The sequence below is a fragment of the Anser cygnoides genome, chromosome W (assembly GCF_040182565.1).
Source record: "Anser cygnoides isolate HZ-2024a breed goose chromosome W, Taihu_goose_T2T_genome, whole genome shotgun sequence".
Taxonomy (NCBI): Eukaryota; Metazoa; Chordata; class Aves; order Anseriformes; family Anatidae; genus Anser; species Anser cygnoides.
The window spans coordinates 3,640,613-3,754,333 of record NC_089911.1 but is presented as its reverse complement, the minus strand read 5'-3'; the positions used below and the strand labels follow the sequence as shown (position 1 = coordinate 3,754,333).

Below are 113,721 nucleotides of genomic sequence, written 5' to 3'. Positions count from 1 at the left end.
AAAAAGGAGGAAGGAAAAAGGAGGAAGGAAAAAGGAGGAAGGAAAAAGGAGGAAGGAAAAAGGAGGAAGGAAAAAGGAGGAAGGAAAAAGGAGGAAGGAAAAAGGAGGAAGGAAAAAGGAGGAAGGAAAAAGGAGGAAGGAAAAAGGAGGAAGGAAAAAGGAGGAAGGAAAAAGGAGGAAGGAGAAAAGGAGGAAGGAAAAAGGAGGAAGGAAAAAGGAGGAAGGAAAAAGGAGGAAGGAAAAAGGAGGAAGGAAAAAGGAGGAAGGAAAAAGGAGGAAGGAAAAAGGAGGAAGGAAAAAGGAGGAAGGAAAAAGGAGGAAGGAAAAAGGAGGAAGGAAAAAGGAGGAAGGAAAAAGGAGGAAGGAAAAAGGAGGAAGGAAAAAGGAGGAAGGAAAAAGGAGGAAGGAAAAAGGAGGAAGGAAAAAGGAGGGAAAGGAAGGATGAGGAAGGAAGGAGGAGGAAGAAAGAGAGGAAGGAGGAAAGAGGAAGAAGAAAAAGGAGGAAGAGGAGCAGGAGGAAGAAGGCAGGAAGAAGGAGAGCAAGGAGGAGAAAGAGGATGAGGAAGAAGGGAGAAGAGAAAGAGAAGGATGAGGAGGAAGGAGGAAGAAGAGGAGGAGGAAGAATGAAGGAGAAAGAGGAGGAAGGAAGAAAGGAGGAAGAAGAGAAAGGAAGAAAGGGAGGAAGAGAAGGGGAAGGAAGAAGAGCAACAGGAGGAAAAAGGCAGGAGGAAAAGGAACAAGGAAAAGGACAAGAAATGAAGGACGGAGGAAGAAGAGGAACAGGAGGAAGAAAGGCGAAAAAGAGAGAAAAAGAAGAGGGGAAAAAGGGAGGAAGAGGATGAGGAAGAAGGGAAAAGAAAAGGAATAGAAAAAAGGAAATAGGGAGGAAGGGGAGGATGAGGAAGAAGGGAGGAGGAAGGCAGGAGAAAGGAAGCGGAAAGAGGAGGGAGGGAAAAGGAAGGGGGGGAGGAAGAGAAGGAGGAAGGAGTAAAGGAAGAAAGCAGGAGGAGAAAGAAAGGAGAGAGGAAGAGAAGGATGAGGAAAAAGGGAGGAAGAAGGCAGGAAGAGGAGGAAGGAGGGGGAAAGAGCAGGAGGAAGAACAAGAGGAGGAAAAAGAAAGAAGAAGATGAGGAAAAGGATAAGGAAGGAGGAAAAGGAAGAGGAACAAGGGAGGAAGGACACAGGAAGAGAAGGATGAGGAAGAAGGCAGAGAGAGGAGGAAGAAGGGGGGAAAAGGAGGGAAAAGGGAGAAGGAAGATGAGGAAGAGGATGAGGAAGAGGCGATGAAGAAGGGAGAAAAAGGAAGAGGAGAAAGGGAGGAAGGAGGGAGAAAGAACAGGGAGAAGAAAAAGGAAAAGGAAGAAACAGAAGGAAGAAACGGAGGAAGAGGAAGAAGGGAGGAGAAAGGAAGAGGAGGAAGAAAGGGGAAAGAGGAGGAAAAAGGAAGGAGAAAACGGGAGGAAGGGGGGAAGAGGATGAGGAAGACAGGAGAAGAAAAAGGGAAGGAGGAAGGAGGAAGAGCAGGATGAGGAGGGAGGAAGAAGAGGAACAGGAGGAAGAAGGCAGGGAGGAGGAAGGAGGAGGAAGGAAAAAGGAAAAAAGGGAGGAAATAGGGAGGAAGAGGAGAATGGGGAGGAAGAAGAGGAGGAAGAAGGCAGGGAAAACAGGAGAAAGAGGAGGAAAGGGAAGGAAAAAGGAGGAGGAAGGAGAGGAGGAAGAGGAGGAGGAGGAGGAAGGCAGAAGGAAGACAGGGGGGAGGAGGAGGAAGAAGGGAGGAAGGTGAGGAGCAAGAAGAAGGCAGGAGGAAGAGGAGGGGAGGAAGGTGAGGAGGAGGAGGGCTGGTGGCCCTGGCTGCAAGGAGGGAAGGAGCAGGAGCGGTTATCACCCCCCGCCCCCCATCTTCTGCCGCGGCACCAGGACCTCAGCGCTCCCACCAACCCCCCCCCCCAATTAGCGCCGAGGTCGTTAGCGCCCGGCCCTGTGGCGCGGCGAGGAGCAAGGCAGGTTAGCGGCTCCTGCGGCCCCCCGCGCCCACCCCCCCCGACATCCCCCCCCCCCGGCAGCGGGGGGGCTGAAACCGGCCCGTTTTGGGCAACTTTGGGCACCTCGGCCCCATTTGGGGGTTGGAGAGAAAGGGGGGGGGGGGGAGACAGGGGGATAAAGGGTTAACGGGGACAAAAGGGGTCAAGGGGAGCAGAAAACACAGAGAAGGAGAAAATGGGGCAAAAAAAGGGTAAATGGGACAAAACAACAAAAATAAATCTGGAAGAATAAAACGTAATGAAGATGCATGGAAAAAGTAAATAAATAGGAAGGAAAGTAAATAAATAGGAAAAAAACGTAAGTAAAAACAAAAAATAAGGACTTAGGATAAATAAAAAGGATAAATAAAATAACGGATAATAAAGAATAACTCAAAACAACAAAAAAAAGGTAACTAAAACAAAGTAAATGGAGGAAAAAGGGCAAACAGGACACAAAAATAAAGACTGAATAGAGAAAATTAGCGGTGAATAGGGAAAAAAAAAAGGGTAACCAGGACCAAAAATGAGGGGTAACGTGAGAAAATAAAGGATGAACAAGAAAATAAAGGGGAAATAAGAATAAAAAATGCTAAATAGGAGCAAAAGAAGGATAAACAAACAAAAAAGGTGAATTGGAAGGAAAAGGGCTTAAAGCAGAGGAAAAAGGCTTAAAGCGGAGCACAGAAAGGGGCAGAGAGACGAAATAAAGGGTAAAAAGGAACAAAAAGGGTAAAGAAAAAAAGGGTAAAGTAAAGAAAATAAAAGGCTAAAAAACAAGTAAAGGTAAATATGAACACAGAAAAAGCAAACGGGAAAAATAAATAGTAAATAAAAACAAAAATGGGGGTAAACATGGAAAATAAAGGGCAAATGGGGCAAATAAAGGGTAAGCAGAAACAAAAATGGGGGTAAAGACGGAAATTGGAGAGTCAACACGGAAAATAAAGGGTGGATAGGGAAATAAAGGGAAAACGGGAACAAGACAAGGGATAAAGACAGAAAATAAGGGTAAGTGGGGAAAAATAAAGGATAAACAGGAGTAAATGTGGGAAATTAAGGGTAGATACGGAAAACTAAGGGCAAACAGCAACAAAAAAGGGGTGAACGGGGAAAATAAAGAGCGAAGATGAAAAATAAAGGGTAAACACGCAAAATAAAGAGCAAGTAGGAGCAAAAAAGGAGTAAAAGTGGAAGGTAAACGGTAAATAAAGGGTAAACGTGGAAAACGAGGGGTTAATGAGGGGTAAATGGGGGAAAATGGGTAAATGAGGGATAAATGGGGGAAAAAGGGGTAAATAACCAGAAAATGTGGAATAGAAGAGGTAAATAAGGGGTTAAAAAAAGAAAATAAAAGGTAAACATGGAAAATAGATGGTTAAAAAAGAAAATAGAGCAAACAGGGAAAGTAAATGGGGTAAACTGGGAAAATAAAGTGCAAATAGAGTAAATAAAGGACTAAGTGTGGAAAATAAAGGGAATAAACGGGGAAAATAAAGGGTAAATGAGGAACAAAAAGTGCAAACAGAGTAAATAAAGGGGTAAATGTGGAAAATAAAGGGGATAAACATGGAAAATAAATGGAATAAACATGGAAAATAAAGGGTAAATGAGGAACACGCAGTGCAAATAGAGTAAATAAAGCGGTGAACGTGGAAAATAGAGGGGTAAATGTGGAAAATAAAGTGCAAATAGAGTAAATAAAGAGGTAAATGTGGGAAATAAAGGGGATAAACATGGAAAATAAAGGGTAAATGAGGAACACGCAGTGCAAATAGAGTAAATAAAGGGGTAAACGTGGAAAATAAAGCGGGTAAGTGCCGAAAATAAAGGGCAAGTGTGAAACACGCAGTGCAAACGGAGTAAATAAAGAGGTAAATGTGAAAAATAAAGGAAAAGTGAGAAACACAAAGCGCAAATAGAGCAAATAACGGGGTAAATGTGGAAAATAAAGGAAAAGTGAGAAACCCAAAGTGCAAGTAGAGTAAGTAAAGGGGTAAACGTGGAAAATAAAGTGCAAATAGAGTAAATAACAGGATAAACGTGGAAAACAAGGGGTAAGCGTGAAACACAAAGCGCAAATAGAGTAAATAAAGGGATAAACGTGGAAAGTAAAGGGGTAAGCGTGGAAAATAAAGGGGGTAAATGTAGAACACGCAGTGCAAGCAAAGTAAATAAAGAGGTAAAGGAGAAAAATAGAGGAAAAATGAGAAACACAAAGTGCAAATAGAGTAAACAAAGAGATAAACGTGGAAAATAAAGGCATAAGTGTGGAAAATAAAGGGGGCAAGCGTGGGACATGCAGTGCAAACAGTAAATAAAGAGATAAATGTGAAAAATAAAGGAAAAATGAGAAACACAAAGTGCAAATAGAGCAAATAACGGAATAAACGTAGAAAATAAAGGGTTAAGCATGGAAAATAAAGTGCAAATAAAGTAAATAACGGGGTAAAGGTGGAAAACGGGAGCCAGCAGACGGACAGAGACGGGGGAGGGGGGGGGGGGGCAGGGGGGGCCACAAGCGGAGCTCGGTGCCGGCGCGGGGCCGGGGGCGGCGCGGTCCCAACCTGTCCTCAGGGTTAGGGGGGATGCCCAGGTCTCCCGTGCGCAGTTTGCGGGTCAGGTCTTCTATCTGCAGTTGCACTGCAAGAAACCGGGTTAGGAAAGAGAGAAAAGGGGTAAAAAGGGGGAAAAACGGGGCAACGGGGGGGCCTGCGGGGCCGGGGGGCCGCAGGGCCGGGGGGTGGCACGCGCCGAGAACTAAGGGGGGCGGTAACCCCTGGGGGACCCCGAGAGGGGGGCCGGGGGCAATTCCCTGCCCTCCCGCCGCTGCCCCGGAATTGGGGAAATGTGCCCCGGAATCAGGGGAAATGTGCCCCGGAATCAGGGGAAATGTGCCCCGGAATCAGGGGAAATGTGCCCCGGAATCAGGGGAAATGTGCCCCAAAATCAGGGGAAATGCGCCCCAAAATCAGGGGAAACGCGCCCCAAAATCAGGGGAAACGCGCCCCAAAATCAGGGGAAACGCGCCCCAAAATCAGGGGAAACGCGCCCCAAAATCAGGGGAAACGCAGCCCCAAAATCAGGGGAAATGTGCCCCAAAATCAGGGGAAATGTGCCCCAAAATCAGGGGAAATGTGCCCCAAAATCAGGGGAAATGTGCCCCAAAATCAGGGGAAATGCGCCCCAAAATCAGGGGAAATGCGCCCCAAAATCAGGGGAAATGCGCCCCAAAATTCAGGGGAAATGCGCCCCAAAATCAGGCGAAACGCGCCCCAAAAATCGAGGGAATGTCCCCCAAATTTCAAGGGAAACGCGCCCCAAAATCAAGCAAATTGGCCCCCAAAATTCGAGGGAATGTCCCTCAAAAATCGGTGGGATGCGCCCCCAAAACCTGAGGGAACGTGCCCCAAAGATCAGGGAACACGCCCCCAAAATCAGGGAAATGTGCCCCAAAAATAAAGGGAATGCGCCCCAAGTTCTCGGCAGTGCCCCCCAACCCCCCCGGTGCGATTCCCGTTGTTTTTTTGGGTTAGGTTTGGGGGATTTGGGGGTTCGTTCATTTTTGCGGCGCGACCGATGCGGGCTCGCTCCGGCCCCGACGACGCCGACCCGAATTGGAGCTTTTTCCACCCAAAAAGACAAGACGTTAGGTTGCCCCCCGCGGCGGCAAACCCCCCACCACGGCCGAGCGCGCCCGGCCCCAAAAGCGCCCGTTCTGGCCCCAAAACGGAGCCAGGCTTGCCCCGGAATCGGCGGCCCCAAACGGAGCGGAATTAACCCCAAAAACAATCGTTATTATCTTGACCCCGTATGGAACCATTTTCACCCCAAAAATAACAATTATTTTTGGGAGTACTCACAATAAAGTAATTAGATTTTATAAACAATAAACATTTTTGCTGCAAATTGAACATTTTTGACCATAAATTTGAACATTTTTGCCTAAATTTGAACGTTTCCAGCTCCAAACTTGGACGTTTTCTTTCCCAAAATCCTACAACTTGCAGCCCCGAATCCAGCTGATTTTGCCTCATTAGCAGCCCCAAAGGGAGCTGTTCTGTCCCCAGATCCCCTTCTGAGTCCCAAATGGGGCCGTTTTCACCCCAAACCGGGCGCTTTCTGCCCCCAAAAGTCGCTGTTTTCACCCCAAAATCCCTTTTAGCCCCACATGGGACCTTTAACCCCCGGTCCCATACGGAGCCGTTTATCCCCTAACTCCGGTCCCATACGGAGCCGTAACGCCCCTGTAACCCCCAAACGGGGCGGTTTTCCCCCTAAATGGAGCCATTCCGCCCCAAAACCGGCCGTTTTCACCCCAAAACCACTTCCAGCCCCACGCGGGACCTTTAACCCCCCGGTCCCATACGGAGCCGTTTATCCCCTAACTCCGGCCCCGTACGGAACCTTAACCCGCCTATGACCCCCCCCCAGCCCCCAACGGGGCCGTTCTCACCCCGAACGAGACCCTTTCTACCCCAAAACCGCCTTTTTTCACCCCAAAACCTTTTTGAGTCTCGTAGATGACCTTTAACCCCCCGCTCCCCCAGGGAGCCGCCTCCCCCTCCCTCCGGCCCCGTCGGTGACCGTGCCCCCCCCAGCCCCCCGAGGACCCCCCCCGGCCCCCCCGTACCGATGTAGGCGCGCTCCTGCTCGCGGGTGAGCCCGGGGGATGACGGTGGGCATGCCGGGGATCACCGTCTTCTGCTCCAGCGAGTCCTGGTTCCAGCGGCTCCGCTTCCGCTTCTTCGGGAAGTCTGGGGGGGGGGGGACACAAGGGGGGGCACAAAGGGAGAAGGGGGGGTTAGGAAAAGGGAAGGAGGGGGGAATCAAGGGACCCCCCCCCCGCGGAACGGGCGCGGCCGGGCCCGGCTCCATTTCGGGCGGCGGAAGGCGGCGGGCTCCATCTTGGAGGCCTCGGAGGAGGGGGGGGGAATTAAACGGGGGGGGGGGGATTAAAGGGGGAGGAATTGGAGTGGGAGGGGCACGTGGGTTGTGCACGTGCACGCGGGGGGGCACCAGCCCAAGTGGGACCCCCCCCCCCTCCCCGAGTCCCGTTAATCCCCCCGAGTCCCCCCCCCCCCAGGTTAATCCCCCGTGCCCCCCCCCCCCCACTTCCTCCTCACCCCCCCCCAATCCCTGTGATCCCCCCCCGGCCCCCCCTCTACCCCGATCCCCGTTACCCCCCCAAGGCCCCCACTGCCCCCCCCCCCACGTCCCCGTTACCCCCCCAGGCCCCCGTTACCCCCAGTTGCCCCCCCAGGGCTCCAGTGACCCCCCCCCCCCCCCCCCCAACTCCTCCCCTACCCCCGGTTGCCCCCACCAATGCCCCGTTAACCCCCGCGCACCCCCCCCCCAAAAACCCCATTACCCCCCCAGCCCCCCCATAAGGCCTCCGTTACCCCCCCCAGACCCACACTACCCCCCCAGCCCCCGTTAAGCCCCCCAAAGACCCCCCAAGCCCCTCCAGGCCCGTTACCCCCCCCGGAAAGCCCCCATTACCCCTCCCTCAAGGCCCCATTAAGCCCCCAGACCCCTCCAGCCCCCCCCAGCCCCCTTTACCCCCGTTAACCCCCCCGATCCCCTCGTTACCCCCTCGAGCCCCCCGTTACCCCCCAGAACCCCGTTACCCTCCCCCAAGGCCCGGTTTCCCCCCCATCACCCCTGTTAACCGCTCCCAACCCCCCCTATTCCCCCCCCCCAAGGCCTGGTTCCCCCCCCAACCCCCATTCCCCCCCCCGAACCCCATTACCCCCCCCCCAAGGCCCAGTCCCCCCCCCAAAGCCCCCATTAACCCCCCCCAACCCCTCCCATTCCCCCCCGAACCCCGTTACCCCCCCAAGCCCCAGTTCCCCCCCCCAAAGCCCCCATTAACCCCCCCCCCCCCAACCCCTCCCATAACCCCCCCCGAACCCCGTTACCCCCCCCCCCCAAGGCCCCCATTGCCCCCCCCCCCCCCCCCCCCGGACCTACCCGACCTCCTCCCCGCCTTATGCCCGGGCCTTGCCCCGCTCTCCCCATGCCCCCCCCGGCGCCCCCCCGCCCCCCCTCCCCCACCCCCTCCCCCGCTCTCCTCCGCCTGCTGCGGGGGGGGGGGGGGCGGCGGCGGCGGCGGCCGGGGCCTGCTGCGGCCCGCCGGGGGCGGGGGGGAGCGCCGGGGGGGGAGCCCCGGCTCCGGCGGGGGCGACGGGAACCGGAACGGCCCGAACGAAGCCTGGGGGGGGGGGGGGGGGGGGCCTCCCGGCGGGGGGCGGCTCCGGCTCCGGTTCCCGGCGGCGGCGGCGGCGGCGGCGGCGGGGGAGGGGGCGGCGGCTGGGCCTGAGGCGGCTGCGGCTGAGGCGGCGGCGGCGGCGGGGGGGGCGGCGGGGGGCGGCGGCAGGGCGGCGAACGGGTACGCGGCGGCGGCCATGGCGGGGCCCGGCGGGGCGACCGGGGGGAGGAGGAGGAGGAGGAGGAGGAGGCGGTAACGGGAAGCCGGGCTTGTGGGGGGCGGCCGGGGGGGCGGGTGGAGCTTGCCGAGCGGCGTGGCGTTCGCCCCGGTCGCCATAGAGGCCGCCCCGGAGGAGGCTTCGCGAACCTTCCACGGCGCCTCACGGGGAGCCCGGCTGCGGTTGGCCGAGAGCGCTGCCACTCGCGGAAAGCCCGACGCTGGTTGGCTGAGCGCGCCGTCGCTCAAGCGCGCCGCGGCGCCGGTTGGGCGGGGGGCGGGGCGGAGGGCGGGGCCGCGCCGCCAGGCGGGGAGAGCGGGGAGTGGACGCGCCGCGGTGTCGCTCAGAGAAGGGGGAGGGAGGTGATTGGGCGGTGAAACGGAGGGCGGGACGTCGAGGGAGAGGCGCCCGGCGATTGGCCGCGCCCCGCCCCGCGCCCTGCGCGGCAGACCCCGTGGCGGGCGGCGGTGACGTCACGCGGCGCTCGGCCGCCATTGGCTGCGGCGCGGCGGTGGCGAGGCGCCAAAGGGCGGGCCGCGGGGCACGACGGGAAATACGGCCCCCCCTTACTCCCCCCTCCCCGCCAAGGAAGGGGGCGGGGCCGAAACAGCGAGCGCTCATTGGCTGCGGCGCGGGGGCGGGGCCGGCGCCCACGTGGGGTCCGCGTGGGGACACCCCGGAAGGGCGCGCGTGGGGTGGGGGAGGGGGGCTGGGTTTTGGGGGGATTTGGGTTTTTTTGGGGGGGGGGTGGGGACGCAGAGGGGGGCGGCCACCCATGGGGGGGAGACACGCGTGGGGACACCCCCGTGGGGGGGTACGCGTGGGTTCTTTTGGGGGGGGGCGCCGGTTTTTGGGGGGGGGGTTGGGGGGATTTTGGGTTTCTTTTTTTGGGGGGGGGGGGGGACACGGGGGGCCCGGGGGGGGACACGCGTGGGGACACCCCCGTGGGGGGTGTCACACGTAGGTTTTTGCCCGGGGGGGGGGGGGGGGGGCTGCAAGGGCACGTAAATGGGGGGGGGAACGGACTCGTGGGGGGGGGGGCGCAGACACCCACACGGGGACACAGATTTTGGGGGGAAACGTGTTCTTTTTGGGGGGGGGGGCGCGTTTTGGGGGCACGCGCCCATGAAGGACCCCCACAGGGGCGTGCACATTGTTGGGGGGGGGTACACGCGTGGGGGGGCGCCCCCGGGGGGGTTTACACAATGTTTTTGGGGGGGGGGTTACACGTTCTCGGCGGATTTACACAACTTTTGGGGGGGGTACACACATTTTGGTGGGGACACACACACGTGGGCACACTTTTTTTTTTTGGGGGGGGGCACCCCCACGAATTTCCCCCCGCGCGCATCTGAAAAGCCTGCACGGCAGGCACGAGGCACCCTGAGGACCCCTGGAACCCCCCCACAACCACCCCGTGTCCCCCCATAGCCCCCCTGGAACCCCTGACCCCAAATAACCCCCCAATGACCCCCCATTAACCCTCCTGTGACCCCCCAGTAACCCCCCTATCACCCCCCTGACCCCTATGATCCCCAATAACCCCCCTACAACCCCCCCAAAGCCACCCAATAACCCCCTAAGGCCCCCCAGAGCCTCCCTAAGACCCTCAATAACCCCCCCATGACCCCAATAACCCCCAATACCCCCCATAATCCCCCTATGACCCCAATAACCCCTCAGTAACCCCCTACGACCTCCAAAACCCCCATAACCTCCCCGATAACCCCAAGACCCCCAATAACTCCCCCATAACCCCCCTACGCCCCCATGACCCCTACCTACACCCCTAATAACCCCCCTACAATCCCAATAACGCCCCCGACCCCTAATAACTCTCCTAAAACCCCCTTATAACCCCCCCAACCCCTCTACGACCCCCCATAACCCCCTCAAGACCCCTCCACACCCCCCTACCACCCCCCGACCCCCTAACACCCCCTTATAACCCCCCTACGCCCCCATAACCCCCCCAAGACCCCTCCACACCCCCCTACAACCCCCCGACCCCTAATAACCCCCTTATAACCCCCCTACGCCCCCCCATAACCCCCCCAAGACCCCTCCACACCCCCCTACCACCCCCCCGACCCCCTTATAACCCCCAATAACCCCCCTACGCCCCCCATAACCCCCCTAAGACCCCTCCACACCCCCTACCACCCCCCCAACCCCTCTATGACCCCCATAACCGCCCTATGACCCCCTTATAACCCCCAATAACCCCCCTACGACCTCCCATAACCCCTAAGACCCCTCCACACCCCCCTACCACCCCCCCGACCCCTAATACCCCCCAAGACCTCCTTATAACCCCCCCAACCCCTCTACGACCCCCATAACCCCCCTAAAACCCCCTCATAACCCCCTCTGACCCCCCATAACCCCCCTGCGCCCCCCATAACCCCCCAAGACCCCTCCGCACCCCCCTACCACCCCCCGACCCCCAATAACCCCCCCAAGACCCCCTCATAACCCCCTCTGACCCCCCCATAACCCCCCTGCGTCCCCCATAACCCCCCCAAGACCCCTCCACACCCCCCCCACCCCCCGACCCCAATACCCCCCCCAAGACCTCCTTATAACCCCCAATAACCCCCCTACGCCCCCCATAACCCCCTACGCCCCCATAACCCCCCCAAGACCCCTCCACACCCCCCTACAACCCCCCCGACCCCCAATAACCCCCTTAAAACCCCCTCATAACCCCCTCTGACCCCCCATAACCCCCCACGCCCCCCCCCATAACCCCCCCAAGATCCCTCCACGCCCCCCCGCCCCCCCCACGCCCCCCCCCCCCCCCCCGGCTCTCAGAGCGCCTTGCGGGGCCGCTTGAGGAAGGCGAGGGCGTAGTCGCTGGGGGCGGCGCGGGGGGGCGGCGCGGCTGCACCTGGGACTGGGCCGTGAGCTGCAGCTTGATGGCGCTCGAGTTGACGCGGGGGGCGCGCAGCAGCTCCTGCATCCCCCGCATCTTCTCGCTGCGGAACGACAGCCACGGCCCCCCCCCGGCCCCCGGCCCCCCCCCTGCGGCCCCTGCGCCGCCCCTTTAACTCCAGGCCCCGCCCCCTGCGCCCCTAGCCCCGCCCCTTTGCCTCCCGGCCCCGCCCCTTTGCCCGCTAGCCCCGCCCCCTGCGCCCCTTGCCCCGCCCCTTGAGCTCCTTGCCCCCGCCCCTTTGCCCGCTAGCCCCGCCCCCGCCGCTCCCGGCCCCGCCCCCTGCGCCCCTTGCCCCGCCCCTTTACCCCCTGGCCCCGCCCCCTGCGCCCCTGGCCCCGCCCCCTGCGCTACCCCTGGAGCCACTTGCCCCGCCCCCTGAGCCCCTAGCCCCGCCCCCCTGAGCCCCTAGCCCCGCCCCTGAGCCCCTAGCCCCGCCCCTCCTCCCGCCGCAGCCAATCCCCCTCCGCCTGCCCCCGCAGCCCCGCCCCCTTCCGGCTCCGCCCCTCTGGCCGCAGGGGGCGTGGCCGCGCCGCCGGGGGCGGGGCGCCGGCGCTCGGGGGCGCGCTTGGGGGGCGGGGCCGGCTCCTCGGGGCGGGACTCGCGGCGCGGGCCCCGGCGCCGCCCCTCGCGGGGCTCCTCCCCCCCGCCGCCGGCCCCGCCCCTTCCTCCGCCTCCTCCGCGGGCGGGGGGGAGCGGGGGGCCAGGCGGACCTGCTGCCGGACCTGGGGGGGGGCAGGGGTCATGGGGGGGGGGGTCACGGGGGTCACGGGGGGGTCACGGGGGGGGTCACGGGGGGGTCACGGGGTCACAGGGGGGTCAAGGGGGGTCACGGCACATGGGGGTCACGGGGGTCACGGCACATGGGGGGGGCCGGGGGGTCATGGGCACATGGGGGGGGGTCAAGGGGGGTCACCCCCCCCCCCCCAAGCCCTACTTGGGACACCCCAACCCCCCCCAAATCCCCCCTCAAAGCCCCCCTAAATCCCCCCCCAACCCCCCCGAGACCCCCCCCCCAAACCCCCCGGGACCCCCCCCCCAGCCCCCCCCCCCCCCGCCCCCCCCAGCCCCCCCATGTCCCCCAGCTCCCCCTCCATCCCCCTAACCCCCCCGAACCCCATTTCAGAGCCCCCAGCCCCCCAACCCCCCCCCCCCTAAATGCCCCCAAGTCCCCCCCCCAACCCCCCCAGGCCCCCTCTCAGCCCCCTCCCCTGACCCCCCCCCGTGCCCCCCAACCCCCCCCCCCCCAGACCCCATCCCATTGCCCCCAGCCCCACTTCGGACATCCCAACCCCCCCCCCAAATCTCCCCCAAATCCTCCCCCAAACCCCCTGGGACACCCCCAGCCCCCTCCCCCGCCCCCCCCCACCCAGCCGCTCCCCCAAACCCCATCCCAGAACCCCCAACCCTACTTTCAGACCCCCCAACCCCCCCCTAAATCCCTCTAAGTCCCCCCCAAATCCCCCCAAACCCCCAGGACCCCCACCAGCCCCTCCGCCGCCCCCCCCAGCCACCCCAAGTCCCCCCCCAGCCCCCCCAACCCCCCCCAAACCCCATCCCAGAGCCCCCAGCCCCACTTTCAGACCCCCAACCCCCCCTAAATCCCCCAAACTCCCCCCAAACCCCCCAGGACCCCCGCCAGCCCCCCAAACCCCCCAAATCCCCCCCAACCCCCGCCAAACCCCATCCCAGAGCCCCCAGCCCCACTTTCAGACCCCCAACCCCCCCAAATCCCCCAAACTCCCCCCAAGTCCCCCCAAACCCCCCAGGACCCCCCAAACCCCCCAAACTCCCCCCAAACCCCTCCTAAGTCCCCCCAAACCCCCCAGGACCCCCCCAAACTCCCTCCCAAACCCCCCAGGACCCCCCCCAACCCCCCATATCCCCCCCCCAAACCCCCCAGGACCCCCCCCAAACCCCCCATATCCCCCCCAAACCCCCCAAACTCCCCCCCAGGACCCCCAGGACCCCACCCCCAAACCCCCCAGGACCCCCCAGCCCCCCCAAACCCCATCCCGGTGCCCCCAGCCCCACTTCAGCCCCCCCCCCCCCCCCCTAAACCCCCCATATCCCCCCCAAACCCCCCAAACTCCCCCCCAAACTCCCCCCCAAACCCCCAGGACCCCCCAACCGCCCCCCAACCCCCCAGCCCCCCCCAACCCCCCAGGACCCCCCAACCCCCCAAACCCCCCAAATTCCCCCCGAAACCCCCCAAATTCCCCCGAAACCCCCCATATCCCCCCCAAACCCCCAAACTCTCCCCCCAAACCCCCCTAAGTCCCCCCCAACCCCCAGGCCCCCCCAACCCCCCCAGGACCCCCCCAACCCCCAAACTCCGCCCGAAACCCCCAGGACCCCCCAAACCCCCAAACTCCCCCCCCCCCACCCCCCCCCCCAAGTCCCCCCAAACCCCCAGGACCCCCCTAAGTCCTCCCCAAACCCCCTCTAAGTCCTCCCCAAACCCCCCTAAGTCCCCCCCAGCCCCCCAGGACCCCCCCAACCCCCCCAGGGCCCCCCCCCCCCCACCTGCCCGTCGAAGCGCCCGAGGGACTGGACGAGGAAGGTGGCCCAGCCGACGTGCAGCACGGGCGTGGGGCTGCCCTCCTCCCACTTGCAGATCCCGTCGTAGAAGCGCAGGAGGTGGGCGAAGCACTCGGGGTCCTGCAGCGCCGAGCCCCCCCCGGGCAGGGGGGCGTCTGGGGGGGGGCGGGGGGGTCACGGAGGGGCTCCGGAGCACCCCCGAGACCCTAAATCCTTCCCCCCCCTTAAACCAGGCTCCTGCTGGGGAAACCCCCAACGGGGGACCCCAAAATAGGGGATTGCCAATGGGGGGCACCCTAAATGACCCCCCCTTATAAGCCCCACGTGCCCCCCCCCAAATAGGGGGTGCCCCCGAATCTGAAGCGCCCCCCAAATAGGGGGTGCCCCCCAAATGTGGTACCCCAAAAACGTGCCCCCCACCCCCAAATGAAGCCCCCTACCCCCCGATATGTGCCCCTCCACCCCAAATATGTGCCCCCCACCCCAAAAATGTGCCCCCCACCCCCCGATATGTGCCCCCCAACCCAATATAGCCCCCCCACCCCAAAAATGTGCCCCCCACCCCCAATCCCCCCCCAATCCCCCATCCAGGGGGGGCCGCCCCAACCAGGCCTCTCCCCCCCCCCTCCCCAGCCCCAGCCCCACACCCTTGGGGGGGGGCCACCCTAAATGACCCCCCCCCCCTTATAAGCCCCACGTGCTCCCCCCCCCAAATAGGGGGTGCCCCCGAATCTGAAGCGCCCCCCAAATAGGGGGTGCCCCCCAAATGTGGCACCCCAAAAACGTGCCCCCACCCCCAAACAAGCCCCCCACCCCCCCATATGTGCCCCCCCACCCCGATATGTGCCCCCCAACCCCAAATATAGCCCCCCCACCCCAATATGTGCCCCCCCACCCGAAATATGTGCCCCCCACCCCAAAAATGTGCCCCCCCACCCCCAATCCCCCCCCAATCCCCCATCCAGGGGGCCGCCCCCAACCAGGCCTCTCCCCCCCCCAACAGCCCCATCCCCACACCCTTGGGGGGGGGCAATTTAGGAAATATTGGTGGGGGGAGATCCTGGGTGCTATCGGGGGGGGGGGGGGGCACCCCCAAGCTGCCCCCCCCCCCCACCTCGGCCCCGTCGGCGTCCCCGGGGGCTCGGCCGCGTTGGCCGCCTCCTTGAGCAGGTTGGGGATGACGTCGTTGGCCACGTCGAAGAACTCCTTGTAGATCTCCTCGTCCTCCCGGCAGTAATTATAGCTGGGGGGGGGGCAGGTAATTAATTAGGGGGGCTACGGACCGAGGGGAGGGGGGCTACGAACCACGGGGGGGGCTACGAACCCCCAAATGGGGATGGGGGCGACCAAAACCCAACTGCGGCGCGTTGACCCATGGAAAGCCGAAGACCTACGGGGACCCTATAAAAAATGTCCCCCCCACGCCCGGGAGCCCCCCAGGACCCTACAAACTGGTGGGGGCACCCCACAATCCGGGGGGGGCCACCCCCACAACCAGGGGGTCCCACATGAGCCCCCAAATGGGGATGGGGGCGACCAAAACCCAACGGCGGTGCGTTGACCCATGGAAAGACGAAGACCTACGGGGACCCTATAAAAAATGCCCCCCCCCCCAGCCCCCGGGAGCCCCCCAAGACCCTACAAACTTGGGGGGGGGGCACCCACAACCGGGGGAGCCACCCCACAACTGGGGGGGCACCCCACAACTGGGGGTCCCACATGAACCCCCCAAATGGGGATGGGGGCAACCAAAACCCAATGGCGGCGCGTTGACCCATGGAAAGACGAAGACCTACGGGGACCCTATAAAAATGCCCCCCCCCCAGCCCCCGGGAGCCCCCCAAGACCCTACAAACTGGGGGGGGCACCCCACAACTGGGGGGGGCACCCCACAACTGGGGGGTCCCACATCAACCCCCCCAAATGGGGATGGGGGCGACCAAAACCCAACCGCGGCGCGTTGACCCCACGGAAACCCAAAGTCCTACGGGGACCCCATAAAAACGGGGCCCCTCCCGCCCCCGGGACCCCCCGGGACCCCCCAAAGACCCCCCCCGGGACCCCCCCGGACCCCCCCTCACTCCTGGATGACGGTGGCGGTGTCGGCCCAGGCCTCGAGCGCCTCCTTGACGTTCTTGTTGCGGCAGTGGTAGCCGGCCAGGTACATGTAGGGGTAGATGTGCTCGTTGTTGTAGTAGGTCCGTGCCGACAGGATGCCCTACGGGGCCGGGGGGGGGTCGAGGGGGGGGGCATCGCCCCAAATTGCCCCCCCCCCCTCAAAGACCCCCCCCGGCCCCGTTTTACCTTGTGGTAGAGGGTGAGGGGGTCGGGGCGGCCCGGCGTGGGCTCCAGCTCCTCCAGGTCGGCCAAGTTGCCCAGGGCCATGGGGTAGCTGCGCGGGGAGGGGCGGCCTCAGCCCCACGGCGCCGTGGGGCCGGCCCCATAGCTGGGGGGGGGGGTGGGATTTTCCTCCTCCCCCCCCCCCCCCGTGTGCCCCCCGCCACTCACCGCTCCAGGTGCCCCATGTCGTAGAGCAGCCACAGCAGGCGCTGCGGGGGGAGACGGAGATGGGGGCGCCCCACGGCCGGCCCCACGGGATGCCAGCCCCACGGCGTGCCCCATAGGGGTGCCACCCCACAGGGGTGCCAGACCCACAGCATGCCCCCTGGGGTGCCAGCCCCACGGCGTGCCCCATAGCACGCCCCATAGCACATCCCATGGTGTGCCAGCCCCATGGCACACCCCATAGCACGCCCCACAGCACACCAGCCCCACGGTGTGCCCCACAGCATGCCCCATGGCATGAACCCCACAGTGTGCCAGCCCCATAGCATGCCCCACAGTGCCCCATGGCACACCCCACAGCACGCCACTAGAGTGTGCCCCATAGCGTGCCCCATAGTGTGCCCCACAGTGTGCCAGTCCCACAGTGTGCCCCATAGCATACCCCAGCACGCCAGCCCCATAGCGTGCCCCACGGTATGCCCCATAGCGTGCCCCATGGGGTGCCAGCCCCACGGCACGCCCCACAGCGTGCCAGCCCCACACCAGCCCCATGGTGTGCCCCACAGCGTGCCAGCCCCACGGCATGCCCCACGGCACGCCCCATGGCACACCAGCCCCACAGAGTGCCCCACAGCATGCCCCATTGCACGCCAGCCCCACGGCATGCCCCACGGCGTGCCCCACAGCGTGCCCGCCCCACGGCGTGCCCCATGGCACACCAGCCCCACGGCGTGCCCCATAGCATGCCCCACGGCGCACCAGCCCCACGGCAGCCCCACGGCGTGCCAGCCCCACGGCGCGCCCCACCTGCTGGAGCTGCAGCAGCTCGAGGCTGTCGGTGTGCAGGTCGATGGAGGGGTTGATGGCGCACACCATGAAGGCCACCTCCATGTGGCGCGTGCAGCGCAGGTACGAGCCCTTCAGGTACAGCCAGCTCTGGGGGCAACGGGGACAGCGGGGACGTCAGCGGGGGACGGGGACAGCAGCGGGGACATCAGGGACATCAGTGGGGGACAGCAGGGACACCAATGGGGACATCAGGGACAGCAATGGGGACATCAACAGGGGACGGGGACATCGGGGGGGACGGGGACATCAGGGGGGTACGGGGGGACAGCAACGGGGCCATTGCTGGGGGACAACGTGGACATCAACGGGGGACAGCAGGGACAGCAGTGGGGACACGAACAGGGACATTGGGGACATGAACAGGGGGCAGCGGGGACACCGAGGGGGACACCAATGGGGACGTCACTGGGGTACAGTGGGGACATGGTTAGGGGACAGTGGGGACACCAATGGGGACGTTAATGGGGACATTAGTGGGGTACAAGGGGGACATCTTTGGGGGACAGTGGGGACACCAACGGGGACATCGATGGGGACATTCTTGGGGGTACAATGGGGACACCAATGGGGACGTCATTGGGGTACACTGGGGACATTGCTGGGGAACAGTGGGGACACCAACGGGGACATTAATGGGGACATTTTTGGGGTACCAGGGGGACATCTTTGGGGACAGTGGGGACACCAATGGGGACATTAATGGGGTACAATGGGGACACCAATGGGGACATCATTGGGGTACACTGGGGACATAGATAGGGGACAGTGGGGACACCAATGGGGACGTTAATGGGGACATTTTTGGGGGTACCAGGGGGACATCTTTGGGGACAGGTGGGGACACCAATGGGGACACCAATGGGGACATTAATGGGGTACAATGGGGACATTGTGGGGACATTATTGGGGTACAAGGGGGTCATCTTTGGGGGACAGCAGGGACACCAATGGGGACATTAATGGGGACATTTTTGGGGTACAATGGGGACATCTTTGGGGACAGCAGGGACACCAACGGGGACATTAATGGGGTACAGTGGGGCCACCAATGGGGACATCATTGGGGTACACTGGGGACATTGTTAGGGGACACCAATGGGGACATTAATGGGGACGTTTTGGGGTACAATGGGGACATTTTGGGGGGACAGCGGGGACACCAACGGGGACGTCACCGGGGTACAGCAAGAGAAGCACCAAAGACGCCACCGGGGACGCCGAGGGGGGACGTGAAGGGGGACGGGGCCCCCCCCGCTCCCCCAGGACCCCCGGGTGCCCCCCCCGCCCCCCTCACCCTCTCGGCCACGCCGGCGTGCACGGTCTGTCCCCGGCGGTCCTCGTTGCCCTTGCCGTGCCAGGTGACCTCGGCCGTCTGCTCGCCCCCGCGCCCGAAGACGACCCAGGCGTGGTCCTCGGACAGGGCGAGGTGCACGTCCCGCAGCCCCAGCGCCTGGCACGCCCCCACCACCGCAAACGCCACCCCCGAGCTGTCCAGCTTCGTGCCTGGGGGTGGGGGGGGAATGGGATTGGGGGTGGGCGCGGAACTACGCCGCGTCTGGGTGGTGTGGGGGGGCTGCGAAGGGGCCCCAGGGGCAATGGGAGAGCCCCAAAGGGGCTCCGAGGGACATGGGAGGGCCCCAAAGGGACCCCAAGAACCATGGAAGAGCCCCAAAGGGACCCCGAGGAGCAGGGGGAGGACCCCAAAGTCCCTCCAGATGCAGTGGGGCAGCCCCAAAGAGACCCCAAGGATCACGGGAGAGCCCCAAGGTCAACAGGAGAGCCCCAAGGTCAACAGGAGAGCCCCCAGGGAGCCCAAGGACCATGGACCAGCCCCCAAAGGGACCCCAGTGACCATGGGGCATCCTTCAAAGGGACCCCGAGGACCACAGGGCACCCCAAAGCCCCCCCAGGTCCCACGGGAGAGCCCCAAGGGGTCCCCAAGGACCACAAGAGAACCCCAAAGGGACCTTAAGGTCCGCAGGAGAGCTTCAAAGGGACCCCAAGGGCCATGGGAGAGCCCCGAAGTCCCTCCAAATGCAATGGGGCAGCCCCAAAGGGACCCCAAGGAGCAGGGGGTAGACCTCAAAGGGACCCCAAGACCCCTGGGGCACCCCAGAGTCTCCCTAAGTCCCACAGGGCAGCCCCAAAGGGAACCCTAAGGAGCAGGGGGAGGTCCCAAAGGGGACCCCAAGGAGCAGGGAGGCACCCCAAAGTCCCTCCAGATGCAATGGGGCTGCCCCAAAGGGACCCCAAGGACCACAGAAGGGCCCCAAAGGGACCCCAAGGACCATGGGAGAGCCCCAAAGGGACCCCAGGAGCCACAGGAGAGCCCCAAAGGGACCCCTAAGGACCATGGAAGAGCCCCAAGGACCACAGGAGAGCCCCGAGGGGACCCCAAGGACCACGGGAGAGCCCCAAGGGGACCCCAAGGACAACGGGGCAGCCCCCAAAGCCCCCCCACGTCCCACGGGAAAGCCCCAAAGGGACCCCGAGGCCCATGGAAGAGCCCCAAGGTCAACAGGAGAGCCCCCAGGGGAGCCCCAAAGGGACCCCGAGGCCCATGGAAGAGCCCCAAAGGGACCCCGAGGGCCACGGGAGAGCCCCAAGGTCAACAGGAGAGCCCCCAGGGGATCCCCAAAGGGACCTCGAGGCCCATGGGATCGCCCCCAGGGGATCCCGAAGGGACCCCGAGGCCCACGGGGCAGCCCGCACCCCGTCTCACCGGTGATGAAGCTGAAGAGCGACTGGATGTGCGCGCGGTCCTTGAAGTAGGAGCGGCTGAGGCTGTTCCAGATGACGTCGGCCACCTTGCGGACCAGCTCGCGGGACGAGAAGCCGTCGGGGCGCGGGTAGAGCGAGAGGTCCACGGCCCCCGGATCTGCGCCGTGAAGCGGGCGTAGAGGGCGGCCACGATGGACAGCTCGGCCACCGGGAAGTAGGCCAGGGTGTGGGGCTCGGGGCCCGGCCGGGCCTCGAAGCTGAGCCCCGGGACGTTGGTGGGCAGCACGCGGTTGACGGCGAGGAAATGCTCCACGAAGCCCAGCACCAGCGAGAGCAGCACCAGGTCCGGCTCGGGCTGCCGCAGCTCGGCCTCGAAGAGCCGCACCACGGCGCCCACCGAGCGCAGCGGGAACAGCGCCTTCTGCCAGGGCTTCAGCCCCATGGCGGCCCTAAAAGATAAGGGGGGGGGTTAGGAAGGGATTTGGGGGGGGAGGGGGATTTGGGGGGATATTGGGGCATTTTGGGGGGATTTGGGGGCATTGCAGGGGGTTTTGGGGCACCACAGCGCCCACCGAGCGCAGCGGGAAGAGCGCCTTCTGCCAGGGCTTCAGCCCCATGGCGGCCCTGCAACGAGACGAGGGGGTTAGGGGGGCAATTTGGGGGGGGGTTAGAGGGGGATTTGGGGGGATATTGGGGCATTTTGGGGGGATTTGGGGGCATTGCAGGGGGTTTTGGGGCACCACGGCGCCCACCGAGCGCAGCGGGAAGAGCGCCTTCTGCCAGGGCTTCAGCCCCATGGAGGCCCTGCAACGAGACGAGGGGGTTAGGGGGCGATTTGGGGGGGTTAGGGGGGATTTGGGGGGAGTTTAGGGGGGTTACAGGGGATTTGGGGGGTTTATAGGGAATTTAGGGGGTTTTGGGGCACCACGGTGCCCACCGAGCGCAGCGGGAGCAGCGCCTTCTGCCAGGGCTTCAGCCCCATGGCGGCCCTAAAAGATAAGGGGGGGGTAGGAGGAGGATTTGGGGGGGTTATAGGGGGAATTGGGGGGTTTATAGGGGATTTAGGGGGTTTTGGGGCACCACGGTGCCCACCGAGCGCAGCGGGAAGAGCGCCTTCTGCCAGGGCTTCAGCCCCATGGCAGCCCTGCAACGAGACGAGGGGGTTGGGGGGATTTGGGGGGTTAGAGGGGGATTTGGGGGAGTTTAGGGGGTTACAGGGGATTTGGGGGGGTTTATAGGGGATTTAGGGGGTTTTGGGGCACCACGGCGCCCACCGAGCGCAGCGGGAGCAGCGCCTTCTGCCAGGGCTTCAGCCCCACGGCGGCCCTAAAAGATAAGGGGGATTTGGGGGGGTTAAAGGGGGATTTGGGGAGAATTGGGGGATTTGGGATGATTGAGGGGGGTTTGGGGGCGATGGGGGGGACTTGGGGGCAGATTTGGGCTGATTGGGGGGTTAGAGGGGGGGTTGGGGTGATGGCGGAGGGATTTGGGGTGACTAAGGGGGGTCAGACAGGGACTGGGGTGAATTTGGGGCTTTCTGGGGTGGTTTGGGGGCAGATCGGGGCTTTTGGGGGGGGGATTTGGGGGGCAGCGCGCTTTGGGGCTGTTTGAGGGAAAATTGGGGCCTTGGGGGGTATTTGGGGGCAAAGGGGGGGATTGGGGCCATTTTGGGGGGCTTGAGAGCGATTTTGGGGCAGTTTGGGACGATTTTGGGGCAGTTTGGGACGATTTTGGGGCAGTTTGGGGCGATTTCGGGGCATTTGGGGGCGATTTCTGGCATTTTGATGGCTCCAGAGCGGGAAAATGGCGGCCAGGGCCCCCCCCGGGGCTTTGCGGGGCCCCCACAGGGCCAGGACCCGGCCCCGGCCCCCCCGTCCGGTCCCCTGCCCCCCCCCCCCGGAGCCTCCCCCGGTCCCTCCCCGCACCCCCCGCCCCGCCGCCCCCCCTCACCGTGGCCGCCACCGGCGGCAGCGCGCGGAGCACGTCGGGGAGGGGGCAGGGCCCGCGCGGGGCCCGCTGGGAGGTGTAGTTCTGCGCGCGGGGCGTGCTGGGAGTTGTAGGCGCGGCGCGGGAAACGGGCACGCAAGGCACGACGGGAGTTGTAGGCGCGGCGCCGTGAAGCTGTAGCGGCGCGCGGGGTGTGCTGGGAGTTGTAGGCGCGGCGCGGGAAATGGGCGCGCGAGGCATGACGGGAGTTGTAGGCGCGGCGCGGGGCACGATGGGAAGTGTAGGCCGGGAGTGCGCTCGGCGGCCGCCATTTTGTCTCCGTGGAGGCCCCGATCTCACCCGAAATCGCCCCGAACTCGCCGGAAATCGCCCCAAATTGCCCCCAAATCGGCCCAACCCCCGGGATCGCCCCCAATACCCCACATTTCCCCCTGAATTCCCCCTAAGCCCCAATTTCGCCGCAAATCGCCCCAAACCGTCCCCGAGCCCCCAAATGCCGCTGCAGCACCCCAAGGCTCCCCCTCCCCCCATTTCCCCCTCTCCCAAGCCCCCCACGGAGCCCCAGGCCCCGCCCCAATCCACAGGCCCCGCCCGCAGGCCGCTCCCCCCAGCCCCATCTGTCTGAGACCCAGGCCCCGCCCCCTTTCAGGCCCCTCCCCCTCGGGCCCCGCCCCTTCCGGCCCCACCCCTTTGTGCATCGTCCCTTGAGGCCCCGCCCTCCCCAGACCCCGCCCTCCTCAGGCCCCGCCCCTCTGACCCCGCCCCCTTCATCACGCCCCGCCCCCTTCCCTCCCAGGCCCCGCCCCCTCAGGCCCCGCCCCTCTGACCCCGCCCCCTTCCATCACACCCTGCCCCCTTCCCTCCAAGCCCCGCCCCTTCCCTCCCAGGCCCCGCCCCCTTTCACCACGCCCCGCCCCCTTCCCTCACAGGCCCCGCCCCCTTCCTCCCAGTCCCCGCCCCCTTCCATCCCAGGCCCCGCCCCCTTCCATCACGCCCCGCCCCCTTCCCTCCAAGCCCCGCCCCTTCCCTCACAGGCCCCGCCCCCTCATGCACCGCCCATCTGACCCCGCCCCCTTCCCTCCCAGGCCCCGCCCCCTCATGCCCCGCCCCCTCTGACCCCGCCCCCTTCCATCACGCCCCGCCCCCTTCCATCCCAGGCCCCGCCCCTTCCCTCTCAGGCCCCCGCCCCCTTCCCTCTCAGGCCCCGCCCACTTCCCTCTCATGCTCCGCCCCCTCCGACCCCGCCCCTTCCATCACGCCCCGCCCCCTTCCCTCCCAGGCCCCGCCCCCTTCCATCACGCCCCGCCCCCTCCCCTCCCAGGCCCCGCCCCTCGAGGCCCCGCCCCTTCAGGCTCCGCCTCCTTTATTGCTCTCAGCGCCGCCGCTGGGGGGGGGCAGCGGCCGCCGCGGGCCCGCGCGCGAGGCCCCGTCCCCCCCCGCGCCCCCCGCCCCCCCCGGCAGCAGCGCGGGCCCGGGCAGCGCTCGGGGGGCGGCACGGGGGGGCCCCCCCCGCCGCGGGGGGTCCCGGCACTCGGCGGGGTCTGGGGGGAAAGGGGGGGGTGTTAAGGGGGGGGGGGGCTATGGGACCCCGGCGCGGGGGGTCACATCCCCCCCCCCCCCCCAGGAAATGACCCCCCCCGTGGGAGCCCAGTATTGGGGGGGGGGTCCCCATGCCCCCCCCGTGGGGAAATTGAGCCCCCCCCCGTGGGAGCCAAGTATTGGGGGGGGGGGGTCTCCGTGCCCCCCCCCCGTGGAAATTGAGCCCCCCCCCCCCATGGGAGTCCAGTATGGGGGGGGGGGGGTCTCCGTGCCCCCCCCCCCCGTGGAAATTGAGCCCCCCCCCATGGGAGTCCAGTATGGGGGGGGGTCCCCATGCCCCCCCCCCGTGGAAATTGAGCCCCCCCCCCTATGGGAGTCCAGTATGGGGGGGGGGTCCCCGTGCCCCCCCCCCGTGGGACCCCAATATGGGAGGGGGTCCCTGTGCCCCCCCAATGGGACCCGAGGCCCCCACCGCCCATGGGCCCCCGTGGGAATTGAGCCCCCCCATAGGACCCCAGCATTGGGGGGGGGGTCCCCTATGAGCCCCCCCCCCCCCCCCAGGACCCCAGCGTGCCCCCCGTGCCCCCCCCCAATGGGAGCTGAGCCCCCCAGTGGGACCCCAGTATGGGGGGGGGGGGTCCCGTTTTGGGGTATTTTTGGGGGGGGGGGTCCCCTTTTGGGGGGGGGGGTCCCGATTTCGGGTCTTTTCGGGGGGGGGTCCCGTTTTGGGGTATTTTTGGGGGGGTCCCTTTTTGGGGGGTCCCATTTCGGGGTCTTTTCGGGGGGGTCCCGTTTTGGGGTATTTTTGGGGGGGTCCCTTTTTGGGGGGGTCCCATTTCGGGGTCTTTTCGGGGGGGGGTCCTATTTTGGGGTATTTTCGGGGGGGGTCCCGCGTTGGGGTATTTTTGGGGGGGGGGGTCCCATGGGACTCACCGAGGCAGCGGGTGCGGGTGGCGTCGGGCTGGGAGCCGGGGGGCACTCGCAGCCGCGCCCCCGGGAAGGAGCGGAGGCAGCGCCCCCCCCGGGGCAGAGGCACTCGGCCGAGTCCTCCTCCGAGCTGTCCTCGCCTGGGGGGGGGGGGGGGCACGGAGGTGGGGGGGGGGCACGGGGGGGTCGGGGGGAAATGGGGGGGGGGGGTGGGAGGGGGCTGGGGGGAACGGGGGGGCTGGGGGGAAGGGGGGGCTGGGGGGGAACGGGGGGTCTGGGGGGTATACGGGGGTCTGGGGGGATGGGGGTGACTGGGGGTAGGGGGGCTGGGGGGGCCAAGGAGGGTCTGGGGGGGGGGCTGGGGGGTCGGGGGGCTGGGGGGGTCGGGGGGGCTGGGGGGTCTGGAGGGGGGATAAGGGGGTCTGGGGGGTATGTGGGGGTCTGGGGGGGTACGTGGGGGTCTGGGGGGTACGTGGGGGTCTGGGGGTATGTGGGGGTCTGGGGGGGTACGTGGGGGTCTGGGGGGTACGTGGGGGTCTGGGGGGGGGGGAGGGGCGATTGGGGGCGGGGGGGGGTCTGTGGGGGCCGGGGGGGAATGGGGGGTGGGGGGAGGGGGATGGAGGGGGAATGTGGGGGTCTGGGGGGGGTCTGGGGGTCTGGGGGCATTTGGGGGGGGGGGGGGGGGATTTGGGGGGTCTGGGGGCATTTGGGGGGGTCGGGGGGGTCTCACCTCGGCGCGGCGCCCCAGGCCGAGGGGGCTGACGTCCCAGAAGGAATTGCTCTCGCTCTGCGACGAGGAGCACTGCAGGCCTGGGGGGGGCACCGTCACCCGCCGCCCCCCGGACCCCTGCCCTCCCCCCCCTCCCCCGGTCCGTAGGGACCCCCAGAACCCCACGGCCCTCAGACGGGGACCCCACCCCGGGGGACCCCCCCAGCCCCCCCAGACCCCCCACCCCTTCCCATTCCCCCCAGCCCTCCCTCTCCCCCCCCCCCGGAGCCCCCCAGCCCCCCCCCACCCCCTCCGCAGCCCCCCAAGACCCCCTCTCCAACCCCCCACCCCTCCCCAGCCCCCCACCCCTTCCCATTCCCCCCCAGCCCCCCCCCAGATCCCCCCCGCCCCCTCTCCACCCCCTCCCCACCCCCCCAGACCCCCCCACCTCTTCCCATTCCCCCCAGCCCCCCCAGATCCCCCCGCCCCCTCCCCAGCCCCCCCCCCCCCACCCACCCCAGCCCCCCTTCCCATTCCCCCCCAGCCCCCCCAGATCCCCCCCCAGCCCCCCCCCCCCCCCCACCCCCCAGACCCTCCCCCCTCCCCACCCCCCCAGCCCCCCTTCCCCACCCACCCCAGCCCCCCCACCCCTTCCCATTCCCCCCCAGCCCTCCATCTTCCCCCTGGACACCCCCAGTCCCCCCCCCCCCCCACCCCTTCCCCACCCCCCCGAGACCCCCCCACCCCTCCCCAGCCCCCCTTCCCATTCCCCCCCAGCCCCCCCAGATCCCCCCCCAGCCCCCCCCCACCCCCCCCCCCCCCCCCAGACCCTCCCCCCCTCCCCACCCCCTCCCCAGCCCCCCCAGCCCCCCTCCCCACCCCCCCAGCCCCCCCACCCCCTCCCCACCCCCCCCCCAGACCCCCCCCCCACCCCTTCCCCTTCCCCCCAGCCCCCCAGATCCCCCCCCCAGCCCCCCCGCCCCTCCCCCCCCAGCCCCCCCACCCCTTCCCCATTCCCCCCTCCAGCCCCCCCACCCCTTCCTCACCCCCCCAGCCCCCCCCCCCCCCCCCCCCCCCCACCCCCCCCCCGCCCCCTCCCCCCCCCAGACCCCCCCCACCCCTTCCCATTCCCCCCCAGCCCCCCCCCAGATCCCCCCCCCCAGATCCCCCCCGCCCCCCTCCCCCCCCCCCCAGACCCCCCCGCCCCCTTCCCATTCCCCCCCCAGCCCCCCCCAGCCCCCCCCCAGATCCCCCCCCTCCAGCCCCCCCACCCCTTCCCATTCCCCCCCCAGCCCCCCCACCCCCCCCACCCCTTCCTCACCCCCCCATTCCCCCCCCCCGCCCCCCCCCTCCCCCCCCCCCCCCCCCCAGCCCCCCCCCGGCCCACCTGCGGCGCGGGGGGGGCAGGCCCTGCAGTGCTGCCCCCAGCCGGCGCCCTGGCGGCAGCAGCACTCGTCGAAGGGCAGCGGCCCCCCCCGAGGGGCGCCCCGCACAGCCCCTCCTCGCCCCGCCGCTGCCAGCACACGGCGCGCCCGGGGGGCCGCTCCGGGACCGGGGGCCGAGCTGCGGGGCGCGACCGCACCTCGCACGGGGGGCTCCAGGGCCTCGCGCGGGGCTCGCGCGCCTTGCACGCCTTGCACGCCTTGCACGGGGCTTGCACGCCTTGCACAACCTCACACGGGGCTTGCACAGCTTGCACGGGGCTTGCACGCCTTGCACGGGGCTTGCACACCTTGCACAACCTCACGCGGGGCTTGCACAGCTTGCACGGGGCTTGCACGCCTTGCACAACCTCACACAGAGCTTGCACAGCTTGCACGGGGCTTGCACACCTTGCACAACCTCACGCGGGGCTCGCACAGCTTGCACGGGGCTTGCACACCTTGCACAACCTCACGTGGGGCTTGCACAGCTTGCACAACTTCATGTGGGCTCGCACAGCTTGCACGGGGCTTGCACACCTTGCACAACCTCACACGGGGCTTGCACACCTTGCACAACTTCATGCGGGGCTAGCACAGCTTGCACGGGGCTTGCACACTTCACACGCCTCGCACACGGGCTGCACAGCCTCACACGGCCTTGCACACTTTGCATGGGGCTTGCACGGGGCTTGCACGCCTTGCACAACCTCACACGGGGCTTGCACGCCTTGCACACCTTGCACAACCTCACACGGGGCTCGCACAGCTTGCATGGGGCTCGCACGCCTTGCACAACCTCACACGGGGCTCGCACAGCTTGCACGGGGCTTGCACGCCTTGCACAACCTCACATGGGGCTTGCACGCCTTGCACAACCTCACATGGGGCTTGCACAGCTTGCACGGGGCTTGCACGCCTTGCACAACCTCATGCGGGGCTCACACGCCTTGCACAGGGCTCACACGCCTTGCACAACCTCACACAGAGCTTGCACAGCTTGCACGGGGCTTGCACGCCTTGCACAACCTCACATGGGGCTCGCACAGCTTGCATGGGACTTGCACGCTTTGCACAACCTCACACGGGGCTTGCACAGCTTGCACGGGGTTTGCACGCCTTGCACACCTTGCACGCCTTGCACAACCTCACACGGGGCTCGCACGCCTTGCACAGGGCTTGCACGCCTTGCACAACCTCACATGGGGCTTGCACAGCTTGCACGGGGCTTGCACACCTTGCACAACCTCACATGGGGCTTGCACAGCTTGCACGGGGCTTGCACGCCTTGCACAACCTCACGCAGGGCTTGCACAGCTTGCACGGGGCTTGCACACCTTGCACAACCTCACATGGGGCTTGCACAGCTTGCACAACCTCACGCGGGGCTTGCACAGCTTGCACGGGGCTTGCACGCCTTGCACAACCTCACACGGGGCTTGCACAGCTTGCACGGGGTTTGCACGCCTTGCACACCTTGCACAACCTCACAAGAGGCTCGCACAGCTTGCACGGGGCTTGCACGCCTTGCACAACCTCACACGGGGCTCACACGCCTTGCACAGGGCTTGCACACTTTGAATGGGGCTTGCACACCTTGCACACCTTGCACAACCTCACGCGGGGCTTGCACAGCTTGCACGGGGCTTGCACGCCTTGCACAACCTCACGCGGGGCTTGCACAGCTTGCATGGGGCTTGCACGCCTTGCACAACCTCACATGGGGCTTGCACAGCTTGCACGGGGCTTGCACGCCTTGCACAACCTCACGCGGGGCTTGCACACCTTGCACGGGGCTTGCACGCCTTGCACACCTTGCACGCCTTGCACAACCTCACACAGAGCTTGCAGAGCTTGCACGAGGCTTGCACGCCTTGCACAACCTCATGCGGGGCTCGCACGCCTTGCACAGGGCTCACACGCCTTGCACAACCTCACGCAGGGCTTGCACAGCTTGCACAGGGCTTGCACACCTTGCACGCCTTGCACAACCTCACACGGGGCTTGCACAGCTTGCATGGTGCTCGCACGCCTTGCACGCCTTGCACAACCTCACACGGGGCTCACACACCTTGCACAGGGCTCACACGCCTCACACGGCCTTGCACACTTTGCACGGGGCTTGCACAGGGCTTGCACACCTTGCACAACCTCACACAGAGCTTGCACAGCTTGCACGGGGCTTGCACGCTTTGCACAACCTCACGCGGGGCTTGCACAGCTTGCACGGGGCTTGCACAACTTGCACAACCTCACACGGGGCTCACACACCTTGCACGGGGCTCACACGCCTCACACGGCCTTGCGCACTTTGCATGGGGCTTGCACGGGGCTTGCACACCTTGCACACCTTGCACAACCTCACACGGGGCTTGCACACCTTGCACAACCTCACACAGGGCTCGCACAGCTTGCACGGGGCTTGCACACTTCACACGCCTCGCACAGGGGCTGCACAGCCTCACACGGCCTTGCACACTTTACATGGGGCTTGCGCGGGGCTCGCACGCCTTGCACGCCTTGTACAACCTCACGCGGGGCTCGCACAGCTTGCACGGGGCTTGCACGCCTTGCACAACCTTGCACAGGGCATGCACACTTCACACACCTCACATGGGGGTTGCACAGCCTTGCACATTTTGCAGGAGGCCTGCACACCTTGCACAACCTCACACGGGGCTTGCACACCTTGCACAACTTCATGCGGGGCTTGCACACCTTGCACAGGGCTCCCACACCTTGCGCAACCTTGCACAACCTCACGCGGGGCTTGCAGAGCTTGCACGGGGCTTGCACACCTTGCACACCTTACACGACCTCACACGGGGCTCGCATGCCTTGCACAACCTCACGCGGGGCTTGCAGAGCTTGCACGGGACTTGCACACCTTGCACAACCTCACACAGAGCTTGCACAGCTTGCACGGGGCTTCCACACCTTGCACACCTTACACGACCTCACACGGGGCTTGCACAGCTTGCACGGGGCTTGCACGCCTTGCACACCTTGCACAACCTCACGCGGGGCTCGCACAGCTTGCACGGGGCTTGCACACCTCGCACGGGGCTTGCACGCGCCTTGCACACCTTGCCGGGGGCTTGCACGCTCCACGTTGACTTGCACGCCTTGCACACACCTTGCACACTCTGCACGCACCTCGCACACCTAGCACGGAGCATGCACACACCTTGCACGCCTTGCACACCCCCCGCACCCCCCACCCCCCCCCCCCCACCCCCACGCGAAGCTCCCACGGACCTCCCCACGAGCCTTGCACACTCACCCCCCCCCCCCCCCGTGCCCCCGTGCCCCCCCGTGCCCTCACCGGCGCCGGGGGGGGCAGGCAGCGCTTCTGCTGGGGGTCGTAGACGGCCGGGGGGGGCAGAGGCAGAGGAAGGAGCCGCGCGTGTTCTCGCACGCCCCGTCCACGCAGTTCGACTCGTCCAGGCACTCGTCCACGTCTGGGGGGGGGCACGCACACGGTGAACCCCCCGCAAAGACAGAGACCCCCCCCAAAGACAGAGACCCCCCCAAACACAGAGACCCCCCCACAACCAGAGACCCCCCCAAACACAGAGACCCCCCCAAACACAGAGACCCCCACAACCAGAGACCCCCCCCAAATACAGAGACCCCCCAAACACAGTGATCCCCCCAAACACAGAGCCCCCCCAAATACAGAGACCCCCCCAAACACAGAGACCCCCCCAAACACAGAGACCCCCCCTGGACCCAACACCCCCACCCCCGTACCCAGCGCCCCCAGCCCCCCCAGCAACACCCAACCCCCCCCAGAGCCCCCCAGAATCCCCCTGTGCCCCCCAGGACCCTCAGGGCCCCCCCCCCAGAGCTCCTTGGCACCCCCATTGCCCCCCCATTGCCCCCCCCAGTTCCCCATTGCCCCCCATTGCCCCCATTTCCCCCATTTCCCCCAATTGCCCCCCACCCCCCCATGACCCCCCCATCCCCAACGACCCCCCCCCCGACCCCCCGCGCCCCCCGCACCCAGGCACCCCAGCAGGTTGCTGTCGTAGTCGAAGCCCCCCAGCCCCATTCCCCCCATTCCCCCCATTCCCCCCATTCCCCCCAATTCCCCCCAATTCCCCCCGTTTCCCCCAATTGCCCCCACCCCCCCACCCCCCCATCCCCCACGACCCCCCCGACCCCCCCGCGCCCCCCCGCACCCAGGCACTCCAGCAGGTTGCTGTCGTAGTCGAAGCCCCCAGCCCCATTCCCCCCATTACGCCCATTCCCCCCAATTCCCCCATTCCCCCCAATTGCCCCCAATTCCCCCCAATTCCCCCAATTGCCCCCCACCCCCCCATGACCCCCCGACCCCCCGACCCCCCGCGCCCCCCGCACCCAGGCACTCCAGCAGGTTGCTGTCGTAGTCGAAGCCCTGCTTGCAGTAGCACTCGTAGCCGGGCTGCGTGTTCACGCACTTCCCCTCCTTGCAGATCTCGGCCCCGAACAGCCCGCACTCGTCGATGTCTGGGGGGGGGGGCACCGGGGGGCTTGGGGGCTGGGGGCTGGGGGGCGGGGGGGCTTGGCGGGATAGGGGGGTACGGGGGGTACGGGGGGCACGGGGGGATACGGGGGATATGGGGGATATGGGGGGATATGGGGGGGCACGGGGGGATACGGGGGGTATGGGGGATAGGGGGATATGGGGGGATAGGGGGGATATGGGGGGCATGGGGGGTATGGGGGGTATGGGGGGCATGGGGGGGCTTGGGGGATATTGGGGGATAAGGGGGATATGGGAGGGTATGGGGGATATGGGGGGGTATGGGGGGGTTATGGGGGGAAACGTGGGGGATATGGGGGGGTATAGGGGGGTTATGGGGGGTTTGGGGGATATGGGGGGTTATGGGGGTTATGGGGGGTTTTGGGGGTTTTGGGGGGCATGGGGGGGGGCATCGGGGGCATGAGGGGGCACAGGGGGGCTTGGGGGGCTTGGGGGGGTCGGGGGGGGCAGGGGGGCTTGGGGGATACAGGGGGTAGGGGGGATATGGGGGATATGGGGGGATATGGGGGGTTTTGGGGGGATATGGGGGGCATGGGGGGGCATGGTGGGGGCATGGGGGGCACCAAGGGCATGGGGGTGCACAGGGGGGCTTGGGGGGCAGAGGGGGCTTGGGGGGCATGGGGAGGTTCAGGGGGCAGGGGGGCCATGGGGGATATAGGGGGATAAGGGGGATATGGGAGGGTATGGGGGGGATATGGGGGGAAACGGGGGGATATGGGGGGGTATAGGGGGGTTATGGGGGGTTTGGGGGGGATATGGGGGGCATGGGGGGGCTTTGGGGGCATGAGGGGGCACAGGGGGCTTGGGGGGCTTGGGGGGTCGGGGGGGCAGGGGGGCTTGGGGGATATAGGGGGATAAGGGGGATATGGGGTGGTATGGGGGGGTTATGGGGGGGTTATGGGGGGCTATGGGGGGTTTGGGGGGGGTTGTGGGGGTTTGTGGGGATATGGGGGGCATATGAGGGGGTTTGGGGGGGCTGGGGGGGTTGGGGGTGGTTGGAGGGGTTGTGGGGGGGATGTGGGGGGGGGGGGGGGGGTACGGGGAGGGTACGGAGGGATGTGGGGGGGTGGGGGGGATGGGGGGGTTATGGGGGGCTATGGGGGGGCTATGGGGGGTTTGGGGGGGGTTGTGGGGGTTTGTGGGGATATGGGGGGCATATGAGGGGGTTTGGGGGGGGGCTGGGGGGGTTGGGGGTGGTTGGAGGGGTTGTGGGGGGGGATGTGGGGGGGGGAATGGGGGGTACGGGGAGGATACGGAGGGATGTGGGGGGGTCGGGGGTTATGTGGGGGGGCTATGGGGGGAATTTGGGGGGATTTGGGGGGCACTGGGGACAGGGGGGGCACGGAGACAGGGGGTGTGGGGGGACGCCAGGGGATGGGCACAGGGCCGGGGGTCCCGGGGGGGGAGTCCTGGGGAGGTGGGGGTCCTTGCGGGGGGGGGTGTTTCCGAGGGCTGTCCCCGGGGGGGGTCCCGGGGGGCTCTCACCGCGGTGCGCGGGGACCCCGTAGTTGAGGCCGTCCTCGTCCAGGATGAACCCCTTCCCGTCGGGGCACAGCGCCAGGAACTCGGCTGGGGGGGGGGGGGGGGGGGGGCACGAGTTGGGGGGGGGGGCCCAGAGACCCCCGGCCCACCCCAGACTTCCCCCCCCAGACCTCGCCGACCCCCCCAGGACCCCCAGCCCCATCCTAACACCCTCCCCCCCCCCCCCAGCCCCATTCAACCCCCCTGCCTGTCCCCCCAAGAACCCCCAGAGCCCCCCGACCCCCCAGACCCCCCAAGCCCCCCCAAACCCCCTCCCCATCCCCCCCCTTGACCCCCCCCCGACCCCCCGGACCCCCCCCGGCCCCCCCCGCCCCCCGTACCGGAGGAGGGCACGGGGCAGGGGAAGACCTCGCAGTGGTCCCCCCAGCCGGCGCCCAGCGAGCAGCAGCACTCCCCCGCGTCACGTTGGGGGCCAGCACGGCGTCGCACAGCACCGGCTCCTCCAGGCTGCCGTAGCACTCCTTGCGCGGGGCGGGGGCTCCCGCTCTGACACCCCCGTCAGCACCGGGGGGGGGGTTAGGGACCCCCGGAGCCCCCCAGGAGCCCTACAGACCCCCCCCAGGAACCCCCAGGGACCCCCCAAGAGACCCAGAACCCCCCAAGACCCCCGGAGGCACCCCAGGGACCCCCAAAGACCCCCAGAATCCCCTGGGGAACCCCAGAGAACCCCCAGAGCCCCCAGGGACCCCCCCAGGAGCCCTACAGACCCCCCCCCAGGGACCCCCAAGGACCCCCAAGAGACCCAGAACCCAGCCAAGACCCCCAGAGGCATCCCAGAGACCCCCAGAGACCCCCATAATCCCCTGGGGACCCCCCAGGAGCCCTACAGACACCCCCCAAAGACCCCCAGGGACCCCCCAAGAGACCCAGAACCCCCCCAAGACCCCCGGAGGCACCCCAGGGACCCCCAAAGCCCCAAAGACCCCCAAGGACCCCCAAGAGCCCCCAGGAACCCCCCAGGAAACCCCCCCCAGGGACCCCCAGGGACCCCCAGAGACCCCCAGAGACCCCCCAAGCAACCCAGAACCCCCCAGGAGCCCTCCCCCAGAGCCCCCAGGGACCCCCCCCCAGGAGCCCTACAGACCCCCCCAGAGACCCCCAGGGACCCCCAAAGCCCCCAAAGACCCCCAGGGAACCCCCAAGAGACCCAGAACCCCCCAAGAGACCCCCAGAGCCCCCAGGGACCCCCCCCCAGGAGCCCTACAGACCCCCCCAGGGACCCCCAGAGCCCCCAGAGACCCCCAGGGACCCCCAGCGACCCCCCCAAGTAACCCAGAACCCCCAGGAGCCCCCCTCAGAGCCCCCCAGGGACCCCCAGAGCCCCCAGAGACCCCTAGGGACCCCCAGGGACCCCCCAAGAGACCCAGAACCCCCCAGGAGCCCCCCCAGAGCCCCCAGGGACCCCCAGAGCCCCCAGAGACCCCTAGGGACCCCCAGGGACCCCCAGGAGACCCAGAACCCCCCAAGAGACCCCCCCAAAGCCCCCAAGGACCCCCCATCCCCTCCCAACCCCCCAAACGACCCCCCTGGCCCCTCCCCACCCCCCCAGCCCCCCCAACCCCCCCCCATCCCCCCCCCCCCCCCCCCAAGCCCCCCCCCCATCCCCTCTACACCCCCCCCAGGCCCCCCCCCAACCCCTCCCCACCCCCCCAAGGCCCCCCCAAACCCCCCCCCGAGATGTCCCCCCCCCCCGGCGCCCCCCCCCGGCACCCACCCTGGCAGCTGCGGCGGTCGGGCGCGGGGGCGAAGCCGGGGGCAGAGGCAGGCGAAGGAACCCTCGAGGTTGGCGCAGGCGCCGTGGGGGCGCAGAGCCCCGCGTCCAGCGCACACTCGTCGATGTCTGCGGGGCACGGCGGGCGTGCAAGGGGGCCCGTGCAAGGGGGGAGCGGCCCTCGTGCGAGGGGGTGGGCCTCGTGCGATGGGGGGCGCCTCGTGCGATGGGGGGGCGCCTCGTGCGAGGGGGAAGGGGCCTCGTGCGAGGGGGGGGGGCCGATCGTGCAACGGGTGGTCATGCAAGGGGCTGCTCCGCACGCTCGTGTGCAACGCACAGGCGTGCGAGGGGCTGCTCCGCAAGCTGCCGTGCAACGGGTGCTTGTGCAAGGGGCCGGTGCGCGTCACGGGGTGCAAGGGGCGCTATGCGTGGCGGTTGTGCAACGGGTGCTTGTGCAAGGGGCCGGTGCACGTTGTGTTGTGCGAGGCACAGGTGTGCAAGGGGCTCTTGCACGTTACATTGTGCAATGCACGGTTGTGCAAGGGGCCGGTGCACGTTGTGTTGTGCAATGCACAGGTGTGCAAGGCGTTGGTGCACGTTGTGCTGTGCGAGGCACAGGTGTGCAAGGGGCTCTTGCACGTTACGTTGTGCAATGCACGGTTGTGCAAGGGGCCGGTGCACGTTGTGTTGTGCGAGGCACAGGTGTGCAAGGGGCTCTTGCACGTTACGTTGTGCAATGCACGGTTGTGCAAGGGGCTGGTGCACGTTGTGTTGTGCGAGGCACAGGTGTGCAAGGGGCTCTGCACGTTGTGTTGTGCAATGCACGGTTGTGCAAGGGGCCGGTGCACATTGTGTTGTGCGAGGCACAGGTGTGCAAGGCGTTGGTGCACGTTGTGCTGTGCGAGGGCACAGGTGTGCAAGGGGCTCTTGCACGTTGTGTTGTGCAATGCACGGTTGTGCAAGGGGCCGGTGCACATTGTGTTGTGCGAGGCACAGGTGTGCAAGGGGCTCTTGCACGTTACGTTGTGCAATGCACGGTTGTGCAAGGGGCTGCTGTGTCGTGCAACGGGCGGGCGTGAAGGCCACGCTTGTGCAAGGCGCTGTTGCAGACACTTGTGCAACGCACGCTGTCGGAGAAGGCACTCTTGCACGCGCCGCTGCACACGCAACACTTGTGCAAGAGCTTCTTGCACGCACCATTGTGCAACACACGCTTGTGCAAGGGGCTCTCGCACGTGCCGCCGTGCAAGGGGCTCCCACCCCGTCGTGCGAGGGGCTTCCCCCGCCCGATGGCGTGCCCGGAGGGGGGTGGGGAGGGGCCTCACACACGCGCGTGCAAGGGCTCACACTCACCTTGGCACTTGCGGCCGTGCAGCAGCGCGAAGCCGGGCCGGCAGAGGCAGCGGTAGGAGCCCACCGTGTTCACGCACTCGCCCCCCACGCACGCCCCCGCGAACTCACACTCGTCGATGTCTGGGGGGGGGGGGGCGGACCCCCAACCCTCCCCCACGACCCCCAACCCTCCCCCACGACCCCCAACCCCCCCCCCCGACCCCACAGGCCCCCCTCCATGCCCCATAACCCCCCCAAGACCCCCAGACCCCCCCTTGCCCCCTCCCCATAACCCCCCAGATCCCCCCCGCCCCATAAATCCCCCTCATAACCCCCCCCCAAGGCCCCCCCCCCGACCCATAAATCCCCCCCCGTAGCCCCCCCCCACGACCCTCACCCCCATAAATCCCCCCACCCCATAACCCACCAGACCCCCCCATGCACCCCCCATGCACTCTGCCCCCCCAGACCCCCCTAATAGCACCCCCCAAGCCCCCTGACCCCCCCCAAATCCCTTGGGGACCCCCCAGCCCCCCCCCAAACCCCTCCGGGACACCCCCCCAGCCCCCTCACCCCCCCCAAACCCCTCGGGGACCCCCCAAACCCCTCGGGGACATCCCCCGGCCCCCCCCAGTCCCCCCCCAGGCCCCTCGCCCCCCCCCAAACCCCTCGGGGACCCCCCAGCCCCCTCACCCCCACCCCAACCCCTTGAGGACCCCCCAAACCCCTCGGGGACATCCCCCCGGCCCCCCAGTCCCCCCCAGGCCCCTCACCCCCCCCCAACCCCCTCGGGGACCCCCCCCCCCGGCCCCCACCTTCGCAGCGGGGGGGTCCTTGGCCGGGTGCAGCCCGGGGGGCACTGGCACTTGAAGGAGCCGGGGGTGTTGACGCAGACCCCGCTGGGGCACAGCCCCCCTCCTCGCACTCGTTTATGTCTGGGGGGGGCACGGTTAGTGGGGGGGGGCATGCGGGTGTTGGGGGCCCTGGGACTTCGGGGGGGGCAAATATTGGGGTCCCAAGGGAGGGGGGATTGGGGTGCCCAGGAGAGGGGATCTTTGGGGGGCACCCAGGTATCGGGGTCTTTGGGGGGGGGCACAAATATTGGGGTCTTTGGGGGGGTGCAAATATTGGGGTCTTTGGGGGGCACAACTATTGGGGGCACCAATATTGGGGTTTGGGAGGGGGCACAAATATTGGGGTCTTTTGGGGGGCACAAATATTGGGGTCCCTGGGATAGGGGCACCCAGGTATTGGGGTTTGGGGGGGGCACAAATATTGGGGTCCTGGGGGGGGGGCACACATATTGGGGTCCCCAAGGCGGGGGGCCACGGACATTGGGGTATCCCCCCGGGTCCCCTTGGGGAGGGGGTCCCAGCCCTGAGGGGGGGGTCCCTGGCCCTGGGGGGGGATCCCGGCCCTGGGGGGGTCCCGGCCGTGGGGGTCCCGGGGGGGTCTCACCGTGGCAGGCGCCGTGGTGGCCGCGGAAGCCGGGGGGCAGGGGGTGCACGAGAAGCTCCCCGGGAGGTTCTCGCACTTGGCCTCGGGGGCACGAGCCCGCGTCCAGGCACTCGTTGATGTCTGGGGGGGGGGCGCGGGGGGGCACAAGGGGACACGGGGGGCGTGGGGACATGGGGGCACCAGGGGACACGGGGGCGTGGGGACACGGGGGGGCACCAGGGGACACGGGGCGTGGGGACACGGGGGGGCACCAGGGGACACGGGGGACCCCACAGGGCTCTGTTACCAGTGGCTCCTGCTGTGGCTCCTCGTGTCCCCCCCCATGTCCCCATGTCCCCCCTCCCCATTCCCCTGCCCCCCCAGCCCCCCATGCTCCCCCCATGTCCCCCCCATGTCCCCATGCCCCCCATTGCCCTCCCCATGCCCCCCCGTCCCCATGTGCCCCCCGTCCCCCTGTCCCCATCCCCATGTCCCCATGCCCCCCAATTGCCCTCCCCGTGCCCCCCCGTCCCCATGTGCCCCCCCCGTTCCCCGTCCCCATCCCCATGTCCCCATGCCCCCCTCGTGTCCCCCCCATGCCCCCCCTGCCCCCTATCCCCACGCCCCCCCATGGCCCATCCCCTTGTCCCCATGTCCCCCTCCCCATGCCCCCCGTCCCCCCCATGTCCCCATCTCCCCCCCATGTCCTCCCCATGTCCCCCTGCCCCCCCAGTCCCATCCCCATGCCCCCCTCGTGCCCCCCATGTCCCCTGTCCCCCCCCATGCCCCCCCTGCCCCCCATCCCCACGCCCCCCCATGCCCCCCCATGTCCCCACATCCCCATCCCCACGCCCCCATGTCCCATCCCCATGTCCCCCCGTCCCCGCGCCCTCCCCGCGTCCCCCTCCCTGTCCCCGTGCCCCTGCCCCCCCCGCCCCCCAGCCCCCCCGCCCCCCCGCGCCCACCCTCGCAGAGCGGCTGCCGGGCGCCCTTGCGGCGGTAGCCCTGGTGGCAGTGGCACTTGTAGTGGCCGGGCGCGTTGGCGCAGGTGCCGCCGTCCCCGCAGATGTCGGCCTTGGCGCACTCGTCCACGTCTGCGCGCACCGACACGGCCCCGTGGCCCCGGGGCCCCAAATCCCCCCGGCCCCAAATCCCCCATCCCCAAATCCCCCCGTCCCCAAATCCCACTGTCCCCAAATCCCCCTGTCCCCAAATCCCTGTCCCCATGTCCCCCCGTCCCCAAATCCCCCCATACCCAAATCCTCCATCCCCATATCCCCCTGTCCCCATATCCCCCCATCCCCAAATCCCCCCGTCCCCAAATTCCCCCGTCCCCAAATCCCCCTGTCCCCAAATCCCCCTGTCCCCCTGTCCCCATGTCCCCCCGTCCCCAAATCCCCCCGTACCCAAATCCTCCATCCCCATATCCCCCTGTCCCCATGTCCCCATATCCCCCCATCCCCAAATCCCCCCATCCCCAAATTCCCCCGTCCCCAAATCCCCCTGTCCCCAAATCCCCCTGTCCCCACATCCCTGTCCCCATGTCCCCCCGTCCCCAAATCCCCCCATACCCAAATCCTCCATCCCCATATCCCCCTGTCCCCATATCCCTCCATCCCCGTGACCCCCTGTCCCCATGTCCCCATATCCCCCATCCCCAAATCCCCCTGTCCCCAAATCCCGTCCCCACATCCCTGTGTCCCCACGTCCCCGTGTCCCCACGTCCCCGTGTCCCCATGTCCCCGTGTCCCCCTGCCCAGTGTCCCCACGTCCCCATAATCCCAATGCCCAGTGTTCCCCACGTCCCCAAATCCCCGCACCCCCCATGTCCCCATATCCCAATAGCCCCGCACCCCCAAATCCCTGTGACCCTGTGCCTGGTGTCCCCACATTTCCATCCCCATGTCCCCATCTCCCCAAATCCCCCTGTCCCCAAATCCCCCTGTCCCCATATCCCCCTGTCCCCACGTCCCCCTGTCCCCATGTCCCCAAATCCCCCTGTCCCCAAATCCCCCTGTCCCCCTGTCCCCAAATCCCCCTGTCCCCAAATCCCCTGTCCCCATGTCCCCATCTCCCCAAATCCCCCTGTCCCCATGTCCCCCTGTCCCCAAATCCCCCCGTCCCCAAATCCCCCTGTCCCCATGTCCCCACATCCCCTGTCCCCATGTCCCCCCCGTGTCCCCCCCCGTGTCCCCATGTCCCCCTCTGTCCCCGTGCCCCCCCGTGTCCTCGTGCCCCCCCGTGTCCCCGTGTCCCCCCGTGTCCCCCCCGTGTCCCCGTGCCGCTCACCCACGCAGGAGCGCACGCCCTTGTGCACGCGGAGCTGGAAGCCGCGGTGGCAGTGGCAGTTGTAGGAGCCGCCCGTGTTCATGCACACGCCGCGGCCGGCGCCGCACGGGTCCGCCTCACACTCGTTCACGTCTGTGCCACGGCACACGTGTGTGCGGACGGGCCCCGGCCCCGTGCACACTCACACGTACGTGTGCGACCGTGCCCCCAGACCAGTGCACGCGCCTGTGCCGCCATTCCCCGACCCCCGTGCACAAATACGTGCATGGGCGGCTGTGCCCTGACCCCGTGCACACTCACACACGTGTGGGGCCATTCCCTAAACCCGTGCACACTCACACACGTGTCCGGCCATTCCCTGACCCCTTGCACACTCACACACGTGTGCAGCATTCCCTGACCCCGTGCACACTCACACACGTGTGCGGCCATTCCCCGACCCCGTGCACACTCACACACGTGTGCAGCCATTCCCCGACCCCGTGCACACTCACACACGTGTGCAGCCATTCCCCGACCCCGTGCACACTCACACACGTGTGCGGCCATTCCCTGACCCCGTGCACACTCACACACGTGTGCAGCCATTCCCTGACCCCGTGCACAAATACGTGCATGGGCGGCTGTGCCCTGACCCCGTGCACACTCACACACGTGTGGGGCCATTCCCTAAACCCGTGCACACTCACACACGTGTCCGGCCATTCCCTGACCCCTTGCACACTCACACACGTGTGCAGCATTCCCTGACCCCGTGCACACTCACACACGTGTGCGGCCATTCCCCGACCCCGTGCACACTCACACACGTGTGCAGCCATTCCCCGACCCCATGCACACTCACACACGTGTGCAGCATTCCCTAACCCCGTGCACACTCACACACGTGTGCGGCCGTGCCCTGACCCCGTGCACACTCACACACGTGTGCAGCCATTCCCTGACCCCGTGCACACTCACACGCGTGTGCAGCCATTCCCTAACCCCGTGCACACTCACACACGTGTGCGGCCGTGCCCTGACCCCGTGCACACTCACACACGTGTGCAGCCATTCCCTGACCCCGTGCACACTCACACGCGTGTGCAGCCATTCCCTAACCCCGTGCACACTCACACACGTGTGCGGCCGTGCCTGACCCCGTGCACACTCACACACGTGTGCAGCCATTCCCTGACCCCGTGCACACTCACACACGTGTGCAGCCATTCCCTAACCCCGTGCACACTCACACACGTGTGCAGCCATTCCCCGACCCCATGCACACTCACACACGTGTGCAGCCATTCCCTGACCCCGTGCACACTCACACACGTGTGCAGCCATGCCCTGACCCCGTGCACACTCACACACGTGTGCAGCCGTGCCCCGACCCCGTGCACACTCACACACATGTGCAGCCGTGCCCCGACCCCGTGCACACTCACACCCGTGTGCAGCCATTCCCCGACCCCGTGCACACTCACACACGTGTGCAGCCATGCCCCGTCCCCGTGCACACTCACACACGTGTGCGGCCGTGTCCCGACCCCGTGCACACTCACACGCGTGTGCGGCCGTGCCCCCCCGCCCCCCGTACCGGCGCAGTAGCGGCGCTGCGGGTGCCAGCGGTAGCCGGGGTAGCAGAGGCAGCTGTACCCCCTGCCCCATCACGCACTCCCCGGGGCCGCAGATGTTGCGGTTCAGCTTGCACTCGTCCGTCTCTGCGGGGGGGGGACATGGGGGGGTCGGGGGGCACTGGGGGGGGCGAGGCTTCCCGAGGGGGGGCCCAGAGGGGTCGGGGGGCTCCCAAGGGGATCCTGGGGGGTCAGGGGGTCCCAAGGGGGCCCCAGGGGGGCTGGGGGGCCCTAAGGGGGACCTGGGGGGTCGGGGGGCTCCCAAGATTTCCCAAGGGGGTCCCGGGGTGGCCAGAGGGTGCCAAGAGGGTCCTGGGGGGGTCCCAAAGCTTCCCAAAGGGGTCCGGGGGGGGGTCTGGGGGTCCCAAGGGGGACTTGGGGGGTCCCAAGGGGATCAGGGGGTCCCAGGGGGGTCAGAGGAGTCCCGAGGGGGACCTGGGGGGGTCAGGGGGAACCCAAGGGTTCCCAAGGGGGGGCAAAGGGGTTTGGGGGTCTCAAAGGGGTCCTGGGGGGTCGGGGGTCCCAAGGCTTCCCATGGGGGTCCTGGGGGGGATCCTGGGGGTCCCAGGGGGTCCTGGTGGTCTCGGGGGTCCCAAAGCTTCTCAAGTGGGTCCTGGGGGGTCCCAGGGGAGCTCCTGGGGGATTTGGGGGTGCCCGGGGGGTCCCAGAAGGGTCCCAGGGGGTGTGGGGGGGGGCTCCTAGGGACCTCAGGGGGGCTGGGGGTCTCGGGGGGCCTGGGGGCCTGGGGGTTCTGGGGGTCCCGGGGGGCTCTCACCGGTGACCTGGGTGGGGGCGATCTCGGCGGCGCTGCGGGTGTGCTGCTCGGCCGGCAGGCGCCACACCACCGCCGTGGTGGGCCGGGCGATCACCTCTGGGGGGGGGCACCGCCGGGTCACCCCCCCCCCACCCCCACACCCCCCCCACCCCCACCCCGCCCAGCCCCCAGCCACGGCCGTCACCCGGCCCCGGGGTCCCCGAGTGGCCCCAGGCGGCCCCGTCCCACCCGGCCCCGTCCCACCCGCGTCCTCGGTCCCGTCCTGGCTCCATCCCGTTCCATGGCCCCATGGCCCCAAACGTCCCCAAACGTCCCCAGACGACCCCAAATGTCCCCATCCCATCCCCAAATGTCCCCATCCCATCCCCATCCCTGTCCCCAAATGTCCCCAAATGTCCCCAAATGTCCCCATCCCATCCCCATCCCTGTCCCCAAATGTCCCCAAATGTCCCCAAATGTCCCCAAATGTCCCCATCCCATCCCCATCCCTGTCCCCAAATGTCCCCAAACGTCCCCAAATGTCCCCATCCCATCCCCAAATGTCCCCCTCCCACTCCCCATGTCCCTCCCCATCCCCAAATGTCCCCAAATGTCCCCATCCCATTCCCATCCCGGTCCCCAAACGTCCCCAAACGTCCCCAAATGTCCCCAAATGTCCCCAAATGTCTCCATCCCATCCCCAAATGTCCCCATCTGTCCCCATCCCACCCCCATCCCTGTCCCCAAATGTCCCCAAATCCCATCCCCAAATGTCCCCCTCCCAGTCCCCATGTCTCCCCCGTCCCCAGATGTCCCCAAATGTCCCCAAATGTCCCCTTCCCATCCCCATCCCCGTCCCCAAACGTCCCCAAATGTCCCCAAACGTCCCCAAATGTCCCCATCTGTCCCCAAATGTCCCCAAATGTCCCCAAATGTCCCCAAATTTCCTCAAATGTCCCCATCCCATCCCCAAATGTCCCCAAATGTCCCCAAATTTCCCCAAATGTCCCCATCCCATCCCCAAATGTCCCCATCTGTCCCCAAATGTCCCCAGATGTCCCCAAATGTCCCCATCCCATCCCCATCCCTGTCCCCAAATGTCCCCAAACGTCCCCAAATGTCCCCATCTGTCCCCAAACGTCCCCAAATGTCCCCATCTGTCCCCAAATGTCCCCAAACGTCCCCAAATGTCCCCAAACGTCCCCAAATGCCCTCCTCTGTCCCCATCCCACCCCCGAACGTCCCCGTCCCGTCCCCAGGTGCCCCCCCCCCCCCCCCCCACTCACCAGGGTACCGGGGGGCCGGGGAGCTCCCCGGGGCTGCTCCAGGCCCTGCTCCTCCGAGTGGGTCCAGAAAGCCGGCAGCTGGGGGGGACACGGCCCCATGTGCCCCCCCGCCCTGAGACCCCCCCCCCATGGCCCCCCCGGACCCCCCCACGTCCCCCACATCCCCCCGCGTCCCCCCATGTCCCCCTGTCCCCCCCATCCCCATGGCCCCCCTTGGCCCCCTGTCCCCCCTTGTCCCCCTGCCCCCCCCTCCCCATGGCCCCCCCCATGCCCCCCCCCCCATCCCCATGGCCCCCCCCATGCCCCCCATTCCCATGGCCCCCCCCATGCCCCCCCCCCCCCCATGGCCCCCCCCATGCCCCCCCCATCCCCATGGCCCCCCCCCCACGACCCCACACTCACCATGGCTGCAGGAGTCACAGCTGCAAGGGAAGGGGGGTGAGACCCCAAATGGATGGGGGGGGGCGATGGGGGGGGGGTCACAGGGGACGTGGGGGGGACACAGAGGGTCGTGGGGGGTGGGGGATATGGGGGGTAAGAAGGGATTTTAGGGGGGTGGGGGGATGGGGGGACTTGGGGGGGCTCAGGGTACATGGGGGGCATAGGGGGTGACATGGGGGGTGGGGACACGGGGGGGCTCAAGGGACATGGGGGGATGTGGGGTGACATGGGGGGGGGGGTGGGGGGGGCTCACAGGACCCCCAGGGACACTGGGATGTGGGGGGACACCAGGGGGCATGGGGGGGGGGTGATGGCATGGGGGGGTGATGGCGGGGGGGGGGGTGTAAGGACATGGGGGGGGGTGTAAGGACATGGGGGGGGGCCACCAGGAGACCCCCCCAGGACCAGAGGACAAAGAAGGGGGGGGGGGGCAGGGGGGGACACGGCGATGCGAGGATGGGGGCTGGGGGGGGGCGGCGTCACCCACCTGGGGGGGCGCCTCGGGGGGCGCGGGGCTGGGGGCGGGCGGGGGGGCCGGGGGCGCTCGGGGGGCCGTCGGGGTGCAGGTGCAGGGTGAAGTCGCTCTCGCCCTGGATGGTGAGGGTCTGGTGCGACGTCAGCACGTGGTAGCCCTTCCCCGCCGGGCAGATGGCCTTGAAGGCGGCTGCGGGGGGGGGGGCACAAAAATAAGGGGGGTCACGGGGGGGGCCGGGATGTCACACGCACCCCCCCCCAAAAAAAATAATTGGGTGTGGGGGCGTGTTCCCCAAAATAATGGGGGGGTGGAGAGGTGAGGATGGGGAGCTCCCCCCTCCTTCTGTGCCCCCCCCAGTGCTCCCCCCCCCCAAATGTCTCCTCTATGCCCCCCCCAAACATCCCCCCAATGGGTCCCCTCCCCCAGGAGGTGCCCCCATTCAATGCCCCCCCGTGGGACCCCTCCCCAAATGCTCCCCTCCAATCCCTCCCCCCAATGCCCCCCCATCTCCCCACAATGCCCCCCCCAATGCCCCCCCAATGCCCCCCCAATATCTCCCCCAGCATGCCCCCCCCAAATTGGTCCTCCCCCAAGGCCCCCCCCATATCTCCCCCCAATATCTCCCCCCGTGCCCCCCCCAACGCCCCCCAATATCTCCCCCCAATATCTCCCCCCCAATCCCTGCCCCCCAATATCTCCCCCCAATATCTCCCCCCCAATATCTCCCCCCAATATCTCCCCCCCAATCCCTGCCCCCCAATGCCCCCCATATCTCCCCCCAATATCTCCCCCCAATATCTCCCCCAATATCTCCCCCAATATCTCCCCCCCCCCAATATCTCCCCCCCAATCCCTGCCCCCCCAATATCTCCCCCCCAATATCTCCCCCAACCCCTGCCCCCCCAATGCCCCCCCCCCATATCTCCCCCCCAATATCTCCCCCCAATCCCTGCCCCCCCAACGCCCCCCCCCATATCTCCCCCCCAATATCTCCCCCCAATCCCTGCCCCCCCAAAACGCCCCCCCAATGCCCCCAATATCTCCCCCCACACAATGGATCCCCCCAAGTGCCCCCCCCAAAATCTCCCCCAGCATGGCCCCCCCAATTTACCCCCCAGTATGCCCCCCAAATATCTCCCACCCAACATGCCCCCCCGGTATCTGCCCCCCCCAAATTGGTCCTCCCCCAATGCCCCCCAATATCTCCCCCCATATCTCCCCCCCAATCTCTCCCCCCATATCTCCCCCCAATCCCTGCCCCCCCAACACGCCCCCCCCAATCTCCCCCCCGTGCCCCCCCCGTACGGGTGCCGTCGGCGGGGCAGCGCTCGCAGCGGCCCCCCCAGGCCTTGCCCACGCTGCAGCAGCAGGTCTGGCGCGTCAGGCGGGTGGGCAGCGGGTGCTGGCACTGCTGGGGGGGGGGCCACCAGCCGGAAGCACAGCCCCCGCTCCTCGCCCTTCTCCGCTGGGGGGGGGCACAGAACAACGGGGGGGGGGGGTCAGCACCTCGTGGGGGGGTCAGCACCTCGTGGGAGCACCCCGAGGCAGGGTGACCCCCCCCACCATGCACACACCGCACCGGACAGCCCCAAACTTGGAGCCCCCCCCCACACTGGGACCCTTGGAAAAACTGACCCCCCCCAAACAGAAAGACAGGGACACCCCCCAGGACCCCCCCATAATATATAGGACCCCCCCATAACGCATAGGATCCCCTGCTATACATAGGACACCCCCCAATACGTAGCCCCCCCCAACACATAGCCCCCCCCAATACATAGCCCCCCAATACATAGGGCCTCCCCATAACACATGCCCCCCCATAATAAACAGCCCCCCCCCCTCCAGACCCTCATAAAAGTGGGAGCCCCCCCCAGGACCCCCACCCAAAGACACCTGGGACCCCCCAGTACATGGGACCCCCCCCCATAATAAACAAGACCCCCCAATCCCCCTATAGACCCCCTGCAGGACCCATGGGAGCCCCCCCAGGCCCCCAAAGCCCCCCCCAACCCCCCACAGCCCCCCTCCAGCCCCCCTGGGAACCCCCCAGCTCCGCCCCAGCTCCCCCATAGCCCCCCCAACCCCCCCCCCATGGCCCCCCAGAGAGCCCCCCGAACCCCCCCATAGCCCCCCAGGGAGCCCCCCAGACCCCATAGCCCCCCCACAGCCCCCCTCCAGACCCCCTGGGAACCCCCCAGCTCCCCCATAGCCCCCCCAACCCCCCAAACACTCCAGGGAGCCCCCACAGACCCTAGAGCCCCCCTCCCCAGCCCCCCAGACCCCCGGGAGCCCCCCAGCTCCCCCCAACCCCCCAGAGCCCCCCCAACCCCCTCAAACCCCCCAAAGACTGCCCCAACCCCCCCAGGACCCCCACATCCCCTTCCCACCCCCCCCCCCCAAGACCCCCCTAAACCCCCCCAAGGACCCCCCAGGACCCCTCCCATCCCCTCTCCAACCCCCCCAAGACCCCCCAAACCCCCCCAGAACCCCCCCCATCCCCTCCACAACCCCCCAAGACCCCCCCAACCCCCCAAGGACCCCCCGATCCCCTCCCCAACCCCCCCAGGACCCCCCCCCCCCCATCCCCTCTCCAACCCCCCAGGACCCCCCCATCCCCTCGCCAATCCCCCCTAGCCCCCCCCAACCCCCCCCCCAACCCCCCCGATCCCCTCCCCAACCCCCCCAGGCCCCCCCCCCATCCCCTCCCCAACTCCCCCAAGACCCCCCCAACCCCCAAGGGCCCCCCAACCCCCCAAGAACCCCCCAAGGACGCCCCCAACCCCCCCAAGGACCCCCCCCAACCCCCCCCCCAAGACCCCCCCAAACCCCCCCAGGACCCCCCCCATCCCCTCCACAACCCCCCCAGGACCCCCCCAACCCCCCCCAAGACCCCCCCCCCCCCCCAGACCCCCACGTACGGGAGGCACTGGCTGCGGGAGGGCCCCCCAGCACGTGGCCGGGTTTGCAGGCGCAGCGGAAGCTGCCCTGGGTGTTGAGGCAGTCGCCGTGCTGGCAGACGCCCTGCATGGCGCACTCGTTGATGTCTGCGGAGCCGCGTCAGTGCCCCCGGCCCCGCGGGGGGCGGGGGGGTGCCGGGGGGGGGCACGGCACCGGGGGGGGGAGCGCGCACCCAGCCCCGGGCGCGTCTGCACCGCGCATGCAGGCAGGGCGGCGCGGATCTGCACGGTGCATGCAGGCGGTGCTGCGGGGCTGCAGGGTGCATGCATCGGGGCTGCAGGGCTGCAAGGTGCATGCAGCGGTGCTGCGGGGCTGCAGGGTGCATGCATCGGGGCTGCAAGGTGCGTGCTTTGGTGCTGTGCACGTCTGCATCATGCGTGCACTGGTGCTGTGCACATCTGCACTGTGCGTGCACTGGTGCTGTGCAGACCTGCGCTGTGCGTGCATCGGGGCTGCAAGGTGCGTGCAGTGGTGCTGTGCACGTCTGCATCGTGTGTGCATCGGGGCTGCAAGGTGCGTGCATTGGTGCCGTGCACATCTGCATCGTGCACACATCAGGGCTGCAAGGTGTGTGCACTGGTGCTGTGCACGTCTGCATCATGCGTGCATTGGTGCTGTGCACATCTGCACTGTGTGTGCATCAGGGCTGCAGAGCTGCAAAGGTGCATGCTGTGGTGCTGTGCACATCTGCATCGTGCGTGCACTGGTGCTGTGCAGATCTGCACTGTGTGTGCTCTGGTGCTGCAAATACACAAGGTGCATGCAGTGGTGCTGTGCAGACCTGCGCTGTGCGTGCATCGGGGCTGCAAGGTGCGTGCACTGGTGCTGTGCACGTCTGCATCGTGCACGCATCAGGGCTGCAGAGCTGCAAGGTGCGTGCACTGGTGCCGTGCAGATCTGCACTGTGCGTGCTCTGGTGCTGCAAATACGCAAGGTGCGTGCTTTGGTGCCGTGCACGTCTGCATCGTGCGTGCATCGGGGCTGCAAGGTGCGTGCAGTGGTGCTGTGCACGTCTGCATCGTGCGTGCATCGGGGCTGCAAGGTGCGTGCAGTGGTGCTGTGCACGTCTGCATCGTGCATGCGCTGGTGCCGTGCAGACCTGCGCTGTGCGTGCATCGGGGCTGCAGCTCTGCAGGGTGCACGCACCGGCGCCGTGCAAATCGGCCTCTTGCGTGCGTGTGTGGTGCTGTGCAACTCTGCAAGGTGCGTGCACGCATCGGTGCGGTGCAAATCTGCGCCGTGCATGCACACACGTGGTCCTGTGCAAGGCTGCACCGTGCACGCAGATCTGCATCGGGCACGTGCGCATTGGTGCTGTGCAAAATCTGCACTGTGCATGCATGCACGTGGTGCTGAGCACATCCGCTGCTTGCACACACGTGGTGCTGTGCACAACTGCGCTGTGCAGGGGGTGCTGTGCACAACTGCACCGTGCACACACGTGGTGCTGTGCATGTCCCTGTGGTGCTTGCATGTGTGGTGCTGTGCACACCTGCACCGTGCACACACCTGGTGCTGTGCACACCCCCGTGGTGCTTGCACGCGCATTCCCGTGCACACCCACCCCGTGCACGCCCGTGTGCCCCCCCGGTGTTTGCACACACGCACTCCCCCGCTTGCTTGCACCACGTGTGCGCATGCACGGCCCCATGCACACACCCCCCGCTGCACACACGCCCCCCCGCCTGCATGCTCCCTGCACGCCCCTTGCACACCCGTTGCACGCTCATTGCACACCTGTTGCACGCTCATTGCGCGCCCGTTGCACACCCATTGCATGCCTGTTGCATGCCCGTTGCATGCCCAATGCACGCCCAATGCATGCCCCCTGCACGCCCGTTTGCACGCCCGTTTGCACGCCCCTTGCACGCCCGCCTACCCTGGCAGTGGCTGCTGTTGAGGCGCTTGTAGCCCTGGGGGCAGTCCCCCCGTGCTCCCCCGCACGGCGCCCGTCTTCTGCACCCCCGCGTCTGCAACGCGCAGAGAGGCTCGCAGGGGGCCGGGGGGTGGGGGGAGGGGGGGGCACACCCCCCAGGACCCCCCCCGCCCCCCCCCCCCCCCCCCCACTCACACTGCAGCTGGGGGCACTTGTGGCACTTGCTCTGGCCCCAGGCGGTGCCGATGCTGCCGCAGCAATCCTCCTGCTTCGTCAGCCCCGGCAGCGGGTTGCTGCCGCACTGCGGGGGGGGGGCAGGGGTCAGCTCCCCCCCACACCCCCCGCGGCACCCCGGGGGGTGGGGGGCTGGCACGGGACCCCCCCGTGCCCCTCAGCGGGGACAGGGATCCCCCCTCCCCCTCCCCTGCTCCCGGTGTCCCCCAGGTGCCCCCCAAAGTGTCTACGTGTCCCCCCCTCGTGCCCCCCCTCGTGTCCCCCCTCGTGCCCCCCCATCCCCCCCCGTGCCCCCCCCAGTGACCCCCCCACCTCCCCAGCGACCTTCACATCCCCCAAGGGCCGTTATTCCCCACGTCCCCAGTGCCCCCAGACCCCCCCCCCCACATCCCCCGGTGCCCCCATTGCCCCCCCCCCCCATATCCCAAACGTCCCCCCAATGTGGGGGCAAATCCCCTGTGCCCCCCCCAAATGTCCCCGTGTCCCCTCAATGTCCCCATGTCCCCCCTGCCCCCATGGCCCCATAACGCCCCCCCCATGGCCCCCATCCCCCACGCCCCCCCGTCCCCCTACCCCCCAATGTCCCCATGTCCCCCCCATGCCCCCATAACGCCCCCCGTGCCCCCGCTCCCCCCATCCCCCTGCGCCCCCCATGTCCCCCCCCCAATGTCCCCCCCATGCCCCCACTCCCCCCCCCACGCCCCCGCATACCCCAGTGCCCCCCATGCCCCCGCCCCCCAATGTCCCCATGCCCCCCATAGCCCCCCACCCCTCAGTGTCCCCCCACCCCCCAATGCCCCCACAACGCCCCCCATGCCCCCCCCAATGTCCCCGTGCCCCCACTCCCCCCCATGCCCCCATAACACCCCCCATGCCCCCACTCCCCACCCCCAAAGCCCCCCCCATGCCCCCCCAATGTCCCCACGCCCCCACCCCCCCCAACCCCCCACCCCCCAATGCCCCCACAACGCCCCCCATGCCCCCACCCCCCCAAAGCCCCCCCATGCCCCCCCATGGCCCCCCACCCCCCAATGCCCCCATAACACCCCCCATGCCCCCACTGCCCCCCCACACCCCCCGTCCCCCACTCCCCCCATACCCCCCCACCCCCCAATGCCCCCACAACGCCCCCCATGCCCCCACTCCCCACCCCCAAAGCCCTCCCCATGCCCCCCCTATGCCCCCCACCCCCCAATGCCCCCACAACGCCCCCCATGCCCCCACTCCCCCCCCACGCCCCCCCCCATCCCCCAGTGCCCCCCATGCCCCCCCACCCCCAAAGCCCCCCCATGCCCCCCATGCCCCCCCACCCCCCAATGTCCCCATGGCCCCCACTCCCCCCTATGCCCCCCCACCCCACAACGCCCCCCATGCCCCCCACCCCGCAACGTCCCCATGCCCCCCCCCCCCTATGCCCCCCCCACCCCCCAATGCCCCCACAACGCCCCCCCCCATGCCCCCACTCCACTCCCACGCCCCCCCATGCCCCCCCATGCCCCCCACCCCCCAATGCCCCCACAACGCCCCCCATGCCCCCCCAATGTCCCCGTGCCCCCACTCCCCCCATGCCCCCCCACCCCCCAATGTCCCCATGGCCCCCACTCCCCCCTATGCCCCCCCACCCCACAACGCCCCCCATGCCCCCCCACCCCGCAACGTCCCCATGCCCCCCCCCCCCCCCCCCCCCCCCCCAAAGCCCCCCCCCCGCTCACCGACTGCTTGGGGAGGGTCTCCTGGAAGCAGCGCCCCAGGGGCTTGTGCGTGTGGGGCCGGGGGCGGGGGGGCTTGCTGCCGGCGGGGGGCTGCGCGGGGTGGGCCAGGAGCAGCCCCGGGCCGCGGGGGAGCCCTCGGGGGCGCGGCTCGATGCGGTGAACCTGCACCGAGGCCTCGGGGGTGGTGCACCCGCACGTTCACCAGCGGCGGCGGCACCTGCACTGGGGGGCACCCGCGGGACCCCTGGGACCCCCCCGCCGGGCACCTCCGGACACCCCCCAGCACCAGGACCCCCGGTACGGGCCCCCCCCCCCGGGACCCCCAGCATCAGGCCCCGCAGTATGGGCCCCCCAGGTCCCCCCAGTATGGGTCTACTGGGACCCCCCCCACCCCTGGGACCCCCAGCACCAGTATCCCCAGTATGGACCCCCCGGGCCCCCAGTACCCCCAGGATGGACCCCCCGGACCCCCAGTCTGGCCCCCCCCCCACTATGAACCCCCTGTGGACCCCCCACAGCCCCCAGGGACGCCTCTCCCCGCCCCCATTTCCCCCCCAGTGCCCCCAATCCCCCCCCTCGCCCCCATTTCCCCCCCCGCCCCCAATCCCCCCAGTGCCCCCATTCCCCCCCCACACCCCCCCCAACCCCCCCCAATGCCCCCATTCCCTCCCACACACCCCCCCAAACCCCCCCTCGCCCCCATTCCCCCCCCAACCCCCCAATCCCCCCCTCGCCCCCATTCCCCCCCCCCACACCCCCCAATCCCCCCCCCAGCGCCCCCATTCTCCCCCCCCCCACCCCCCCGAGCCCCCCCCCCGCTACCTTCCGCCGAGTGGTGGCCGGGCCCGAGGGGCACGACGAAGGTGGCGTGGCTGACGTGGCCCCCCCCGTGCCCCCCCCCGCCGCCGTGCCCCCCCCCAGCGTGGGCCCCCCGGGGGGGGGCTCGGGGGCCGCGGCGGCGCCGGCGCCGGCACCGTTGCCCCCCCGGGGCCGTCGGCGATGACCTGGACGGCGTAAACGGCCACCTTGGCCCCCGCCGCGTCCGGGGGGCGTCGGGGGCGCGGGGGGCGGGGGGCGGGCCCCCTCCCCCCCGCCCGGTGCCCCCCCGCCGGCACTTGGCAGAAGCGGCCGGTGAAGGCGGGGGGCAGAGGCAGTGGGAGCGCGACGTGCACTGCCCCCCGTTCATGCAGGGCAGGGGGCACACCACTGCGGGGGGGGCGGGGGGGTCAGGGGGCAGCCGCACCCCGTGTCCCCTCCGTCACCCCCCCGTGTCCCCTCTGTCACCCCCCGTGTCCCCTCTGTCACCCCCGTGTCCCCCCCGTCACCCCCCGTGTCCCCTCAGTCACCCCCCGTGTCCCCTCCGTCACCCCCCGTGTCCCCTCTGTGACCCCCCGTGTCCCCTCTGTCACCCCCCCGTGTCCCCTCTGTGACCCCCCGTGTCCCCCCCGTCACCCCCGTGTCCCCTCAGTCACCCCCCCGTGTCCCCTCAGTCACCCCCCGTGTCCCCTCTTTAACCCCCTGGTGTCCCCACGGTGTCCCCAACCCGGTCGCCCCCCCCCCGAGGTCACTGAGCCCCCCCCCCCAGAGCCCCCATCCCCATCCCTGTCCCCATCCCCATCCCGACCCCCGTCCCTGTCCCCGTGGCGCCCCCATCCCAGCGGTGTCCCCGTCCCGTCCCTGTCCCCGTCCCCGTGACACTCCCGTTGCTCCCCGTCCCCGTGGTGTCCCCGTCCCGGTGCTGTCCCTGTCCCCGTCCCCATCCCTGTCCTCACCCCGTCCCCGTCCCAGTGGTGTCCCCACGGTGTCCCCCTCCCTGCCCCGTCCCCATCCCTGTCCCCATCCCGTCCCGTCCCCGCGGTGTCCCCGGGGCATCCCCAACCCTGTCACCGCGCTGTCCCCATTCTGTCCTCGTCCTGTCCCTGTCCCCGTCTCCGTCCTGGTCCTGCCCCCGTCCCGCCCCCACGGTGTCCCCATCCCGGTCTCGTCCCCGCGGTGTCCCCACAGTGTCCCCATCCCTGTTCCCATCCCGTCCCTGTCCCGTCCCATCCCCGTGGTGCCCCCATCCTATCCCCATCCCCGTCCCCATCCCGTCCCAGTCCCCTCGTGTCCCCATGGTGTCCCTGTGGTGTCCCCATCCTGTCCACATCCCGTCCCATCCCCGCGGTGTCCCCGCAGTATCCCCATCCCATCCCCGTACTGTCCCCGCGGTGTCCCCATCCCAGTCCCATCCCCGTGGTGCCCCCACCCCGTCCCTGTCCCGTCCCATCCCCGTGGTGTCCCCGTGGCGTCCCCATCCCCGTCCCCATCCCGTCCCGGTCCCCTCATGTCCCCGTGCTGTCCCTGCGGTGTCCCCATCCCTGTCTCCGTGGTGTCCCCATCCCGTCCCTGTCCCCATCCTATCCCATCCCTGTGCTGTCCCCACAGTGTCCCCGTCCCTGTCCCTGCCCTGTCCCCATCCCATCCCCATCCCGTCCCCATCCCCATCCTGTCCCCGTGGTGTCCCCACGGTGTCCCCATCCCTGTCCCTGCCCTGTCCCCGTCCCGTCCCTGTCCTGTCCCATCCCCATGGCATCCTCGTGGTGCCCCCATCCTGTCCCTGTGGTGTCCCCATCCCCGTCCCCGCGGTGCCCCCATCCCATCCCCGTGGTGCCCCCGTCCCGTCCCCGTGGTGTCTCTGTCCTGTCCCCGTCCCCGTCCCCGCGGTGTCCCCATCCCATCCCTGTGGTGTCCCTGCGGTGTCCCCATCCCTGTCCCTGCCCTGTCCCCATCCCGTCCCTGTCCCGTCCCCGTCCCGTCCCCGTGGTGTCCCTGTCCCGTCCCCGTCCCCATCCCATCCCGTCCCGTCCCTGTGCTGTCCCCGTGGTGCCCCCATCCCGTCCCCGTCCCCGTCGCGCCCCATCCCCGTGGTGTCCCTGCGGTGTCCCCATCCCATCCCCGTGGTGTCCCCGTCCTGTCCCCGTGGTGTCCCTGTCCCGTCCCCGTCCCCGTGGTGTCCCCATCCCATCCCGGTGGTGCCCCCGTCCCATCCCCGTGGTGTCTCTGTCCCGTCCCCGTCCCCGCGGTGTCCCCATCCCATCCCCGTGGTGTCCCCGTCCCGTCCCCGTCCCCGTCCCCGCGGTGCCCCCGTCCCCGTCCCCGTCGCGCCGTGGCCCCCGCGCTCACCCACGCGGAAGCCGGGCCCGGTGAGCGTGTCGGCGCCGTGCCCGTTCTCGCCCACCAGCGTGGTGTTGGAGCCGGCGCGGCAGTGGTCGCGGCACAGCCCCTTGAGGCAGGTCCGCCGGCAGATCAGCGGCGCCACCACCACGCGGAACCGCTCGCGGGCCACGGCCGCGCCCCCCGCCGCGCCCACGGCCACGCTCGCCGCCACGGCCGCGGCCACGGCCACGGCCACGGCCGCGGGGAGGGCCCCGCGCGGCGCCCGCCGCATCGCCACGGCTGCCGCCAGCGAGCGAGCTCGGCCCGGGGGCGGCGGCTGGAATCTGGGGGGGCGGGGGGGGTGGGGGGGCGGGGAGGGTCCTGGAGTGGGGGAGGGGCGTGGGGAGGGGAGCGGAGAGGGGGAAGAATTTGGGGGGAGGGGCGTGGGGAGGGGGAAGGGCGTGGGGAGGGTCCTGGAGTGGGGGAGGGGCGTGGGGAGGGGGAAGAATTTGGGGGGAGGGGCGTGGGGAGGGGGAGGGGCGTGGGGAGGGGGAAGAATGGGGGGGAGGGGCGTGGGGAAGGGAGTGGGGAGGGGGAAGAATTTGGCAGAGGAGGGGCGTGGGGAGGGTCCTGGAGTGGGGGAAGAATTTGGGGGGACGGGCGTGGGGAGGGGGAGGGGCGTGGGGAGGGTCCTGGAGTGGTTGAGGGGCGGGGGGAGGGGGAAGAATGGGGGGAGGGGCGTGGGGAGGGTCCTGGAGTGGGGGAAGAATTTGGGGGAGGGGCGTGGGGAGGGGGGAGGGGCGTGGGGAGGGTCCTAGAGTGGGGGAGGGGCGTGGGGCGTGGGGCACGGGGAGAAATGTGGGGGGAGGGGCGTGGGGAGGAGCATCGGGGTGTGGGGAGGGGGAGAAATGTGGGGGGAGGGGCATGAGGGTGGGGAGGAGTGGGGGGAGGGGCGTGGGGAGGGGCCTGGAGCGGGGGAGGGGCATGGGAGGGGCGTGGGGTGGGCGAGGAATTGGGGGAGGGGCACGGGGTGGGGGGAGGGGCGGGGGAGGAGAGAGGGGCGGGGGGAGGGGGGAGAAATTTGGGGGAGGGGCGTGGGGAGGGGCCTGGAGTGGGGGAGGGGCGGGGAGGGGAAGGAATGGGGGAGGGGCGTGGGGTGGGGGAGGGGCGCCCTGCGTGGCGTTGGGCGGGGCCTGAGGGGGAAGGGGCGGTGCGAAGGCTCCCAGTCGAGTCGCCCCCCGGAAGTCCCGCCCCCCGCCTCGAGTCCCCGCCCCCTTCCGGTGCTCCCCACCAATGACATCGCGCAGGGTCGGGGCCAGGATCGATTTTATTGGGCCCGGCCCCCCCGGTTCCAGTGCAGCGACTCCGCCCCTTCCGGGGGCGGGACTTCCGGTTTGTCTCGGTTTTTCCCGCTGAGGTGGGCCTTCCGGTTTCCGCCCGCCGAGGAGGCGGGGCTTCCGGCGTGGCCCAATGAGGAGGCGGGACTTCCGGTAATGCCCTTTTAGGGAAGCGGGGCGGGGCTTCGCGCGCCGGCGTCGCTCCTCATTGGTCGTCGAAGGGGTCCCGGGGGCGGGGCGCGGCGGGGGGCGGGGCGTGGCGGGGGCCGGAAGTGACGCAGCTCCAGGGGTCGAGGCGGGGCCGCAGCGGCGAGGGGCGGGGCCTGGCGCGGGGGGCGGGGCTTCCGGGGGGCGGGGCGACGGGGGGCAGGGCAGAGGCGGGCCTGGGGGGGAGGGGGGCGTCAGGGAGGGGCGTGGCCACATGGGGGGCGTGGCCACAGGGGGCGTGGTCACAGGGAGCCCTGCCCCCCCAGCTGCCCCCAGCCCCCCCAAAGCCGCCCCATTGCCCCCCAACTGCCCCCCAGCCCCGTAACTGCCCCCCATTGCCCCCCAACTGCCCCCCAGCCCTGTAACTGCCCCCCAGCTGCCCCCCGGCCCCACAACTGCCCACCCTGCCCCATAACTGCCCCCCAACTGCCCCCCAACTGCCCTCCCAGCCCCATATCTGCCCCCCAGCCCTCCCCCGCACACCCCAGCCCCATAAGTGCCCCCCCAGCCCCCCCCACTCACCCCACCCATGGGTGCCGCCGCCTGGGCTCAGCTCGCGGGGTCTCCGGAAGCCCCCTGGGGACGACGGCAGCCCCGAGCCCCCTGGGTCGGGGGTCCCGGGGGTGCCGGGGGTCCGGGCACGGCTCGGCTCGGGGGTCCTGGGGGTCCCGGGGGGCTGGGGCCAATTCAGCTCCAGGGTCCTGGGTGGCCCCGAGCCCCCAGCTCGGGGGTCCCGGGGGTCCTGGGGGTCCCAGGGGTCCGGGCTTGCCCCAGCTCGGGGGTCCCGGGGATCCTGGGGGTCCCGGGGGTCCGGGCTTGCCCCAGCTCGGGGGTCCCGGGGTCCTGGGGGTCCCGGGGTCCGGGCTTGCCCCAGCTCGGGGGTTCCAGGGGTCCCTGGGGGTCCCAGGGGTCCGGGTGCGCCCTGGCTCAGGGGTCCCGGGGGTCCGGGGCGTCCCTGCCCCCCCCGGCTCGGGGGTCCCAGGGCTCCGGGCCCGGCTCAGCTCGGGGGTCCCGGGCCAGTTCAGCTCCAGGGTCCCGGGGGCTGCGGTGTCCCTGCCCCCCTGGCTCGGGGGTCCCGGGGGTCCGGGCTCGCCCCAGCTCAGGGGTCCCGGGGGTCCCGGGGGTCCCAGGGGTCCGTGCCCGCGGCTGCTTGGGGGTCCCGGGCCAGCTGAGCTTCAGGGTGCCGGGGGTCCGGGCACGAACGGGCTCGGGGGTCCCGGGGCGCTCAGCTGGGGGGACCCGGGGTCCGTGCCCCCCCGGCTCGGGGGTCCCGGGGGAGCCGAGCTCGGGGGTCCCGGGGGAGCTGAGCTCGGGGTCCCGGGGGTCTTCGCGGCCCCCCCCTGGCCGCGTCGCGGCGGGGGGAGAGGCGCAGGCGGGCGGGCGAGGGCGGGGGGCTGCGGGGGCCGTCGGCGGGGGGGGCTCGCGGCCCAGCCCCAGGGAGGCCAGCAGGGCCGAGCCGCGCAGCAGCGCCCGCCGCAGCAGCCGGGGGTGCCCCCCGCCCCCCCGCTCCCCCGGGACTCCTCGGCCTCAGCGGCGTCGCCTGCGGGGGAACGGGGGGGGGGATCAGGGGGTGGGGGAGGGGCTGGGACACCCCCCCCCCAAAAAATGTGCCCCCCCCCCCGGCACTCACCGTTCGGGGAGGCTCCCCCGGGGCGGGGTCCTCGGCTTCCGGGTACCAGGTGGGGTCCTCCGGCCGCGGACGGCGCCTGGGGGGGGGGGGAGGTGACGTCATCAGGGGGTGGTAACGTCATCAGGGGGCGTGTGACGTCATTGGGGGCGTTGGTGATGTCATTGGGGGTATTGGTGATGTCGTTGGGGGCACAGGTGACATCATCGGGGGTGGGGGTGTCATTGGTGGGCACGGGTGACATCATTGGGGACTGGGATGATGTCATCGGGGATGTGGGTGACGTCATCAGGGGTGGGTGATGTCACCAGGGACCTGGGTGACGTCATCAGGGGTGGGTGGTGTCATCAGGGGCATGAGTGATGTCATTGGGGAGATGGGTGATGTCATTGGCGGGCACAGGTGACATCATCGGGGTGTGGGTGATGTCATTGGGGGCACTGATGACGTCATTGTGCCGTGGGTGACGTCATCGAAGGCACAGGTGACATCATCGGGGACACGGGTGACGTCACCGGGGGTCACGTGACCCACCTGCCGTCGGGGGGCCGCCCTTGCCCCGCGCTGGCTCCGCCTCCTCCGACGGCTCCACTGGGGGGAGAGGGCGGGGTCAGCTCCGCCCCTGTGACGTCACCGCCGGGGGCGTGACATCATCACCGGGGCAGTGACGTCATCACCGGGGCAGTGACGTCATCACCGGGGCAGTGACGCCACACACAAACAGCCCCCCCCGTCCCCATGACGTCACTTCGTCTCCTCTCCCTCCCCTTCCCCCCCGGCGGTGACGTCACGGGGCAGGCGATGACGTCACGGGGCGGGCGATGACGTCACGGGGGCAGGGCGCTGACGTCACTCACGCTGGATGGCGCGCAGGCGGGGGAAGGGGGCGACCCCCCGGCCCCTCCTCGGGGTCGTGGCCCCGCGGGTCCCCCCCGGCGAGGCCTGGACGGTCAGACGGTGCTTGAAGTCTGGGGGGCGGGGAGGGGGGGGGGTCAGCGCGGCCCCCGGACCCCCCACGTGCCCAGCCCCCCCCCGGCTCCCCAAAGCCCCCCCAGGACCCCAAATACCCCAAGACCCTCTCCAATAGCCCCATCCCCCAAACGCCCCCAGCCCCCAAATCCCCCCACGCCCCCAGTCCCAAAACACCCCAGATCCCCCCAGTACCCCACGGCCCCCAAATCCCCCCATACCCCCTGCCCCCCCCAGCCCCCTAAATACCCCCATATACCCCCCATGCCCCCCGGTCCCAATACACCCCAGATCCCCCGAATACCCCAGGACCCCCAAATCCCCCACGCCCCCCCCAGCCCCCAAACACCCCCCCCACCCCCCAGCCCCCCTAACCCCAGCCCCCCGTACCCCCAGCCCCCCGTACCCCCCCAGCACCCCCCCCCCCCCCGTACCCTGTGGCATGCCGATGTGGTCGGCGGGCCGCCGGGGCCTCCGGAAGGGGGTCTGCGCCTCTTGGGGCCGGGGGGGCGCGGGGGCCGCGCAGCAGCAGGCTGAGCTCCCGCTCCAGCACCTCCAGCTCGCGGCGTGCCACCGCCGCCTCGCGCTGCCGCAGTGCCTCCGCCTGGCACCGCTGCGCCCGCGACGCCCGCGCCACCGCCTCCTCCCGGCTCAGCAGCTCCTGCGGCAAGGGGGGGCTCGGGGGGGGCTCAGGGGGCAAGGGGGGCTCAGGGGGCAAGGGGGGCTCAGGGGGCAAGGGGGGAAGGGGAGGTGTTGGGTGAAAGGGGGGGCTCAGGGGGCAAGGGGGGCGTTGGGGGCAAGGGGGGCTCAGGGGGCAAGGGGGGGCTCAGGGGGCAAGGGGGGGAAGGGGGGGCGGTGGGGGCAAGGGGGGAATGGGGGTGTCGGGGGGGTAGGGGGGTGATGGGGGGTGTCAGGGGGAATGGGGAGGTGAGGGGGGGTACTGGGGGGAATGGGGGGTGTTGGGGGACCGGGGGGGTACTGGGGGGTGGGGGGGGGGGGGGGGGCTGGGGGGTGGGGGTAGGGGGGTGATGGAGGGTGTCGGGGGGAATGGGGAGGTGGGGGGGGACGGGGGGGAGTATTGGGGGGGGTACTGGGGGAATGGGGGGCACGGGGACATTGGGGGGCAGGGGGGATACAGGGGGCGTGGGGACGTTGCGGGGGGCACGGGGGGCTCAGGGACAAGCGGGGGACTTGGGGGGGGGGCTTTGGGGGGCACGGGGACAGGGCAGGGATACCGGGGGGGGGCCGCGGGTGGGGGGGGGCCGCACCTTCTCCCGCGCCCGCAGCTCGTCGAAGAGCCCCTGGATCTCGCGGCGCCAGTCCTGCTGCAGGGAGTGGAAGGACTCGGGGGCCCCAGCCCCCCGGCTCCAGCGCCGCCAGGCGCCCCAGGATGGCCCCGAAGCCCGGCCGCCGGTGGGGGTCCTGCTCCCAGCACGCTGGGGGGGCACGGGGAGGGAGGGGGGTCACGGGGGGGGCCCCGAAGGAAACCCCCGGGGCTCGGGGGTCCCCGAAAAGGAGCCGGGGTCCCGAAAAGGAGCCGGGGGGCCCGAAAAGGAGCCGGGGGGCCTTCCCAGCACCCAGGGGTCCCCAAAAGGAGCGAAAGTCCCCAAAAGGACCCAAACATCCCCAAAACGGCCCCAAGCACCTTCTCCAGCACCCCGATGTTCCCCAAAAAGCCCCGAGGTCCCCCCCCGGGCTCGGGGGTCCCCGAAAAGGAGCCGGGGGTCCCCAAAAGGAGCCGGGGGTCCCCGAAAAGGAGCCGGGGGACCCCGAGAAGGAGCCGGGGGGCCTTCCCAGCACCCAGGGGTCCCCAAAAGGGCCCAAGCGTTCCCAAAAGGACCAGAAAGTCCCCCAAAACGGCCCCGGCACCTTTCCCAGCACCCAAGTGTCCCCAAAAGGCCCCAAGCGACCCCCCAAAAGCCCCAGCCTCCCCCCAAAAACGACCCCAACGCTTTGCCCGGCGCCCAGGGGGCCCCGGAATCGTCCCAACGTCTCCCGAAACGCCCGAAAAATGCCCCAAAGAGGGCCAAAAACCCCGCCCCAAATGCCCCCAGCACCTCCCCAGCACCCCAGGGCCCCCCCAAAAGCCCCCCCACCAAAAAAGCCCCCCCCACCCCCCACCCCCCAGCCACCCACTCCCCACGCCCCCAGACCCCCCAAACTCCCCCAGACCCCCCAAGCCTCCCAGACCCCCCCATGCCACCCCAAATCCCCCCGGACCCCCCAGACCCCCCCGCACCATGCCCCCCCATGCCCCCCGGACCTCCCCCACACCCCCCAGACCCCCCCACCCCCCAGACCCCCACCCCCACCCCCCGGACCCCCCCAAGCCCCCCCCAACACTCCCCAGACGCCCCTGCCCCATGCCCCCCCATGCCCCCCGGACCTCCCCCATGCACCCCAGACCCCCCCAAGCCCCCCAGACCCCCACACCCCATGCCCCCCCCGGAGCCCCTAGACCCCCCTCACCCCCCGGACCCCCCAAACCCCCCCAAACTCCCCCAGACCCCCCACACCCCATGCCCCCCAAAGCCCCCAGACCCCCCTCACCCCCCGGACCCCCCCACGCCCCCTGGACCCCCCCCACACCCCCCAGACCCCCCAGACCCCCATACCCCATGCCCCCCCCACCCCCAGACCCCCCTGCGCCCCCCAGACCTCCCCCATACCCCCCACACCCCCCAAACCCCCCCAGACCCCCACACCCCATGCCCCCCCCCACCCCCCGCAGACCCCCCCCCCACCCCCCCGGACCCCTCCCCCACCCCCCCGGACCCCCCCCCCCCCCGCCCCCCCCGCCCCCTCACCCGCCATGAGCTGCGCGAAGGGCTCGGGGCAGGTGGAGGGGATGGGCAGCGTCAGCTTGTTGACGGCCACCCCGTAGGCCACCGCCAGCCCGTCGATGCCCCGGTACGGCACCTCGCCCGTCAGCAGCTCCCACAGCAGCACCCCGTAGCTGGGGGGGGGTTAAAATTTGGGGGGGGGGGGGTCCTGGGGTCCCGGGGGTCCCAGCCCCCTGACCCCCCCCATCCCATCCCATCCCACCCCCTCCCATCCCGTAGCGCGGCACCTCGCCCCCCAGCAGCACCCCGTAACTTAGGGAGGGGGCTTGTGGAGTGAACGGGGGGTCCAGGGTTAGTGGGGGGGTCCCAGGGTGAGGGGGTCCTGGGGGTCCCAGCCCCCCTGCCCCCCCCCACCCCCCCATCCCCCAGCACCTCGCCCACCACCCGCACCCTATAACTTAGGGCAGGCGGGCAGCAACCGAGGGGGGTCCCATCTCCCCAACCCCCCAACCCCCCCCCTGCGCCCCCCCCGACCCCCACACCCCCAGGGTGGGGGGGGTCCTGGGGGGTCTTGGGGTGGTCCCAGCCCCCCTGCCCCCCCCACCCCCTCCAATCCCCCCCCCATCCCCCAGCACCTCGCCCACCACCCGCACCCCGTAACTTAGGGTGGGCGGCGAGCGAACGAGGGGGGTCCCATCCCCCTAAACCCCCCCCAACCCCCCCCCGCGCGCCCCCCCCCCTGACCCCCACACCCCCAGGGTGAGGGGGGTCCTGGGGGGTCTTGGGGTGGTCCCAGCCCCCCTGCCCCCCCCCCATCCCCCAGCACCTCGCCCACCACCCGCACCCCGTAACTTAGGGTGGGCGGCGAGCGAACGAGGGGGGTCCCATCCCCCCAACCCCCCCCTGAGCCCCCCGCGCCCCCCCCACCTCCAGACGTCGCTGCCCTTGGAGAAGGTGGAGGCCTTGATGACCTCGGGCGCCATCCAGGCGTAGGTGCCGGCGGCGCTCATCCTGGTGGTGCGCTGCCACTCGCGCGCCAGCCCGAAGTCGCTGATCTTCAGCGTGGTGCCGCGCACGGCGTCGCCCGCCAGCGGCTGCGCCAGGAGCACTGCGGGGGGGGGGGGAATAAATCGGGGGGGGCAGGAATTCGAGGAGGGGGGCAGGGAGACAAAGGCGGGGGGGACCGCCCGTGAGGCAGCGCCCTGAGGCCTGCGGAAGTCGCGGAGGGATCATCGAACCCCCCCCCAAAAAAATTATTGTGTCCCTCCCCAAAAAATTATTGTTCCCCCCCAAAATTATCGTTCCCCCCCCAAAATTATTGTTCCCCCCCCAAAAAAATTATTGTTCCTCCCCCCCAAAAAACACTATTGTTCCCCCCCCAAAATATCGAGGTTCCTCCACAAAATAGCCAGTGCCCCCCTAAACACACGCTGACCCCCCCCCCCCCAGCCCCCAAAAGTCCCCCCTCCACCCCAGGTCCCCCACATCTCCACCCTAGCCCCCCCCCCCCTCCAACCCAGGGCCTCCCCCAGCCCCCAAAGCCCCCCCCTCCACCCCAAGCCCCCTCCTCCACCCCAGGCCCCCCAGCACCCGAAGACCCCCTCCTCTCCGCCCCAGCCCCCCCCCTCCCAGCCCCCCAGCCCCCCTCCCAGCCCCCCCAGCCCCCAAAAGTCCCCCTGTCCACCCCAAATCCCCCTCCCAGCACCCAAAGGCCCCCTTGTCTCCGCCCCAGCCCCCCCTCCCAGCACCCAAACCCCCCACCCTCCACCCTAAGCTCTCTCCTCTCCACCCCAGGCCCCCCAGCACCCAAAGGCCCCCCCCTCCACCCCTGCTCCCCCTCCCAGCCCCCCCCAGCCCCCAAAAGTCCCCTCCCAGCCCCCAAAAGCCTCCCCCTCCACCCCAAATCCCCCCTCCCAGCACCCAAAGCCCCCCACCCCCACCCTAAGCTCCCTCCTCTCCACCCCAAGCCCCCCAGCACCCAAAGGCCCCCTCGTCTCCGCCCCAGCCCCCCTCCCAGCCCCCCAGCCCCCAAAAGTCCCCCTGTCCACCCCAAATCCCCCCTCCCAGCACCCAAAGGCCCCCTCCTCTCCGCCCCCAGCCCCCCTCCCAGCACCCAAAGCCCCCCACCCTCCACCCTAAGCTCCCTCCTCTCCACCCCGAGCCCCCCCAGCACCCAAAGGCCCCCTCGTCTCCGCCCCAGCCCCCTTCCCAGCCCCCCCAAGCCCCCCCCCCCCCAGCTCACCGTTGCTGGACTTGGAGGTCGCGGTGGATGAGGGGCACGGGGGCCCCGTGCAGGTACCGCATGCCCCGGGCCACCTGGCGCGCCCAGTCCAGCAGCACGGCGGGGGGGACGCGGCGCCCCGCCAGCGCCCGCGAGAGGGGCCCCCCGCCGCGAACTCCATCACCAGGCACAGGTGGGGGCTCGAGGCAGACGGCGCGCAGGGCCACCACGTTGGGGTGCCGCAGGCGGGCGTAGAGCCGGGCCTCGCGCCGCAGGCTGGCCGCCCCCGCCGCCCCCGCCTCGCCCCGCGCCGCCTTCACGGCCACCACCTGCCCCCGCCACGTCCCCCGGAAGACGCGCCCGAAGCCCCCCGCCCCGATCAGCTCCTCCAGCCGCAGCTCCCCGAAAGCCGCCTGCGCCGGGCCCCCGCCCCCGGGGGGAAGGGGAACGGGAGCGGGGCTCGGGGACGGGGAGCGGGAGCCCCCCGCGGGGACGGGGAGCGGGAGGCCCCAGGGGGGACGGGGGACGGCGATGGGGAGCGGGAGCCCCCCGGGGGGACGGGGACGGGGAGGGGGAGGCCTGGTCCCACTCCATGGGGGGCGCTGAGGGGTTTAGGGGCGGCTGGGGGGGCTATGGGTGCCCTACAGCTCCTGGGGGGGGGTCCTATGGGTGCCTGGGGGTCCCTACAGCTCCTCTGGGGGTCCCTATGGGTGCCAGGGGGGCCCTACGGCTCCTATGGGGAGCCTTGGGGTGCCTGGGGGCCCTATGGGTGCCCTACAGCTCCTATGGGGGTCCCTATGGGTGCCGGGGGGCCCTAGGGGTGCCCTACACCACCTACGGGGGACCCTACGGGTGCCTGGGGGCCCGATGGGTGCTCTACACCACCTATGGGGGACCCTATGGGTACCTGGGGGCCTATGGGTGTCCTACAGCTCCTATGGGGGTCCCTATGGGTCCTATGAGGGACCCTATAGGTGCCTAGGAGGGGCTACAGGTCCTATCGGGGTCCCTACGGCTCCTATGGGAGGCTATGGGTGCCTGAGGGTCCCTATGGCTCCTATGGGTGCCCGGGGGCCCTATGGGTCCTATTGGGGTCCCTACGGGTGCCCGGTGTCCCTTTGAGCCTCTCCAGTCCCTGGGGGTCCCTACAGCTCCTGGGGGTCACCGGGGACCCCCATGGTCCCTGGGGGTCACTGGGGTCCCTACGGGTGCCTGTTGGTCCCTATTGATCCCTACTGGCCCTTAATGGTCCCTGCTGGTCCTAACTGGTCCCTATGGCTGCCTGCTGCTCCCTATTGATCCCTACTGGCCCTTAATGGTCCCTGCTGGTCCTTACTGGTCCCTGCCGTCCATCACAGCCCCCGGGGGTCCCTACAGGCCCCCGCACCCCCCCCAACCCCCCGTTCCCCCCCGGCCATTCCAGCCCCCCCGTCCCCCCTCCTCCTTCCCCCCTGTCTCGCACGGCCCCCCCGGTCCCCGCTACCCCCCCCGGTCCCCCCGCCCCCCCTCGTCCCCTCGCCCCCGCCGCCCCTCCCGGTCCCCGTTACCCCCCCCGGTCCCCGGTGCCCCCTCCCGGGGCAGGAAGCGGCGTCTCCCGGCGAGCAGGGCCCGGGGGGGGGGGGGGGGGGGCGGTTTTTCCCTCGGGGTCCTGCGGCGTCCCCCGGCCCCGCGCTGCCCTGGGGCTGGAGGCGGCGGCGGGAAGGCGGAGCCGGGACATTGTCACCGGGACAAAGGAAAAGGAACCAGCGCCGGACGGGGCGGGCCCGGACGCGGGGCCTGAGGCGGGGGGGGCGCGGGGATGGGCCCCGGGGGGGGCCCGGGGGGGTGACGGGGGCGGGGGGGGCCGGGCCCGGCCTCCCGGGGGCTCTCCGGGGGTTCCGGGGGTCCCGGGGGCTGCGGGGCCTGCTCGGGGCCTGCCGGGCCCGGGGGGCCCCGTTGGGGACGGACCCGCGGTGCCGCCGCCCTTTGGGTCCCCCCGGGCCCGCGAGCCCCGGAACTTTGGGTCCCCCCGTACCCCCTCCCCCCGCTGCTGTGCGCATGCGCCGAGCCCCTTCCCCGCTCCCCCTCCCTCCCTGTACAGGGCGCGCACGCGCGGCGAGGAGGGGAGGGGGAGCGGCGTCTCGCTATCAGCGCGCATGCGCGGCTCGCTTTCAGAGCGGGCGGGGCTGCTGGGCGAGCGCCGCACCGGCGCGCGTGCGCCGCCGGGAGGGGGCGTGGCTATTCCGCTCCCAGCTGGGCGGGGCCTCGCGCCATCCACCGGCGGGGGGCGTGGCCTCGGAGGGAGGAGCGGCTGGGGGCGCGCCGCGGCGCATGCGCCGCGTGCAAAACCGGCGGGGGGGGGCGCATGCGCAGTGCAGGGAAGCGCGTGCGCAGTGTACGTAGGGGCGGGGCGGCGCGTGCGCAGCGTGGGGAAGCGAGGCGCGGCGCACGCGCGCCGGAAGTTGCCGTGACGTCACGGGCGCGACCCGGAAGCGGCGGCGCGGCGGCGGGGCCGTGCCGGGCGCGACCCGGAAGCGGCGGCGGTGGCCGGCGATGGGCGCGCAGTGGCGGCAGGTGGCGCGGCAGGGCCTCTGGGCCTCGCTCACCGGCGGCTGCTTCCTGGACCCGCACCTGGGGCCCTTCGCCAACTGCTTCCACCTCTACGCCTGGCTCTTCCTGCTCGGCCTCCCGCTGCTGCTCTACACCGTGAGCGGCGGGGTGGCGCGGGCCCCCCGGGACCCTTCCGGGACCCCTCAGTCTCCCCCAGCCCCCCGGGACCCCCCGGGACCCATCAGTCTCCCCCAGCCCCCCCCGGACTCTTCAGGTCCCCCCGGGACCCCCCCCGCTGCCCCCCGGGACTCCCCCGGCTCCTCCCGGGCCCCCTCAGCTCCCCCCACACGGAATCCCCCCAGGTCCCCCCCCCGACCACCCAGATCCTCTCAGCGCCCCTTGGGACCCCCCAGATCTCCCTCAGGACCCCCAAATCCCCCCAGGCCCCCTCAGACCCCCCCCCCCCCAGCCCCCTCTTTGGACTCCCCCGGCCCCCCTGTTGATCCCTGGCACTACCAGGACCCCCCAACCCCCCCGGGACCCCTCAGATCCCCCCAGGAACCTCCCAAGACCCCCAAATCCCCCAGGACCCCAGAGATCCCCCTAGCCCCCCAAATCCCACCAGGACCTCTCAGATCTCCCCCAGGACCCCTCAGATCCCCCCCCGGCCCCCCCCAAATCCCCCAGGACCCCTCAGATCCCCCCCGGCCCCCCAAATCCCACCAGGACCCCTCAGATCTCCCCCAGGACCCCTCAGATCCCCCCAGCCCCCCCAAATCCCCCCAGGACCCCCAAGATCCCCCCCAGCTCCTTCTTTGGACCCCCCGGCCCCCCACCCAACCCCTGGCAATACCTGAACCTCCCCAGGACCCCTCAGATCCCCCCTAGCCCCCCAAACCCCCCAGGACCCCTCAGATCCCCCCTAGCCCCCAAACCCCCCAGGACCCCTCAGATCCCCCTAGCCCCCAAATCCCCCAGAACCCCCCAAATCCCCCCTCGGACCCCTCCCCCGCCCCCTGACCCCCGTGCCCCCCCCCCCAGGCGCTGCCGCCGGGCCCCGCGGCGCTGGGGCTGTACTGCGGGCTGGTGGCCGCCTTCTTCGGGGCGGTGAAGGCCGTCAACTTCCGCCTGCACGCCGCCTTCGACCGCGGCGCCGAGCCCGACCCCGACGGCGACCCCCGAGGACGAGGGGGGGGCGAGGGGGGGCCGCCGCGCTGCTCGGGGATCCGGGGGGCGAGGAGGGCAACGGGCATGCGAGGTGAGTGGGGGGGGCACCGGGGAGGGGGGGGGGGCACCGGGGAGGGGGGGGGCACCGGGGTGGGGGTTCGAGGGGCTTAGGGGGGTCTTGGGAGGGCTCTAAGGGGGTTGGGGTCGGGGTTATTGATTGGGGGGGGGCGGGGGTCTGGGGGGTCCTAGGGGTCTGGGCAGGCTCCTTGGGTCTTGGGGGGTCCTGGGGGTCCTGGGGGTCTGGGGGGGTCTTTGGGGGAGTTCTGGGGTCTTGGGGGGGCTCTTTGGGTCCGGGGGGGACATGAAGGGCTGGGGGCATCGGGGGCATCAGGGGTTTGGGGGGTCGTTTATTCTGGGGGGCTCTAAAGGGGCTCTTGGGGTCAGGGTTACTGCTTTGGGGGGTCCTAGGGGGGCTCTTTGGGTCTTGGGGGGTCCTGGGGGGTCCCTGAGGCTCTGGGGGGCTCCGGAGGTGCCCTGGTCTCACAGAGGGGGGCTCTTTGCCATCCAAGGGCTTCTGGGGGGGGGGGCCCAATTGTTATTATGGGGGGGGGGGTGCTGCGCTGCCCCCCCCAGCTCTGATTCCCCCTCCTCCCCCCGCAGGCCCCCGGGGGGCGCTGGAGCTGGCGGAGCTGCGCCGGCCAGGCTCGGCACCCCGCGCACTGCAGCTCCCAGCCCTCGCTCTGCGGCTTCAACCAGCTCTCGGTGAGCGGGGGGGGACAAAATTACCGGGGGAGGCACCCCTAACCCCCCCGACCCTTTAACCCCCCCCGACCCCCCCAAAACCTTTCTGTGCCCCCCCAGGAGCTGCTCCCCCAGCTTGAAGAGCCCGCAGGTGAGCGGGGGCCGCATCTCCGCCCCCCAGCCCCCCAATTGCCCCCCTCCCTGTCCCTATTGCCCCCCCCCGGCCTCGTGTGCCCCCCCCCAGCCCCTGACACCCCCCCCCCGGCCCCCCCAGACCTCCGGCAGCTGCTGCGGGAGCGCGGCAGCACCAACGTCATCGTCACCGCCGCCGACCGCCACCGCCTGCGCCGCGCCCCCGGGGGCACCGGTGAGTTGGGGGGGGCCCAAAAAAATTCGGGGTGCGGGGGCCAACATTTTGGACCCCCCGACTTTATTTTTCTCCCCCCCCCGAATAAATCGCCCTGCAGGAGGCAGCCCCCCCCCCGGGTGCGGATGTGCCCCCCCTCCCGCAGCATCGGAGCCCCCCGCGGTTGGGGGGGCGGGGGGGCACCCCCGGCACCGCTTCCACCCCCCTGGACACCCCCTCGCCGCGGGGGGGTCGGGGGGTCGGGGAGCTCAGCCTGGCCTCCAGCCCTTCCTCCTCCTCCTCCTCCTCCTCCTCCTCTTCCTCCCTCTCGGCCGAGGCTCTGCCCCCCCCGGCAGCCCCCCCCCCCGGCAGCCCCCTCGCCAAGGCCGACCTGGAGGCGCCCCCGCCTGCCGGGGGGGGCAGAAACCGGGCTGGGGGGCAGAGAGCCCCGGGGGGGCGACGGCGACGGAGCAGGAGGTGACTGGGGGGGGGAGCCCCATAGCGGGGGGTTGGGGTCCTGGGGGGTCCTGCCCCATAGATGGGGGGTCCTGGGGGGTCCTGCCCCATAGTGGGGGGTTGGGGTCCTGCCCCATAGCGGGGGTTGGGGGTCCTGGGGGTCCTGCCCCTCCTGCCCCATAGCGGGGGGTGGGGGGTCCTGGGGGGTCCTGCCCCATAGCGGGGGGGTTGGGGCGGTCCTGGGGGGTCCTGCCCCATAGCGGGGGGGTTGGGGGGGTCCTGGGGGGGTCCTGCCCCATAGCGGGGGTTGGGGGGTCCTGGGGGGTCCTGCCCCATAGCGGGGGGTCCTGGGGGGATTTCTCAGGGTCTGGGGGGGGGGTCTGGGGGGGGAATCCTGGGGGTTGGGGGGCTCTTTGGGTCCTGGGGGGAGTGCAGGGGGTCTGGGGGGGCTCTTTGGGTCTTTGGGGGTCCTGGGGGGGGGGCGGGCTTGGGGTCTGGGGGGGCTCAGCCCCACAACCAGCCCCCCCCAACCCCCTTTTACCCCCCAGCACTGCAGGGAGCCCCCCCGCGCCGCCGCCACCACGCCGGCTCCAACCCCACGCCCCCTCCTCCGCCATGGGCTCCCCCCCCGGGTAACCCCCCTTAACCCCCCCCTTAACCCCCCCATCCCCTTAACCCCCCGCTGACCCTTTTGCCCCCCCATCCCCTAAATTCCCCCCATCCCCTAAATTCCCCCCTTCTCTGACCCTTCCCCCCGAAATCTGCCCCCCGCTGGCCCTTTTGCCCCCCCATCCCCATTAAATCCCCCCCATCCCCTAAATCTCCTCTCCGACTCTTTTTCCCCCCCATCCCCTAAATTCCCCCCTTCTCTGACCCTTCCCCCCCCAATCCCCTTCAATCCCCCCCCTCCCTAACCCCCCCGCTGACCCTTTTGCCCCCCCCAGGCTCCCCGGCCCCCCCCGGGGCGCGCCCTGACGCTGCTGGCGGGGGCCCTGCTGCTGCCCCGGGGGGGGCTGCACGAGGCGGCCGCCTTCGATGACACCTCGGAGGGCGCCGTGCACTACTTCTACGACGAGAGCGGTGAGGGGGGGGGGCCGGGGGGGGCCGAGGGGGGTCTGGGCTTTTTGGGGGGGGGGCAGGACCCCCCGCAAAGCCCCGACCCCCTCCCCGCAGGCGTGCGGCGCTCCTACACCTTCGGGGCGGCCGGCGGCGGCTACGAGAACCCCGTGGGGCGGGAGGGGGGGGCCGAGCACGTGTCCCCCCCCCACCCCGGGGTGGATGGTGAGGGGGGGGGGCGCGGGGGGGTGCGGGGGGGGGGTTTGGGGGGGGTACAGGGGGGTTTGGGGGGAGTACGGGGGGGTTTGGGGGGGTATGGGGGTATTTTGGAGGGTGGGGGGGTAATGGGGTGGTTTGGGGGGGGTTGGGGGGTACCGGGGGGTAGGGGGGTACGGGGGTATTTTGGAGGGTGATGGGATTGTTTGGGGTTGTTTGGGGGGGGTATGGGGGGTTTGGGGGGGGGGCCGGGGGGGGTATCGGGGGGGGTTGGGGGGGGGTAATGGGGGGGGGGGTTAGGGAGGGGTTTTGGGGGGTACAGGGGGATTTGGGGGGGGGGGGGGTAAAGGGGGGAACAGGGGGTGTTGGGGGGGGGTACGGGGGGAGTTTGGGGGGGTATGGGGTTTTTGGGGGGCTGGGGGGATTTGCGGGGGAATTATGGGGTCGGGGGGGGGGGAGTAGGGGGGATTTTGGGGCCGGAGGGGGGAGTTGGGGGGGGGGGTTTGGGGAATGGGGGGGGGAATTTGGGGTGGGGGGGGGAATGGGGGGAATTTGGGGTGGGGGGGAATGGGGGGGGAGGTATGGGGTCGGGGGGGGAAGGGGGGAGTTTGGGAACGGGGGGGGGGGAATTTGGGGGAATAATTGGCCGGCTGCCCCCGCCCCCCCCCCCGACGTTCCCCCCCCCCAGGGCCCGCCCCTCGCCCTCCTCCAGCACCGCCTCTGCGGACGCCCCCGGGGCCCCCCCCGGCCCTCGGGACGCCCCCCGGAGACCCCCGAGGTGAGCGCATAACGGGGGGGGGGACACCCCAAAACGCCCCCCCGTGCCTTGCTGTAACCCCCCCCCGTCCGCAGCTGGAGCTGCTGGAGCCGGCGGCGCCGCGGGGGGGGCCGGGGCCGGGGCCCCCCCGCCGCTCGTACCGGTGCTGGGTGCTGCCGGGGCGCTGGGTGCGCCTCCGCTACGACCGCCTGGCGCTGCTGGCGCTGCTCGACCGGTGAGCGCCCCCCGGGACCCCCGGACCCCCGGGACCCCCGGGACCCCCAGACCCCCCCGGACCCCCCCCCCCCAGCCCCAAGTCGTTGTCCCCCCCCCCCGGGGATGTTCCCACAGCCCAGCGGCTTTGGGGCAGCCCCGAGCCCCCTGGGATGTCCCCAAGGCCCCCCCGAGACCCCCGAAAATGTCCCTGACCCCCCCGGACATCCCCAAGGCCCCCCCAAACCCCCCAAAATGTCCCCAAGACCCCCAGACGTCCCCCAAAGCCCCCCCAAGCCCCCATGGGTGCCCCCAAGCCCCCAAAATATCCCTGAGCCCCCCTGGGACGTCCCCAAGGCCCCCCAAACCCCCCAAAATGTCCCCGAGCCCCCTGGGATGTCCCCAAGGCCCCCCCAAACCCCCCAAAATGTCCCCAGGCCCCCCCAGTCCCCCCAAGCCCCCGGGGCCGTCCCCAAGCCCCCAGGGGTGTCCCTGAGCCCCCTGGGATGTCCCCAAAGCCCCCTCCGAGCCCCCAAAGATGTCCCTAAGCCTTCAAGCCCCCAGGGGGTCCCCAAACCCCCAAAAATGTCCCCAAGGCCCCCCCCCAAACCCCCCAAAATGTCCCCAAGACCCCGGGACGTCCCCAAAGATGTCCCTAAGCCCTCAAGGCCTCAGGGTTGTCCCCAAGCCCCCCCGGGACGTCCCCAAGGCCCCCCCAAACCCCCAGGGATGTCCCCAAGACCCCCGGGACGTCCCCAAAGCCCCCCCAAGCTCCCAGGGGTGTCCCTGAGCCCCCCGGGACATCCCCAAGGCCCCCCCAAACCCCCAAGGATATCCCCAAGACCCCCGGGACGTCCCCAAAGCCCCCCCCCCCCCCAAGCCCCAGGGGTCCCGTCCCATCCCAAGGCCGCCCCCGTGTCCTTCTGCGCCCTCCCCAAGCCCCCCTGCGCCCCCTGTCCCATCCCCAAACCCCGGGGAACCCCCGAGCCCCCCCAGACCCCCCGAGCCCCCCCAGCCCCTCCCAACCCCCCCGCACCCCCATAGCCCCCGTGTACCCCCCTTACAACCCCATAGCCCCCCGTACCCCTCCCGGACTCCCCCAATCCCCCCCAGACTCCCCCAATCCCCCCCCAAGCCCCCCCAGCCCCCCGAGCCCCCCCCGACCCCCCCCGTCCCCCGCAGGAACCGCCGGGTGCCCGAGATCGTGCTGGCGGTGGCGCTGGTGGCCCTGGTGGCCTTCCTGGGCTACGGGCTGCTGCTGCGGGGCCTCTTCCGCGACCTCGGCCTCCTCCAGTTCTGCCTCGTCATCGCCGGCTGCCAGTACTCGCTGCTCAAGGTGGGGGGCCCCCGCGTCCCGTCCCGTCCCCCCTCCGGCCCCCGTACGCCCCCTGTACGCCCCCCCGCGCCCCCAAACGTCCCCAGCGCCTCCCGTTGCCTTGCAGAGCGTGCAGCCCGACGCCGCCTCCCCCGTGCACGTGAGTGAGCCCAGGGGTTGCGCGAGGGGGGTCGCACCCATAGCACCCCCCCCCCCGGGGATTTATACGTCCTATAGGGTGCTGGGAGTGATCTATAGGGTCGTGGGGTTGTTCCATAAGGTCCCAAAGCGCGGCCCGGTACGTCTTATACGGGGGTTTTGGGGTCCTGGAGTGGATTGGGGGGGTGCTTCTGGGTGATTTACGCTCCTGGGGGGCCCTACACGTGCTGTGCCCCCCCCAAACCAGCTCCCTATGTGGGCTATAGAGCTCGCAGCAGGTCCCCGTATGCCCCGGGGGGGGCCTATGCTTTGTGACCCCCCAAAAGACAACAGGGGAGCACCTCTGGGTGCTCCGTGTCCTGGGGGGATGTGGGGGATGTGGGGGATGTGGGGTGCACCTATAGGCCCTGGGGGGCACCCTACAGCCCCTGGGGGGCCCTATGGCCCCAGGGGCACCCTATGACCATGGGGGTGCTCTATAGCCCCCGGGGGGTCCCTATGCCCTTGGGGGGGTCCCTATGCCCCTGGGGGGCACCCTATAGCCCTGGGGGGTTCCCCATGGCCCTGGGGGGCACCCTACGGTCCTGGGGGTCCCTATGGCCCCGGGGGCACCCTATGACCACGGGGGGGTGCTCTATAGCCCCCGGGGGGGTCCCTATGGCCTGGGGGGGATCACTACACCCCTGGGGGCACCCTATGGCCCCAGGGGGTCCCTATGGCACTGGGGGTGCACCCTACAGTCCTGGGGGGCACCCTATGGTCCTGGGGGGTCCCTATGGCCCCGGGGGCACCCTATGACTACAGGGGTGCTCTATAGCCCCCGCGGGGGTCCCTATGCCCCGGGGGCACCCTACAGTCCTGGGGGGCACCCTACAGTCCTGGGGGGTCCCTATGGCCCCGGGGGGGTCCCTATGGCCCCGGGGGCACCCCTATCACTACGGGGGTGCTCTATAGCCCCCGCGGGGGGTCCCTATGCCCCGGGGGGGCACCCTACAGTCCTGGGGGCACCCTATGGTCCTGGGGGTCCCTATGGCCTCGGGGGTCCCTATGGCCCCAGGGGCACCCTATGACTACGGGGGGTGCTCTATAGCCCCCGGGGGGTCCCTATGTCCCCGGGGGGGTCCCACCTCACTCTGCCCCCCCCAGGGCCACAACGAGCTGATCGCCTACAGCCGCCCGCTGTACTTCTGCCTGGCCTGCGCCCTCATCTGGGGGCTGGATGCCTGCGCCCGCGCCCCCCGCGCCCCCCGGCCCCGCTCTGCGGCCTCCCCTGCCCTCCCCCGCCGCCGCCCGCGCCGCCCGCGACGTCGCCGTGGGTGAGAAAATTTTTTTGGGGGGGGGGGTTTAATCAAATGTGGGGTGGGAGGGGTTATATTGAGGGGGGGCACGGGCGCTGACCCCCCCCCTCCAGTTTTCACCCTCTGCTTCCCCCTGGTTTTCCTCCTGGGGCTGCTGCCGCAGCTCAGCACCGGGCTCATGTACCTGCTGGAGCAGCTCGACATGCACGTCTTCGGGGGCACGGGTAGGGGTCCCCCCCCTTTAAACCCCCCAGGACCCTTCCCCGTGTGCCGGGGGGTCCCGCTCACCGTGTGCCCCCCCCGAAGCCGCCACCAGCCCCCTGGCCGCGCTCTACGGGCTGGCGCGGAGCCTCCTGGTCGCCGCCGCGCTCTACGGCTTCTGCCTGGGGGCCATCCAGGTACGGGGGGGGCGTGGGGGGCGGGGGGGGCTGAGCTGCATTTGGGGGGGGCTCCGGGGGGCCCGGAGGGGTTGGGGGGTGGGGGCTGGCCTGAGGTGCGACAAGGGGTCCCTGAGCTGCCCCGGGGGGTCTTTAGTGTGCACCGGGGGGGTTGGGTTTGGTGTGGGGGGTCTGGGGGTCCCCAAGGGGGTCCTGAGATGCCCTGGGGGGTCTTGGGATGCTGGGGGGGGGGGCTCTGGGGGTCCCCAAGGGGGTTCTGAGATGCCCTGGGGGGTCTTGGTGCCCCCTTGCGGTGGGGGGAGGGGTTGAGCTGCTGGGGGGGGCTCTGGGGGTCCCCAGGGGGTCCTGAGATGCACTGGGGGGGTCTTGGGATGCTCTGGGGGGGCTCTGGGGGTCCCCAAGGGGTCCTGAGATGCCCTGGGGGGTCTTGGTGTGCCTTGGGGGGCTCTGGGGGTCCCTGGGGGTCCTGAAATGTTCTGGGGGGGTCTTGGGATGCTCTGGGGGGGCTGAGCTGCTGGGGGGGGGGGCTCTGGGGGTCCCCAGGGGGTCCTGAGGTGCCCTGGGGGGTCTTGGTGTGCCTTGGGGGGGCTCTGGGGGTCCCTGGGGGGTCCTGAGATGCCCTGGGGGGGTCTTGGGATGCTCTGGGGGGGGGTTGAGCTGCTGGGGGGGGCTCTGGGGGTCCCTGGGTTTCTTGGGGGGGTCCTGAGCTGCTCCCAGTCTTTCCCAAGGGGTCTCAATATAACCGGGGGGAGGGCTGATTTTTGGGGGGGGGGGGCCTAAACCTACCAGGGGTGTCCCCAGTGTGTTCATCCCTGGGGAGCGGGTCTTAAATCCCCCTCGGTGCCCCCCAGCCGGTCTCTGGGGATCCTGAGAGGGTCGGGGGGGGGGGGGGGCAGACCTTGTGTGGGGGGGGGGTCTCCCTGACGCCCCCCCCCGCAGACCCCCTGGGGGAGCAGCAGGTCCCCCTCCTCTTCTCCGTCTTCTGCGGGCTCCTGGTGGCCTGCTCCTACCACCTGAGCCGCCAGAGCAGCGACCCGGCCCTGCTCTGGTGGGCCGGGGGGGCACAGGGCGGGGGGGGTTATGGGGTCGGGGGGGGGGATTATGGGGCCGGGGGGGGGGGTTACGGGGCCGGGGGGGGGGGGGGCCGGGGGGACAGGGGGAGGGGGGTTCTGGGGGGAGATGGGGGTGAAGGGGGGATCAGGGGCTGGCGGGGGGGGATTGGGGGGGTGGTTTTTTTGGGGGGGGGGGCTGAGGGTCCTGGGGGGGGGCTGTGGGGCTGTGGGGGGTTATGGGGGGCAGGGGGGGGTTTATGGGGCTGGGGGGGGGCTGGGGGGACAGAGGGAGGGGGGTTCTGGGGGGATTTGGGGGTCTGGGGGGAGCACCAGGGGCTGTAAGGGGGGGTTGGTGGGCTGTTTTTTTTGGGGGGGGGGCAGACGGTGATGGGGGGGTATGGTGCTGGGGGGAGCCGGGGGGGACAGGAGGAGGGGGGTTCTGGGGGGATCTGGGGGTCTCGGGGGAGGAGCAGGGGCTGTAAGGGGGGCGTTGGGGGTTTTCGGGGGGGGGGGGGGCGAGAGTCCTGGGGGGGATAAGGGGAAGCGGGGGGGGAAGCAGGGGGGCTTGGGGGCAAACGGGGGGCGGGGAGCACTGGGAGTCCTGGGGGGATCTGTGTGGATGGGGGGTCCAGGGGCCTGGGGGGATCCTGAGGGTCCTGGGAGATCTGGGGAGCAGTGGGGGGGACACGGGGGGGGCACACGCCCCTGACCCCCCCCACCCCCCCAGGTCCCTGATCCGTGCCAAGCTCTTCCCCGAGCCCGAGAGCCGCGGCCCCGGGGGGGCCCCGAGGTGCAGGACCCCCTCCCCGAGCAGCTGCGCAGCTCCCTGGTGAGGGGGGGCCAGGGGGGACACGGGGGGGACGTTGGGGACACCGGGGGGGGGGGCGTTGGGGACACCGTGGGGACAGGGGGAGCATTGGGGGGTGCGGGGGGACAGTGGGGGGTGCTGGGGAAACACGGGGGGCAATGGGGGGGCGTTGGGGACACTGGGTCCACACTGGGGACGCCCCCCCCCAGGGACGTTGGGTCCGTGCTGGGGACCCTGGGGACAGGTTGGGGACCCTGGGGACACTCTGGGGCCCCCCTGGGGACATTTTGGGGACCCTGAGGGGACGCTGGGGACACCCTGGGGACCCTGGGGCTGTGCTGGGGACCCTGGGGATTCCCTGGGGCCACCCTGGGGACATTTGGGGGACCCCGGGGCCACGCTGGGGACACCCTGGGGACATTTGGGGGGCTTGCTGGGGACCCTGGGGGGACCCTGGGGGCCCCCTGAGGACACCCTGGGGACACGCTGGGGACCTTGGGGACAGGTCAGGGACCCTGGGGACTCGCTGAGGAGATGTCGGGGACCCTGGGGCCGTGTTGGGGACCCTGGGGACACCCTGGGGACCCTGGGGACATGTTGGGGACCCTGGGGACCTACTGGGGATACCCTGGGGACCCTGGGGACACCCTGGGGTCATTCTTGGGACCCTGGGGCTGCCCTGGGGACACGTTGGGGACCCTGGGGACACTTTGGGGACCCTGGGGACACCCTGGGGTCGTTCTGGGGACCCTGAGGCCGTGATGGTGACCCTGGGGACCCTGGGGCTGCTCTGGGGACACATTGGGGACCCTGGGGACATTTTGGGGACCCTGAGGACGCCCTGGGGTCATTCTGGGGACCCTGGGGACGTACTGGGGGGACACTGGGGACACTGGGGCTGCACTGGGGACACGGTGGGGACTCTGGGGACATGCTGGGGCGCCTGAGGACCCTGGGGACCCTGAGGCCATGATGGGGACCCTGGGGTTGCCCTGGGGACACGTTGGAGACCGTGGGGTCATTCTGGGGACCCTGAGGGAGCCCTGAGATCATTCTGGGGACCCTGGGGATGTACTGGGGACATACTGGGGACACTGGGGCTGCACTGGGGACACGTTGGGGACCCTGGGGACACCCTGGGGTCGTTCTGGGGACCCTGAGGCCATGATGGTGACCCTGGGGACCCTGGGGCTGCACTGGGGACACGGTGGGGACACTTTGGGGACCCTGGGGACACCCTGGGGACCCTGGGGGCGTACTGGGGACACACTGGGGACCCTGGGGCTGCATTGGGGTCATTGTGGGGACCCTGGGGACGTACTGGGGACATACTGGGGACCTTGGGGCTGCACTGGGGAGACGTTGGGGACTCTGGGGACACGCTGGGGTGCCTGAGGACACCCTGGGGAGACACTGGGGACACTTTGGGGACCCTGGGGACACCCTGGGGACCCTGGGGGCACCCTGGGGACGTACTGGGGACACCCTGGGGACACTGGGGCTGCACTGGGGACACGTTGGGGACCTTGGGGACACCGCAGGGACCCTGGGGACGCCCTGGGGCCCCTGAGGACGCCCTGGGGACACGCTGGGGACCCTGGTGCCCCGTTGGTGACCCCGGTGCCCCCGTGGGTGCCCCCGTGGGTGCCCCCCATGCCCCCCCCCAGCGCGAGGTGCTGCTGTCGGACGCGGTGGTGTGCCCGGCCGTGGCCGTGCTGACCTTCGCCGTCAGCGCCAGCACCGTCTTCATCGCCCTCCAGGTACGGGGGGGGGGGGCTGGGGGGTCACCGGGGGGGGGGCACACAGCCGGGTCCCCCCCGCCACCTCCGTGTCCCCCCCCGTCCCCCCCGTCCCACAGCCAGCACCGGGCCGGGCGCTGCGTGCGCTGGTGGCACTGGTGGGGCTTGGGGGCACGCTGGGGGGTCTGGGGGTGCTCGGGGGGGGGGTCTGGGGGTGCCGGGGGGGGTCTGGGGGTTCTGGGGGGGGTCACACAGCCGTGCCCCCCCACACACACCCCTCTGTCCCCCCCATCCCATAGCCGGCGCTGGGCTGGGCGCTGCACGCGCTGGGGGGGACACCGGGAGGGTTTGGGGGTGCTGGGGGGGGGTCTAGGAGTTCGGGGGGTCTGGGGGTTCTGGGGGGGGTCCAGGGGTTCTGGGGGGTCACACAGCCGTGCCCCCCCCCCACACACACACACCCTGTCCCCCCCGCCCCGCAGCCGGCGCTGGGCTGGGCGCTGCTGGGGCCGGGGGGGACACCGGGAGGGTCTGGGGGTTCTGGGGGGTCTGGGGGTTCTGGGGGGGGGGTCCGGGGGTTCTGGGGGGGGGTCACACAGCCGTGCCCCCCCCCACACACCCCCTGTCCCCCCCCCGTCCCACAGCCGGCGCTGGGCTGGGCGCTGCACGCGCTGGTGGCGCTGCTGGGGCTGGGGGCCCACTACCTGCTGCCGCAGCTCCGCAAGCCGCTGCCCTGGGGGTGCCTGGCGGGGCCCCTGCTGCGCCCCCCGACCACGGCCGCTTCGAGGCGCACGGTACGTAGCCCGGGGGGGGGGGGCCGAGCCCGGCTGGACCCCCCCGAGTATTTTTTGTCCCCCCCCCCAGGCGCGGCGCAGGTGACGTGGTTCGAGAAGGCGCTGGCGGCGCTGCAGGCCCTGGAGCGCTGCCTGCACCCGGCCGTGGTGCTCAGCGCCCTCACCCAGCACGCGCGGGCGCTCAGCGCGCGCCCCGACGCCGGCTGCACGCAGTACGGGCACCCCGAAACCCGGCCCCGTCCCGCGGGACACCCCCACACAACCCCCGAAACCCGTGGGAGCCCCCCGAATCCCGTGGGAGCCCCCCAAAGTCTATAGGTGCCCCCGAACCCCGTGGGACCCCGTGGGAGCCCCCCAAATCCCGTGGGAGCCCCCAAATCCCGTGGGAGCCCCCAAATCCCGTGGGAGCCCCACATATCCCGTGGGAGCCCCCCAAAGTCTATAGGAGCCCCCGAACCCCGTGGGACCCCGTGGGAGCCCCCAAATCCCGTGGGAGCCCCACATATCCCGTGGGAGCCCCCCAAAGTCTGTAGGAGCCCCCCGAACCCTGTGGGACCCCGTGGGAGCCCCCCAAATCTTGTGGGAGCCCCCCAAAGTCTATAGGAGCCCCCTGAATCTCGTGGGAGTCCCAGAAAGTCTGTAGGAGCCCCCGAACCCCGTGGGACCCCGTGGGAGCCCCCGAATCTCGTGGGAGTCCCCCAAAGTCTATAGGTGCCCCCCGAACCCCGTGGGAGCCCCCCAAATCCCGTGGGAGCCCCACATATCCCGTGGGAGTCCCCCAAAGTCTGTAGGAGCCCCCGAACCCCGTGGGACCCTGTGGGTGCCCCCCAAATCTTGTGGGAGCCCCCAAAGTCTGTAGGTGCTCCCCGAACCCCGTGGGACCCCATGAGAGCCCCTCGGTTGCCGTAGGAGCCCCCAAACCCTGTGGGACCCCGTGGGAGCCCCCCGAATCCCGTGGGAGCCCCCCAAAGTCTATAGGAGCCCCCGAACCCCGTGGGAGCCCCCCAAATCTCGTGGGAGCCCCCCAAAGCCTGTAGGAGCCCCTCGAACCCCGTGGGACCCCGTGGGAGCCCCCGAACCTCATGGGAGTCCCCCTAAGTCTGTAGGAGCCCCCGAAACCCTTGGGAGCCCCCCAAATCCCGTGGGAGCCCCCAGAGTTTATAGGAGCCCCCCGAACCCCATGGGACCCCGTGGGAGCCCCCCAAAGTCTGTAGGAGCTCCCCAAACCCTGTGGGACCCCATGGGAGCCCCCCGGTCACCGTAGGAGCCCCCCAAACCCCGTGGGAGCCCCCCGAATCCCGTGGGAGCCCCCCAAAGTCTGTAGGAGCCCCCCAAACCCCGTGGGACCCCATGGGAGCCCCCGGTCACCGTAGGAGCCCCCCAAACCCCGTGGGAGCCCCCGAATCCCGTGGGAGCCCCCCAAAGTCTGTAGGAGCCCCCCAAACCCCGTGGGAGCCCCCAAATCTCGTGGGAGCCCCCAAAGTCTGTAGGAGCCCCCTGGATCCCACTGGGACCCCCCGAACCCCCCCGGGAGCTCCCCAAATCCCATTGGAGTCCCCCAAATCCCAGGGGACCCCCCGAAACCCGTGGGATCCCTGCCCCCATCCCCCCCGGCCCCGTAGCCCCCGAGGGGTCCCACCCCATCTCCCCCCACCCCATCTTCCCCCCCCCCCCCATTTCCCCGTGGGGGGGGGTCCCTCTTCCACCTTTCCTGGGGGGTCCCACCCCACCCGACCCCCTCCCCAGCCGCCCCCTCTCCCCTCTATGAGACCCGGGGTCGCAGTGGGGGGGCCCCGGGGGCACCCCCTTGCTGCCCCCCGACCCCCTGTGCCCCCCCGTGTCCCCCGTGCCCCCCCCCCGCAACCCCCTGTGCCCCCCCGACCTGCTGTGCCCCCTCCCCTGACCTCCTGTGCCCCCCCCCAGCCCCGTTTCCCCCCACAGACCCCCCTCTTGGGCCCCCCCAACCCCCTTTCCCCCCCCAGACCCCCCTGTGTCCCCCCCGGCCCCCTTGTGCCCCTGACCCCAACCCCCTGGGCCCCCGACCCCCTGGGCCCCCCAACCCCCCTGTTCCCCCCCCCAGACCCCCCATGTGCCCCCCCCCGACCCCCTTGTGCCCCTGACCCCTACCCCCTGGGCCCCCCCGACCCCCTGGGCCCCCCCCAACCCCCTTGTGCCCCTGACCCCGACTCCCTGGGCCCCCCAACCCCCTTCCCCCCCCCCAACCCCCTTTCCCCCCCAGTCCCCCCTGTGTCCCCTCCGGCCCCCTTGTGCCCCTGACCCCGACCCCTGGGCCCCCCCGACCCCTGGGCCCCCCGACCCCCTTGTGCCCCTGACCCCGACCCCCTGGGCCCCCCCAACCCCCGTGTGCCCCTGACCCCGATCCTTGGCCCCCCCAATCCCCCTGTTCCCCCCCAGACCCCCTTGTGCCCCCCCAACCCCCGTGTGCCCCTGACCCCTAACCCCTGAGCCCCCCAACCCCCTGGGCTCCCCCCAACCCCTTGTGCCCCTGACCCCGACCCCTGGGCCCCCCGACCCCCTGGGCCCCCCAATCCCCCTGTTCCCCCCCAGACCCCCCTGTGCCCCCCCCAACCCCCTTGTGCCCCTGACCCCGACCCCCTGGGCCCCCCCAACCCCCTGTTCCCCCCCAGACCCCCCTGTGTCCCCCCCCGACCCCCGTCTGACCCTGACCCCCTGGGCCTCCCCCGACCCCCTTGTGCCCCTGACCCCGACCCCCTGAGCCCCCCAACCCCCTGGGCCCCCCCCCGACCCCCACGTGCCCCTGACCCTGACCCCATGTGGCCCCCCCCGACCCTCTGTGCCCCCCCCCCCAGCGCGCGGGCGCTGCTGGTGACGGCGGCGGGGCTGCGGCTGCTGCGGGGGGCTTTCTGCAGCCCCTCCCTGCTGCCCCCCGCCCTGGCCCTCGCCCTCCTGCTCTTCGGCTGCGACTTCCCCCGCCTGTCCCAGGGGCCGCTGCTCGACCTCTTCCTCGCCGCCTTCCTCGCCGCCAAGGTGGGGGGGGGCGCGGGGGGCGGGGGGGGGGGGTTGGGGGGTGAGGGGGGATTTGGAGGGGATTTGGGGGTGGGAGGGGAGCCAGGGGGTGGGAGAGGGGCTTGGGGGGCAGGGGTCGGAAGGGTGGGGAGGGGCTGGGGGGCTCTGGGGGTGGGAGGGGGTGTTGAGGGGATTTGGGGGGTGGGAGGGAGCCAGGGGGGATTTGGGGGCTTTGGGTGGTGGGAGGGGGGTTTGGGGGGATTTGGGGGGTGGGAGAGGGGATCGGGGGGATTTGGGGGCTGGGAGGGGAGCCGGGGGGAGAGGGGCTTGGGGAGGGTGGGGGTCAGAAGGGTGGGGAGGGGCTGGGGGCTCTGGGGGGTGGGAGGGGGGTTGGGGGGATTTGAGGGGGCGGGAGGGGAGCCAGGGGGATTTGGGGGGCTCTGGGGGCCGGGGGGGTGTTGAGGGGATTTCGGGGGTGGGAGAGGGGGTTGGGGACGGATTTGGGGGTGGGAGAGGGGAGCCAGGGGGTGGGAGAGGGGCCTGGGGAGGGGGGGTCAGAAGGGTGGGGAGGGGCTGGGGGGCTCTGGGGGGTGGGAGGGGGGGGTTTGGGGGGGGGGTTGGGGGGTGGGAGAGGGGATCGGGGGGGATTTGGGGGCTGGGAGGGGAGCCAGGGGGTGGGAGAGGGGCCTGGGGGGGGTCAGAAGGGTGGGGAGGGGCTGGGGGGCTCTGGGGGTGGTAGGGGGGTTTGGGGGGGGTTGGGGGGTGGGAGGGGGTGCCGGGGGGGTTTGGGGGAGGTGGAGGGGGGCTTGGGGGGGATTTGGGGGGGATTTGAGGGGGTGGGAGGGGAGCCAGGGGGGATTTGGGGGGGCTGTGAGAGGTGGGAGGGGGTTGGGGGGGGATTTGGGGGGAGGGAGGGGGTTTTGGGGGTTGGGAGGGGAGGGGAAAGGCTGGGGGGGCACTGGGGAGGTGGGAGGGGGTTTGGGGGGGGGTTGGGGTACAGGAGGGGACCCATGGGGGGGGACAACAGAGGGGGGACAACAGAGGAGGGGACCCAGGGGTTATGGGGGGCGGGGGGCAGTTCGGGGGGGCACAGGAGTTTGGGGGGGGGGTCCAGGTACCCAGGGGATGTTTCAGGGGGTGGACGGAGCTTGGGGGGGGGGGCTCGGATACGCAGGGGGACCGGGGGTTATTTGGGGGGGGGAGCAGAAGGGCACCCGGGGGCTCTGGTCGGGGGGGGTGTCGCAGGGCCGTGACCCCCCCGCCCCCAGCTGTGGGACCTGCTGCACAAGCTGCGCTTCGTGCTGACCTACACGGCGCCCTGGCAGATCCCCTGGGGGTCGGCCTTCCACGCCTTCGCCCAGCCCTTCGCCCTGCCCCGTATCCTGCCGGGGGGGCCGGGGGGGGCCGGGGGGTCAGGGTCCCGCTGCGGGGTCAGGGGAGTTCCCCTAGGGGGTCCCGGTCCTGCTGCGGGGTCGGGGTCTTCCCGCGGGGTCACGGAAGCCCCGGTAGGGTCAGGGTTCTTCTGTGGGGTCGGGGTCTCCCCTATGGGGTCAGGGATCCCCCTATGGGGTCAGGGATCCCCTTATGGGGTCAGGGATCCCCCTATGGGGCCAGGGTCCTTCTATGGGGTCAGGGATCCCCTTATGGGGTCAGGGAATCCATATGGGGTCAGGGATCCGTTTATGGGGTCAGGGGTCCCCTATGGGGTCAGGGAATCCCTGTGGGGTCAGGGATCCGTTTATGGGGTCAGGGATCCCCCTATGGGGCCAAGGTCCTTCTATGGGGTCAGGGAATCCCCTATGGGGTCAGAGATCCCCTTATGGGGTCAGGGATCCGTTTATGGGGTCAGGAATCCCTATGGGGTCAGAGGTCTTCTATGGGGTCAGGATTCTCCTTAAGAGGTCAGGGAATCCCCTATGGAGTCAGGGAATCCCTATGGGGTCAAGGATCCGTTTATGGGGTCAGAGATCCCCTTATGGAGTCAGGGTTCCCCCTATGGGGTCAGGGTTTCCCCTATGGGGTCAGGGATCCCCTATGGGGTCAGGGTTTCCCTTATGGGATCAGAGATCCCCTTATGGGGTCAGGGTTCCCCCTATGGGGTCAGGGATCCCCTATGGGGTCAGGAATCCCTATGGGGTCAGAGGTCTCCTATGGGGTCAGGGTTCTCCTTAAGAGGTCAGGGAATCCCCTGGGGGTCAGGGAATCCCTATGGGGTCAAGGATCCGTTTATGGGGTCGGGGATCCCCTAATGGGGTCAGGGTCCTTCTATGGGGTCATGGATCTCCTATGGGGTCAGGAATCTTCCTATGGGGTCAAGGGTCTCCTATGGTGTCAGAGATCCTCCTAGGGAATCAGGGGTCCCTTATGGGGTCAGGGTTTTCCTTATGGGGTCAGGGTCCTTCTATGGGGTCAGGGAATCCCCTGTGGGGTCAGAGATCCCCCTGTGGGGTCAGGGTTCCCCCTATGGGGTCAGGGAATCTCCTATGGGGCCAGGATCCTCCCTATAGGGTCGGGGTCCTCCTATGGGGTCTCTCCTATGGGGTCAGGGTCCCGGTAGGGGTCCTGCGGGTCAGGGTCTCTCCCCATGGGTCACTCCCCGTGGGGTGGGGGTCCCTGTGGGGTCGGGGGTCCCTTGGGTCCCTCCCCATGGGGCGGGGGTCCCTGGGGTCCCTCCCTATGGGTTGGGGTCACTTCCCGTGGGGTGGGGGTCTCGTGGGTGGGGGTCCCTGTGGGGTCGGGGGTCCCTGTGGGGTCGGGGGTCCCTGTGGGGTCGGGGGTCTCGTGGGTGGGGGTCCCTGTGGGGTCGGGGGTCCCTGGGGTCCCTCCCCACGGGTTGGGGTCACTCCCCGTGGGTCGGGGGTCCCGGGGGGTCCCGGGGGGTCCCTGGGGGTCCCGCGGTGCCGCCGTTGTCCCTTGACGGGGCAGACTCGGGGCTGCTGCTGGCGCAGGCGCTGCTGGCGGCGCTGCTCTCGGCCCCCTCGCGCCCCTGCTGGGCTCCGCCGTCTTCCTCATCTCCTACGCGCGGCCCCTCAAGTTCTGGGAGCGGGACTACAAGTGAGGGGGGGCCGGGGGGGGCGGGGGGGGTCTGGGGGTTGGGGGGGATTGGGGGGAGTCTGGGGGGAGGATTGGGGGGGTCTGGGGGGGTTGGGGGGTCTGGGAGGGGTATGGGGGGCTATGGGGTTGTAAGGGAGGGGTATGCGGGGGCTATGGGGGTGCGGGGGGGCTGGGAGTGATGGGGGGGATTGGGGGGACTGGGGGGTCTGGGAGAGGACTGGGGGAGTCTGGGAGGGGATTGGGGGGTCTGGGAGGGGTACGGGGGGGCTGCAGGGGTTGTAAGGGGGGGTACGGGGGGCTATGGGGTTGTAAGGGGGGTACGGGGGGCTATGGGGGTGCGGGGGGGCCTGGGAGTGATGGGGGGGATTGAGGGGGTCTGGGGGGTACGGGGGGCTATGGGGTTGTAAAGGGGGGGTACGGGGGACTATGGGGTTGTAAGGGGGGTGCACGGGGGCTAGGGGGTGCGGGGGGACTGGGAGTGCTGGGGGGAGATTGGGGGGATTGAGGGGTCTTGGGGGGGCTGCATGGGGCTGGGGGGGCTGGGGGGCTGGAGAGGGGGCTTTGGGGGGTTCTGGGGGTGCTGGAGGTGTCTGGGAGGGGCACGGGGGCTGCTGGGGTTGTAAGGGGGGGTACACGGGAGGCTATGGGGGTGCGGGGGGCCTGGGAGTGCAGGGGGGGGGATTGGGGGGATTGAGGGGGTCTGGGGGGATTGGGGGGTCTGCGGGGGCTGGAGGTGTCTGGGAGGGGTAGAGGGGGCTGTGGGGTTGTAAGGGAGGGGTGCGGGGGGGTTGGAGGGGCTGGGGGGGCTCGGGGGGGTCTGGGGGTCTGGGGGTGCAGCCCTGGGGGTCTGATGCCCCCCCCCCCCGCCCCCACAGCACCAAGAGGGTCGACCACTCCAACACGCGGCTGGCCGCGCAGCTGGAGCGTAACCCCGGTGGGTGCCCCACAGCCCCCCCCCCACCCCGTACCCCACCCCCACCCCCCCATACCCCCCAACGCCCCCCCAACCCCTCGCCACCCCCCAACACCCCCCAACCCCCCATCCCATCCCACCCCACCCCACCCCACCCCACCCCATACTCCCCCTACAGCCCCCTATACCCCCTCCAACCCCCCCCAACCCCCTCCACGCCCCCCCCATACCCCCCAACTCCCCCCCCAACCCCTCGCCACCCCCCAACACCTCCCCCCGACCCCCCCCAACCCCCCTGTGCCCCCCCCCAACCCCCCTGTGCCCCCCCCGACCCCCCCCCACCCCACCCCACCCCACCCCACCCCATACTCCCCCTACAGCCCCCTATACCCCCTCCAACCCCCTCCAAACCCCCCCAGACCCCCCTATACCCCCCCAACTCCCCCCCCAACCCCTCGCCATCCCCCTAACACCCCCCCCGACCCCCCCCGTGCCCCCCCCCCCAGGCTCGGACGCCAACAACCTCAACTCCATCTTCTACGAGCACCTGACGCGGGCGCTGCAGCGGGCGCTGAGCGGGGACCTGGAGCTGGGCCGCTGGGGCCCCGCCGCCGCCGGCGACTGCTTCGTGCTCGCCTCCGACTCCCTCAACGCCCTCGTGCACCTCGTCGAGGTCGGCCACGGCCTCGTCACCTTCCAGCTGCGGGGGCTCGAGTTCCGCGGTGAGCCGGGGGGCGGATTTGGGGGCACGGGGACGGACCCCCCCGCTACAGGGCAGGGGGCTTCGGTCAGGGCCCGGCCCCGCTGCCGGTGGCTCCCCCGGGGAGCTGGGGTGGGGTGGGGGCGTGGGTTGTGCCCCCTGGTGTCCCTGTGTCCCCCCCCCGGTGGTGGTTTTGGGGCTGGGGGCTTGTGTTTTGGGGTGTCCCCATCCCTAAAGACATCCCGGTCGCCACCAATGTCCCCTCCCCAGGGCACTGGGGCCACCCATGGCCTTGCTAGTGGGGCGATCGGGGCGTCCCCGTCCCCGCGAGCGCCCCTTTCTCCTGTGGCGTCCCCTTCCAAGGGCTCTGGGGACAGACTGGGGCCACCCAGATCCTCGTTTCTGGGGTGTCCCCGTCCCTAACGACATCCCAGCCCCCTCCTGAGGGTCCTCTCCCAAGGGCAAACTGGGGCCACCCATGGCCTTGCTACTGGGGCGACTGGGGTGTCCCCGTCCCTAAAGACATCCAGGTCCCCTTCTGAGGGCACTGGGGACAGACTGGGACCACCCAGATCCTTGTTTCTGGGGTGTCCCCAACCCTAATGACATCCCGGCCCCCTCCTGAGGGTACTGGGGACAAACTGGGGCCACCCACGTCCCTGTCCCTGGGCTGATTGGGATGTCCCCGTCCCTAACGACATCCCTGTCCCCATCAATGTCCCCTACCAAGGGCACTGGGCAGAGACTGGGGCCACCCAGATCCTCGTTTCTGGGGTGTCCCCGTCCCTAAAGACATCCCGGTCCCCTTCTGAGGGCACTGGGGACAGACTGGGGCCACCCAGATCCTTGTTTCTGGGGTGTCCCCAACCCTAATGACATCCCAGTCCCCTTCCAAGGGTACTGGGGACAAACTGGGGCCCCCATGGCCTTGCTACTGGGGCGATTGGGGCGTCCCCGTCCCTAATGACATCCCAGTCCCCTTCCAAGGGCTCTGGGGACAGACTGGGGCCACCCACGGCCTTGCTAGTGGGGTGACTGGGGCGTCCCTGTCCCTAACGACATCCCGGTCCCCTCCTGAGGGCACTGGGGACAAACTGGGGCCACCCATGGCCTTGCTAGTGGGGTGACTGGGGTGTCCCCGTCCCTAAAGACATCCCGGTCCCCTCCTGAGGGCACTGGGGACAAACTGGGGCCACCCATGGCCTTGCTAGTGGGGTGACTGGGGTGTCCCCGTCCCTAACGACATCCCGGTCCCCTTCCAAGGGCTCTGGGGACAAACTGGGACCACCCAGATCCTCGTTTTTGGTGCATCCCCGTCCCTAATGACATCCCGGTCCTCTCCTGAGGGTACTGGGGGCAGACTGGGGCCACCCACGTCCCTGTCCCTGGGCTGATTGGGATGTCTCTGTCCCTAAGGACATCCCTGTCCCCATCAATGTCCCCTTCCGAGGGCTCTGGGGACAGACTGGGGCCACCCAGATCCTCGTTCCTGGGGCGTCCCCGTCCCTAATGACATCCCAGCCCCTCCTGAGGGTACTGGGGACAAACTGGGGCCCCCATGGCCTTGCTACTGGGGCGATTGGGGCGTCCCCGTCCCTAATGACATCCCAGTCCCCTTCCAAGGGCTCTGGGGACAGACTGGGGCCACCCACGGCCTTGCTAGTGGGGTGACTGGGGTGTCCCCGTCCCTAAAGACATCCCGGCCCCCTCCTGAGGGTACTGGGGACAAACTGGGGCCACCCATGGCCTTGCTACTGGGGTGATTGGGGCGTCCCCGTCCCTAATGACATCCCAGTCCCCTTCCAAGGGCTCTGGGGACAGACTGGGGCCACCCAGATCCTCGTTCCTGGGGTGTCCCCAACCCTAACGACATCCCGGCCCCTCCCGAGGGTACTGGGGACAAACTGGGGCCACCCATGGCCTTGCTAGTGGGGCGATCGGGGCGTCCCCGTCCCTAAAGACATCCCGGTCCCCTTCCGAGGGTACTGGGGACAAACTGGGACCACCCAGATCCTCGTTCCTGGGGTGTCCCTGTCCCTAATGAAATCCCAGTCCCCTCCTGAGGGTACTGGGGGCAGACTGGGGCCACCCACGTCCCTGTCCCTAATGACATCCCTGTCCCCTTCCAAGGGTACTGGGGACAAGCTGGGGCCACCCATGGCCTTGCTACTGGGGTGATTGGGGCGTCCCCGTCCCTAGTGACATCCCGGTCCCCTTCCGAGGGTACTGGGCACAGACTGGGGCCACCCAGATCCTCGTTCCTGGGGCGTCCCCGTCCCTAACGACATCCCCCCCGTCCCCGTCCCCCCCGCTGACGCCGCGGCGCCCGCAGGCACCTACTGCCAGCAGCGGGAGGTGGAGGCCATCACGGAGGGGGTGGACGAGGACGAGGGCTGCTGCTGCTGCTCGCCGGGGCACCCCCCGCACGCCCTCTCCTTCAACGCCGCCTGCGGGCAGCGCTGGCTGGCCTGGGAGGTGGCGGCCGCCCGCTACGTGCTCGAGGGCTACAGCATCAGCGACAACAGCGCCGGCGCCATGCTGCAGGGCTTCGACCTGCGCCGCCTGCTGCTCACCTACTACGTCAAGGTGGGGGGGGGTGAGCTGGGGGGGCGTGGGATGAGCTGGGGGGTGTGGGATGCACCAGGAGGGTGAGATTTACCGGGGGTGTGGGATGCACTGGTGGGGGTGTGCAATGCACCAGGGGGTGTGGGATGCACTGGGGGGTGTGGGATGCGCTGGGGGGTGTGGGATGTGCTGGGGGCGTGGGATGCGCTGGGGGGCTGTGGGATGAGCTGGGGGGTGTGGGATGCACCAGGAAATTGGGGTTGGAATGGGGGGAATTGGGATTGGAACGCGGGATTTGGGATTGCAATGGGGGGAATTGGGAATGGAATTAGGAGAGTGGGAACTGGAATGGGGGAGTTGGGAGTGGAATTGGGGGGACTGGGATTGGAACGGGGGGATTGGGTTTTGCACGGGGGAGTTGGGATTGAAACGGGGGAATTGGGATTGGGACGGGGGCGTTGGGCTCTGAACGGGGGGAACTGGGCTTTGAATTGGGGAATTGGGTTTTGCACGGGGGAATTGGGATTGGAACGGGGGAATTGGGATTGGAACGGGGGGACGCAGGGAGACTGGGCTTTGCCTGAGGGATTTGGGGTTGGAACGGGGGGATTGGGATTGGAACGGGGGAGTTGGGATTGGAACGGGGGGAATTGGGATTGGGACGGGGGCGTTGGGCTCTGAAGGGGGGAATTGGGCTTTCGATTCGGGGAGTTGGGTTTTGCACGGGGGAACTGGGATTGGAACGGGGGACGCAGGGAGACTGGGCTGTGCCTGAGGGACTTGGGGTTGGAACGGGGGGATTGGGATTGGAACTGGGGGGATTGGGCTCTGAATGGGGGATTGGGATTGGAACGGGGACGCAGGGAGACTGGGCTGTGCCTGAGGGACTTGGGGTTGGAACGGGGGGATTGGGATTGGAACGGGGGGATTGGGATTGGAACGGGGGATTGGGCTCGGAACTGGGGGGATTGGGCTCGGAACGGGGGAACTGGGATTGAAACGGGGAATTGGGATTGCAGTGGGGGAATGGGGCTTTGGATTGGAGAATTGGGATTGGAACGGGGGACGCAGGGAGACTGGGCTGTGCCTGAGGGACTTGGGGTTGGAATGGGGGGATTGGGATTGGAACGGGGGAATTGGGATTGGAACGGGGGATGCAGAGAGACTGGGCTGTGCCTGAGGGATTTGGGGTTGGAACGGGGGGATTGGGATTGGAACTGGTGGGATTGGGATTGGAACAGGGGGATTGGGCTCGGAACTGGGGGGATTGGGCTCGGAACGGGGGAACTGGGATTGAAACGGGGAATTGGGATTGCAGTGGGGGAATGGGGCTTTGGATTGGAGAATTGGGATTGGAACGGGGGACGCAGGGAGACTGGGCTGTGCCTGAGGGACTTGGGGTTGGAACGGGGGGATTGGGATTGGAACTGGGGGGATTGGGCTCTGAATGGGGGATTGGGATTGGAATGGGGGGACGCAGGGAGACTGGGCTTTGCCTGAGGGACTTGGGATTGGAATGGGGGGATTGGGATTGGAACGGGGGGATTGGGATTGGAACGGGGGGATTGGGCTCGGAACTGGGGGGATTGGGCTCTGAACGGGGGAACTGGGATTGGAACGGGGGAACTGGGATCGGAACGGGGGCACCGGGCTTCGCTCAGAGGCGAGGGGGCTTCGCACGAGGCCGAGGGGCTGCGCGCGAGGGGCGATCCCGCGTGCGTGTCCCCCCCCCCCCCAGAGCATCATCTACTTCGTGACGCGGTCGCCCAAGCTGGAGCAGTGGCTGGCGCACGAGGGGGTGCGCGAGGGGCTGCGGCCCTGCACGGCCCCCGGCTACGCAGACCCCGACCCCGCCTTCAGCCCCGCCGTGGACGAGGACTTCGACCCCCGCCTGGGGGGGCCCAGCCTGCCCGCCTTCCGCCAGGCCTTCCTCGGCTGGATCCAGCACTGCGCCGCCCGCCGGCACCCCGTGCGTCGGGGGGGGGGCCGGGGGGGCCGGGGGGGTGGGGGGCGTGGGGGGCGTGAGGGGGGTGGGGGGAGGTGGGGACAGGGAAATGGGGATGGGGGAGATGGGGAGGGGGAGATGGGGGCATGGGGGGGCACGGGGGGAGATGGGGACGTGGGGGGCACAGAGGTGGGGGAGATGGGGACAGGGAAATGGGGATGGGGGGACATGGGGACATGGGGGGGCACGGGGGGAGATGGAGGGTCCGGGGGTGGGGGGAGTGGGGGGCGTGAGGGGCGCGGGGGGAGGTGGGGGGCACGGGGGGAGATGGGGACAGGGAAATGGGGATGGGGGGAGATGGGGACGGGGGAGATGGGGGCATGGGGGGGCACGGGGGGAGATGGGGACGTGGGGGGGCATGGGGGGAGGTGGGGGACAGGGAAATGGGGATGGGGGGAGATGGGGGCATGGGGGGGGCACGGGGGAAGATGGGGGGCACGGGGGGAGATGGGGACGGGGGGCACGGGGGGAGGTGGGGACAGGGAAATGGGGATGGGGGGAGATGGGGGACAAGGAAATGGGGATGGGGGGAGATGGGGACATGGGGGGGCACGGGGGGAGATGGGAACGTGGGGGCACGGGGGGAGATGGGGACAGGGAAATGGGGATGGGGGGAGATGGGGGCATGGGGGGGGGCACGGGGGAGATGGGGGCACGGGGGGAGATGGGGGGCACGGGGGGAGATGGGGACGTGGGGGGGCACGGGGGAGATGGGGGACAAGGAAATGGGGATGGGGGGAGATGGGGACAGGGGGGCACGGGGGGAGATGGGGGGCACGGGGGGAGATGGGGACAGGGGGGCACGGGGGGAGGTGGGGACAGGGAAATGGGGATGGGGGGGACATGGGGACATGGGGGGGCACAGGGGGAGATGGGGACATGGGGGGGCACGGGGGGAGATGGGGGCACGGGGGCAGGTGGGGGACAAGGAAATGGGGATGGGGGGAGATGGGGGCATGGGGGGGCACAGGGGGAGATGGGGACGTGGGGGGGCATGGGGGGAGATGGGGACGTGGGGGGCACGGGGGGAGATGGGGACGTGGGGGGGCACAGAGGTGGGGGAGATGGGGACATGCTGGGGGCACGGGGGGAGATGGGGACGTGGGGGGGCACGGGGGAGATGGGGACGTGGGGGGGCACAGAGGTGGGGGAGATGGGGACATGCTGGGGGCACGGGGGAGATGGGGACGTGGGGGGGCACGGGGGGAGATGGGGACGTGGGGGGGCACAGAGGTGGGGGAGATGGGGACATGCTGGGGGCACGGGGGGAGATGGGGACAGGGAAATGGGGATGGGGGGAGATGGGGACATGGGGGGCACGGGGGGAGATGGGGATGTGGGGGCGCGGGGGGAGATGGGGGCACGGGGGGAGGTGGGGGGTGCGGGGGGAGATGGGGGACAAGGAAATGGGGATGGGGGAGATGGGGACAGGGGAGATGGGGAGGGGGGAGATGGGGACAGGGGGGAGATGGGAAGGTGGGGGGGCGCACGGGGGGGGGACATGGAGGTGGCGGAGATGGGGACACGGGGGTGAGGTGGGGAGATGGGGACGCGGGGAGGTGGGGGACAGGGGGGTCGTGGGGGGCACAGGGGGACGCGGGGGCCTTTGGGGACACGTGGGGATGTTGGGGGGGGGGGGGGCTGACCCCCGCTCCCCCCCCCGCCCCCCCCAGCCCGTGGACAAGGCCTGGGACTCGCCGCTGGTCACCCTCTGCTTCGGGCTCTGCGTGCTGGGGCGCCGGGCGCTGGGCACGGCCTCGCACGGCATGGCGGCCAGGTGGGGGGCGCGGGGGGGCAGGGACCGGGGGGGGCACGGGGGGGGCAGGGACCCGGGGGGGCTTGGGTGCAGGTGGGGGGCGCAGGGATGTGAGGGGAACCCTGGTATTTTGGGGGGGGCACAGATGAATGGGGGACCCTGTTTTTTTTTGGGGGGGGATGTGGGGGGTCCCCAGCATCTTTTGGGGGGGGGGGCACGGGGATGCAGGGGGACCCCAGCATTTTGGGGGGGGGCGGGGGCACAGGGGTGTTCCCCAGCACCCTGAGGAGGGGGTGGGCACTTTTAGGGACCCACCCTGGTGCCCCAGGGGGACGCAGGGGTGGGGGGCGAAGCTGCCGTGGGGTACTGGGGGGGGGTCCCAAGGCTCGGGGGGGGTCTGACGGCTCAGGGGAGGGTCCGACGGCTCGGGGGCTCCCAAGGCTCTGGGGGCTCCCAAGGTTCTGGGGGGGTCCCAAGGCTTGGGGGGGGGGCACCAAGGCTCGGGGGGTGTCCCAAGGCTCCGGGGGGTCCCAAGGCTCTGGGGGGTCCCAAGGCTCTGGGGGGGTCCCAAGACTCGGGGGGGGGGTCCCAAGGCTCATGGGGGCTCCCAAGGCTCAGGGGGCTCCCAAGGCTCTGGGGGGGTCTGACGGCTTGAGGGAGGGTCTGACGGCTCGGGGGCTCCCAAGGCTTGGGGGGCTCCCAAGGTTCTGGGGGGTCCCAAGGCTCTGGGGGCTCCCAAGGCTCGGGGAGGGGTTCTGCCCCCCCCGCTGACGGCCCCCTCCCCCCCAGCCTGGAGCCCTTCCTGTACGGCCTGCACGCCCTCTTCAAGGGCGACTTCCGCATCACGTCGCCGCGGGACGAGTGGGTGTTCGCCGACGTGGACCTGCTGCACCGCGTCGTGGCCCCCGGCGTGCGCATGGCCCTCAAGCTGCACCAGGTGCGGGGGGGCACCGCCCCAAAAATGCCCTGCGAGGCCTCCCGGGGCAGGTTCTGGGGACGAATACTGGGGCAGCTCCATCCAGGTGGGCTTCAACCCCCCCAAAAAACCCTACAAGTCCTTCGTGGGAGGTTCTGGGGGCAAATACCGGGGTGACTCCATCCATCCAGGTGGGCTTCACCCCAAAAAGACCCTATAACTCCTCCCAGGGGAGGTTCTGGGCGTGACTCCATCCAGGTGGGCTCCATCCAGGTGTTCTTCACCCCAAAAAACCCTACAAGTCCTCCTGGGGCAGGTTCTGGGGGCAAATACTGGGGCAGCTCCACCTGGGTGGGCTTCACCCCAAAAAACCCCCAAACATCCCCCTGGGGGAGGTTCTGGGGGCAAATACCGGGGCGACTCCATCCATCCGAGTGGGCTTCACCCCAAAAAAGACCCTATAAGTCCTCCCAGGGGAGGTTCTGGGGGCAAATACCGGGGTGACTCCATCCATCCAGGTGGGCTTCACCCCAAAAAAGACCCTATAATTCCTCCTGGGGGAGGTTCTGGGGGCAAATACCAGGGTGACTCCATCCATCCAATTGTTCTTCACCCCAAAAAAACCCTACAAGTCCTCCCGGGGCAGGTTCTGGGGGCAAATACCGGGGTGACTCCATCCATCCAGGTGGGCTTCACCCCAAAAAAACCCTACAAGTCCTCCCGGGGCAGATTCTGGGGGCAAATACCGGGGCAGCTCCACCTGGGTGGGCTTCACCCCAAAAAACCCCTATAATTCCTCCTGGGGGAGGTTCTGGGGGCAAATACCGGGGCGACTCCATCCATCCAGGTGGGCTTCACCCCAAAAAGACCCTATAACTCCTCCCGGGGGAGGTTCTGGGGGTGACTCCATCCAGGTGGGCTCCATCCAGGTGTTCTTCACCCCAAAAAAACCCTACAAGTCCTCCCGGGGCAGGTTCTGGGGGCAAACACCGGGGTGACTCCATCCATCCAGGTGGGCTTCACCCCAAAAAAACCCTATAATTCTTCCTGGGGGAGGTTCTGGGGGCAAATACCGGGGCGACTCCATCCAGGTGGGCTTCAACCCCCCCAAAAAACCCTACAAGTCCTTCTTGGGAGGTTCTGGGGGCAAATACCAGGGCGACTCCATCCATCCGGGTGGGCTTCACCCCAAAAAGACCCTATAACTCCTCCCGGGGAGGTTCTGGGGACGAATACTGGGGCAGCTCCATCCAGGTGGGCTTCAACCCCCCAAAAAACCCTACAAGTCCTTCTTGGGAGGTTCTGGGGGCAAATACCAGGGCGACTCCATCCATCCACGTAGGCTTCACCCAAAAAAAAAACCCTAAACATCCCCCTGGGGGAGGTTCTGGGGGCAAATACCAGGGCAGCTCCATCTGTGTGAGCTTCACCCCCAAAAAACCCTACAAGTCCTCCCGGGGCAGGTTCTGGGGGCGAATACTGGGGCAGCTCCACCCGGGTGGGCTTCACCCCAAAAAAACCCTATAATTCCTCCTGGGGGAGGTTCTGGGGGCAAATACTGGGGCGACTCCATCCATCCAGGTGTTCTTCACCCCAAAAAACCCTACAAGTCCTCCCGGGGCAGGTTCTGGGGGCAAATACCGGGGCAGCTCCACCCGGGTGGGCTTCACCCCAAAAAGAAACCCTGTAATTCCTCCCAGGGGAGGTTCTGGGGGCAAACACCGGGGCGACTCCATCCATCCAGGTGGGCTTCGCCCCAAAAACCCTACAAGTCCTCCCGGGGCAGGTTCTGGGGGCAAATACCGGGGCGACTCCATCCATCCAGGTGGGCTTCACCCCAAAAAAGACCCTATAACTCCTCCCGGGGGAGGTTCTGGGGGTGACTCCATCCAGGTGGGCTCCATCCAGGTGGGCTTCACCCCAAGAAAAACCCTACAAGTCCTCCTGGGGGAGGTTCTGGGGGCAAATACCGGGGCGACTCCATCCATCCAATTGTTCTTCACCCCAAAAAAACCCTATAACTCCTCCCGGGGCAGGTTCTGGGGGCAAATACCGGGGCAGCTCCACCTGGGTGGGCTTCACCCCCAAAAAAACCCTATAATTCCTCTTGGGGGAGGTTCTGGGGGCAAATACCGGGGCGACTCCATCCATCCAATTGTTCTTCACCCCAAAAAAGACCCTATAACTCCTCCCAGGGGAGGTTCTGGGGCAAATACCGGGGTGACTCCATCCATCCAGGTGGGCTTCACCCCAAAAAAGACCCTATAACTCCTCCCAGGGGAGGTTCTGGGGGTGACTCCATCCAGGTGGGCTCCATCCAGGTGGGCTTCACCCCAAAAAAACCCTACAAATCGTCCTGGGGCAGGTTCTGGGGGCAAATACCGGGGCAGCTCCACCTGGGTGGGCTTCACCCCAAAAAAAAACCCCAAACATCCCCCTGGGGGAGGTTCTGGGGGCAAATACCGGGGTGACTCCATCCATCCGGGTGGGCTTCACCCCAAAAAAGACCCTATAAGTCCTCCCAGGGGAGGTTCTGGGGGCAAATACCGGGGTGACTCCATCCATCCAGGTGGGCTTCACCCCAAAAAAGACCCTATAACTCCTCCCAGGGGAGGTTCTGGGGGTGACTCCATCCAGGTGGGCTCCATCCAGGTGGGCTTCACCCCAAAAAAACCCTACAAGTCCTCCCGGGGCAGATTCTGGGGGCAAATACCGGGGCAGCTCCACCTGGGTGGGCTTCACCCCAAAAAAACCCCTATAATTCCTCCTGGGGAGGTTCTGGGGGCAAATACCGGGGTGACTCCATCCATCCAGGTGGGCTTCACCCCAAAAAAGACCCTATAACTCCTCCCGGGGGAGGTTCTGGGGGTGACTCCATCCAGGTGGGCTCCATCCAGGTGTTCTTCACCCAAAAAAACCCTACAAGTCCTCCTGGGGCAGGTTCTGGGGGCAAATACTGGGGTGACTCCATCCATCCAATTGTTCTTCACCCCAAAAAAAACCTACAAATCCTCCCGGGGCAGATTCTGGGGGCAAATACCGGGGTGACTCCATCCATCCAATTGTTCTTCACCCCAAAAAAACCCTACAAATCCTCCCGGGGCAGGTTCTGGGGGCAAACACCGGGGCAGCTCCACCCGGGTGGGCTTCACCCCCCGCCCCCCGAGCCCCCCGCTAAGGGCGCGGTGCCCCCAGGACCACTTCGCGTCCCCCGAGGAGCACGAGGAGGCGGCGGCGCTGTACGAGGCGGTGGCGGCGCACGAGGGCGGCCTGGTGATCGCGCACGAGGCCGACCCCGCGTGGCGCGCGGCCGTGCTGGCCGACGCCCCCGCCCTGCTGGCCCTGCGGCGCGTGGCCGACGAGGCCGCCGACGAGTACAAGGTGGTGGCCCTCAACCGCAGGCACCTCTGCTTCCGCGTCATCAAGGTGGGGGGGCGCGGGGGCACGGGGGGGGCACGGGGGGACATGGGGGGACATGGGGGGCATGGGGACATGGGGACATGGGGGGGCACGGGGACATGGGGGGACATGGGGACGTGGGGGGCACGGGGACATGGGGACATGGGGGGACATGGGGACACGGGGGGGGACTTGGGGGGACACGGCGACATGGGGGGGACATGGGGACGTGGGGGGCACGGGGACATGGGGACACGGGGGGGATGTGGGGGGGCATGGGGACACGGGGACATGGGGACATGGGGGGACATGGGGGGGACATGGGGGGACATGGGGACGTGGGGGGCATGGGGACATGGGGACACAGGGGGGACATGGGGACACGGGGGGGGACACGGGGACACGGGGCACACAGGGACATGGGGACATTGGGACATGGGGACACGGGGGGACACAGGGATGGGGGGGCATGGGGGGACACGGGGACATGGGGACACAGGGACACGGGGGGACATGGGGGGGACACGGGGGGACGTGGGGATGTGGGGGGCACGGGGACATGGGGACACGGGGACATGGGGGGACATGGGGGGACATGGGGACGTGGGGGGCACAGGGGGGGACACGGGGACGGGGGGGCATGGGGGGACATGGGGGGGACATGGGGACACGGGGGGGACTTGGGGACGGGGGGGACACGGGGGGACATGGGGGGGACACGGGGGACATGGGGGGGACATGGGGACATGGGGACACAGGGGGGACACGGGGACGCGGGGGGGGCACGGGGACGGGGGGGGCATGGGGGGACATGGGGGGGACATGGGGACACGGGGGGGACACGGGGACGGGGGGACACGGGGGGACACGGGGGGGGCACGGGGGGACGTGGGGACATTGGGACATGGGGACACATGGATGTGGGGACCCCTCTGGCCCCTGCCCATTGCCCCCCAGCACCTCCCAGTGCCCCCCAGCACCTCCCAGTGCCCCCCAGTACCTCCCAGTGCCTCCCAGTTCCCTCCCAATCCCCCATCCAGCACCTCCCATTCCCCCCCAGCACCTCCCAGTGCCCCCTAGGCTTCTCCAAATGCCCTCCCGTTCCCCCCCCAGCATCTCCCGTTCTCCCCCAGCGCTTCCCGGTGCCCTCCCAGCACCCCCCCAGCGCCTCCTGGTGCCCTCCCAGCACCCTCCCAGCACCTCCAGTGCCCCCCAGTACCTCCCAGTTCCTTCCCAATCCCCCATCCAGCACCTCCCAGTGCCCCCCAGCACCTCCCATTCCCCCCCAGCGCCTCCCGGTGCCCTCCCATTCCCCCCCAGCAGCTCCCAGTGCCCCCCAGTACCTCCCAGTGCCTCCCAGTTCCTTCCCAATCCCCCCCCCAGCACCTCCCGTTCCCCCCAGCGCCTCCCAGTGCCCTCCCATCCCCCCCCAGCGCCTCCCAGCACCTCCCAGTAACCCCCTTTCCCCCCCCCCAGGTGAACCGGGAGTGCGTGCGGGGGCTGTGGGCCGGGCAGCAGCAGGAGCTGGTCTTCCTGCGCAACCGCAACCCGGAGCGGGGCAGCATCCAGAACGCGCGCCAGGCGCTGCGCAACATCGTCAGCTCGGCCTGCGACCAGCCCCTGGGGTACCCCATCTACGTCTCCCCCCTCACCACCTCCTTCGCCGGCGCCCACCCCCAGCTCCGCGCCCTCGCCGGGCCCCCCTCAGCCCCCGCCGCCTCGCCCGAGGCCTGGCCGCCGCCTGGCGCCGGTGAGTGACACACACACACCCCCCCCGCCCCGGGGGTCCCCCCCGCACCCCAAGGGGGGCGGTGTGCGGCGGAAGTGGCCCCCCGCGGTGTACCCCAAAAGTGGGCCCGTGTATCCCAAAACTGGCCCCGTGTACCCCAAAAATGGCCCCGTGTACCCCAAAAGTGGGCCCGTGTATCCCAAAAGTGGCCCCATGTACCCAGAACTGGTCCCAGGACACCAATAATGGGCCCCGTGTATCCCAAAAGTGGCCTCGTGTACCCCAAAAGTGGCCCCGTGTACCCCAAAACTGGCCACGTGTATCCCAAAAGTGGCCTCGTGTACCCCAAAAGTGGCCTCATGTACCCCAGAACTGGTCCCAGAACACCAAAATAGGCCCCATGTACCCCAAAAGTGGCCCCGTGTACCCCAAAAGTGGCTGCATGTATCCCAAAAGTGGCCCCATGTACCCCAAAAGTGGCCTCATGTACCCCAGAACTGGTCCCAGAACACCAAAATAGGCCCCATGTACCCCAAAAGTGGCCCCGTGTACCCCAAAAGTGGCCTCATGTAGCCCAGAACTGGCCTCAGAGTCCCAAAACGGGCTCCCTGTACCCCAGAACTGGTCCCAGAACACCAAAATGGGCCCCATGTACCCCAAAAGTGGCCCCATGTACCCCAAAAGTGGGCCCATGTATCCCCAAACCGGCCCCGTGTACCCCAAAAGTGGCCCCATGTACCCCAGAACTGGTCCCAGAACACCAAAATGGGCCCTATGTGCCCCAAAAGTGGTCTCATGTACCCCAGAACTGGCCTCAGAACCCCAAAACGGGCTCCCTGTACCCCAAAAGGGGCTCCCAGGACACCAAAATGGGCTCCATGTACCCCAAAACTGCCTTAGGGCAGCCCAGAACTGGTCCCAAGAGCCCAAAACGGGCCCCGTGTAGCCCGGAACCGGCCTCAGAACCCCGAAACTGGCCCCACAACACCAAAACAGGCTCCGTGTACCCCAAAACTGGCTTAGGGCAGCCCAGAACAGGTCCCAGAACCCCCAAACCAGCCCCATGGACCCCAAAACTGGCCTCAGAACCCCAAAATGGGCTCCGTGTACCCTAAAAGGGGCTCCGGGCACCCCAGAACTGGCCCACGGCCCCAAAACTGGCCCCATCCACCCCAAAAGAAGCTCTGGGTACCCCAAAACTGGCCTCAGAACCCCAAAACGGGCTCCATGTACCCCAAAAGGGGGCTCCGGGCACCCCAAATCTGGCCCCAGGACCCCAAAACTGGCCCCGAGCACCCCAAAAGTGCCTCCAGGAGACCCCAGCCCCCCAGATTGCCCCCAGGACCCCCAAACGCACGTTTGATTGACCAAACTGCCCCCAAACCTGACCCCCCCCCGACCCCAAAACCGCCCTCCTGCACCCCAAAAACCGCCCCCCCGACCCCCAAACTGCCCCCCCTCACCCCCCCGTGCCCCCCCCCAGGCTGCGGAAGGCCTGCGGCGCCGGCTGCAACAGCGGGGGCAACATCGAGGACGTCGAATGCGGGGGGGGCGCGGGCAGCAGCGGCCCCCCCGGCCCGGCGGGCGGCGCGGCCCCCCCGGGGGCTTCAAACCCCCCCGTGCCGCCCGCCACCACCCAGCCCCCCCCAGGTAGGAGCCCCCCCCCCTCCTCTCCTGCACCCCCCCCACGTGTGTGTTTGGCGGGGGGGGGTCTTGGTGTGTGCCCCCCCCCATCATCAGCGTGTCCCCCCCCCCCCGTCCCACAGGCCCTGAGCAGAGCGGGAGGCCCGGGCCGGGCTGGGGGGGTCTCGGGGGGGGCGACGGCCGCCAGAACCCCCCCACCGTGCCCCCCCCGCCTGCAGGCCCCCCCCCCCGGGCCCGGCGCCCCCCCCGCCTTTGCCTACGACGGCCCCTGCGGCAAATGGAGCTTGGGCGGCCGCAAGGGGGGGGGCAGCGACGGGGACCCCCCCCCCGGGCACCCCAGCGACCCCCGGGGGGGGCACCAGCACCGTGGGACAGGTGAGTGGCGGGGGGGGGGGGGGGGGGGGGCAAAAATCTGGGACCCTCAGCAAACTGGGGGGGGGGTTCACATGGTGTGGGGGCCCCCCCATCTGTGGACCTGCCCCCCCCATTTACTTCCTCCCCCCCCCCCCCCCCAGGCTGCTGCGGACGCCGGCACCCGCCCCCCCGCGGCCCCCCCCCAGGAGCAGCAGAGCCCCACGGCGCAGCCCCTCCTGGAGCACCAGTACTGACCCCCCCGGGCTGGTCCCGACCCCCCCACGGACAGCAATAAGGACCCGGGGGTGCCCCCCCCCCCGCCACCGACCCCCCCGTGCCCCCCCCTGTGCCCCCCCGCCGGGGGGGGGGGGCTCGGACTCATTTTGAGGCATTTTTCGTTTTTGTTTTTTTTTTCGTGTTTTTTTTTTTTTTCGGGGGGGGGTTGATTACAAAAAAAAAAGGAAAAATACAAAAAATACACAAAACCACTCAAAATGAGCGTATTTCCCGCCGCTGTGCTGGGGGGGGGGGGGATTTGGCGGGGGGGGGGGGGGGGCGTCCCGGATGCCCCGGGGGGGGTCACAGCGGCCGGGGGAGGAAGCGGCGGAGGGGAAGGGCGGGGGCGCGGGGGGGGGGGGGGGGAGCTCGGCCGGCCCCGTCCCAGCACCGGCAGCGGGGAGCGAGCGGGGGCCCCCCCCGGTCCCCCCCCCCACCCTGCGCACGGTGCGTGGCCCCCCCCCGGCCCCCCCCGCGGCGGCGACAGCGACAGGGCGGGAGCGGAGGAGACGAGGTAGGAGCGAGCGGGGCCCCCCCCCCCCCAGCCCCATGGCCCCCCCCGGCACCGAGCGGCCCCCCCCTCTTCCAGGACCCCCCCCCTCTTCCAGGACCCCCCCCCCCTTTCCTAGAGACCCCCCCCTGCTCCGGTACCCCCCCCCCCCGCTCAAGGGACCCCCCCCGCCACCACCCCCGAGTGCCCCCAGGCTCTGGAGCCCCCCCCCCAAGGCTGGTGGGGGGGGGGGGGGCGTGTGTGGTGCCGGGGGGGGGCCTTGCACGAGGATTGTGCACGGGGCAGGGGCTTGCATGGGAAGGGCTTTGCACGGGGGGGGCCTTGCACAGGTGATTGGCACGGGGGGGGGTCACGCACGGGGGTTTTGCACGGGGGGGGGGGGTCGCATGGCGGCGGTTTACACGAGGGCTTTGGGGGGGGGGGGGTCGCACGGGGGGGGGCCTTGCACGCTTGATTCGCACCAGGGCTTTGCACGCCGGGGCCTTGCACGAGGGCCTCGCACGGGGCTCACGCGTGGGCGCTGCACGGCCGCTTGTGCACGGCCCCTGCCCCCCCCCCCGCCCCCCCCCGGGCCCCTCCAGCCCCCCCCCCCCCGTGCAAATCCCCGTGCAAGCCCCCGGCCCTCGAGCAAGGCCTTTGCACGGGGGCCGCGGCCTTGCCCCCCCCCGCCCCCGCACGACGGGGCCCACGGCGCCCACGGCCTGGGGGGGGGCAAAACGGGGGCGAGGGGGGGGCCGGGGTCCCTCAGGAAGGGGGGGGGGCCGGACACCGGGGCCGGGGGGGGGCCGGACGCGGCAGCAGCGGGGGGGAAGCGGGAGCGGGGGGGGGGGCCGGACGCCCGGGGGTCACGAGGTCAGCGGCGGCCCTGGGGGGGCCCTGGAGGTTGGGGGGGGGGGGGGGCGAGGGGAAGGGGAGGGGGGGGCTGCACACGGGGACCCCCCCCTCGTGGGGTGGGGGTGGGGGGGAAGCCGGGGGGGGGGGCAGCAGGGCTCGGGGGGGCCCGTGGCCCCCGGCACTTCCCGTATGGCAGGAAGCCGCCGGCGTCGGCCTGGCCCCGCGGCCCCTCCCCCCCCCGCAGGGCCCCCCCCCCCGCACACGGGGACCCCCCCGGCCCACGGGGACCCCCCCCAGCTCCGCTCCCGGCCCCCCCAAGAGCCGGGGGCTTTTTTTGGGGGGGGTGGGGGGGCAGGAGGGACAGGCCCCCCACCCCCCAGTGCCAGGTTGGGGCCCAGGAGGCCGGGTGGGACCTGGGTGCCCCCCCCCCCGGAATTTTTATTTTGGGGGGGGGGGGGCATTGGTAAATGGGGGGGGCAACGGGGTGGGAGGGGGGCAGGGGGACATGGGGGGGGCAGGGACAGGCCCAGAAAGGGGAGCGGGGGGGGGAAGAAGGGGGGGGGGAGCCCCCCCAGACCCCCCCAGGCCCCCCCCTGACCCCCCCCCGTCCTCTTGCCCCCCCCCAGGTGCCGCCGTCGCCCCCGCCCCCAGCGAGAGCAGCGGCCGCGGCCCCCCCGCGGCCCCCCCCATTGACCCCGGCCCCGCCGTGGGAAAAGGGGGCGGGGCCTCCGCACGCGGGAACTGCCGCGCAGCCAATCGGGGCGCGGGCCCCGTTCCCACGCTTCCATTGACAAATCCCGAACGGGGGCGCTGGGAGCCCGGGGGGGGGGGGTCCCGTTAAAGCGGGGGGGGTCCTGTTAAACCGGGGGGGGTCCCGTTAAAGCGGGGGGGGTCCCGTTAAACCGGGGGGGGTCCCGTTAAAGCGGGGGGGGTCCCGTTAAACCGGGGGGGGTCCCGTTAAAGCGGGGGCGAGGCTCAGCGTTAGCGGGGGGGGGTCCCAAAGGGCTCAGTGAAAGCCGGGGGGGGGGGGTCCCAGGGGTTCAGCAGGGGTCCCGGGGGGGGGGGGGCGGGGGTCCCGGGGGGGGCCATGCAGTCCGACGACCTCTTCCTCCGCAAGATGCGGGGGCCCTCGTCCCGGCCCCCCCCCTCCCCCGGCCCCCTCAGCTCGGCCGGGGGGGGCGGAGCTCGGGGGGGGGGCTTCTCCCCGCCGCCCTCCCCGGGGGGGGGCCCCCCCATGCAGCGCAGCAGCAGCGAGGCCACGCTGGGGCCGACGGGGGGGGGGGGGGCCGGGGGCCGCCAACCCCCCCCGCGCCCGTGCCCACAGCCACGAGGAGCCGGGGGGGCCGGGGGGGGGCAGCCCCGCGGCGCGGCGCTTCCGCGACCCCCTCGTGCTGCTGGGGCTGGGGGGCGAGGGCGAGGCCGAGGGGGGGCCCGACTCCTTCCCCCGCCCCCCCTGGGCCCCCTTCGTCGCCCACTACGACGTGCAGAGCCTCCTCTTCGACCCCAGCCAGGCCCCCCCCGCCCCCCCCCGACCCCCCCGGCACCTCGGGGGCTTCGGCCGCCCACCTGGGCCCCGAGGAGCCCCCCCCCAGCCCCGGGGGGGACGACGAGGACGCGCTGGTGCTGAGCTGCCCCCGCTTCTGCTGCGAGACGGGGGGGGAGCAGGAGGAGGGGCTGGCCCCCCCCCGCGGCCCCCCCGGGCCCGGCCACCTGCCCAACGCCGCCGTGGCCGTGCTGGAGGAGCCCCCGGCCGGCTCGCGGCCCCCCCACGCCATCGAGCACAGCGACGCGGGCGCCGACTACTACCGAAAGTACTTCTACGGCAAGGGTGAGCCGGGGGGGGGGGACACGGGGGGGGGACGCAGTGGGGCTGGGAGTGGTGTTGTACGGGGGTGTGGGGCATTGCACAGGGATGTGCGGCATTGCACGAGGATGGGGGGCTGTACACGAGGACGTGGGGCTTTGCACGAGGACGGGGGGCTTTGCATAAGGACACGGGGCTTTGCACAAGGACACGGGGCTTTGCACGAGGATGTGGGGCATTGCACAAGGATGTGGGGCTTTGCACAAGGACGGGGGGCATTGCACAAGGACGGGGGGCTTTGCACGAGGACGGGGGGCATTGCACAAGGACAGGGGGGCATTGCACAAGGATGTGGGGCTTTGCACAAGGACACAGGGCATTGCACGAGGACGTGGGGCTTTGCACGAGGACGGGGGGCATTGCACAAGGATGTGGGGCTGTGCACGAGGACATGGGGCTTTGCACGAGGACGTGGGACTTTGCATAAGGACACGGGGCTTTGCACAAGGACACGGGGCTTTGCACAAGGATGTGGGGCTTTGCACGAGGACGTGGGGCTTTGCACGAGGACGTGGGGCTTTGCACGAGGACGTGGGGCTTTGCACAAGGACACGGCATTGCATGAGGACACGGGGCTTTGCACGAGGACGTGGGGCTTTGCACAAGGACACAGGGCATTGCACGAGGACGTGGGGCTTTGCATGAGGACGTGGGGCTTTGCACAAGGACACAGGGCATTGCACGAGGACGGGGGGCTTTGCACGAGGACACGGGGCTTTGCACAAGGACGGGGGGCTTTGCACGAGGACGGGGGGCTTTGCACGAGGACGGGGGGCATTGCACAAGGACACGGGGTTTGCACGAGGACGTGGGGCATTGCACGAGGACACGGGGCTTTGCACGAGGACGTGGGGCTTTGCACGAGGACACGGGGCTTTGCACAAGGACGTGGGGCTGTGCACGAGGATGTGGGGCTTTGCACGAGGATGTGGGGCTTTGCACAAGGACGTGGGGCATTGCACGAGGACGTGGGGCATTGCACGAGGACGTGGGGCATTGCACGAGGACGTGGGGCATTGCACGAGGATGTGGGGCTTTGCACGAGGACGGGGGGCATTGCATGAGGCCATCACCCATTGCACGGTGCCCAGAGCTGTTGCACGAGGCTCTGGCTCGTTGCACAGCACCAGGGCGCTGTGCAGAGCTCTGGGGTGTCTCACGGGGTCCCGCCCCCCCCCCAACACCCTCTGCCCCCCCGTGCCCCCCCCCCCAGAACACCAGAACTTCCTGGGCGAGGACGAGCGGCTGGGGCCTGTGGCCGTGTCCCTGCGGCGGGAGGAGAAGGAGGGCCCAGCCCCCCAGTACCTGCACCGCATCATCCTGCGCACCAGCCAGGTGGGGGCCGGGGGGGGCGGGAGGAGGGTTTGGGGGAGTGGGGGGGGGTTCCCAGGGGTCTGGGGGGGTGGTCTCGGGGGTTTGGGAGGGGTCACAGGGGATTGGGGGGGGGGTGTCTCAGGGTTTGGGGGGGAGTGGGGAGGGGGGCGCACAGGGATTTGGGGGGGAGGTCCAGGGATTTGGGGGGGTTCCAGGGGTCTTGGCGGGGGGGGTCCCAGGGGTCTGGGGAGGGTCCCAGGGGATTGGGGGGGAGGGGTCTCAGGGTTTTGGGGGCGGGTCCAGGGGACTGGGGTGGCTCTCAGGGGTCTGAGGGGGGGGTCCCAGGGGATTGGGGGGATGTCTGGGGGTCTTGGGGGGGGTCCCAGGGATCTGGGAGGGTCCCAGAGTGTTGGGGGGGGGGGGTCTCAGAGTTTGGGGTGGGGGTCACCACGGGGGCCTGGGGTCTCCCAGGGTGTGACGCTGCCCCCCCCCCCCCCCCCCCCCCCCAATTCAGCTGCGGGCGCTGCGGGGCTCGGTGCTGGAGGAGGCGCTGCCCCCCAGCGCGCGCCCCCCCCGGGTCCCGCGGGGTGCCCCCCCGCAAGCTGCTGGAGCACCTGGTGCCGGGGCTGGGGGTGCAGGCGCTGCGCCTGGCCGGGCCCTCGCCCGCCGTGCCCGAGACCCTCCTCAAGCTGGACGAGCAGGGGGTGAGCAGGGGGCGGGGCTTGCACCAGGGCTGGGTGTGCGCAGGGAGGGAGCGTGCACGAGGGGTGGCTTTTGCAGCAGGGCTGGGGCTTGCACAAGGATGGGGCTTGCACGAGAGTGGGGCTTGCACGAGAGTGGGGCTTGCACCAGGGTGGGATTGGCATTGCACCGGGGCTGGGGCTTGCACGAGAACGGGACTTGCACAAGAGCGGGGCTTGCACAAGAGCGGGGCTTGCATGAGAGCGGGGCTTGCACGAGAGTGGGGTTTGCATTAAAGTGGGGCTTGCACAAGGATGGAGTTTGCACAACACCGGAGCTGAGGCTTGCACAAGGAATGCGCTTGCTCGAGGACAGCGCTTGCATGAGACTGGGGCTTGCACAAGGCTGGGGCTTGCACGAGGACGGGGCTTGCACGAGGAATGGGTTTGCAAAAGGCTGGGACTTGCACGAGGCCAGGGCTTGCATGAGGCTGGGCCTCACACGAGGAGTGGGTTTGCACGAGGACAGAGCTTGCACGAGGACAGAGCTTGCACGAGGCCGGGGCTTGCACGAGGCCGGGGCTCGCACGAGGGGCGCCCCGTCCCGCCGGTGCCAGCGCGAGCCGTGCGCGTGCCCGCAGCTGAGCTTCCAGCGCAAGGTGGGGGTGCTGTACTGCCGGGGGGGGCAGGCCTCGGAGGAGGAGATGTACAACAACGAGGGCGCGGGGCCGGCCTTCGCCGAGTTCCTGGCGCTGCTGGGCACCCGCGTGCGCCTGCGCGGCTTCGCACACTACCGCGCGCAGCTCGACACCAAGAGTGAGCGGGGCGCGGGACGGGGGGGGGGGGGGAAGGGGGGGACATGGGGACGGGAACAGGATGGGGACGTGGGGATGGGGACAGGGGGATGGGGTGGGATGGGATGGGATGGGGATATGGGGACGACATGGGGATGGGGACAGGGGGATGGGGACACGGGGATGGGGACAGGGGGACAGGGACATGGGGATGGGGACAGGGGGATGGGGATATGGGGATGACATGGGGATGGGGACACAGGGATGGGGACAGGGGGACAGGGACATGGGGATGGGGACAGGGGGATGGGGATATGGGGATGACATGGGGATGGGGACACGGGGATGGGGACAGGGGGACAGGGACAAGGGGATGGGATGGAAACAGGACAGGGACACAGGGATGGGAACAATGGGACACTGGGATGGGATGGGGACAGTACGGGGACACGGTGATGGGAACACAGGGATTGGGACAGGGACACAGGGACAGGATGGGGATGTGGGGATGGGGAAAACAGAAACGGGATGGGGATGTGGGGACGGGGACATGGGGACGGGGACAGGATGGGGACAGTAGCAGGACACGGGGACGCTCATGGGGACAGGGACGTGGCTGGGTATGAGGACGGGGATGGGGACAGGAATGGGATGGGGATGTGCAAGGAGACGTGGGGATGTGGGGACATGGGGACGGGGGGATATGGGGACACAGGGACATGGGGACGCGGGGACAGGGGGACATGGGGACGCGGTGGCTGCAGCCGTGCCCCCGCAGCCGACTCGACGGGCACGCACTCGCTGTACACCACGTACCACGGCTACGAGGTGATGTTCCACGTCAGCACCATGCTGCCCTTCACGCCCAGCAACCGCCAGCAGGTCCGGATGGGGGGGGGCAGACACGGCGGGGGGGGGGCAGGACTCATTTTGGGGTGCTGACCCCCCCCCCCCGTCTGCTCCCCCAGCTCCTGCGCAAGCGCCACATCGGCAACGACATCGTCACCATCATCTTCCAGGAGCCGGGGGCCCGGCCCTTCTCCCCCCGCGCCATCCGCTCCCACTTCCAGCACGTCTTCATCGTCGTGCGGGCACACGAGCCCTGCACGCCCCGCGCCTCCTACAGGTGGGGGCTGGGGGCTTGCACAGGGGGGCCGGGGGTGTTGTAGGGTCCCCGTGGGTGTTGTAGGGCCCCCGGGGGTGTTGTAGGGTCGCCAAGGGAGGCACACGGTGCCCATGGGTGGTGCAAATTCCCTGTAAGTTTTGCACGATCCCAATAGGTTTTGCACGACCCCAATAGGTTTTTCACGACCCCTATAGGCTTTGCACTATCCCTATAGGTTTTACACAATCCCTATAGGTTTTACACAATCCCTATAGGTTTTGCATGGTCCCCAAGGGAGCTGCATGGTCCCCATGGGTGCTGCCAGGTCCCCATGGGTGTTATGGGGTCCCAGAAGGCATTACATGGTCCCCACGGGTCTGGCACGGTCCCTATCGGTGCTTCAGGGTCCTGTGGGTCATGCGTGGTCCCTATAGGTGTTGCACAGCCCCCAGAGGTGTTTCAGGGTCCTCTGGGTGTTGCACAGTCCCTACAGATATTGCACAGTCCCTACAGACGTTGTATGGCCCCCATGGGTGTCGCAGGGTCCCACGGGTGTTGCACAGTCCCTACAGATATTGCACAGTCCCTACAGACGTTGTATGGCCCCCATGGGTGTCGCAGGGTCCCACGGGTGTTGCACAGTCGCTAGAGTCACTGCACGGCCCCCGCGGGTGCCCCGGGCTCCCTGTGGGTGCCCCCCGTGACCCCCACACCCCCCCCCCGCAGCGTGGCGGTGACGCGCTCGGAGGACACGCCGCTCTTCGGCCCCCCGCTCGCCCCCGGGCAGCGCTTCCCGCGGGGCGCGGGGCTGCGCGACTTCCTGCTGGCCAAGGCCATCAACGGGGAGAACGCGGCGGGCCGGGGGCCGCCTGGGGGCCATGGCCGCCCGCACCCGCCACCAGTACCTGCAGGAGCTGGCGCGCGCCCACGCCACCGGCCCCCCGTTGGCCGCCCTCCCCAGGGGGCTACCGGCGCTGGGGGGCCGGCGGCGGGCCGGGGGCGGCGGGGGCGCGGCGGGGGCGCTGGTGTGGGGGGCGCGGGCGCGAGCCCCCGGGGGTCCCGAGGTGCCGTGCCTGCTGGGGGTGGCGGCCGAGCGGCTGGTGCTGGCGGCCCCCGGCCCCGGGGTGCTGTTCAGCGCCGCGTGCCGCGACGTCCTGGGCTGGGCCTTCGCCGACGGCGGCCTCGAGCTCTTCTACGGGGCCGGGGAGTGCGTGGGGCTGAGGCTGCCCCACGGCGCCGCCCCACAGGTGGTGGCCAGGCTGCAGGTGAGTGTAGGGGGGCGTATGGGGGGGCGGTGGGGGGAGATGGGGGGAGACAGGGGTGATGGGGGCGGTGCGTTCGTGGCGTTAACCGTGTTGGGGTGCTCAACGGGTCTGTGTTGGGGACCCCAGGGGGTTGTGTTGGAGCCCCCCACCACCACCACCACCCCATGGCTCCATACTGGGGTCCCCGTGGCTCCCTGTTGGGGTTCCCCATGGTTTTCTGTTGGGGGTCCCCATGGCTCCCTGTTGGGGTTCTCTGTGGGTGTGTGTTGGGGGTCCCCATGGGTTTGTGACACCATTGTGGGGGTGTCTCACGGCTTTGTGTTGGGTGCCCCATGGGATTGTGTTGGGGTGCCCGTGGATTTGTTTTGGGGCCCCCTATTGGGGTTCCCAATGAATTTCTGTCGGGGTGCCCCATGGGTTTCTATTGGGGTTCCCCATGGGATTACGCTGGGGTCCCCATGGGTTTGTGACACCATTTTGGGGGTATCTCACGGCTTTGTGTTGGGTGTCCCATGGGATTGTGTTGGGGTTCCGCATGGGTTTGTCCTGGGGTCCCGTGGCTTTGTTTTGGGGCTCTCCATTGGGGGTTCCCTATGAATTTCTGTCGGGGTGCCCCATGGGTGTCTATTGGGGTGCCCCATGGGTGTCTATTGGGGTTCCCCATGGGATTACGCTGGGGTCCCCATGGGTTTGTGACACCATTTTGGGGGTGTCTCACGGCTTTGTGTTGGGTGCCCCATGGGATTGTGTTGGGGTTCCGCATGGGTTTGTCCTGGGGTCCCCGTGGCTTTGTTCTGGGGCTCTCCATTGGGGGTTCCCTATGAATTTCTGTCGGGGTGCCCCATGGGTTTCTATTGGGGTGCCCCAGGGTTTCTATTGGGGTTCCCCATGGGTTTCTATTGGGGTTCCCCATGGGTTTCTATTGGGGTGCCCCATGGGATTACGCTGGGGTCCCCATGGGGTTGTGTTGGGGGCCTCACGGACGTGTCCCATGTGCCTCCCACCCCCCCAACCCCGTGTCCCCCCGTCCTGCAGGCGGTGACGCGGGGCTGCGAGGCCCGCGAGCTGGCCCCTGCCGCGGGGGCCGGGGGCCGCCTGGGGTTCCGCGTGGCGGGGGACGGGGTGGTGACGGCCGTGCAGCGCTTCTCCTTCGCCGAGACCGCCGGGCTGCGCCCCGGCGCCCGCCTGCTGCGCGTCGCCCGCCGCCCCCTGCCCGCCCTCAGCCCCCGCCGCCTGCGCGCCCTCCTGCGCTGCCCCAAGGCCGCCCTCACCCTGCTGCCCCCCGACCGCGACGGGCGGCCCCGAAGGTCAGCGCCGGGTGGGGGGGGGCGTGGGGCTGGGGGTGATGGGGGGCAGAGGAGGGGATGGGGGGGACGGGGGGACATGGGGGGATATGGGGAGATGGGGCTATGGGGGGAGATATGGGGATATGGGGGGGGGGACATGGGGGGGCATGGGGAGATGGGGAGATGGGGAGATGGGGGGGATATGGGGGGAAGGGGGACATGGGGGGACATGGGGGGACGTGGGGAGATGGGGGGAGATATGGGGACTTGGGGGGGAGGGGGACATGGGGGGGACATGGGGGGGAAGGGAGAGATGGGGCGGACATGGGGGGACATGGGGGGGACATGGGGAGATGGGGATATGGGGGGAGATGGGGATATGGGGGGAAGGGGGACATGGGGGGAAGGGGGACATGGGGGGGCATGGGGAGATGGGGAGATGGGGAGATGGGGGGATACAGGGGGGATATGGGGGGAGGGGGACATGGGGGGGCATGGGGGCGTGGGGAGATGGGGGAGATATGGGGACTTGGGGGGGAGGCGGACATGGGGGGGACATGGGGGGAAGGGAGAGATGGGGAGGACATGGGGGGACATGGGGGACATGGAAAAGATGGGGAGAGGGTGGGAGGAGATACGGGGGGGACGTGGGGGGGCATTGGGGGATTTGGGGACATGGGGGGAAGGGGACACGGATATGGGGGCACAGGAGGACGTGGGGATGGGGGGTGATGGGGGGCATTAGGACATGGGGGGAGATGGGGACGTGGGGGGCACAGTGTCGCACATCCCACCCCCAATTTCCCCCCCGTGCCCCCCAGGAGCTTCTCGGAGCTCTACACCCGGTCGCTGGAGCAGGGCCGGGGAGGGGGCGCCGAGGGGGGGCCGGGGGGACATCGGCGACAGCAGCGACAGCGGCGACAGCGGCGACAGCAGCGACGGGGGGGCACGGCGCAGCGGGGGGCACGGGGGCTGCGCCCCGACACCCTGCGGCTGCTGCGCTCCCTGGCGCTGGCCGAGGAGCCCCCGGGACCCCCGGGACCCCCCCGGGACCCCCGAGAGCCCACGCGAGTGCCCCCCAAACCCGTGAGTACCCTGGGAACCCCCCCCAATAAATCCTTGCCCCCCCCCCCCCGTGACCTGACCTTTGACCCCCCCCCCCGTGCCCCCCAGGCAGCCCCTGGCTGACCCCACGCCCGACCTCCTGCTGCCGCACCGCAGCCCCCCCCGCACAGCGACACGGTGAGTGGGTGCCCCCCCCCCCGGTGTCCCCCCCCCGGTGTCCTCCCCCTGTCCCCATGTCCCCGTTGACCCCATGTCTTCCTCCTCCCCCCCCCCCCCCCCAGGGAACCCCCCGGATGCTGGTGGCCCCGTGACCCCCCCTGAAGCTGGAGCCCCCCGGGCCCTTCGCTGCGGCAATCGCTGGGCAAGCGTGAGTGTCCCCAAAAGTGTCCCCAAAAGTGTCCCCAAATGTGTCCCTGTGCCCCCCCGTGACCCCCACACTGCAGCCCCACCGGTGCCCTGTCCCCATCCTGCATCGCGTGCCCCCCGTCCCCGTCCCCTGTCCCTTGTCCTGTTTCTTGTCCCTTGTCCCCAGTCCTGTCCCGTGTCGCTTGTCCCTGTCCTTGTCCCCTGTCCCCATCCCTGTCCCTTGTCCTCATCCTTGTCCCGTCCCTGTCCCCATCCTTGTCTCCTGTCCCCATCCTTGATCCCCTGTCCCCATCCCTGACCCTTGTCCCCAGTCCTGTCCCGCGTCACTTGTCCCTGTCCTTGTCCCCTGTCCCCATCCCTGTCCCCATCCTTGATCCCGTCCCCATCCCTGTCCCTTGTCCTCATCCTTGTCCCGTCCCTGTCCCCATACTTGTCCCTTGTCCCCATCCCTGTCCCCAATCCCCTGTCCCCAATCCCCTGTCCCCATCCCTGACCCTTGTCCCCAGTCCTGTCCCATGTCCCTTGTCCCTGTCCTTGTCCCCCGTCCCCATCCCTGACCCCGTCCCCATCCCTATCCCCAATCCCCTGTCCCCATCCTTGATCCCCTGTCCCCATCGCTGACCCTTGTCCCCAGTCCTGTCCCGTGTCCCTTGTCCCTGTCCTTGTCCCCTGTCCCCATCCCTGTCCCTTGTCCTCATCCTTGTCCCATCCCTGTCCCCATCCTTGTCTCCTGTCCCCATCCTTGATCCCCTGTCCCCATCCCTGACCCTTGTCCCCAGTCCTGTCCCGCGTCACTTGTCCTTGTCCCCTGTCCCTATCCCTGTCCCCAATCCCCTGTCCCCATCCCTGTCCCCTTTCCCTGTCCCTGTCCCCATCCATCCCCGTCCCCATGCCCGCTGCCCACCCCACACCCATGTCCCCACTGGGGGTGTCCCCTGTCCCTGGGGGGGGTGTCCCCATGTCCCTGGGGGGGTGTCCCCATGTCCCTGGGGGTGTCCCCATGTCCCTGAGGGGTGTCCCCATGTCCCCACTGGGGGTGTCCCCATGTCCCTGGGGGGGGTGTCCCCATGTCCCCACTGGGGGTGTCCCCATGTCCCCACTGGGGTGCCCCCACCCCGCAGTGCTGGCGGAGCCCCTGGACGAGGAGTGGGATTCCATCGCCCGCGTCGCCGCCGCCTGCAGCAGCATCCTGGAGGCGCTGGCGCGGGAGGGTGAGCGCTTGGGGGGGGGGGGGGCATGGAGTTGGGGGGGCTTGGGGGTGGGGGTCTCACACCCCCCCACCCCCCACCCCCAAAACCCCACAGGGCAGCAGCTGCCGGAGCCCCCCGGCCCCGCGGACACGCAGACCCCGAGCCAGGCGGCCCCCGACGATGAGTGAGGACGGGGAGGGGGCTGCGGGGGGGTCTCTGGGGGGGGTCTTTAGGGGTCTCTAGGGGGCGTTGGGGGGTTCTGGGGGGCTTTAGGGGTCTCTGGGGGGGTTTAGGAGTTTCTGGGGGGTTTGGGGAGGCTCTGGGGGGTCTTAGAGGTTCTCTGAGGGGGCTTTAGGCGTCTATGGGGGGGTCTGGGGAGTTTGGGGGGTCTTTGTGGGGCTCTGAGGGGGCTTTAGGGGCCGCTGGGGGGCTTTGGGGGTCTCTGGCGGGGGCTTTGGGGGGCTTTGGGGGGCTCTGGGGGGCTTTGGAGGGGGTTGGAAGGTTTTAAGGGAGTTGGGGGGGACGTTAGGGGGTCTGGGGGGTCTCAAGGGGGTCTGAGAGGCTTTGGAGGGGTCGGGGGGGCTTTAAGGGGTCTGGGGGTCCAAGCACCAGCCCCCCCAGATCCCCGGACGCTGTCCGAGAAGGTGTCGCAGCTGGAGGTGATGCTGAAGAGGCTGCAGGAGGACCTGCAGGAGGTGGGGGCGCGGGGGGGCACGGGATTTTTGGGGGGGGGGGGCAAAGGATTTGGGGGGGGCACAGAGGATTCTGGGGAGGGGGCACAGAGGATTGGGGGGGTCACAGGATTTGGGGGCGCAGAGAATTTGGGGGGACACAAGGGATTTGGGGGGGGGCACGGAGAATTTGGGGGGGGCGGCACAGGGAATTTGGGGGGGGGTCGCAGGATTTGGGGCATCCACTGGGGGCAACGGGAGAGACTCAGGGGGAGCTGGAGGGGGACTGGGGGGGGAGAGATATCGGGGGGGTTCGGGGGGGTCCCGGGGTGGGGGTCCCGGGGGGGGCTCACGTCCTGCCCGGCGCAGGAGCAGGAGGCGAAGGCGCGGCTGCAGGCCGAGGTGCGGACGCTGCGGCGAAGC

General features: G+C 69.5%; 6 protein-coding genes and 2 long non-coding RNA genes across 8 annotated transcripts; 5 read left to right on the top strand and 3 right to left on the bottom strand.

The window, feature by feature from the left end:
* Window positions 1–11,259: 11,259 nt before the first annotated feature.
* On the bottom strand, window positions 11,260–22,319 carry LOC136788776 (menin-like). Its single transcript, XM_066987456.1, is given in 15 exon segments — window positions 11,260–11,318; window positions 11,321–11,452; window positions 11,455–11,565; window positions 11,948–12,044; window positions 12,047–12,106; window positions 13,908–14,068; window positions 15,026–15,165; window positions 16,004–16,140; window positions 16,227–16,314; window positions 16,431–16,471; window positions 17,235–17,363; window positions 18,571–18,779; window positions 19,999–20,145; window positions 20,148–20,446; window positions 21,948–22,319. Coding segments are annotated over 15 exon segments (2,118 nt in total). The 5' UTR covers window positions 22,256–22,319.
* A 7,543-nt stretch (window positions 22,320–29,862) lies between these two features.
* LOC136788552 (latent-transforming growth factor beta-binding protein 3-like) lies at window positions 29,863–54,223 on the bottom strand (the record flags this gene model as incomplete). Its single annotated transcript, XM_066987111.1, is given in 36 exon segments — window positions 29,863–29,921; window positions 29,924–30,001; window positions 30,903–31,031; window positions 32,554–32,637; window positions 32,931–33,005; window positions 33,008–33,094; window positions 34,325–34,365; window positions 34,367–34,415; window positions 34,418–34,450; window positions 35,675–35,794; window positions 36,469–36,481; window positions 36,483–36,565; window positions 36,568–36,588; window positions 37,112–37,231; window positions 38,056–38,184; window positions 39,380–39,511; window positions 40,959–41,020; window positions 41,022–41,082; window positions 41,771–41,866; window positions 43,036–43,113; window positions 43,438–43,489; window positions 43,964–44,017; window positions 44,019–44,140; window positions 45,257–45,371; window positions 45,373–45,411; window positions 46,869–46,898; window positions 46,901–46,998; window positions 48,792–48,838; window positions 48,840–48,882; window positions 48,984–49,089; window positions 50,735–50,915; window positions 50,917–50,956; window positions 51,557–51,606; window positions 51,692–51,872; window positions 51,875–51,940; window positions 53,897–54,223. Coding segments are annotated over 36 exon segments (3,039 nt in total), but the record flags the coding sequence as incomplete, so codon positions are not given.
* Window positions 54,224–55,411: 1,188 nt separating this feature from the next.
* Window positions 55,412–65,150, bottom strand: LOC136788551 (mitogen-activated protein kinase kinase kinase 11-like). The gene is given in 16 exon segments (XM_066987110.1): window positions 55,412–55,589; window positions 57,044–57,119; window positions 57,575–57,631; window positions 57,898–58,008; window positions 58,444–58,502; window positions 58,504–58,670; window positions 59,278–59,365; window positions 59,367–59,445; window positions 60,817–60,965; window positions 61,720–61,900; window positions 63,035–63,047; window positions 63,049–63,182; window positions 63,185–63,213; window positions 63,215–63,498; window positions 63,501–63,737; window positions 65,028–65,150. Coding segments are annotated over 16 exon segments (1,965 nt in total).
* LOC136788550 (pecanex-like protein 3) lies at window positions 65,086–67,218 on the top strand. Its single transcript, XM_066987109.1, has 3 exons — window positions 65,086–65,698; window positions 66,584–66,800; window positions 67,178–67,218. The coding sequence occupies exons 1-3, from the start codon at window positions 65,546–65,548 to the stop codon at window positions 67,216–67,218; spliced, it is 411 nt and encodes a 136-aa protein (XP_066843210.1). The 5' UTR covers window positions 65,086–65,545.
* Window positions 67,219–68,168: 950 nt separating this feature from the next.
* On the top strand, window positions 68,169–69,534 carry LOC136788621 (uncharacterized). The gene is made up of 4 exons (XR_010827262.1): window positions 68,169–68,273; window positions 68,801–68,884; window positions 69,197–69,332; window positions 69,426–69,534. It is a non-coding gene; the product is annotated as an uncharacterized lncRNA (long non-coding RNA).
* A 557-nt stretch (window positions 69,535–70,091) lies between these two features.
* On the top strand, window positions 70,092–100,464 carry LOC136788549 (pecanex-like protein 3). Its single transcript, XM_066987108.1, is given in 32 exon segments — window positions 70,092–70,103; window positions 70,213–70,302; window positions 70,377–70,516; window positions 71,677–71,830; window positions 71,937–71,969; window positions 73,115–73,191; window positions 73,193–73,284; window positions 73,380–73,490; window positions 73,573–73,664; window positions 74,604–74,610; window positions 74,613–74,712; window positions 75,444–75,499; window positions 75,502–75,545; window positions 77,192–77,284; window positions 77,905–78,061; window positions 78,125–78,266; window positions 80,886–81,063; window positions 82,311–82,419; window positions 83,968–84,012; window positions 84,015–84,096; window positions 84,972–85,030; window positions 85,516–85,731; window positions 88,042–88,295; window positions 90,013–90,243; window positions 91,953–92,056; window positions 92,825–92,972; window positions 96,147–96,377; window positions 97,827–98,046; window positions 98,049–98,100; window positions 99,563–99,729; window positions 99,846–100,098; window positions 100,239–100,464. Coding segments are annotated over 32 exon segments (3,975 nt in total).
* A 1,423-nt stretch (window positions 100,465–101,887) lies between these two features.
* Window positions 101,888–111,253, top strand: LOC136788548 (signal-induced proliferation-associated protein 1-like). Its single transcript, XM_066987107.1, is given in 14 exon segments — window positions 101,888–101,906; window positions 102,325–102,404; window positions 102,662–103,526; window positions 104,776–104,897; window positions 105,391–105,441; window positions 105,443–105,580; window positions 106,198–106,372; window positions 107,129–107,232; window positions 107,319–107,476; window positions 108,182–108,319; window positions 108,321–108,720; window positions 109,756–110,027; window positions 110,828–111,092; window positions 111,180–111,253. Coding segments are annotated over 14 exon segments (2,802 nt in total). The 3' UTR covers window positions 111,195–111,253.
* A 95-nt stretch (window positions 111,254–111,348) lies between these two features.
* On the top strand, window positions 111,349–112,840 carry LOC136788777 (uncharacterized). Its single transcript, XR_010827376.1, has 3 exons — window positions 111,349–111,438; window positions 112,559–112,648; window positions 112,742–112,840. It is a non-coding gene; the product is annotated as an uncharacterized lncRNA (long non-coding RNA).
* Window positions 112,841–113,721: the final 881 nt, after the last annotated feature.

Bases quoted from the DNA above. Each gene is read 5' to 3' on its own strand.
- LOC136788550 (XM_066987109.1), top strand. From the start codon at position 65,546: ATGGGCGCGCAGTGGCGGCAGGTGGCGCGGCAGGGCCTCTGGGCCTCG. The intron at 65,699-66,583 runs GTGAGCGGCGGG...CCCCCCCCCCAG, and splicing joins TCCCGCTGCTGCTCTACACC to GCGCTGCCGCCGGGCCCCGC. The intron at 66,801-67,177 runs GTGAGTGGGGGG...GGGGGGTCCTAG, and splicing joins GAGGGCAACGGGCATGCGAG to GGGGGCTCTTTGGGTCTTGG.